The sequence below is a fragment of the Haemaphysalis longicornis genome, unplaced genomic scaffold (genome assembly GCF_048455015.1).
Source record: "Haemaphysalis longicornis isolate Haplotype H1 unplaced genomic scaffold, Haemaphysalis longicornis Haplotype H1 scaffold_1, whole genome shotgun sequence".
In the NCBI taxonomy this organism is placed as follows: Eukaryota; Metazoa; Arthropoda; class Arachnida; order Ixodida; family Ixodidae; genus Haemaphysalis; species Haemaphysalis longicornis.
In genome coordinates this window covers 244554393-244698571 of record NW_027526203.1, presented here as the reverse complement: position 1 = coordinate 244698571, position 144179 = coordinate 244554393, and the positions used below count along the sequence as shown (strand labels likewise).

At 46.6% G+C, this 144179-nt stretch overlaps 2 protein-coding genes across 2 annotated transcripts; both read left to right on the top strand.

The window, feature by feature from the left end:
* Positions 1-30629: 30629 nt before the first annotated feature.
* On the top strand, positions 30630-44011 carry LOC144143492 (uncharacterized). The gene is made up of 3 exons (XM_077675261.1): positions 30630-31986; positions 32634-32834; positions 34437-44011. Exons 1-2 carry the CDS (start codon positions 31812-31814, stop codon positions 32831-32833), a joined length of 375 nt encoding a protein of 124 aa, XP_077531387.1. The 5' UTR covers positions 30630-31811; the 3' UTR covers position 32834; positions 34437-44011.
* Positions 44012-47984: 3973 nt separating this feature from the next.
* Positions 47985-138082, top strand: LOC144143490 (uncharacterized). The gene is made up of 12 exons (XM_077675245.1): positions 47985-48292; positions 52580-52758; positions 82013-82129; positions 85027-85205; positions 94751-94856; positions 95564-95676; positions 98257-98398; positions 103108-103253; positions 115963-116166; positions 116941-117057; positions 131891-132039; positions 137593-138082. The coding sequence occupies exons 4-8, from the start codon at positions 85037-85039 to the stop codon at positions 103115-103117; spliced, it is 540 nt and encodes a 179-aa protein (XP_077531371.1). The 5' UTR covers positions 47985-48292; positions 52580-52758; positions 82013-82129; positions 85027-85036; the 3' UTR covers positions 103118-103253; positions 115963-116166; positions 116941-117057; positions 131891-132039; positions 137593-138082.
* The last annotated feature ends 6097 nt before the right edge of the window (positions 138083-144179 follow it).

Below are 144179 nucleotides of genomic sequence, written 5' to 3'. Positions count from 1 at the left end.
GCAACCTGGTCCCGCCACAGCCCCCCGCTCAGCAGCAGAAAGTTGCTCCCGTGGCTTCTGCTGCTACACGCTCCTCCAGTGCTGTGCCTAAGGCCTCCAACGCGAGCTCCAGTGCTGCGCCTAAGGCCTCCAGCACGAGCTCTGGCGCTGTGTTTAAGGCCTCAAGCACGAGCTCAGTCCATATGAGTGATGATCTGGCTCCATACCGGGCATCTGCAAAACAGCAGAAGGCTGCTTCTGCGGTCACTGCTGTTGCAGCAATGTCCAGCGCTGTGGCTGCGGCCTCTAGCACAAACAGTGTCTCCACTGACGCGTCTCCTTCGGAAACCTTGGATGAGGCCATGGATGTATTTCCAAGTACACCTGCTCCTGAAACACAACAGGGGCGCCGCATTTCCGCTGGTCGTGGTAAATCAAACAAATCGAAGTCGCCCAAGATCACTACACCGGGAACTAAGTCGGTGACCTAGGTAAACTATTCAAAGGGCCCCAGAAACACAACTACTTCACTAATGACTTCTTAATGGAAAAAGAACATCTCATGATCTGTATTTCCCTTCTCTTGGTATTTATGGCTGCTAAAAGTACTATACAGTGGAATTGTAAGGGGACCCGCCGCGGTGGCTCAGTGGCTAAGGAATTGCGCTGCTGAGCACGAGGTCGCGGGTTCGATTCCCGGCCGCGGCGGCCGCTTTTCTGATGGAGGCGAAAAGCAAAAACGCCCGTGTGTACGAGATTTCGGCGCACGATAAAGATCCCCAGGTGGTCAAAATTAATCCGGAGCCCTCCACTACGGAGCGCCTCATCCTCTGCGTTGCGTCGGCGCGTTAAACCCCCACAATCAATCAATCAATTGTAAGGGGCTGTTAAACAACCTTGACGATATATATGATATGCTCTCAAATCACAAACCAAAAATACTATGCCTCGAAGAAACACACATACACCCATCTCAGAAAAACTTTTTAACACAATACACTATATTCCATAAAGACAGACTGTACTACCCCCAACCGCCTGGCGGCGTGGCAATAATAGTGCAAAAATCTGTTGCTTGTCAACACCTGCAGCTACAAACTTCACTTGAAGCAGTTGCCGTTAGAGCCATAATTTTTGATAGACTAGTAACCGTGTGTTCTCTTTATATTCCACCGGATTGTCGCCTATCCAGCATCGAATTCGAAGACCTCGCCAATGAGCTACCTGAACCCTACCTAATAACTGGGGAATTTAATGCCCACAACCCTATCTGGGGATCTGTGCGAGCTGACGCGCAAGGGCGGCTTATTGGAGAGTTCATCATATCATCCAGAAGTTGCATCTTTAATAAGAAACATCCAACATACTACAACACGGCCCACAACACATATTCTGCAATAGACCTGGCAATTGGCTCCGTAGTTTGACTGCCCACCTGTGAGTGGAAAGTAATTAACAACCCCTATGGCAGCGACCACTTCCCCGTGAATCTACTAGCTATAAGCAATAACTCCCAAGACACAGACTCCCTTCGAACTTTTAAGCAACATGCAGCTGACTGGTAAACATTGAAAGGACTTTCCATAGTAACCCCTTCGCTAATAAGTCATTTAGATGTTGAAGCAACAAGGTCACTTATTACGGCCCATATTCTTGACTGTGCTCAAAAAATTTCCCCGCATTTCCCCGAGGGGAAGAATGTGAAAGTGCGAATGCACGAGTTGAATTTGCGCGGTTCGGTAATGTTCGCGAAAGAGAGATCACACACACACAACTACAAAGAAAGAAAGATGCATTTATTCACAGACACCTATTTGTGTTGTCGTTGTACTTGATTGCTAGAGCGGATCTCAGCTTTGAAATTTCGTGTCTCCTTTAAGCGGGTGCATTAGCCCTTCTCACACCCGATTCCTGGCCAATCCCCCACGTGGGTATGTGCCATGCACAGACACCTATTTGTGTTGTCCAGACTGTCTCTCATGTTTCCAGAGAGATATAACGAAGAATGCCACAAATGCAAATTACGAGCAGACTTATTCCACACAGTCTGGAACTGCCCTATAATTTGGCAACAGAACACCTACCAAACATCCAGAGAGTCCTGGGATTTAGCACTGTCCAGCTCGGACCTTTCGACACAGCGTGAGCTGCTAGAGAGAGCCAAGCTGGGAGCCTTTGCTACTGGAGTCCTGGAAATAGGACTTCACCCATAACTCTTTCCACATTCCCGTCTTCCTATTTTCAAATAAAGTTTACTCTCTCTCTCTCTCTCTCTGTGTTGTCGTTGTACTTGATTGCTAGAGCGGATCTCAGCTTTGAAATTTCGTGTGAGTACTCTAGCCCTTCTCACGCCCGATTCCTGGCCAATCCCCCACGTGGGTATGTGCCATGTCAGCGGCCAGGCAGCGCGCGCCCATCTCCCCCCGTTGCCAAGGAAGACGAGGAGATTCCTGGCCAATCCCCCACGTGGGTATGTGCCATGTCAGCGGCCAGGCAGTGCGCGCCCATCTCCCCCCGTTGCCAAGGAAGACGAGGAGCGCGCGCACCCGCAGCTGTTGCTATGTGGACGGACAGCGGTCGCAGGAATTCAGGGTCGCTTATAAAGTGCATTCGCACTTAAAAAGCATTCCAGAGACCACTCCTAAAACCCTCCCCAAACCTAGACCAGGGTGGAATGAGTGCAAGCGTGCACGTTCCGAAGATAATAAAGCATGGACACTCTTACGCCGCTATCCTACGGCAGACAACCTGCTCAAGTTTAAACGGGCGAAAGCTAAAGGAAAGCGGACACGGCGCTTGTCAAAAAACGAAAGTTGGACAAGGTTTATATCATCTATAAACTCCTACACCGATTCTCGAAAAGTATGGACTAGAATGAAGAAACTAAAAGGCTACAAGACCAACCCTACTCCCCTTTTAAGTAGTGTGGGTAACACAATAAAAGACCAAGCAGATGCTCTCGGCAAACATTTTGAACGCGTATTCAGTTCCACCCATTACACACAAACATTTTTACAGCACAATAAAGCAGCCGAGCGCCAGCCCCTATGTGTGAAAGAACGCTCAAATGAGGTATACAATGCCCCATTTGCGATCCCCGAATTTATTACTGCACTGGCCACATGTGGTAAGTCAGCCCCTGGAGCTGACAGAATCAGCTATGAGATGATCAGGCACTTACACAATGACACACTTTACAGAATACTCTCTCTCTTTAACGAAATATGGTAGAGAGGCCGCTTTCCAAGAGCGTGGAAAAAGGCAATCGTTGTACCTCTTCTAAAAGAAGGCAAAGAACCCTACTTTGCTGCTAGTTACAGGCCTATTGCCCTGACCAGCTTTTTGTGTAAGCTCCTCGAAAAAAATGATAAACTGGACACTTTTTTACTTTCTGGAGTTTTGTGGTGCTCTAGACAAAAATCAGGGAGAATTTAGGTCTCGGAGATCAACTACAGATAATCTGGTTGCGTTTGAATCGTATGTTAAAGACGCTTTTTTCCAAAACAGCACTGCTTCTCTGTGTTCTCTGATATGGAGAAAGCCTACGATAGAGCGTGCGATATGGTATTTTATTGGACTTGCAGTCGTTTGGCCTTAGTGGCAAACGACTATTATTATTATTATATTATTATTATTATTATTATTATTATTATTATTATTATTATTATTATTATTATTATTATTATTATTATTATTATTATTATTATTATCGAAACTACAGTAATATCTCACAGTGATCACCATTTCCTTGTCACTGGGGACTTTAACGCACCGGGGATTTCTAGGAGACTCAGCGGGTCAGTCAGGCGTCTCATCCAATATCTCCGAAGTGTGACTTTCTATTTGATTTTATTTCCTTTACTTCCTTGCAGCAGTGCAACCTCATTAGGAATTCATGTGGGAACGTCTTAGATTTGTGTCTGACTAGCTTGGAAGCTGTCGACGTCTCGCGCAGTAATACTAACCATGTAAAACCGGACAAGTTTCATCCGTCATTACATATTTCATTGCATAACGTATCTCTCCTTCATTACAGTCCCCCTGTTTGCACACCAGGAAGCAGTAGTTACGACTTTGCTCGTGGTGACTACATTGGTTTATTTCACTTTCTTAGTAACACTGATTGGTCACCAATAGCTAACCTCAACGACGTTGATGAACAGACCGATTTTTTTACTGAAGTTGTTCACGATGGCTTGAGGAGCTTTGTTCCCCGAAAATTTGAAAAGGCAATTTTCCGCGTTGGTTTTCTGCTGAACTTAAACGAGCTTTGGGGAGGAAAACTCGAGCGCACAAGCAAGCTAAGAAAACGGGGCAGGAAAGGTGGCAGAATGAGTTTCGTCAACTCAGATCTCTTTGTAAATGTCCGGTTACGCGCAATAGGTCGAATTACATTGCCGCGGTTGAGGCTGATGCAACACGCAATGCAAAAGCTTTCTGGGGCCACGTCCGTTCTCAAACATGTAAAAATTCACCTGGGAACATTAACCTCATCGATGAACGAGGAGAGAGCATATCGGACGTTGCCAATGCCTTTGCGCGACAATTCCGTTCCACTTATGGCAACAACAGTGCAGCTTGCCCCCCTCCACAATCTCTAGGTTACTGTAAAAACTCAGAAGTGTTGGTTTCGGAAAGTCTCATTTTGAAAGCTCTGAAACAATTGAAATCGTCATTTTCATGCGGCCCTGACGGCATTCCTTCTGCCGTACTGAAAGCGTTTGGTGATATCCTAGTTCCAGTATTGACGTGTATATTTCAAACTTCTCTCAAGTCTGGCAAGTTCCCCGCTCGTTGGAAGATGCAAGGGTTGTTCCTGTATTTAAGACAGGTACAAAATTGGACCCCACGAACTACCGACCGATATCTATTCTATGTGCTGCTTCTAAATTGTTTGAGTCAATACTGCATAAACTACTCACATTCAGTATAAATACCACATTAATACCTGAACAGCATGGTTTTTTCGCGGGCCGATCGGCCACTACCAATCTCGTCAACTTCATGCTGCATGCTTCGGAAGCTGTGCAAGGGAGAGGTCAACTTGATGTAGTCTACTTTGATTTAAGCAAGGCTTTTGATGTCGTCTGCCACGAGCTCTTAGCCAAAAAACTATCTGAGCTTGATATACAACCATCCCTGATATCTCTTATATGCAATTATCTATGTGATAGGTCATGTTTCGTGCATGTAAATGGACAGTCTTCTCTTTCCTATGAGGTCACCAGTGGTGTCCCTCAGGGCTCAGTTCTCGGGCCACTTCTCTTCTCAATCTTTATAAATGATGTCGCGACAATATTTAATGACTGTAATTTTCTTTTATATGCCGATGATGTAAAAATATTTAAATCTGTTTCCAACTCTGCCAGCTGTTCCCCTCTCCAGAGAGCAATCTCGTCCTTCTTGCATTGGTGCTCATGCAACAAACTCCTCATTAATACATCTAAAACTAAGGTAATGACATACACAAGAAAGACTGACATCTTGTTTCCCTATAACATCAACGGTGAATTACTCCCACGTGTGGTAGAGGTTAATGGCCTAGGCGTCACTTTCGACAGTAAACTGAGCTTCTCTCCACATATTCAGGTAATTACTCGTAGAGCTCTTCGATCGCTTGGCGTTGTCTGTCGCGTGTCCAAGGAGTTCAAGGAGCCGATTTCTCTTCTCAGGCTCTACACAACTATATGTCGTCCTCAGCTTGAATATGCATCTGTTGTCTGGAACAGCACGAGCAAAACAAACCGTAAGCTTGTAGAAAGGGTCCAAAATACGGTTCATATCTATCTTCAACCATCGCTTTGGTGATAGTAGTAATTATAACCCTGGATCGCCCTCTTCATTGACGCTATCATGCTTAACTTCCAGGCGGAACAAGGCTGATATTCTCTTCCTCTTTAAAATAATGCACGGCATAGTGTCTTGTGGTGAGCTGCTACAACATGTTCGTCTTTATGTGCCGCAAAAGTGGACCAGGAAACATGATACCTTTTGCAACCCCAATTGTCTGCGTGTCTTGTGCCCTGTGTTCCGACTGCAATGCGCGTACAATCGGTACTCGGATTGTATACTTGATATATTTAATGATTGCCCTACTCTGTTTCGCAAACATGTCTGTGAGTTTGTATTGGCGTAACTGCCAACTTTTCTTATTCTGCATTTGTCTTTTATCCTTGAGTTCATGCACTTAAATGACTTTCATTCCGTAACTTCAACATAAGCTATCCTTTCGGTTTTTTTTTTTGTTTTTTTTTTTATTTGAGAGATGTGTACATTATGTTTCGTGTGTTTCTGTTTCCGTGCGCCAGCACAAAGGCCCCCCCGGCTGTTCCTGGGCACGCAAATAAATGATTGATTGATTGATTGATTGATTGATTGATTGATTGATTGATTGATTGATTGATTGATTGATTGATTATTATTACTATTATTATGCTATTATGTTATTAAAGACTATTTGTCTGATCGCACATTTCGTGTCCGTGTGGGGACTGCCCTGTCTAGAACATTTGTTCAAGAAAACGGCGTACCTCAGGGAGGGGAGCTGAGCTGTGCACTGTTTATTGTTAAAATGAAGTCTCTTAAAACTGTGCTTCCTCGAACTGTTTCCTACCCTGCCTAGGTTGGCGATATCCAAGTTAGCTTTAAATCCTGTAATCTATCGATATGTGAACGTCAAATCCAATTAAGTGTCAACAGGCTGATTACATGGGCTCAAAAAATGGGTTTCAGTTTAACGCTGATAAAAGTGGTGTTGTCTTTTCTAGGATACGCGGTGTTCACCCTCTTCCTTGTATCACGTTATAAGGTCAGCCCATACCAGTGAAAAAGGAACACAGGTATCTAGGTATTTTGCTCGAGCACAAGCCCACATTCATACCACACATTAAATTACTAAAAGTAAAATGCCTGAAAACAATGAACATTTTAAAGGTACTATCTCATCAGTCCTGGGGAATTGATACAAAATGTCTCCTGGCACTTCTTAAAAGTGTTGTTAGGTCAAGAATAGACTACGCCTGCCTTTTGTACCAGTCTTCAACCAAAACAACACTCAAAATGTTGGACCCAGTATACAACTTGGGGGTTCGATTGACCACAGGTGCATATCGAACAAGTCATATTCCATCCCTTCATGTCGAATCAAATCAGTGGACTCTAGGGTAAAAGTGCGCCTACACTGCTCTGATGTATGCCGCAAATATCACTTCTCTGGAGGAACACCCTCTGAGTACCATAATGAAAAACAACACAACAGATCATCTCTTTGAAAACCGACCATCCATAGCTCCACCTTTTCCGCTGGTAGTGTCACACCTCGTCCCTGCAGGGGCACCTTGCGTTTCAAGGTGACGGTAGTGGCGACACCGCGGACCCCGAGCCCATGTGGGTTGAACCCACCCACGCTCCGGCTGTACGTGGCTGAGCTGTGTCCGGGGAAAAGGGAATCCTGGTGGCTGAGCCAAAGCCGGGGTTGTTTTGGACCTTCACGGCCCCCAGGTAGAGGCAACACGCCACTTTGGCCCCTGCTTCTCGCAGACGGTGCCCCTGGTCTGACCCGCCCGGGGACCAGCCAGTCGCCTTTTCCTGCCTGCCTCTCAGCTCTTTCACCTTCCTATCTTCTTTGCTACCCCTGTCCTGTCATCTCTTCTTTTCCTCATTTCCACACATTTCCAGGCGGCGAGGGTTAACCCTGGGTAAGGAATCAACCTTGAGGACTTAAACAGGGTTATAGCAGCTATGTATGGCTAACGCGCATCTAGCGCGTTCCGAGGTTGGGCTCGGTGGTGGGCGGCCAGCATAGCTGCTGAACTGATTTCACTTGTTATGGCAACAAGATTTCTGCATCCCATGATCGTCCTCCAAAATGGGGGCGCAACGAAGCAGTCCAGCAGTTTTTCACTCCGAAAGAGTCAGAAAATTTCCTAAAGTTCCACGTCATGCACTGTGAAAAAGAAGGCATGTCAGTTAGATTTCTGTCACCATTCTTGGTAGCCAAAGTTCTAACGAATGAGATAGGCAGTGGCTATAAAGTAAGCAAGTTCGGAAGCGGTGACCTTCTCTTAGAAGTACAAGGTGCAGCTCAGTGTGCCAAGTTGGCGAAAATAACCACTGTTGGTGACAATCCTGCTAGCATCACTCCCCACCGATCGATGACCACTGCCAGAGGGGTTATCTCTGATGAAGACTTTATGAACTTGTCTGAGCGAGAACTGCTGGAAGGATTCGAGGGCCAGAATGTTGTGAATGTTCAACGAATCAAAATACGTAGAGATGGGAAGGAAATTTCAACCAAGCATGTAATCCTCACATTCTCGACCAGTGTACTGCCCGAGTCTGTCGAGGCAGGCTACGTTAAAATCCCTGTCCGTTTGTATATTCCAAACCCCCGACGGTGCTATAAATGCCAAAGATTTGGCCATGGTTCATTCAGCTGCCGAGGCAAGGCAGCACGTCCAAAGTGTAGCCTTCCCGACCACTCGTCTGACACCTGTGAAGCTCCACTTCACTCTGTAAACTGCAAGGGAGAGCACGCCGCGTACTCGCACTTGTGCCCGCAATGGAAGAAAGAAATCTTCCCACGGGGGGAACTCGAGTAAATGCGTCGCATCTACTCGAGTCAAGCAAAGCGCCACGTCAAGCGAAAGCCAAGCAAAGACGCCCTTGACTGAATTCCGAACGCGCGCTCCGCCGCTTATGTACGTTGAGGGGACTGCGTAAGCCGGTCCCAGTGGACGACTTTGGCGTACTTGTAAAGCGGCGTGGACTCTAGGAGTTTGAGCCAAGCGCGTATGTTGCTTCGCCGGAGAACGGCACACCGGTTATATGCGCAGCGCGCCCGAAGGAGAGGAAACCGCGGAAGAGAGAGTACAGCACATGCGCCGGCCCCAATGCGTCTGCCGCGGCTATGACGCAACGTGCCGCGGCTATGACGCAACACAATCCAACACAATCCACTTTAATCCAATCCAATCCAAATCCAATCCAATCCAAGCCAAGCCAATCCAATCCAATCCAATCGAATCCAATCCAATGCCCCTCGCGAGAGAGTTCGGTATCGCCTCGACTCGACGCGCATGCGCAGTGAGCGTGCGGACTACGGACGCCAACGCGGGTGACATCGTGAGTTACTGAAATGCTCTGCATTTAAAAAAATCACGCCATATCCACGGAATGAATGATGATGAGTGGGGCGAAGCTCGAGAGGGGGAGATCATCGGTAACCGTAACTCTCCCGTGAAAGTTCGCCCATTACATCATTAAGAAAGACGTAAGACTGTGTGCGTACATTGTACACTGAGAGGAAACCAGCAAAGGTCTTTGCGTCTCGTTCGATCTCCGAGAACGACTGCCTGCGTTCGTGGCGTGATCTCTTGCGTGATCTCCCCCTCGCAGTGCACGTGCGCTCGCGCCTCCGTTGGCGAACACAGACAAGCTCGCGCTCCCGGTGCCGAGTTTGCGCTGCCGGTTGCAGCCGGTTCTTGCGCGTGCAACGCGGCCCACTTTGCGACATCTCCGAAAGCATGCGGCGGTCACGTTTCACGAGACACAAGGGATGTACAGACCCATGGCTTTAGGAGCTTCGCCCCTAAAAAAATAATTGCTCTGAAGTATAAGGAAAACATTACCTTTAGGGAAGCACGACAAAGACTGTTCCTGACACGCACTACCTTTGCCGATGTAGCGCGACGGGGGGCAGCGCTACACTCGGTTCGAGTTCCCCTTGGAACCCTCCCAGCGAGTCCCCAAGGGACACCCCAAGCCCCCTCAGTGCCGGTGGCTAGGGCCATTGCACATGCCACAAAAGAAGCGTCAAGGGCTGCCCCACCACCCCTTGATGCCAACGCTAGGTCCCTTGCTGGCACTGCAGTGCCGGTCCCTGCTAAGAGGCAGGCTGCCGCAACCAGCCAGCCTAGCCCTGCTGTCGAGGCTTTGCAAGAAGCCACGGACACAACGCCATGCTCTCCGTTGCGCGGTACGCCGGGAGGGCGCGGCACGTCGCTTGACCGTTCAAAGCAAAAGCCACCTAGGGTTACGGCTCTTCGGAAGGTGTCTTGAGCCTGGGAGGGTGACAGCATGGCACTTCCTTAATCCTTGTTCAGCATAAGCTGTTGGTAGCTGATAATGTAGTCCAATGGAACTGCAGAGGCCTCCTGATATCTATGAATTGCTGTCACAACACCAAATAAGTATGTGTCTCCAGGAGACACAATTGAGGACGAAGCAAACAAACTTCTTAAAGAACTACTAGGAAAGACAGGGATAGCTGCATGCACCCCCCTGGAGGAGTTGCGATTATCGTGCAAAAATCAGTGCCATGCCAGTTCTTACCGCTACAGACCAGTTTAGAGCCTGTAGCCATACGAGCCATTACCTTCAATAAACTGGTAACAGTATGCTCATTGTACATACCTCCAGACCACGGGCTCTCCAGTATGGAGTTTGAAACATTAGTTGATCAGCTGCCAGAGGCATATCTGCTAGTTGGGGATTGTAATGCTCACCACCCACTCTGGGGTTCTGCACGCACTGATGTTAGAGGACGCCTCTTTGAAAAGTTTCTGCTATCATCTGGAGCGTGCATACTTAACAAGACCCAACATATTATAACACAACACATGCCACGTACTCCAGCATATATCTCGCCACAGCCTCTCCGGTTCTGTTTCCAGCAACTCCAGTGGAATGTCATTAACAACCTGTACGGAAGTGACCACTTTCCAGTAAGCCTTAAGCTTTTAGACAACAAACAAGACAACACTCCATGCCCACAAAAGTTCAAGGAGGAGGCCGCAGATTGGAAAAAAATTCAAAGAGCTCTCTGAGTGTCACTATACACTTATAGACAACCTTGGTATTGATGAAGCTGCTTGCTGAGACTATGACCACCCATATAATTGAAGCTGCGCTGAAGTCCATTCCCCAGACTTCATCTAGTAGGGTTACCAAGCCAAAACCTTGGTGGAATGGTGATTGCAGGCAGGCCCGTAAGGAACAGAATAAGGCATGGGGTGTCTTGCCTAGGTGCCCGACGACTGAAAACTTGGTACTTTTCAAGCGGGCAAAGGTCAATGGCAGATGGATACGGCGTATTGCGAAAAGAGGAAGCTGGAATCGTTTTGTATCATCAACCACATCATATAGTGTCACGAGGAAAGTATGGAGGAGAATCAAAGCACTCCGAGGAAGTAACACTCTTACGCACCGTTTGGTCAGCACAAGTGGAGACACTTTACAAGACCAAGCGAATGCCCTAGGCAAGCATTTTGAGTATATATCAAGCTCAGCTCACTATTCCAATAGCTTCCTGAGACACAAGAATGCAGAGGAACGGAAGATCGTACGCGGCAAACGGCAGTCTGAGGTAGGGTATAATTGCCCCTTCACTATGCAGGAGCTTAAAGTTGCGCTCACCACTTGTGGTAAATCATCACCAGGTCGGGACCGAATAACATATACCATAATTAAGCACCTGCACGAGGACACACTAGAAGCGCTCTTACTGTTGTTTAATAAGATCTGGCGTGCAGGGCAGTTTCCAAAAGTGTGGAAAGAAGCTATTGTGGTGCCATTTCTAAAGGAGGGGAAAGATCCATCACTTGCAACTAGTTTTAGACCTGTCGCTTTAACCAGTTGCTTATGCAAGGTCTTAGATAAAATGATTAACCGTCGCCATATCTATTCTCTTGAGTACCATGGTATTATAGACAATCGCCAGGCGGGTTTTCGCTCTGGTAGTTCCACAGCAGACCACCTAGTGGCTATTGAATCCAACATCAGGGATGTATTTGTTCATAAGCAGCATTGTTTATCAGTTTTCTTTGACCTCCAGAAAGCTTACGACACAGCCTGGCGTTACGGTATTCTTTGTGATCTGCGCCGCCTTGGAGTTTGTAGAAACATGCTGAACAGTTTGAAAGATTACCTTTCGGAGCGCACTTTTCCGATTAGGAGAATACAGCGCGGTTTACACACGGACACAGGGAAGATTACCGTAATTACCCGATTCTAACGCGCCCCCGATTCTAACGCGCACCCAATTTTCCTGGCAAAAAAACGAAAAAACTTCCACCTCGGATTGTAACGCGCACGGAACTTTGTGAGCAAGAAAAACGAATGCGAGAGAAACGGGAGATTTTTTTCCCGAAGTAATCTCACTCATCTCACTCTCCGTCGCTCTCCGCTGACCACAACATCTCTTCCTCGGTGCCTTCAAGCGCGTTCGCGATGCCACACTTCTGAACGAACGTTCAACCATGGTCGCTGGGATCGTGGCCCACGCCTCGGACGCCCATCTTGCGAGCTTCTCCAGAGTCCCACGCTTCAGCTGACCGCTCGTTTTGAACACGTGAGAGCCGCTGCTGCCGTTGCTGTTATCAAGCGCGGAAGTGGAACGATTTGTCGATTTATGTGAACGCCGATAGAAAAGCCTAGGCGCTAATGCTTCCTGCGTCCGAAAAATCGTTGCTAAAAGCTTTGGCGCCATCTTGAGTGGCGATGGCGATAGGTGGGACGAAATTTCCGCTGTTTCGGCAGTTTCGGTTCGTATCCGATTCTAACGCGCATGCGATTTTTTGACCTATTTTTCCGGAAAAAAAGTGCGCGTTAGAATCGGGTAAGTACGGTACTTGACACACACGAGCGCTGAACCAACAGTTTTACTGGAAAAAAGACACACCTGTATATACGCACAGTAGTCACGCTTATCTGGGTTTTTATACACGGCGCATGCGCAGAAAGTCCAATTCTTTTGTAGTAAGGGCTAGTGACGGTGAACTAACGCATGCTTGCCCAAGCCTGTGGATTAATTCAGCTTCAATAATCTTCCGTGTGATACGGTCTGAGCATTTCTTTACGACGGCAGTTCTATCAAGGAACGGCACACATCCGCACGTGTGGCAGTGCTGCGCTAAATATCCATCGATCACTTTCTTTTAAGTACGAATGTACTTTATAAGCGACCCCGAACCTTCCGCCGTCCGCAGTGCGCCTCCTCCTCTCCCCTAGCAACGGCGCGAGGAGCGGAGGGGAGCGTCTGTAGCAACGGCGCAGCGACGTCACACCCCACGTGACTGCGCGTGCTCCGCCCTCCCGCGCCGTGGCTGCGCGCGCCCCGCACCGGCTCCGCACCGCTCCTCGCGCCGTGACATCACACTCCAGGTGACCGCGCGCTGGCGCCTTTGCCGTCTGCTCCCCCCTCCCCCTCGCGCCGTGACATCACGTGCTCTGCAGCTGGCGCGCCTCTCCCCCCGCTAGGTTTGCACTCATCCTTGGCGCGTGCCTCTCCCCCTCGCGTGACATCTCCCCCTCTACAGTACCCCCTCGCCGGTACTGCGCCTTCGCGCACGTCTCTCCCGCCGTCCGCGCTCCCCCTCTCCCCTAGCAACGGCGCGGAGGAGGAGAGAGAGCGTGCGTAGCAACGGTCTCGGCGTAGCAACGGTCTCCTGCTCGGCTTAGCTGCGGGCGGCGCGCCGCTGTGCCGGTTCGCTTCGCGTTCCGTCCGCGTGAGGGCGCTCGCTCGTCGGCTCCGCATTCCGACGCTCGAGGGCGCTTTCCCAAGCATTTCCCAAGTGAGAGGTACGTAACGTGCGAATGCCAAAGACTTTAACATAGCGCCTCTCCGGATCAAATCGGGTAACTTCGGGTAACTTCGGGCAAACTCGGGCATTCGTACTTTGCCATCTTCCCTCTTACTTGGGAAATGCTTGACTTTTTTCTTATCGAGTGCGTCGTTCACCTTATTTGCATGTTCCCTTAACCTGTCGTTCAGACATCTTCCGGTTTGCCCTACGTAAAATCTGTTGCAGCGGAGTGGAATTTTGTAAACGACCCCTTCCACGCATTCAGCATATGCCTTCCTGTGCTTCGTGTTGCAGTGCCTTCCCCGCACGGCCTCTGGGTCGCTCAATATGCACAGCTTCAACAGCTTGTTTGGGGCGGAGAAAACGACCTTCACATTTGAGCGCTGGGCCATTTTCCTCAAGTTATGGGAAAGTTGGTGCATGTAGGGGATCACCGCAACCTTCTGCCTGCCCTCCATAGGATCAGCCCGAGGCTGAGTTTTCCCACGCAGTCCTCCGAGTAACCCCTCTGCAACGGAGGTGAGCACCGGCGCCTGGTAGCCAGCGCTCTGCAGGCGTTCCACCTGGCCGTAGAAGCTGGCGGCAATAAGGTGCGGACATGACTTCTTTTCAAGGGCATTCTTGAAGCACAGAGTGACTATTTCCCTTTTGACAATCTTCAAATGGGCAGAGTTGTATGGTAGAAGGGGTTTCTTGGCGCGCGGTTCATAGCACCAGCAGGCACCATCATTGCCAAATGTAATCCGGATATCTAAAAATCGCAATTGCCCCCCCCCCCACCGGAAGTTCGTACGTCAGGTCAAGTGGATGCAAACCCTCTTGAAACACAGTCAGGACATTCGCACACTCGCGTTTTAGGGCATCAGGCTCACAATTAACGACAATTAGGAAATCATCCACGTATCGAAACAACCGCACGGCATTGCTTGCCTCTAGTCCTGCCGAGAGGTTTCTGTCACAAGACGCTAAAAATAAATCGCTTAACACAGGAGCTATGCAAGACCCTATGCACACTTTTGCTTTTGGAGATGAGGCACTCTCTCGAACTGCACATACGTAGACTTCAGGTAAAAGGACATCAGTCCTAAAAAACCATCAACCGGGACACAACACGCACTCTGGAAGGCAACGGAACCAAATCTGTCAATGCTTTCTTCTACGCAGTGGAGCAAAGCGTCATGGGGTAAGGAACAAAATAAATCTTTGATGTCATCAGAGAAGGCCTGATATGAACCTTTGTCACAGATTGTGTTAATAAACTCTAAAATTTCATAACAGACGACTGGGCGAGTTGGTACATTGTCTTGCTTGGTAACAGCGCAAATAAAACAGGACACAAAAGGAAGAAGGAACGGACACAGCGCTGCTGTAAGTCAGCGGTTGTAAGTCAGTTGTAAGTCAGCGCTGTGTCCGTTCCTTCTTCCTTTTGTGTCCTGTCTAAAATTTCGTCCTAGTTGCGTACTATAAAAGGGTCGTCAAGGGCTAAACGATTAAGATTAGTTTGTAAAAACTTCGCTGGGCATCGTTGCCATGTTCCAGTTTCAGACACAATGGTTCTAAAAGGTACTCCGACCTTGTGGGTCTTCGCACTGAAAAAGATGCTTAAAAAGTCATCTTTGCATCTATCCATCGCCTTTACAACACTTGCAAGACTTAGCGTATTGCACAGCTTTTTTGCCTGAGTTTTTAGTTTTACCAGGGAAACATCTGGGTGGGGAGCCAATACAGACGCCACCGCCTCTCGTGCTTTAGATTTGTGCGCATCCGAAGGAAACACTGCAAAGCCTCCTTCTTTGTCCACCGGTAAGACACGCAACGACTGCCCCAAGAAATATGAAGCTACTCGCTTCACAGGAAGCTTAGAACCAGCTGGTTTACAACGAATGAGTACATCAACACCTTCTGATGCAAAGTTTCCAACAACTTCCTCATTGACGTGACGGGAAACACTTCGGACTAGTGACAGTAACTCGGGAGCCGATTCCTTGGGTTCTACAGCAAACTTTGGTCCCAGGGAAAGCACATCGGCAACTTGTTCTGGCAAGGTTACACCGTCCGCTGTGTACACGGGATGCTTCTAGACGCTCTTTCTCACAATGGGTAGAGTTCTTAATTGTTTCAAGACGTGTTGCCACAGGAACTCGGTGCTCTGGTCAGCGAGTCGGTGGTACTCACGAAGTTGGCGCTGGGTACTTCATGAACCAGTTCGACACAACACTTGGGCAGTCAAGAGGTCCCTGTACATGCGTGCTCGACGTCTCCACACGGCCCTGAGGATTAAGCAGATTTTGCTTCCGTTGCAGTTAAATTTCGCCTCTCCATCTTCTTGGCGAACTGATGGAGACGAAATAGTGATGTTCTTTTGATGCGCGAGCCGAGAGGACGATCTCGACTCGCTCCTATGACCGACGACCGATGCTTGGAGCGGGTGAGGGACGAGGACTGCCTTCCTTGCTGGATATTAGGTTTATTTACACTATTTACATTACTCCAAGTTTACATCAGGTCAGAGTGACGGTTACATTGTCACTCTGACAGCAGCAGCCTGTTCGGCCGAGATCTATACTGAACTAGATCCCCTCTCGACCGACCCTCGAGAAACCCCAACACTCCGGTTTTGATAACAAAAACCCCGCCTCCAAAAAGGGGCGTACAAGAAAGAGAGAAAAACCATTTAAACAATTAATAGAAACCCATTGATTGGCCACAGGAACCAACCAATCACACATGTGTCCCCACCTGCGGTCACGTGACCCAACCCTCTCTCTTATGCACTCATAGTGCGTTTCCCACGCACGCTGTTGCACCCAGCCAGCAAATACAGGACATCTGCGGCCTAAAGTGGACCAACCATTACGTTCAGCGGGTGGCATCTGCTAAAAGCCAAGGCTTGGAGCGGTCTTCGTGCGGCTGACCTCCCCCCGCGTCCTCGCCTTGGCGCTTTGTCTTCGCGCGCGCCGGGACAAAGAGGGAGTCGGGGCTAATCCCCTCCCAGACTAAAGCGCTAGACACATGTACGACGGGCGCACGCGATTCGCATGCGACTGATCGTTACGACTTATTTTTAGGATCCAACAAAACCGGTCCTAACAATAGGTCGCATCGATCAGTCGCATGGGAATCGCGTGCGCCCGTCGTACATGTGTCTAGCGCTTAAAGGGGCACCGCCGCCCGCCGTAACAGCCCACGGGAAGAGACGCTGCCATCCCAGGCGACCGTCATCGAGGCGAACGACCCGTCAACGACGAGCGCCCGGCGCCGGCTTCGCAAATTCTCAAAAACTTACACCGCGCGCATTTTTGACACTATGAGACACACCGTCATTCAGCTTCCCGTCAGCTTGTCATGCCGAATGACCCAGCCACTTCCGACGCGACAGAGGTACTCAGGCTAATCGCCCCGTCTTTTGACACACAAAAGGACGGGCACAAAACACGCTCTCCGCGGCTCCGAACTTGGCGTCCGTGCGGCTACATGAAAGGGACACAGGATCGTAGCTACAAGTGGAGGCGACGCCAATACATGAGCCACCGGCGGCCTTAATTAATTACATGCGGAGCCCGAACTTAACAGTTGCCCGCTGATGGGGAAACACCACCGAAGACCGCAGTGACTGTTGAAAAAACTCTGTCGAAAAAACCTGTTCAAAAAACCTCTGTTGAAAAAAACTGGTTCCGCGCTCGTGTGTGTCAAGTACTCTTCCCTGTGTCCGTGTGTAAACCGCGCTGTCTTCTCCTAATCATGTAATCATGTTAAATTAACACGCCCAGATAGCCACGTTAGTGCACTTTTCAGGTTAGGGTTGGAAACGTCCTCTCGAAGATCTTTGTCCAAGAAAATGGAGTGCCGCAGGGTGGTGTGCTTGGGGGGTTCCCGTTTGAACCCATTCCCATTTCGCCCTTCCCGCTTGTTCCGTCCCGTTTCAACCCGGCGCAAAACGACCTTCCCGTTTCGCCCTTTCCCACTTGGCCCGTTCCCGTTTGAACCCATTACCATTTCAACCTTCCCGTTTGTTCCTTCCCATTTCGTATTTTCCTATTTAGTCCGTTCCCGGAATAACGCACCCAGTTTATGAAACATTATAAAAACATTTTCATATTGTTTTTCATTTGGTTACAATTCAAGTCATACCAATTAACAAATATTTTAATCTTTTAAATTAACAAAGCCTAACAAACAAATTACCAATTAACAAATTAACAAATTTAACAAACACGTTGCTTATGAAAACGAAAACAGCCAAATACCTAAATGCACTTAACTAAATGTATTTAGGTCGCGAGGGTAGCCCTGCGTCTGCCCTCGTTTGCACTTGTTCGGTCGACTGACTCTCGTCTCTAGCTTCTTTAGATCCACCCCCAAAACACCAGGCCCTTAAGTTTTATTACATTAAAACGACGCCATCATGGCCGTGTCCCGAAAGAGTGTGAGGAGGAACTAATAACACACACGATCAACCAAAGGTTTATGATGATGATGGTTGGTGTTTTATGGCGCAAGGCCAACGAGAGCAAAGAGCGCCTACCAAAGGTTTATACACAAACATATATTTTATTCACACTCTAGAGCTAACTTTAACTCAAGCTTCAAGATATTCCTCAAAGGACGAGTAAATAACTAATAAAAACAAATATTTGAAACCCCCCCCTCCCGAAAAGACAACAAATGTTATAAGTGAACTAAATAAATCAAAACTATCTGATACTCCGTTACCAAAAATGATAAAATCAAAAAGCCCAGAAAAGCGCCGCGGAAGCACAAATAAAAAATCGCAAAAACACCCTCACAATGAAAGAAATCGTGTTTGGCGGACTAACACATTTAATCGTTATAATAGCGCAAGTGTACATCAATGTCGAGAAGAAACAGATGAAAACTATAAAAGATAAAAAGATGTATAAAAATAAAGTAACCCTATGTATCTGGATACATATGTCACATCTGGCTATAAAAAATCGCAGCCATGAGAAGCGGCGAAAATTATAAACTTAGCTTTGCGTTTTATTGATTCTGTTTATTCCCGTCACTCTAGTATACTCAATTTTCATAATATAACAAACCTTCAGAAACTTAAGCAGCGCAGGGTCGTCTCTAGCCTAAATTTTTTTTACTACAGAAACTTAAAATTGTCGCGGGAATACTACCTCCAAGGGCCTTTCAGACGTTTAGCGAGAAGACATCATAGTAAGAATATTAGGCAGCCAATCAGCTGAATTACTATTCGAAAGTTCTCTTTGTTTCCTCGTGCAATTTCTTACTGGAATAAATTAACTGAACGAACAGGAACTCGGTATCGTTAAAAGAATTTTCCCCAGGTATTGGAAATGTGTGTTCTGGTTGAATCATGGTGTTTTAAAATTGGAATACATTACGAATGCATATCGTTGTTCGGACCCCTTTGCGTTCGGACCTCTTTGCGTCTATTGCATATTTATGTCTTTTACTTGTTTGTTTTGGGCGTTTTTAAACTACGGCAACCAATACTGATGTGTTTTATGTTCACTCCTGCATGAGCCCGACCAGGCCGTAAAGTATCGGTAAATAAATAAAAAATCTGCCCATTACTCACGCAGGAAAGGCATTCGTAGCAAATTCTCAGATTTATGTTTTTGCCTTTTTTAAAGTCTCTCTTACGGACATCTCTGATTTAGATCTCTCGAACCCGAAGACAAAGCTACGCTCCAAACAATGAGCATACGAGTGGCTGATAAATAAACTTCTGCTGCACCAACAGCAGAAAAATCCAATGCGTGCATTACTCAAGATATTGGGTATCTTTTTAGCACACTTTCGCCGCTACAAATTTTTTGCCAAAGGGGCAGTATCGGCCTAAGGCGCTCAGAAACTTTTATCGGCCGGAAATATCGGTCGATTCCGGAAAATTTCCTGCATACAAGTGCATGACCCGTTGCTTGTAAGCACATTTTGGAGAACAGTTTCGAAGACGGTAACGCATATTTTCAGAAATACAAAGGGGTTGGAACGATGCGGGTTCAAATGAGAAGGGCGCTTTGGGAGCGGGTTGTAACGGGGAGGGCGTTTTGGGAACGGGCTGAAACAGGAAGCGCTCAAGCGGGAAGGTCGTTTCGGGAACGGGCGCACACGGGACGGGTCAAGCGGGAAGGGCGTTTTGGGAATGGGTTCAAACGGGAAGGGGTCAAACGGGAATGGGTTCTTTCGGGCTACACCCGTGTGCTTAGCTGCACCCTTTTTATTGTTAAGAATGAATTCCTTAGGAACTGCACTGCCTCGCTCCATATCCTACTCACTATATGTTGATGATGTGCACATTGCCTTTAAATCATGTAATATGTCCAGTTGTGAGAGGCAAATCCAACTAGCTGCAAACAAACTTACAAGATGGTCAGATGAGAATGGCTTCTGTTTTAACCCAGAAAAAAGCACGTGTGGTCTTCTCTAGGCAGCGTGGTATCCGCCCGGATCCCGTTATTAAACTCAATGAAACACTCATAGCAGTAAAAAAGGAGCACAAGTTCCTTGGGGTTGTGCTTGATGACAAACTTTCGTTCATTGCACACCTCAAACGCCTTAGGGTTAAATGTTTGGATACAGTCAGAATCCTGAAAGTCCTCTCACACTAGTCGTGGGGTACTGACACAAAGTGCCTGCTGGCCTTATTCAATAGCCTTGTGAGGTCCCGCATCGACTACGGTTGTCTTGTTTATCAATCTGCCGCGAGAACAGCACTAACGATGTTAGACCCTCTCTACCATATTGACCTTCGTCTGGCTACAGGCGCTTTCCGAACAAGCCCTGTTTTAAGCCTGTATGTGGAAGCCAATCAGTGGTCTCTTGAGACACAGCGGAAGTACACTGGGTTGAATTATGCTCTAAAAGTGACATTCTTGACCGGGCACCCGAACAGCACTCTAGGTAACCAGGCTATCAAGCTTTATGAAAAGTGGCCTGCCATGGCTGAGCCATTTCTTCTGTCGGTAAGGGCACTGGCCACAGGCCTGGGAATATCCTTCACTGACGCTCAGAAAACCAGCTTTGCTGACTTTGTCCCTCCATGGGATCTCTCCCTATCTTTTGTGATCTCTCTTTTATGAAGATTGACAAAAGAACCGCTCCAAAGGAATTAATTATGCAGCATTTTTTGCTTTTGCAGAACAAGTACAGAGCATCTGAGTTCTACACAGATGTTTCCAAGTAAGCTGGTGCAGTATCATGTGCTGCACATGGTCCAAACTTTTCCACGTCAAAGTCTATGCCTAAAGCCACATCTATATTCACTGCTGAAACACACGGCCTTGTAATGGCTGTAGAATATATTATTCAGAACAATGTTCAAAAGTCAGTGATATTCATTGATTCTCAAAGTGCAGTACATGCTTTAGCGTCAGGAAAGTTACAAAAAAATCCAGTCTTTAATTATTTGCTAAAACTGTTGTGCTCAGCCCACTAACAAAAACTTGAAATCACAGTCTGTTGGGTCCCAGGTCACTGCGGCATAGCCGGAAATGAGCAAGCAGACAGGAAGGCTGTAACTGCAGCTCTTCGGAGTGACCTAGATATTCAAAGCGTCCCGTACGAGGATCTTAAAGCGCACGTACGAAAGAAGCTGCGCGACCAATGGCAGGAAGATGGAAATGGGCAAACAGCAAACAAATTGCACATGGTAAAACCCAGTTAGGTAGATCGATCCCTGAAAAACGGGACAGGATCACAGAGGTTACTGCTACACATGCGTACCTGTTGAAAGGAACAGAACAGCCGCGCTGCTTGAGGTGTGGAGGGTCGTTATCAGTCATTCACGTACTAGTAGAATGCAAACTACTTGAACCGCAAAGAAAGCTTCATTTTCCAGAATTGTACACACGCATGATACCTCAACACCCATTGCTGTTTTTACCAGACGAGCCATTTTTCTCTGTTAACCGTGTTTTTAAGTACCTCTCAGACGTAGATTTTTTAAGGTGTGTGTCATATCACCCGTGAGCCGAGCCGACATCACACGTTAGAACCATCCTCTCATTGGTACCGCAGAGACGGTGGCAAGGGGTACGCGTAGGAAATTCCTGTCATAGTGACAATTGTTTTTACTTGCCCGTTACACCAATTCTTTTTTAACAGAAATTTGAGATACCTTTTATAATGTATTCTGTACTTTATATTCCCACTTGAATAATCCTCACCATAGTACTGGCGCTCTTTGGCCTTGATGCCCTTGCGCCAAGAAAACCTAGCATCATCATCATCACTGCTCCAATTTTCGTCATAATGAAAGAAATTTGTTGGGATCCTTTGATATGGTTTTACGTCAAATGCGATTTGCGTTTGAGGTAATTGGTATGGCCTATTTTGGACGCATCCAACTGGCCGGTGTGTACGAGAAAAGCGTAAACGGTCTTAATTGTTGCGCTAAATATGCGGTACCGTTCGCGTTTCGCATCCTTGTAGCCGGTTGCATTTCGCCGCTGTGTCCAATGCATGGAAATGTGCGTGGACATGCAGTCTGCCAGACGTGAGCCTTGTAATTGCGTACCTGCAGGAGCGTATTATCCATAATGGCTTCTAGCGAATGCGGTGGCCGCAGTGACCTCTCCCATGCAGGATGTCTTTTAGGCTTTAGCATTAGCGTTAATGCTTTTTTTTTTACATGCGGGGTAGGGCTTGACGAAAGCGCTGGAGTTTTCTTTTTTTTTTTCTTTTTGCTAAAGGTCACTGCATGGGCGAGCCGGGGACACGCGGGTCGGCGCGAGGCACGCGCTCACGAGCGCTTTCCATTTTCTCACTCCTCGGGGTATTTGCCAGAATTTTTTTTTTTTTACTAAAGCCACTGCGCGCGCCGGGGACGCTCAGTCGTCGCCGCGAGGCACGTGCTCACGAGCGCTGGGCATTTTCTTGGTATTTTTTCCTGCAACGGCCAACTTACGGCTAGTAACAATAATCCGCGTGCGAACGAATCCGTACATGCTTCTGAGAAAAAGTGCGGCAAGCAGCGGCTCAAACCCGTTTCATTTATATCAGGGGTAGGCAACATTTAGAAGTGGAGGGACGAGTTGCATGAAGCCGACACGCGGCGAGGGCCGTAAAGCAAATAGGCGGGGCTTTTTTTTTTTTTTTTTTTTGAACCGGGGCGAAGACAGGAAGTAAAGACGTTATCTGAATAAGTGTGAAGATGGGAAGCAATGCCAACTAGAAGCCATCTTGCTTTGTTCCTGTCTTACCCCATCAGCCTTCAGAAGTGACAAGAGGAGGGTGGTTCTGACACTTGCCGGGACCGCACAATACTTCCGTGCGGCCCGCGGGTGTATATACATGGTTGCTGCGTACGTGGAAATATAAAACGAGGGGCACGATCAAATGCAGAGCATTTCCGCGGTGGGCGTGCCTGCAAGTCTTATGGATTACGTATTGGTTGTTGTTGTTGTAATTGTTGTCTTCCAGCGTAGACATTGTCGATGAAGTCGATGGTGAAACGTGAAACGTGCCGTGAACCCCCTGCCGCGGCTATTACGCAACGTGGAGAGGCTACGACGCAACGTGGCGCGGCTATGACGCAATACAATCCACTTTAATCCAACCCAATCCAAATCCAATCCAAGCCATGCCAAGCCAAGCCAAGCCAATCCAATCCAATCGAATCCAATCCAATGCCCTTCGCGAGAGAGTGTTATAGCGCCGAAATCGCGCCACCACATGAACGCGAACCGAACGCGGCGAGAGAGGGTGTTGCGAGCGGAGAGAAGGCGAGGAGGACGCGGGGGAGAGGACGCACCTGTGGCCGACGGTTGAATGAGTCAAGGATATAAGGCGCGTGCGTAACCTTCCATTCTGTGTCGGCTCCGTGGAGCAGTCGGTAAAGTGCCGTGTACCTCGCGTTCCGCCCGCAGAGTCGTGGGATCGAAACCTGGCGCCGGAAGGTATTATTTCTTTATATAGTGTAGGGTGCGGACTGCGTAGGGATGCGGACTACGGACGCCAACGCGGGTGACATCGTGAGTTACTAAAATGCTCTGCATTTAAAAAAAACCGTCAAACAGCTATGAAATGAGTGAACAGGAGTTTGGCTTTTTTCGGGACTAAGTAGTCTCTGAAGTTTGGCAGACAATATCTACGCGTCCGGTAAGTCCTCATTCACAGCGGCACTACAAAATAATTGCACACTTCGCCCATAAAGCCGCTCAGGCGCTCGCCGATGCACCCCGGCCTATTGAAGGCCACGGCGAGAAACTCCTCCGAAAAGGCCGCCAATGTCGAGTGAAGGTACCACAACGTCCAAACATGGCTGCGCCCATGCCGCCACTCTGTTAACCGTGTTTTTTGGGGACGCTCTGTCCGGCCAACAACAGATCGAGGTCGTGACGTCACAGCCAAAAGTCACGTGATAAAGGCATTTTCGTCACTTCCTGGACCGTGGGCTTTTTTTTTTTTTTTACTTTTATCGCGAAGGCACTGCGCGTAGCATCAAGAAGCTATACTGCGGTAAGGTGTTTTTTTGTCACTATTGCACAGGTACATCCGCCCTTCCGGCTTCCGCAGCGGTAGGTTCGCTTTGGCGTTTGTTTGATGCCCGAGTTTGTGTCAACGTAGCCGCGGGTCAACGTCGTGGACGGTTGCTTACATGATTGTCAAGTGTAGCGTCGAGCTGTTGGTTGATGAACGCGCCGCGTATCTGCTTTAAGCGTGTTCATGTTGCCTGTTCGACAGTCACTGACTCCACCATGACTCCGCTGTAGTACCAGTGCCAGGCCCATAAAAAGTTTGGATGACCGATCGGCCACCGCTAACTAGAGCCGCTTTCACCGCTAGCGCCGACAGGCTTTACCGCAATGCACCGGTGACGTGCGGCTAAAGGACAGGCGGAAGGAGTTGAAAAATACGAGCGCTACAAGAACAACGGACGAGAAAGGCAAGCAGCTGTCGTATTTGTCGTCCATTCTTTTTATACGCTGTTATTTAGCGCTCATAATTTATTTTATTTTATTTTGTCAATATCATAGACCAACTCAACCAAAACACGTTTCGAAGAGAAAGGTGCTTTAGGAGAGCACTTTAATTCGAAAATATTTGTTCCTATTAAAAGCTAGTTCAATAAAACAGCTTTAAAAGCATAATTTCATATCCTCGCAGCCCTGGTCTCCACAGAAGCTTCTATAAGATATATAACTAGGAGGGTTGCGGGCTTTCAGTTAAGACATTTTGTAGTGGTAGCAAATATTTCATCTCGTACCGAGTACCTATAGCATGGCACAAAAAAAAGGAAGCAGCAGCAGTAACCCGAACAAGCTGTTTTGATACCACAGTTGAAGTAAGGTCAAGTGGCAGGCTTTATCCATCTTGCACAAGAACGGAACCGATGGCTGTTTAATAAGTGGGTGGCCTCCCCTGGTTTACTTGGCTTCCTTTGCATTCTGGCTGCCTGTTTGTGAAATCTACCCGTGGGTATTCTAATTCTTGTGTGGTGGTAGTGTTGTTCCTCATAGAACAATATTGTAGTAATGATGTACACTGTCTGACCTTTTGAATAAAGCCAAGATGTAGGTTGCATACATTGTAGGGCTGGGCGTCGGTTAAAAGTTTTAATCCGATTAATCTGTCTGACCGTTTCAATCCGATTAGCTTTAATGACCTAAAATATTACTTAATGGAATCCATACACCAATGATAATAATAAAATGCTTCTCCGTCCCAACAGTTTTAATTGTTATCATCTCTGAGCATACTTGCATTGTTTTCTGTTGTAACGTCACGTAGGTTATTTGAACGCAAATATGGTCCTCGGCATGCACACACTTTCAACGCGGTACTCCTGTTTCGGTTTGCTCACATGACTTCGACCGACTAAAAAATTAATCGCAACTAAAGCATTAATCGGAAAGTTGATCGATCAATCGCCCACCCCTTATACATAGTCCATTCAAAAGCACCACATAACGTTCAACGAGCCGCAATTTGTGCCTTTTGTAATTTGCACTGGGGACAAAAATTAAAATTTGCCACAATGTGCTGCAAACACCTCAGACACAGGAATGTAAAAGGGATCACCAGCACTTTCTTTTCAGTGGGTGTGTTGGTAATAGCTGAATTCTTTTTGCACCACCTTCAGCAGTTATAAGGGGACAGTGCATTCCCATTAGGTGAAGCAGAAGCCACTGAATGAAGATATTTACTTTCTCTAAGAGCACTGCATGTGGTTTTTCTCTTCTAATAAAGCCTTTGCGCTTTATTGAGTATAGGAGCCACACCACCAAGCATGATAGTTTTGATTACAGTGCCGTTACCTAACTCTGTGCTTGTGATGTCAGCTCAGAAAAAACTTCACTGAAACAAACATCGAAGCAAACTTGTGTTCTGAGGCCCTGTTGCACCTAACACCGACTTTTTTTCCAGGAAATTCAATTGCAATAAAAAGCTGTGCCCAAACAGCCTCGTATCTTTTCCAATTTCTTTTGTGCATTATACTACTCGCTTTTTCTCCATAGATGTTAACTCTTGATGGCTATTGTTAGTCTCACTTGTAGCTTACGGACTAATTATTAGGTGAAGCCATGCAGACTTTTAGTGGGTGATGTACTTGATCTCTCATGTAGCTGACCGACGTGAACTTTTGGGCGGCTTCACACGTGTAAAGTGCAAAATTTGGATGAGACAAACAAGGATGACATGACCAAGTGCTACTTCCAACTAGGATTTATTGGTAAGATACACTCGCATATATACAGGCAAAATTTTGACAAGATACAAAGGATGACAGGAACAAGTGCAACTAAGTATTACTGGTAAAGTACAATCGTGTATATACAGAAACCGTGCGAACACCAGCAAAAAAAGCAAATTCCAGCACACAAAACAGTTATGCACCGGCACATAATATTTGCGACGCAGCTCATGCCCTGATGTACAAAGTATAACTAGAGATCGGAACTTTAGGCAAAATTCCCATTTTTTTCCTGGAGTCCCTGTAAACTTTGTTCGACATATAAGCACGAACTACAGGAATTAAATTAATCAACTGTTGATAGTGCCTATAAGGGCCTATTTTTAGATTCGTGTCTATATTGGCTTTTTGTTGCCCTAAAAATGCCTTTTTAGGCTTGCTGAGTCCATTTTACGTAACGTGTTGCCCCAAAACATACCAACAGAGTCAACTCTTCAGAACCTATACCTGCTATCAATGTGCAAGGACATTAAAAATTCACAGCTTAGTGACTCATGCATATGGATTTCAGTGGACAGGGGATTACATGTGTCCAGATTGAAAAAGTGTGAGGGCCACTCCAACTAGAAGCCTTTGGAGAGAAACTTCCTCCTCTCGGAAACAGTACAAGGCAGGGAGCAGATGCAGAGGCAACTTTGAGAGCAGAGATTTTTTAGTCTTAAGAAAGCAGGACCTGGAGGCAGTAATTTGGCAACGAGTCTGGTATGGTGAGGGGAAAATGGGGTCGGCAAAGTGGTTAGAAGCATTCAGGCTGTGTCTTTGCAATCACCGGATAGAAATATTGAATAGTGACCATGAATATGCTGGAAGACTCAAAACATCTTCCTGTCCCAGTGCTTTACGGCGCTGATTGAGCTAGCGTACATGTGTGTTCTTGCATTGAGCATTTGCAGCTTTGACAGTATAATGCACAGCTGAGAGTTTCAAAGGCAATTGGAGTGACAATAGCATGAGTACAGGTGACTATTGACATCTCGATGGGGAAGGCTTGCATAGGTGACTATTCCTTCTCTCAGTGGAATGGCTGCTTCTATGGGCAACCCAAAGTGGGTATCGGAAATAGTAGTCATGGGTGTATAAAGCCATGGGAAAAGGTGTTCTGGTCAGGGAAGGCTCGCCATAAAAATAAGAATACAGCGCTATGACCACTCACAGCTGGATGAACTTCGCTTTGCTCTGATTAAGTTTGTGATGATACTGAGCTGGGTGTGTTCTAAGAAAACAGAGGGACAATAAAATACCACAACACTGCAAATGGCTTCTCTGTCAATATTCTCGTCCTGTACGATCACTGGGTGCAATTAGGGCAGTTACAACTGCAGGAGGTGCATATAAGACAGGCTCACCACTTGCTGTAGCTATAAGGCCTGGGACGTGCAGTTATCAAACTTTACATGCCTTCAGCTTCCCGCTGATTTATGATTTAAAGGTTGCTCTTTTCACTATTTAGGCAATGTAAAATAGTATGCATGCAATATGTAATAGCATGTATGTAAGGCACTTGTATTTGGAAGCCCGCCTCATACAGCTGCCTGCAAAAAATTTCTGCCCGTGCAAGCATCGCACTCAGCCATTAAGAGCGCAGACATCAAGGGCAATAGCAAGCTAAGTGCAATGGCTAATCTCGCCTTTACCATAAAACAAATTCTCCGTTAGTGGGACTAACCTCTTCAGCTTTCATTAAAGGTTTTCTATCTCTCTCTCTCTGTCACCGTGGAATTCGTAGATGTACCGGAACACGGTGAGCTCGACCACGTCTCGTTTGCGCATTTACCTGTCACCGCAATAACGAGCCGAATGTGGTACGTCCAGCGTGGCACCCCCAGTGCACACAATCATTTCCACATCACTGAATTCGCTGCATCACAGCACGGCATATCCTCCCTTGGTGAACTCTTTTGCTGCATGTTGTTGCTGACGGCAACGTGACTTGTTTTCTTGTAGGATATGGGGGCGCACAATTAGTGGTGTCACACTTCGTCCACGATTGTTAGGGAAAAGATCGGTGTCGTCGTGTTGTCGCCGTTTCACCGGCGAGGGCTCAAGGTGACGGCTTCATTCGTGAACTGGCTCAGAAAAACAGACAACGCGATGTCGAGGGACACTTCGACGATACACTTACTTGATTTAAGTAACCGGCCATGACAACGTATCACGCGGGTATCATCTACGTGGAAAGAAACCAACTCGGGCACAGAACAAATTCCCAGGGGCAAAATGACGCAATAACAACAATAAAAAAAAAGCGGCGAAGCCAGCGTAGCTCACACACAGTGCCTTTGGCAATCGCCTCCACATGCTTTGGCTGAAGCCTTGGGTGAAACTTCTGACCGCGGTGCGTGAAATAAATTGCCCGGACGCTCAGACGCGAAAGGGAGAAAAGGAGGAGTGCGAGTGGGAAAGGACGCTCAGACGCGAAAGGGAGAAAAGGAGGAGTGCGAGTGGGAAAGGCGAAGGGCGCTTGGCTTTTCTGCCGTTGTGCACACTCCCCGCGCTCTGGGACCGCCCTGCCGGCGTTGAATATCGCCGGAGAAGTGTGCGCTCTGCGCTAGCCTCTGCTCGGGCACTTTCGTGAAGCGACAAGTGTATCAATCGGCGTGTTTTATTTCGCTCTCTGCGACGGCCGCGCTTTGGATTTAACGCTTAATCCTTCGTATTCTAGCGAAGTTACGAGTGCTTCAACCGTGCCTGTGTTGGATATTTCGCGTTCTCTTACGTGAAGCGGCAACTGTTTGGATACGCAGTGTGCGCTCTACTGTATCCTCTCCTCATGCTCTTACGTGAAGTGCTTCAACCGTGCCTCTGTGCGTGATTTCGCGTTCTCGGGTGTTGGCCGGCGCTGTAGATTTCGAAGTGCCTCAACCGTTCGCCAGTCGCCGCGTAGTTGGAGCGGCTGTTTCTCAAACGTAGATCTGATTGATTGTAGGGTTTAACGCGCCGACGCAACGCAGACGATGAGGCGCGCCGTAGTGGAGGGCTCCGGATTAATTTTGACCACCTGGGGATCTTTATCGTGCGCCGAAATCTCGTACACACGGGCGTTTTTGCTTTTCGCCTCCATCAGAAAAGCGGCCGCCGCGGCCGGGAATCGAACCCGCGACCTCGTGCTCAGCAGCGCAACGCCTTAGCCACTGAGCCTCAAACGTAGATCTACCGTTCACCCTACATGTGATCGGCTCAACCTTTGGCCCGGAAATTGCATTTTGTGCCCCGATGTTTTTCTGTGATAGCGCAAACGACCATGTTGCTTTCGTTCTTTTTTTTTTTCTTCACTAGCGTTCCGTGCTGACGAAACGGCAGTTGTAACTCGCTAAAGTTTCGGCAGGCGCAATGATAACTGGCCTGAGTCCTTCAATGATTTACTACTGCTCGGACGATTTCCTCAGTCAGACAGGATGACCCTTTGGTGTGCGCTTCCGTTGCTAAATGTGTTGTTCCAGGGTTCAAATCTCTTGTGACCCCCCACCCCCCTTTTTCTTTGTCGCTGGCGACCGCTTCGGAAAGTGTCTGGTGTGCAAATTCAGTGTACAGCTGACCAATTGCAAAGCGTGGGTGTTATTAAGCTTGTCACAGAGCCTTTGAAGTGATGACTATTGCATTCCTAATGACCAGTTTCCCAAAAGACGCTTCCAGAAGGAGCATATTTAAGCAGTTCTGCTCTCACTGTGTGAATTGCAAAACAGGTGAAAACAATGTGCTATGGTGGCTGTATTTGGCTTAAGAGTTAAGTGTACATTGCATGTGTTGCTGCGGACCAGCTTATTTATTTATTTATTTATGACATACTGCAGGCCCCACCCAGGACCCAAGCAGGAATCACTCAAATATAAACAAACCGACAACACAGGGTAAAATACAGTAACTTGTAAAAACGTACTGTCTCAATTTTCAATATGTTCAATCCCATCAATGCTGCAGACAACAGATACAGGCAGATTGTTCCAGTCGAGGTACCATGTCGAGGTAACCCAACGAGGTACCATAGATGCTCTTCGGCAGTGTCTTTATTTATTGTGGCAAGGTCCTCGGAGGCGTTGCCAAATCACCCCCCTACCCGACCTGGTAAAATCAAGACAGACTGATCAGTTGCAGTTGCGAAGCTACACCAGCGAGTTTTTTTTTTTTGCTACGCATTTATTACAGTAGCAGTGGCTTAAAAATCTGGTTACTACTGATCACACTTGCTTCCGTCACGCTGAACAACGCCACGGGTCAATCATCGATGCCGCCGTCTTTCACGCTCAATTTCAAAGGGAAGAACAGCTGAACTTCGTCGTTGTATGTTCTCTTGGCCGAGGTGAAAGAACATATAGCTTAAATTACATTACATTGAGTTGGGCTGGGATTTTTTGACCCAATTTGAAGCACCCGTGCAAAAACAATCCGCATTTCACTTCATGTTCAAATTAATTTATTTTTCCTTACGTAAGATTAAACAATATCAGAATAATGTGTGATGTAATTCTAATTCACAAACAAATAACGCTTCATAGTATGGTCCGAGCAAAAAGAGTCAAGCATGTGTGTCATGCTTTTAACATTTTCACAGATGAATGATTTTTAGCCGATTATCTCCTGCCCCCTTCGGTCTATAAAGGGGCACCCCTTGCTGAGGAGGAAAACAAGACCAACTGAAAATGCTTTAAAAGAGGCTTTAAACGTGTCGTGTTATTACGTGTTCAGTGGATTTAAACGTAACCGAAATGTGGGAAGCATATAACTGTCCTATTTTGGAGAGAATTGTGTTATATGCAAGAGCATAACATGCAACTGTTCCGCTTCGATTTCGTGAGCGATTGAGCAAGTTTTTTTTTTTTTTTGCTTGGTGCCAACACAAATTTTCCTAAAACGCCATTTTTCATACATGGGAAAATTATGTGAAAGGCGAGTGCTAAACCTGTACAATTTCTTATTCCGCGAAGTAGATCAGAACATGACTTGGAGGCACATCTTTAATACAGTATGCGCATCACCTTGGAACTTCAGCATTTCTAAGTTGTCTGATTGTGAAACTTGTCAGATGAAGTGGGTAATTGAAGTAAAAAAAACATTTGCAGGTTACAGATTGCATATCTGGTTCTCAATAATATTCTCACAACTAAAATAATTCATAATATTACCGTTTAACACGTTTGTGTTTCATAAAATTGTAATTTAAGTAAAAAAATATATTGCAGGTTAGTCATTGTATATCAAGCTTTAAATAATATTTTGAGAATTGAGATAATTTGTGATATTCTCTTTTTACAGGTTTGTGTTCCACAAGGAGTGAAGGTGTCAGCACAGAAGCTTGAACGAAACTGCCGGAAAGCATTCTACTACTGCTAAGCATTTGTAGATGTCAAAATTAGGAAGTCACAAAAGCAACTCAGCAGAACGACCCATTCCTCAACTGGCCAGTCTCGCCGACTGCTGTCATCAAGCTGCATGAGGTGCTCAACCACGGGCTCGACTGCGCCGATGGGCTTCGCCTTCTAAAACCCACATCGGACAAAAGTGCCGCATTCTTCCGCTACTTTCAAGATGATACGACCCCAGCAGCCGCACTAGCTCCTCATAAAATGAAGCTGGCAAGGCAGGAGGACGGTGAGGGCCTGCTCGCTAGCAGCGCTGTAAATCCCCCAGTCAGCACCATCTACCACTGGTTCTGCGGGTGGCGGAGAGGGCAGTATGGCGACGAAGGAGTGAGCCCCCTCACTAAGCTGGACAGAAGAGCACCAAATCACGTTGAACATTGTAAGTAGCTAGCACACTCCATATATTGCTACTTTTATGTGACCTGTGCCAACGTTTATGCAAACATGGTATCTCTCTCAGTTTAATTTTCAGCTTCAAGCAAGCTATCATGCAGTGTAGACGGAAAGGTATCGCAAAAACTCTGTTCTGCAGTGTTGAATTCTCTAATTCGGGAGAAAGGCAGCGATGAGCACATGCACAGCCACGGCGCACTTAACTAGACTTGTCTGATGCACCTGTCCTAATGAAGATGGTACAGCCTGATTGTGAAAGCCTGTGCTTGTAAAACTACTTTTAAATTATGGCCCAGACGTTCATATGTCTCAGTACATACCTTCGCTCTACTATTTTTGTTCCACTTAGAAGGAATAAATGGGCGTGTGGTATTCGCCACAACAGTGCAGCTCATAATACATCTTTATACGTGGCACAGCTAACAGCAGCCTGGCGTGGGAGCAATGCGCAATTTGAATCAAATTCAATGTGAAATGAATTTTCACTATTCACATTTGAAAATAATTCATTTGCAGTAATCTTTTGCCATTTACATTCAAATATATGTAATTTGCGGTTGGTTTCTACTATTCGTATTTGAGAATATTCGATCTGATTCACAGTCAGTTTTCACTATTCCTAGCTGGTTACAGCATGTCTGGAGGGGGCATTCAGGAAGCTTGACTGGGAAAGCAAACACAGGACAACTCCCAAGAAGCCAGCACCAGCACACCCACAGGGCAAGGCCAACCGGTGGCAGCAGAGCCTGAACAGCAGCAGCTGCCTATGGATACCGAGCCACAGCTGGAGGCCCAGGGCTCAACTGGAAGCAGTCACCAACGTGAGGTGTTGAGGTGTGGCTTGTGCTCGTGCATTTATTTTAGCAAAGCCTAATAATTGTGACCCTTACTCCAGTTACTGGACACCTAGGTAGCAACTAGACACCTGAACAAGATCTGTTTCTCAGCAACACACTCCACTTTTGGAAAGAGCTACCTATTTTATAACCACGTGCATGCATTTTTTCAGGGGTCTCTTGTAGTAAAATTTATTTTTACGAAGGTACAATTGCAGGAGCTAAGTAGAAGAAGGCTACAGGATGCCAAAAAAGACACTCCAAAAATTAAGGCAATCCAACATGACTGCGTAGCATCATAGCAGAAGCAAGACGAACAAGTTTTTCCAATGCATGTAAAGGGGAGCAAGAATGAAGTAGTATTCATGTGTCACAGCTAGTGTGAAATTTTGTATGCTGGCTGTCGTATGTCTTCGGAGGCCCTTTCTGACATAGGGAGGGTGCTAAGAGGAGGAGGAATAAACTTTCATTAAACAGCACTGTGCTGGTGTTAGGGGCCCCCACCAAGTGGGACAGTCTTCAGCCCAGCTTAAAAAAAGAAGTGTTAAACAGACTCTGCCAGGATCCAATCTCATACCATTAGATACATAGTCAGTTGCACAGTGCAAGTTTTTGAGATGTAAAATTTTACATTCTGGTCTTAATGTTTTTTCTGTGTGTTTCGCTGAATAGTCCTTGTATGCCACTAAGGCCCTGTGAATAAAAAGGTGCCTTGCAAAAACGCTAGGTCAGGGGCTCTCAAGTAAGGCTTTGAGGACATAATTGAAAAAATGCGCTAACAGGACGGGACTGAGGGAAGGAAACACAAAACAGCGCAGACTAGCAAACTGAGTTTATTGACCACAGCATATATACTACCACTTATCGGCACGTGGGCAATCAACAAGGAAAGATAAAACACACATCACCAAACGCACAAGCAGCCACATATCGGTCAATAGTCCAGGAACGCGATTTCTTTGGTCGATAGGGATAGGGTCGATTTGAGGAACCCTGGGATTTTTAAGAGGCGTTGCTTGGGTTCTGTGAGACTAAAGTGGCTATGGTGTTGTGCTGCTGAGCCCAAGGACATGGGTTCGATACCAGCTGCAGTAGCAATTTTCCTGATAGAAGTGAAAAGCGAAAGCGTCTGTGTGTCGAGATTTCGGCGCACGTTAACTCTTCCTAGCTGTTCCTGGGTGACCAAAATTAAACCCCAGCTGTCTCCACTACAGCGCGCCTCATAAGCAAGGTGTAGTTTCGGTACTTTAAACCTCGCAGTCAATCAATCAATCAGTCATTATTATGTAACTGAACATGGCAGTAAACAAAGCTTTTTCTTGTGTTTTATTTTAGTTCAATGAATGCATTAATGTTTGTAAAACTAATCTGTAAATACCTGCGTAGTATTCTCTGGTCCAAACTGGTTATCTAAGCTTGGCAGGGGAAGGTGAGTTCTGTGAACATTTTTCTGCCCTAATGGGTTTCCCGGTAGGCCCATAGTTGAATACCTACGGAACACCCTTATTACTTCAGCAGTGCAAAGAAGACAATAGTAAAGATAGGAGATGCAACAAATTTTGAGTAAATCTGTGGTATATCCTGAACAAATTTTTCGTAGGACACTGCGGAGCTGCAGAAGATCTACGAGGAGTGGTGGCGCCAGCCTTCCCTAGCTGCTGGCAACCCATATTATGCCACTGCCCTTCAGCAGCTGCTGCGGCAGATGCACAAGATCAGAAAGGAGCCCCAGGAAGGAGCCTGCCCATGAAGGCAGGCTTCACCAGCGCCCGGAGGTGCGGCTGTACCGTCAAGGTCCAGCCCACAAGCATTGCCAGGCGTCACCCTGGGGTCAACCGGGGACCAGGTAGAGTGCCTGCTGGCCAAGAGCTCGGCTAGCAAGAAGGTCAAGCGGTCCTCACGCCCTGAACCTCAGCGTCAGAGATGGGGTGTCGCACGCCAAAGCTCTCGGACTACAGAAGGGACAGAAGGCACCTAATAGGGTGCCCCTTGTGTGGGCCTCTTCATTTAGGGTTATGTTTTCTCCGGAGGTGTGTGAATGACACTACAAGTCGTAAATGAATAGTGAAAACTCACGGGAAATCAACTCCAATATTTTTAAATGCACATGTCTCGGCATTAAAGGCCAACTGCACTCAAATTTTTTTTTGTCCAAATAAGCAGTCTAAGCTCTTAAAATCACCTTGGCGAAATCCTGAGCTTCGCAAGCACACTGCACACTAGGTACCATCGTTCAAAGTAGCTCCATGCAGACGACGTTTGCACCTGCTGGAGAGTTGCCGAAACAAGTTCCGAGCTGCCTGTGACGGGGGTTGGGGAACCTGTCCCGTGAAGCTCGCATTTCTCCGGCGACTTGCAGGGCACTCCGCCAGGTGCAGGGATGTGCTCGCCCGGGGTTTCTCTGCTACACCAGCGCGCTGTACTGCCGTCGCCATCACATGTTTAAACTAACCGCATAGGCAGGCGTATCCGCCATTTTTTTTTTTTCAATGTAAAAAAAAAAGAAAGAAAGATGAGAAGCCTACAAACTATTCACGCGCTTGCGAATGTCTTGGCACAGCCGCTGGATGAGAGCGCACGCAAGGTGCGGCCTGCCGCGTCGCCCGGTTTTCAACGGGCGAGGGCGTGAGTGGCGGTGTTTACGTTTGCCGCCGCTTGACTCCCTCGCGGCGCTAGCGTTCGGGGACTGGTTTCGGGACGGAGCGGGGCGGTCCCCGTAGGCGAGCGCTTGCGCCGAATGAGAGGCACAGCCAGCGCACGGGTTTTAAATATGTTGTTGTCCTTCCTGGGCGACTCAACCGCGAAAACTCTCTGTCCGTATCTATGTATGTCTGCCAGTCTGTCGCTCGATCCAGCCGCCCGGCCCTGACTGAAGCAGCCAGAAGCTAAAATAATTCTTGAATGAGATATAGGCTTTCAATCTAACAAATCTGAAAAGATGCTCCATATTCGACAACATTGTTAAAAAAAGATAATATTGAACAAAAAGATAATAACCACCGGTTAGCTTTGTCTGAAAACGTCTCACACACACAACGTAAACCGCGTTGCACATTTTAAAGCCGCAAGTTGATTAGTTACAGTTCAAGCGGCAGGTATTTGGTGGGACTTTATTCGTCCGAAATTTCAAAAAATGTCACCTTTTCTCGGGAAACGCGGCGTCGACACACGGACGAGCGATGAATATTTGCCGGCGACGGATTAATGCTTGCCTAAAGACACTTTGCAAAAACATGTTGGCCGGGTGGAATGCGCACCTCATAAAACGAGGACACGCGATAGGATGGTTGAAAAAGGATTTGAAAAGACTAGACATTTTGCTATGCGTGTCTTTCGATACTCTTATACTGGCTCGATCATATCTTGCCGCGCATAGAGATTCGGGTTGTTTCATTTCCGCAGGCATGACACTGCCTTTAAACGCGCTACTGAAAACTTGATTACAGAGGTTGTATAGAAAGAAAAATAAATGCACCTTGCTGTGTTCAAGAAAGAGTGCGTACGGTCCACTCTCCTAGCTGCTAAGCATTTTTCAAACCTTGCGATGAGAACTAGTGCTAGGTACATTTCCTCATCGCCGATTTAAACCCATATGCATTTATCCCTGAAGCTAACGGCCAGGCTCCTGGAGCAGCACGAGTATGCGCTCAAATGAGCGCGCTCTAAAGACGCAGCGGTAGTTTTGCTCTGTGAACATACTGCGCGCTTCAATTAAGATTAATTTTCGTAGCGTAGGAAATTTTCACATACGGTATTATTACGTCAGCTTTGTTTTTTTAGCACGCAAGCATAATCTCTACGTAATGCAAGAAGTGTAATGCCTTGTATCTGCACAAATAATGCGTAATTCACGCATTAGAACAATTCATAATTATGATATCCAAGATGTAGATTGTTGCTTTAAAATAGCAAAGAAGAAGAAAATGTGAAATGGAAAAGCGGTGTTTGAATGATTACGCATTATTAGGCAATTTTTAGAATTTCTGTAGAATTTCGCCTTTTTCTTTAGTGTCCGGACAATAATTTAGCTTGCCGAGCTCGCCAAATATATTTAAAAAAAATTTTTGTCGACCCGGACATCCCATCTGCGCTCCTTAATTTTTTTCGAGGCTACAGGGAACAAGTAAAAATATCAGGTAGAAACTGGAAACGCTTTTCATTCAAGTATATATAAAGTCAAAATAAAAAGTTCCGACATAGCTATGATATTAGTATTACCTCATAACTAAACAACGTGTAATCAAGTCATATGTGCCGTGAGATTAATACGAATTGTGGTGTTTTATTTAGTGCACGAGAAAAAACCTACATAAAAGTTGGTTATGTCTTAAACATTGAGAAGTGTTGGCACTCATAAATAACAAGCGCCGTAACAGAAACGTTGTTTCTGTTTGTCCGGAATTTTAATACATTCTCTGCAGTCGCAGCTTGCAGACAAAACGTAAAACTCTGCCGGGCGTGAGGTCACAAAGAGCATGCCGGGCGATGTAAGACACAACGACACAGCAATGCGCGACAGAAGGCACACTATCAACGCGTAATGCTGCTGCTGCGAACGGAATTTAACTTCCATCTTGACCAAATGAAGCTCGGCCGCCGCTAATCGTGTTTGTCTTTTATCAGGCGTAACATTAGTGCTGGTAAATGCCTTATGTGGAGCGTGGAACGCCGATGATAAGCTCACACTTCGAAATAAGCGGCCCGAACGCCGGCGTCCCGCGGGCCGCGCTCACCGCAACCAGTCCCGGAACGGGGGCGCCGCGGTGGCAGTATTTGGCTCTAGGCGCACTCACGCTGTATTGGAGGCACGCGGCAGGCCGCACGTCAGTGCGCCTTTCATCCAGCGGCCGTGGTCTTGGTGTTAGCAAACCTCTTTTTACTTAAAAATAAAATTTTTACTCAAAGATAAAAATAGCGCGAAATGAGCACATGCGTTACATTTGTCATTCCTATTGCATTTACCACAGAAAAAAAAAAGATATTTTATAACTTTTTGGCCGCTTGCATCCCACGTCCAATATGGGCCATATTTGGGCTGGCCCAACGCCACCTCTATCCTTTATACCTTTTCAAAAGTTTGACGACCTAAATAGAGTTGTTGTACACGCGGCTATAAACGCTTGTGTGACTTTTGCCTCACTCGCTAAGTGAGCCAAAATCAGCCTTTCTCTAAGTAACAAATACATCAGTACAAATATCGGCCGTCGTCTTCGTCAAGTGCGAAAACTAACGAAACTTCTCCTCTCCTAAATAATAGACTAGATTTTTAAAAGTTCAATTCCCAAGTGAAGTATTTACTTTGAGCGTTAGATTTAGTTTATTTGAAAGTAAAATGTTTTCAGCAGCACCTGTCTCTGGTTAAAGTAGAAAACAGTGGCAGATAGGAAATGTTTTCGTGCTTTAGTGCATCATTTAGCTGTGGAAGCTGGCTTATCGTTTTAGATCCGTTTTATAATTCGTTTCCCGATGGGCAGCAAGGCAAAAAATACTGGGTTGATATTCACGAAGCTGTTTGCACATAATGTATGGTAAAAATAGTGATCGATCGCAGCCCGCGTGCGGTTTGTTCCCTTCAAAGAGAGAGACGTGATAGCTGAAGCGTCGGCTATAACAAAAGCTCCTTTTCGAAATCGTACGGGCAAGTAGCGTTGTAAATCAGGGTCCACTTTTTTAGTAAAATATGCTGTTGGGCTAGTTGGTTCATTGCTTAAGGAAAATCGAGCGCTACAAACGAGGACAGAAAAAATGAAGAACGACGAGACAGATGCGCTACTAACAACTGATTTATTCCAAGGAAAGACAGCGATATAAGTAGCTTGTCTACAAACGCACAATATTACACAAAGGATAATAGATCTGAAAAAGATACTATAAAAACAAAATAGCCACAGCTGAAGACAACAATCACACCTTTTTATCGCATGTTGTCTAGGATTCGGTACTCCTTCGAAAACAGGGATAGCGATGCTTCACTGATACAGCCTGCGCTGTTTTTTTTTTTTTGGATAAAATACGCTTCGCGCAGTTCTCGCGCCACGGTGTCACGACTCTTTCCGATAATGATTGTCTCTGTCAGTCTCGGAAGCATCCTTTGCCACACTCGCGGTAGTGATGAGGCAAATGCGACCCGGTGCCATTCTTCATGGAAAGATCATGTTCCCTGAGACGGTCATTTACGCATCGGCTGGTTTGTCTGATGTACACCTTACCGCAGAAGCAGTCATCGAAGTATCTCGGGAACACCTTGGGTATCGGCTAAAATAATTCCAATGCCTTGTTTTAAATTGCTTCCATTGTAATATTTGCAGTCGTGACTGAAATAGATGCTCCCATAGCGGTACCGAAAACTTGCCTGTAGAATTCGGTTTTGTGCGAGAAGCAAGTGTTAGACAGGCAAAACCGTAGCAAGGTGCAGAGCTCAGTGACATCGAACGGCGTGCGATACACTAATGTCATGTCCTTGTGGAGGAACTGCCTGGAAGTGGAGCCCTTGCTCGTGTCTTCAGAAAACGTGGTGTGCAGATCGCGCATGTGCAAGCAAGCAAGCTCAAGGGTGACTTGCTTAACATAAAGGATCCTCCCTCGGCAACGTTTCCCTGGTGTGGTCTACAAAATCCCATGCGCCGACTGCGAATCGGTATGCATTGGTGAAAGCGGAAATTTCTGCCGGCGTCTTAAACAGCACAAAAATGACGTCACCAAGGGCCACACCGTGACGAATGCACTTGCAGAGCATGCCGAGAAGATGGGCCACAAGATAGAGTGGGACCACGCGCGCATCATAGCCACGGAGTGGAGTGGATAAACTTTATTAAGACGAGCTTCAGGTGCCCGCCAGGTGATGGGCCTCCTGCAGTCCGGGAAGCCCTGGTCCGCGCTGGCTGCCCTAGCCCTCTCCACCAGGATGAGCTGGACTGAGAGGTCGGAGCTGGCCAGCTGGTCCGCCCACTACTCGTATGTTGGGTGAGGATTTGGGGTAAGAGATGGGGTTTTCTGACACTCCCATACCGTGTGGTACAGGGTGCCTGGTTGGGGACAGAAATTACACGTAGAGTATTAGAGGGTGGGGTACATGGCATGGAGGAAAGGCAGTCGCCTGTGCTCTGGATAAATGGGGACGTGGTGGCGGGAAGCGTCGTCGTTTGTAGCGGTAATGGGCGAGGATGTCCGCGTATGAATTCAGAGTAGCGGGCTTGGGAGAGCGAAGGGGCTGCGTGACTTCGCCTTCTTGAGAAACGGCCCGGTGTGTATGAACGCGGGCAGCGGCGTGTGCCGCCTCGTTCCCCTCGAAGGACTCATGTCCGGGGCTACAGATGATGTGCATTTCCGGGAGCTGGTGCACACTTTGTAGAATTTTTAAGGCCGTGGGTGTTATTCGACCTAGCAGGAAGTTGCGGCAGGCGGATTATAGTGAAGTAGTTGTTTCCAGTGGTGGCGGCTAGAGCGATGGCAAGTCCTTCTGCTGCTGGTATGGAGAGGCATCCGTGTAACGAGTACAGGGAGAGTTGGGAAAGCGTTTTCTAAGGGCTCGTATCCGGGCTTCTCGGCGTGCCTTGTTATAGATGGGGTGCATATTTCTGGGAATGGGTGCGATTGTGATGTACTGTCGGATGGTTAGAGGGATGCGTTGCCTCTGTTCGCATTTTGGGGGAGGCCTGTAGCCGAGCCGGGTAAGTGTAGCCCTGCCGGTTGGCGTGAGCTTAAGTCGCGTGAATTGGGAGATGCGATGAGCTTCTTCCAGTTCCTCCCATGTATTATGGATGCCGAGCTATAGAAGTTTTCTTGTTGCTATTTTTGGAGGCAGTCCAAGGGCGGCCTCGTAGGCCTGGCGTATGGCGATGTTTAGCTTTTCTTTCTCTGCGGGTTTCAGGGCCAAATACGGTGGCGTAACCTGGCTAATAAGGAGGGCGTGAATGATGCGCAGGGTGTCAGCTTCTTGTAGCCCAAGTCACTGATGGGAGATCCTGCGGATGAGGTGAATGAGCTGGTCAAGAGTCCGTTGCAAGGGAAGGATAGTCTGAGCGCCTGAGCCATCTTTTGGTATGGTGAGGCCTAATATGCGTAGGAGTGGGACATTGGGGACGCGTTGCTCATTAATGGTAAGTTCTGGATCTGGTATGGGATCTGGACGCTTCTTATATGTCCTTTTTCACAGGGTTAGAAGGGCAGATTTTTCGGGGGCACAATCGAGTCCTCGGGCTTTCAGGTATTGTTGGGTGACCTGAATGGCTGCTTGAAATGCATCTTGCTGGTCGCCCGGAGATCCAGTGGGGACCCAGAGCGTTAAATCGTCCGCGTATATTGCGTGGCGAAGATTCGGGATGGCTTTTAGTAGGGGTGGCAAGTCTTTCATTATGAGGTTGAATAGTATTTGGGATACTACCAACCCCTGCGGAGTGCCCTTTGGCAGGGTTTTAAATGCGTCGGATCGACGGTGCCCGATGCCCACTGTTGCTGTGTGCTGGGTTAGAAAGGAGACAAAGTATTGGAATGTGTGCTCGCCACAGTTTGTAGATGCGAGGCCTTGAAGGATGGCTTGGTGAGAAACGTTGTCGAATGCCCCCTTAATGTCAAAGGCCAAGATGGACCGCTTGCTGTGGCTATTAAAGTCGTCCAGCACTTCCTCCTTAAAGGCCAACTGCACTCAAATTTCACCTCGGCCAAATTTGTTTTTAATGCGTAGTAAGTACCCCCAAATAAGCTGAGACACAAGTGGTAGCCCCGTGAAACGCCTCGTTAATCAGTCAGAAGCGTTTAAAAAGGCTCCGCCGCAGACCACTCTGCACCTGCCGGCGGATCGCGTAAACAGCCATGACGCGCCTGTGACGTTCCAGCTTACGGTGGCTTTTTCCTCTGGCCAGCCACGCAGCGGGAGAACCGGTCGAGCTCTGCTGCCCCGTGCGCGTGTAGAGCTTGCGCGCAGACATTCTCCCGAACTGGTGACCGTCCGGCCGCTCGCTGGACGGCTGCAACGTCACTGCAATGGCCGCGCTCTCCTCGGTTTCGGTTTCAAAATCGCCGATTTTTGCTGGCCGCTTGCGGCGTCCACGTGCGTATTTCAGCTGTTGTATTTTGCATGTTGCTTTCTTTTTAAGCAGACTATACGGAAATAGGGTTTTCAAGAAGTCGAAATTTTGAGTGCAGTTGGCCTTTAAGCTGAAGTAGTATGTCCTGGGTTGACAGATGTGGGCGGAAGCCGTACATCGTGTCAGGGAAGTAGCCGTTGTCTTCAACGTGGGGCGAGAGCCGGTTGTAAACCAGGTGTTCAAACAATTTGCCGACACATGAGGTCAGAGAAATAGGCCTCAGATTCTTGGAGTTCAAGGGTTTGCCGGGCTTGGGGATGAAAGTGACGTCTGCGTGTTTCCACTGTGGGGGCAAGGAACCCGCCAGCCAGCACTCATTGATGTAGACTAGAAGATTTTGTAGGACGGCATGGTCGAGGTTTCGCAATAATTTGTTAGGGATTTTGTCTCGACCCGGAGTGGTGTTTCGGGTGAGGTTGTACGCTGCCCCCTCGATTTCAGCAATGGAGAACGGCTCGTCCATTTTGGGATTCGGATCGCCTGTGTAGTCAGGTGCCTGGGTGGGTTGGACGTGAGGTGGGGGCGCCAAGGCTTGCTTAATAAGTTCGTCCAACAAGTCTTCTTCTGTGCCCGCGTAATTGTGGATTAATCGGCGAAGCTGGTCTGCTGCGACCGCCTTATATTCACCGGGGCCCATAAGGGAACGGAGCAGGTACCATGTGCGGCGGGTTCCCAGCGTTCCTTGCAGCTTGTTGCAGAACTGCGTCCAGTTGTGCTGGCTCAGCTCACGGGCGTACACTTCAGCTTCTGCCGTAATTTCCGCAATGCGGATCTTCAGCTTGCGGTTCGTCTTGTTTTTTTTCCATCGCCTGATTAGCCCTCTACGGGCGTCCCAGAGGTGGAGGAGATGGGCATCGATGGCTGGGTTATCCTGCATAAGGGAAAGTTCCTTGGCGTGTTTTCTTGCCTCTTGAATGAGCTTGGTAGTCCATTGTTCGAGACTTGTTATCCGATCAGCGGGGGTGGTTTCTCGGAAGTTCTTCCAATTTGTTATGCACGCAGTGCCAATTTTTTGGCTGCTCGCTCTTTGATGGGAGATTTGTGACTGAATTATGTAGTGGTCGCCGGGAAAGAATTTCGCAACGAGGCTCAATCTTGAATCACTAATAATTCAGACAACAAGCAACACAATCAACAGATCATCTGGCACTCTAAACCATGTGTACTCCCGTACATTACGTCATGCGCTCAACGCAACTTAGGAGCCTGCTGCTAAGCCATCAATCCATTATGAACAAGGGATCCATACGGATCCCGAAACGTCAATTTTGTTGCAACATTTATACAAATGCCTTTACCTGACCAGATGGCATTCTGTCGAACTCTCGACAAAGACAGAGATTGGCTTATAGGTTTATAGATGACGCAGCTACACTCTCACACCTACCGACAGTGCTACTTGGGAATGCCACATCAAAGGGAACATTAAGGCGTCTCTCGCAGCAGAGCGCACATGCAGCAAGCTACTCTGTGAAGCACAGCTCAATGGGTAGGCCACGCATCACACATAAAACAGCAACTGTATGTCACAGCTTTGCTTGTTAATCATCTGTACAGACTGTGTAGGTGAATTTTTTTGCCAATGCACTTAGTGAGAGATGTTGCTGTGCTTTGTTTGTGTGGGTGCTGCTACAATTGCTGAAGTTGTTAATGTGAATGTACTGAGTGATAGGAGTATGCATATGACTGACGTTGTGTTTTTATGGTTCGCATAATGCCACCTTTTTAAGGCTAGGACGCAGGCTCCTGCTTGTGATTCTTGCTTTTGATGTTTTGTACTTGCATATCTTTGTGGTGCAAACAAATAAACTTTGTTGCAAGTCAAGCACTTGTCGTGTCCTTCTTTCAGGCCTGTGGGCAGCAGAAATGCCACAAGGTGTAATATGCGCAGAATGTAGCTCACTCATTTCAAGCACGAAGAACTACACTGAACTTTTTCATGTTTCGACACTTTTTGCACCTCAAAGGTTGCTGCTATGCTTAAAAAGAGAGAAAGAGGAAGTAAATATATTGGGATGCAAAAGCGACATAGCACAGGAGCATAGTTCAGCACATCTGCCCAGGAGGGACCTAATGGATTTACGGTACAATACAGATGCCTAAAGAGACACTAAAGTGCAAAAGCAAGTTGGCCAGCATCAGTAATTACAGTGTTGTGAATACAAATAATATGCCACTTGCAGCAGCAGTAATTTATTAGTGCATGAAAATTCCCAAAGTGGCGTGAAAACAGGCACGGCTGCCCCATATATTGTTCTGCACGACAACTTGTGACATTACTAATTGCGGATGTCAAGACATGACTGGTGGAACTAGTCGAAGCGTTTTTCTGAAGCAAACACTGATGCAGGGATATGAATGTGTGCAAGAACTTTTCCTGGTCTTGTGCTTCTTAAAAGACAAAAACCTCATCTAGCAAACATAAAATATGATGCCTCATCCCACACTTTGTTGCAGTGTCGATTTCATCAGAATGTTTTGCCTTGCCTACAAGCACAGCCACAAATATGCATGCATGTGGGTGCACTAGAGACTGTAGTACTGTACCTAGCTAGTGACTTAGCGCATACAGATAAAGCAGCTAGTGACAGCAGGGGATTATGAGCACAATCAGCAGGAAACAAGACGGCTGTGAAATGCTTTGATCAATGGCGCAGGCATGTTCGCGTAGCAGCTTTTCCTAGGTAGTGCCACTGCGGGCGTTCCTAGGGAAGCTTTGCCGATGTCATAATGCCCTGCCAGCAAAGAGATGGGGCTGGGTGGCCTATTTTGCTGTACGCCGCCACACCAAGGTAGCATTAGGTAGAATGTAACAGAATGACAGAACGTAACTTTGAAAAGTGAAGGGCAATCAGAAAAGTTTTTAAGAAGGCGGTAACAACTGAATAGTCGGGCTTGGCTTGCTCTGGGCGCTTTTTGACGTGCCCTGATATGTTTCCAAAAAGCGAAAGAGAAAAAGCCAGTTCGATGAATAAAAGAAAAGGCTTTGAAAAATTGTGGTTTTTCTGGCAGACCAACTTTTACAGCCAGTTCAGCACTGTTAGCTGGCCTGCAGCAACACATGCATGTACACTTCACTCTTAAAAGAGTGTCTCGTGCACAAATTCAGGGTACAGCAGACCGATTGCAAAGCGTGGGTGTTAGCAAGTTTGTCACATAGCCTTTGATGTGATGACTATTGCATTATAATGACCAGTTTCCCACATATGCTTCCAGAAGTGAGCATTTTTAAGCAATTCTGCTCTCACCATGTGAACTGCACGACAGGTGAAAACAATGGCTACCGTGGCTGTAGCCAAAGAAAACAGGGGGCGAAATTTGATTAAGCACCGGACAACACCTTCAGCAACGGAAGCACACACCAAAGGCCACAATGAAGACATGAGGAAACCGTAGAGCGCTGAAGTTTACAAGACGACCACAAAATAAAGGGACAAACGAAACGCTTGGTGTGATTCATTTGCTCCTTTATTCTGTGGTCGTCTTTTAAACTTCAGCGCTCTGCTTTTCCTCATGTCTTCATACCAACTAGCCCAACACCCAAGCTTTACTGAATAACACAATTAAAGGTCATCCTGCCTGATGGAGGCAACGCATGTGAGCAATAGTAAATCACTGAAGGACTCTGGCCAGTTATCATTCCGCCTGACGAAACTTTAGGGAGTTCCAATTGCCGTCTCGTCAGCACGGAACGCTAGAAAAAAAATATATCTGAAGCAACACGGTTGTCTGCACTATCGCAGAAACAATCAGGGCAATTTTCGGGCCAAAGGTTAAGCTGATTCCATGTAGGGATGTAGGGTAAACGGTGCAGATCCACGTTTGACGAACAGCCGTTCCAACCACGCGGCGATTTGCGAACGGCCGAGGGCGTGAAATAGAGCAATAGTAAATCACTGAAGGACTCTGGCCAGTTATCATTCCGCCTGACGAAACTTTAGGGAGTTCCAATTGCTGTCTCGTCGTCAGCACGGAACGCTAGAAAAAATAGATATCTGAAGCAACACGGTTGTCTGCACCCGTGGTCTGCACTATCGCAGAAACAATCAGGGCACAAAATGCAATTTTCGGGCCAAAGGTTAAGCTGATTCCATGTAGGGTAAACAGTGCAGATCCACGTTTGACAAACAGCCGTTCCAACCACGCGGCGATTTGCGAACGGCTGAGGAGGCATTCGAAATCCACAGCGGCGGGCAACACCTGACAATTAAAGGTTGACTTTATAACTTTTACAGCGGCGGTCGATCACCACAGGGTGAATGGTGTAGATCTAGATACACGCTCGAGAAACAACCGGTTCATATACACGGCGATTGGCGAACGGTTGAGGCACTTCGAAATCTACAGCAGCGGGCAACGCCTGAGAACGCGTAATCACGCACAGAGGCACGGTTGAAGCACTTCACGTAAGAGCATGAGGAGCGGATGCGGTAGCGCACACTGTGTATCCAAACCACGACCGGCTGTCGTGACCCAAACCACGACCGGCTTGATCCAAACACTTGCCGCTTCACGTAAGTGCATAAGCGGCGGGAAACACCTGTTGAGAACGCGAAATCCAACACAGGCACGGTTGAAGCACTCGTAACTTCGTTAGAATATGAATGATTAGGCGTCAATCCACAGCGCGGCCGTCGCAGAAAGCGAAATACAACATGCCGATTGAAACACTTCACGTAACATGAGCACAGGCTAGCGCAGAGGGCACAGCTCCGGCGGCTCCGGCAGGTCCCAGAGCGCAGGGAGTATGCACAACGGCGGAAAAGCCAAGCGCCCTTCGCCTTTCCCACTCGCACTCCTCCTTTTCTCTCTTTCGCGTTCACTCTACTTTCGCGTCTGAGCATGGAGGAAGAAAAAGTTAGGAGACGGCGCCGCCGGAGAAACGTGAAGCCTATACATAAAAAGTAAAATCGAAGTCGGCCCAGGCGTCACTGCACCACGTGACCCCACCGCACCGCCTCTGTATGGGCCGCCGCGCTCTTCAATTTCGTCTGCTCGAAACTGCTCTGCGGCCCTTTGTCGCGAAGCCTGCTATATGTTGGTTTTTTTTCCCACGGCTTTTGTCTTCCGCACGTACGCGGCACTCCTGCCCGCACACGGGCATGAGATCGCCGAGCAGACAAATGCAGGAAGGACGGGGAAAAGCTACCGCCAACGAAACACGAGAGATGCCCCGGAGTCGGAGACCGCCGCCGCCGCCAACGAGGCCGCCGCCGGCCCACCCGACCTTGGAGGGCCGACTCTGGCCGACTGCGGCGGCTTGAGAAAGGGAAACGGCGGAGGGAGCGGCTTCAACGGACCTGGGCTTGCGAATGCTAGCTGCGTGACGTCATGCCGTCTCCTAACTTTTTTTTTCCTCCATGCGTCTGAGCGTCCGGGCAATTTATTTCACGCTGGCCGGACAGAGCGTCCCCAGCTAAAATGCTCTGCATTTAAAAAAAAACCGTCAAACAGCTATGAAATGAGTGAACAGGAGTTTGGCTTTTTTCGGGACTAAGTAGTCTCTGAAGTTTGGCAGACAATATCTACGCGTCCGGTAAGTCCTCATTCACAGCGGCACTACAAAATAATTGCACACTTCGCCCATAAAGCCGCTCAGGCGCTCGCCGATGCACCCCGGCCTATTGAAGGCCACGGCGAGAAACTCCTCCGAAAAGGCCGCCAATGTCGAGTGAAGGTACCACAACGTCCAAACATGGCTGCGCCCATGCCGCCACTCTGTTAACCGTGTTTTTTGGTTTCGCATTTACTCGCGAGAGGTGAAAAGTACGAACCGGCAAGGTGATAAGTAAAATTTAAACTATAACTTGGGTTTCTCATTGTCTCTTTTCAAAATCTCAAGTTGTCTGTGCACCTAAACCCTAAACGTACCAATCGCTGCTTCTGAGATTTTTTTTTTCCTTCGGCGGTTTGTCAGCGGCTGATTTATTGCATCCGCTTGGTGGCGCCGGTGGCGCGAAGAGCTAGCGATGGCGCGAACACTTGCATGCCGTGTGCCGCAACGGGTGTACGTGTCTTCCACTGGTGCTATCGATCCTTCCGGAACACCTCGCGCTGTTGCGTGGTGAGCCCTGATTTGTTCATAATGCCGGGCGCAGCGGGTCAGCGCGCAGTAGGGTCATTTCTCTTCGCCTCCAGCCCCGGCATGGTCGTCGTACGAGATGGTCCGCGAGAGCCACGTGACCTCGTCTCGCCTGAAGGCCTGAAGCTTCTTTTCTTCCCTCTTCGTGCTGCAAAAACGGTCTCTACGAACGGGTCTCGTTTTTGCAACACGGAGAGGGAAGAAAACAGGCTTGGGGCGATTCCAGGGGCACCAGGAGCTGCCTGCAGCGGCCTCCTGCAAGGCCCTCGGCCGTGGTTCGGACAAAAGGTGAGCGAGAGCTTCCACTGCGCACGAATACTCAGCTGCCTCTCTGTGGCGCCCTAGGGTCACTAGATGAGCTTGAGTGGCACTAAGGCGTTTCACTCGGGCTTTGTCGAGATAAAGCCGCGAAGCTATAGCGACTGTCGTGTGCATTGCAGTACGTACATACCCTTGCTTTTGTTTCATTGGGGCTTGTCGGAATTCACTTATTTGTTACGTTAGAGCATATTTTCGGCCATTTGACTCGTCTGCATCCCCCGGCGTTTACTTGCGTCAGCGAGCCTCGTGCAATTAAGATAGAAACTGGCACGTCCGCGCATGGGATACAGCGATGATCTGTTTTCGCGAGGCATTGGCGTCGACACCGCAAGTGGTTGCGAGCAGAAAGCATCCGAAAGCGGACGGCAGCGTTTCCAGTCCGTTGCTAAGAAGCGTCAGATACACTTCTAGTAAATATAAATAGCTCAGAAAGTGAAGGAGAACACAGTCGCCCAGATAGCCGAATTGGTAAGGCATTCGAGATCTAATCGAAAGGCGTGGGTTCGGTCCCCACTCTGGGCGCGTGTTTTTCTTTCTTTCTTTCTTCCTTATATTAAAAAAAAAAAGATCTTAACTTCATTTACCATAGTAAAAAATAGAGCCTAACCACACCCCTATGCCTCCTTTGGCGTTGTAGACTGCCGACCTATGTTTCTGTATTTCCTCAACGAGCCCCTCATTTACTTACTATATATACATATATATATATAGCGAATCAGAACTGGGAAATGAGGGGCTCGGTGAATTAAGACAGAATAAGGGTTGGCAGTCAAGAAAACCTCGGAAAGCATAGGGGTGAATGCGGTAGGTAATAGAAACAGATGAATTTTTTGAGTAAGAAAGAAAGTGGTGAAAAAATGCCCGCCAGGTGGGATCCAAACCCACGGCCTCCAGAATACAGGTCTGGTGCGATGACCACTAAGCTACCGGCGAAGCTGTTTCCCCTGCCGGTTGCGTAAAAAAAAAAAAATACCTTAACATAAATACCCGAGAAAGTGGTGGGAAACAGCCCTGCCGGTAGTGTTGTGGTCATCGCACCAGACCGGCATTCTGGAGGTCGTGGGTTCGGATCCCACCCGGCGGGCATTTTTTCACCACTTTCTTTCTCACTCAAAAAATTTGTTTCTATTACCTACCGCATTCCCCCCACTGCTTTCCGAGGTTTTCTTAACTGCCAACCCTTATTCTGTCTATATATATATATATATATATATATATATATATATATATATATATATATATATGCATTGCATACCTTTGAATGTTTGTTTGGTAAATTCAGAGGCAAAGAAGAGCCTTTAATGGATGAAGTAAGTGTGGTTACTTTTCAGTGCAGCACATTCAGAACAATAACCAAATCACAGTCACTTTCAGTACAAACTTTGTTGTTTTCTCTCTAGGAAAACGCTACAATAAATGGCATTTTATGTAAACAAATGGCTTTTTTTTTTTTTTAGCACAACTTCTAACTTCTATACACCATGCCCCCTGCCCCCCTCCTTGCAAAGGGCTGGTATTTTTTTGGAGGGGGATAGGTGGCAACCCTATCTGGGGCTAGCATCACTCTAGACTGTGGTTGCGAAGCTTTAAAACTGCGAAATTCGAACGCATGGGATAGAGTTTGCTGAGCAGTTTAGGTAACGTAGTGGCGATGCTTTCTGTGATGGAGCCATTTAAACATGCTCAGGGGGTAAGGGCTCCATTGGCTAAAACCTATGAAAATGTCAGAAGTGGCCTTTCCTACGGGAGAGGCAGTGCCTGATTCAGGGGTAAGCGGCACGGTGGGGGGTGCCCATGCGGCAAGTCATGCTCCCTTGTTTGTAACAAGTTAGATTTTGTTTTGAATTATATTTTTTGTAACAAGTGGTGTTTCGAGAGCAGGCAGCAGCACTGCCTTCTAATCCTCAAGGGCATCAATATAAGCATGTCACGGTAATCCAGTGATTGTTTGAAGCATAGCCCTATGCAGTACTGCTAAATACTTCATGTGAATGGTTGAGAAGTAATAGGAAGGTACTCAGTAGAGGAGCAACCTAGGGCGAATGCTCGTGCGATGGTTAGGCAAGCTGCTTGTTGGGCACCTCTGTACTCGTTTAAGATTGTGAGATATGAAGCATGAGCTTCCAGGTGCTGTGAGGTTCCTTTATCTAACACCTTGCACTTTTATGACTGCCCAAAGGCAGACCCGGCCAGCTAACGTTGCTGTACCGGGTCTGTGTGGTGTGGTGCATGCCAAGATGCGTGTGGTGCCATCAGTGCACCACCAGGAGCAGTTTTCTTAGGAGCCAGTTGTAGTGCTGTGGCCTTAAGGTTTGAAGTGAGTCTGTTGGGTGCTGCTTACAACTTGATTTTCTCTTATACCCCTGTTACACGGGAACTTTCAATCGCGATTGAAGTGAATCGCGATCGAGTTTTCGAGCGCGCTCGACGCACTGCCGCTGCTACACGGCACGTTTCAATCGCGATCGAGAAGTTGCATGGGTTGCACTTGTGTGCACTAGATGGCGCTAACAATGTACTTGCGGCCGGCGTCTGGTAACTTCACGCGGTCATAGGTATACGTAACTATGTAAATATTGCCTCACGCTTATTTGGGTCAAGTTATTTGACACAATTTGTGGCGTTAGTAGAAGTTGTCACATTCTGTGCCATCACTCAGCGGGGTTGAGAGTATCGCCGCTCTCGTTCGATCGCGCTTGGAAGCCTCGATCGCGCTTGAGAAACCGGGATTGAGTTCGAGCGTAATCGAGCTCGATCGCAATTGAAACTGCCGTGTAGCAGAGGCCCGATCCGGATCGACTCAATCGCGATTGAAAGTGCCCGTGTGACAGGGGTATTAGTCTGCACCTTCGGTCCGTGCAGTAAGACATGCATAGATTGTGAAACGTGTGGCAGAGCGGTGTTCTAGCTGCCATGCAGTTTGGGCCATAGCCAAACTGAACAGGCAAGTCTTAGGGTAGGCCCCTGGCCACATAGTGTAGTCTTAAGGCTCCATCCCAGATGTGTTTAGGTTGCTAGAAAAGAGTGGATTGATTTGTGGACTCGCTGACTTGGAAATGCTTGTGCCAACACTGTAAGGTATGTGGCATGTCTCATGGGATCAAACGCTTTAGACATCGACGTCAATGATGAGCTAGTCATAGTTTCTCACCAGGCCTGGAATGTCCGACTCACTGCAACAGCCATAATCGGTTTTGCGGGCTCAGGTGTGGGTGGAAGCCAGCCGGTGATGGGTGACGTGGTCAAATGCATTCCTCATAATGTATCATTCGATTATTGACCAATTGCTCAATGAGTTTATGGAGTCAGATATGGGCTGAAGGCTAGGCAGGCTAAAGGCACATCGCATATTTCGATCGCAGCATCTTTTCGTAACCCTGTTTATTTCCTGCTTGGTGGTTTTCCTCTATTGTTTGCAACCTTGCTTAGTTTGTAGTGTAGGATGAAAAACAGAAATTAATACTGTTGCCCACGGGGCAATTGTACGACAACTTGTTACATTTAAAAGCTGTGACAGGTTATTGTCTTCTATCATACAGCCATGAACCAAGTCCAGTATTTTGCTACTAAGCTGTTGCTTCTGCGTACCTTGTTGTATTCTGTCAAAGCTCAGTCCCTAATTAAATGTTCAAAACTGTTTGTTTGAATGTGTCTTTACTTTTACGGAATGTATGTTCAACCTGGCCCTACGTGCACACACGTGTTATAAGTATGTTACATCTGTCTACATGCATGTGTGCATGTGTACGTGCGTGCATAAGTTTGTGCTGTGCATATGCACGATTTGAGTGTAATGAAAAATGTTTGCAGCCAATAAGCCTTGCCATACCTGTCAGTGCTTCCAAGTACATCACAGCTTGATCACAGGGCTTAATTTTTTCTTTTTGTGGATGACTGGCTAGTGGAGGTGATGTTTTGTAGTGCTCCTGCTCCCCCAAGAACTACCGTACCCTGTCTGGGCACAAGGCACTTATTTCGTGTTTTGGGATCGACTCAACATTTATAGATATTAAAGCATTTCACCCATATACCAGAATCTTCCTGGCTATGGAATGCACTTAATCATAAATATAGGATAACAAAGTTCTGTGTCCATAGATTCTCTGATGGTTAATTGCTACATCAATGTCTGGCCACTGCCTTGCCTCCTCGCTTGTATTTTGGAGCGTACAACCGGCCTTTTGAACATATGTATTTATATGTCCTTGTGCCATCATCATTTTCGTGACACTGTATGCATGTATGCGCATGCAGGCTCCACTCCATGTCCTGTCCTGGATTTGGGAGTGCCCACCAGCATGCCTGGCTCCATCCTGAAACAGAGCTCGGCGCTCCTGGCAGCTGCATGGTGGCTGCGTTCGCCGAGAGTTGTTTCAGGGTGGAGTCGGGAAGCTTGTGCGGCCTCGCTACCAGTGGACACCAGCCCAACGCTGGTAAGTGCAACTGCCTAATGGGGCTGTCCACAACAGTGTTTTTTAAAAACTCCAAAAGCTCACATTTCAACGTATCAGATATTGCTTAAGCAAAATTGTTGTGTGGGCTTAATGTGAAGACGTGTCTATCGATAATGCGCAAGGGGAGACGCAGGTCTTAGAATCCCGAAATTTGGCCAAAAAATCGACTTTTGAAAATCGCCATTTTCGGAAAGTAGAGCTATTTTTCTCCTACTCAGCCAAATATTCAGACCTAGGAGTACGTAGTTGAGCTGTAGTATCAATTTATAGAACCGACAATCGCTAAAATCGGCCTAGATTCGACGCGAAAATAGCACTTTTTTGTTGACTCGCCGCTCGGGTTCTACAGGCGCTATGGCGTCCATCTTGGTCTGATTTGGAAGGTCGTCTTTTCACTTTCAATTCCCCCCCAGAACAGTTTCGTTTTGTCTGTTGGTTGCCAGTAAAACCAGGTTAGAAAAGAGACAGAACGCGCTGCACAATGGGCTCTGCACGTGACCGTAGGGCGCAATCTTATTGGCTGGGCGCCGTGGGTCGTCTGCTCGGCACACTCATCACAGTGCAACGGCTCATGTACTCGTCTACGCAAGGACCGGCAAAAGCCCCGGACGGGGTAAAAATAAAGTAAATATGTCTATCGATAACCGAAAGGAAGAACGAGCAGCATTAAAAGCGCCTGGAATACGCTTTTCTGCTTGTCTGACGACGACTTATTGCGAGAACGGTGCCGAGGCGGAGGTAGCAGACCTGCCAACTCCACACTTCTCCAAGTACTACAGAAGATGCCAAGAAATACTAAAATTGCATACACAATACTAAAATGCCATTTTATTCCTCAAAAACTCGCTTGATAAAATACATAGCAAACATATCACAAAAGACGGACAAAATGTTCTAAGAATTAATTCTTGGAAGTGGAGGGCTGAACTAGCACAGAGGCCGTTGCTGCCTTGGCACATCTTGCAACAATCAAATGCTCAACTGTTTTTTCGGACATGCAGGCACGGAACTGTGTGTGCCTTTCTGACTTTGCTGAAAGCTCTTTCACACTCTGCATTGCTATGCGGGAGTGTCAAGACCCCCAACATAACTTTCGCAAGTTTAGCATACTTCAAAGTGCCATCCACTCCCCGCAGATCGGAGACCGCACACCACTGCTTGTCGATCCGCTCCTGCTTTGTTACTTCAGCGGGTAGTTCTTCCAACTGAAGACGGGCAAACTCTGCCCGATTGTCGTCCAGAGTAGGATTGATACCTTGCCCCTCTTGAACTGGTACAAGCACTGGGAAGCGGTTGACTAGATACTTGATATCAGAAACCTGGCATGTTCAATGGAAGCAAGCCTCTCCACTTCTGCACTCTTCAACAGGTCACACTTCAGTGGAAATTTCAAGATCATGTACCTCAAGATCATGTACCTCACTCTGTTGCCGGCACGAAGAATCTTCTGATTCATGTAAAAACTCCTCTTCCACTTCTTTCTTCAGGCTTTACAAGCTCTGCGTGGTCTGGCTTCCAATTACTAGGTCTTCATCATCTCTTTGGGTGGGTGAAGACTTGTACTTAACGTTGGTCAGCACAGCAAAAAAAAAAACGCACATAACGCACCACACGAAGCACACGGGGAAACAAAGAAAAGCAAGCACATTTCGAATAGTCTTCGGCTTTGGCTCTGATGGTGATGGTGGCTGTGCCCTTTGAAACGGGCTGTCGCTGCTCAAATGCGCAACCACAAGTGCAACCAAGCAAAAAAAAAAAAAGCCGATACAGTGTTGCCAGCATGACTTTGTGAAATGGCGAGATGCAGCCAGTAGATTGGATTGTATGGACCAACTTTGCCAAGTTTTCGGCGCAAAACTTAAAAAATCGTAAAAATATAGTTGTCATTACGATACCCGTAAAAATGTGCTGAAAGTCGGGCACTTTACGATAAAATCGTAAAACTTGACAGGTCTGGAGGTAGGCTTAACGCATCTGCGGGAACGTGGTTATCCCACCTAGCCAAGCGCATGCACGTCACAGAACAGTGTGGTGCATGCCATTACCAGCATGCAACTTCGTTGCAACTTATTTCGCGCAATGCAAATCGTCCTGGAGCCAGTCTGATTGCAACGAATGAAGCAGTAACATAACAATAAACATTTACAACCATGGTGCACGATCGGCACCTTAGCCTTGACCGCCAAAGAGAGACAGCGCGCTGCCAACAGCGAAAAAATTGAACCAACGTTCTGGCTTTGCTTTTTTTTTTTTTTTTTTTTCTGTTCAGTTTTTTTGCCAAGTGCCATCTGTGTACAGAGGATTTCGTAATGGCTGCGTCTGCTGCAACCCGGGGCTTCCGAGCCGATTCCCCCCGAACTGGCTGCTGCGCCCCACGAAAGTGACGTACGTCAACAAAAAAATTGCGTAATTGCATTACACTGCAATTAATTCAACAGTATTGCATATATTTTCGGCAGTGACACACTAATATTACAATATCAAGATTTATTTTTAGCCTGAGTTTATTGTCTTTTAATATGACGTCACCTAGTAACCGCGACGTCATAGACATGCTTTGTAGATGTTTGCATTATATTTTTCTCTGCGAAACTCGAGTTTGTTATTGTTTTTGACACTCGCGTAGAAGAAGTTGTGTAAACAAAACACTTCTTATAGATTTACCACGGGTTTTACGGATGACCTACGGAAGAGCGGCATGGAGAAGAGGCCGAATTCCATCGAAGAGCGAATTTTGGCCCCGTATTGGCATACGTACGGGTAGAGTTCACTCTAGTACGGGCTTAGTTTGTTCCGTTGGCCGGCCGAGGCAAGCAAGAATGTTACGAGCGTCGGCGTTGTGTGGAGTCGCTCACGAGTGGTGCGGTGCTGCGCTGTATTTTCGTTTCATATGAGGTGTTCAGCTCCAAGCCTGTGTCACCGCGCTTGTATCTTCTGCAGTAATTCACAGTCTTCAAAAGTCCGATGACTATTCGTGGCAGCAACGCGAAGTGGTGGTCAGCGCTTGCGCAGAGCGCAATGTTTTCATATCAAATACGTACGTATCAGAACCAAATGTTGCCTCAAAATGTGCAGTCAAAACGTGACCGATGTGTGTGGTGCGTCATAATTTTCCAGAGGTTTGTTTGTGTGAAGCTGTGGCGCCGCAGTCATCGATGCTATCATCACAGTCATTGTTATACACGGTGTTGTGTCGGTATCACAACGCGAGGCAAATACTTTGATACTGCTCCGTACTCGCCTTGCAAGTGTCCAGATTCGTGTCGCTGCAGGAGTGTATACGTGAATAATCTAGAGCCCCATCAGCTAGCAATGGTGCGTCGCAGTGACAGAGTTTTCGTTCGTTCGCTTCAACTTGCCGTGATCCCTGTCGTTACAAGCGTGGCCAAAAAATGCGCCGGATATCTGTCGTGAGTTACTGTGGCATTTTCCGTGTGTGTTGTGTTCGTGTGCTCCAAAATTTATGATGTCCCCAAACGTACGTGATCGTTCCCATTTATGACAGGCTAGGTGATGCGTCAGTGGCTTCAGCAATAACAGATGCTACGTGCTGTGTTGAACTGTTATATCTACATTCTAAGCATACCATCTAGGTGACTCTGCGAAGTAGTTGTTTCTATTTGATCTAACCTCAGTTGCCTTGTTCATCTTTTTTGCAGGGTGTTTTTATTTACGTGTGCACGCAGCATATTAGCACTAAATCAACCTTACACACTTACCTGTACATGCCATAACCCTCTTTGCAATCACATGTGCATGTGCTACTGTTACCCTGCAGTATTTCGTCAGCTACTGTGCATGCTAGCAAAGATTGTTTGCATGTCGTTCTGAACCATTGCTAATAGCCTGAATTTCCTTTAGTATTACTAGCATACCTTTTTCTATCTCACCTGCTGGCTTCGTGTTGCTTTTAAGGGGGGACACTGGTCTTAAAACAATTTCTTTTAATTTTCAAGTGAACTCTGTGAAACTTGTCAGTCTTGCTGCTTTTTTCCCACTGATTTCAAATATGCCAGTATTTTTTCAGTTGGTCAATTAGTTCCCAAGATAATTAGAGATAATTAGCCATTTTTGTCCCCACAATTAACAAAACAGTGTTGGTCACAAAACTGTAATCTTTATATTTTCCATTACTATGAACCCTGCTGAATGCAATCTTGGAAACAGTTTTTTGATGCATCGCTTGGAACTAATTTTACAGCTCATTAAACTTCGGTGTTTGAAATGGGCACTGAAAATGGTTCCTTGCCACTGGTGCTACCGAAGTTTAATGAGCCGTAAAATTAGTTCCAAGCGGTGCATCAAAAAACTGTTTCCAAGATTGAATTCAGCAGGGTTCATAGTAATGGAAAATATAAAGATTACAGTTTTGTGAGCAACACTGTTTTGTTAATTGTTGGGGCAAAATGGCTACTTATCTCTAATTATCTTGGTAACTAATTGACCAACTGAAAAAATACTGGCATATTTGAAATCAGTGGGAAAAAAGCAGCAAGACTGACAAGTTTCACAGAGTTTACTTGAAAATAAAAGAAGTTGTTTTAAGACCAGTGTCCCCCCTTAAAAGGAATGAATGATTTAACGCTGTGTATAAAGTTATGTCGGACAAACTTGTAAAAAACAATACACGGGATATACCTGCTAAATTTCTCAATGGCACAAAGCACGCACACTGATCGCACAGGCTAAAAGTATGTCTGACGTGCTCCACACTCTTCGTCTGCCCCTCAACGCAGTCATGCTTGATTTTTACCCAACCAGCAAAACCACTTCTGCTCACTGACGAGCCAGGGTCACTGTCACGCCCACTTCACAACATATGGTGAAAGCAGTCTGTTCTTGTTTTTACCCAACAAACCAAACCAGGGTCACTGTCACGCCCACTTCACAACATATGGTGAAAGCAGTCTGTTCTGATTTTTACCCAACAAACCAAACCACTTCCACTCACTGACTAGCCGTGTAGAGTCACTGTTAATAATTAATCGTTACTAATAATTAAAAAAATCCAGATATAACTGTAGCGATGGTGAAGGCGCTAGTGAAAGTCCGGGGGTGGGCGACTTTGACGGCGCTTGTGGGTTTCAGTGCATTTGGACTAAGAACGGCTCTCACGGGGTGGAAGCCCTAACATCCTTCTGCTCGCAAATCCATAAAATATTTCTCTGTCTCGTTGTTTAATGCAATGCATAGTTGAGGCCATTGAAAAGCACCATTAGAGAAACATGAGAAAGCGTTGCTTTTGCCTCCGTGGAATGAACCAAGGTGGACCCGCTAGGTATATCTGCATCTAAGCATACATTGGGTGCTACTGCGCAGCCGACTGGTACCCGTTAGCAAACCTGCTTCCCACACAACAACACAAACACATGCCTGTTGCATGCGGCCTGTGCGAATTTTGTCTGTCTGCGTGGAATGGAATGGCTGTGCCAGCAGGAAATAATTCATGAATAATTCACAGTCGCCAGAAAAAATTTCCATCGGCAGACTCGCATACTTGAATGGCAACTGGCAGGCTCCATGGTTCAACACAGTGGTAATTCCAGTGTGCCACCAATGCAACAAGTCTGTCCATAGTATCAGGAGATTCGAATATAGGTTAACAAGGGCGGTGTGACAACTGTCGCCGTGCTGAAAAATGCCACAACAGGGCTGTATTGTGCACAGATTTTTGTTGCCACTCCCATCCCACCGAGTTGTGCCAGCTTCCAAGTTTACCCTGTATCATTTCAAATTAACTGACTGGTGTTTGATTGATAGATGCAAGCACCAGTAAAGTGTGTCTGTCATCTTTAGCACTAAAATCATGTTCTCAAGGGAAAACTGAGTTTAAAGAGGTTGCGGACATGAAAGCTGGCAGTGCTCATGGGGGTCGTAGCAGAAAAGTTGCAGCATGGCGTCGTGCTGTTTTTGCTATGTTGATGTTATAAAGCGCATGGTATTTATATGGGTCATACGTTTCAAACAAGACACTAGCTGGAAGTCGTTACTGTCCCTTCCCTTTGTTACACTTTGTAGTCGTGCTCTTTGAAAAAATTATTAGAAACTAGCTAGTGTAATTACAATTATAGAACTAATTTTCTGTGAAGGAAATGCTGCCTTGTGCCGGCTAAAGGATATACACTGTTTTGGCTACACACATCATAAGACAAGATAGCAACGCAATACTCTACAGAGCCCGTGCACAAGCTGCTGCCTTGCATTGGTCTGACCCACAGAATTGACAGGAACAGCTCCCCAAGACTGATCCCGAGCAAAGGTTCTGGCTCGCTCTTGCCCCTCAACTTCACAGAAGTCAATGAAACCTTGTTACACAGGCTGCGGCTTAAAGTAGCATTGACCTGAAAGTATCTGCACACAATCGGACGCGAGGACAGCCCAGACTGCCTTCTGTGTAAGGCTGTACAGAGACAATTGATCATTTGCATAGTTTTTGACCAAGGTATACTAGTGGGTGAAAAGACCTTGAAGCAGCCTTACTACGCTTGAATGCTTACCCTCGGTCTGAACGAAAGATTTTTGGCACGTGGGCTGACACGAAGAAGCAAGATCGAGCTGTCAAATCGCTGCTTGTCCTGTCAGGACACTTGGGTCTATGCGGTGAAATTTCACAAACTGCGGAACTTTTTTTATGGTCGGTAAATAAGTTATTCGAATTATGCAGTGATTAGTCTGTTTCTGCGCCCCATACATGCTTTAAGTGTACAAAATTCATTGGTTGATTTCACTGTCATTTCTCATACCCTCAGTATTCAGTACCTTCCTTGCCCCAGTGGGATTTAAGTAGCAGGCCCAAGTTCAGTTTCTCAGGCTGGCCTCTTCTCCTTTCAAAAATCTTTTACTATCTCTACCTCTCTCTTGCCAGCATGCCAGGTGCTTGTAACGGTTTACTAGGATTTGCAACGGTCACCATACGATAAAAATTTCTTATGACTACTTTCATTGCTGAAGTTCACTGCACTCAGTGTACTAGGGTGTTTGGCGCACAATAGTAATTATGACTGCAGACAGCCTACAGTTCTTAAAGCCCACATCGAAATCCTGCCACGGACTCGTTCTTGCCTTCACTTCGATAAAGCTGTCACAAATGGGTTGATCAGCCGAACATGCTGGAAAGGATGTTTTTCTACACTCTGAATTAATGTTTGATCATTGTGCATACATTAAAGCATTTTTGCTGGTTGTTCCTTTTTATCTCTTGACACCCAGTGCAACCAATGGGCTAGTAAAAACTTTGGCTTGTCATATGTGTTTCCAGTTCATAATGGTGCATTCTGCTTGTTGCCAAAGCCAACTGCAGAAAAGTTCTTCAGCCATAATGCAGTGCTGGCGATGGTCTTTTGTGGGCTATTAAAGCAAAATGTACTGGTTGTTGGTCAAATAAAGTGAGCCAATTTTAAATGTTTCTTCCCAATGCCGGATGCAGGGTTCGTACAGGTCCTTGAAAACCCTTGAAATTGAAAATTAAGTTTTCAAGAGCCTTGAAAGCCTGGACTTTTTGAATTTTTTCCTTCTTGAAAACACTTGATTTCTTCAGCAAGAAAGAGGAGACACGATTACGTGACTGGGTTTTCGGGGCTCATATCAGTGTGGGCCTGCACACTCCCCATCCAAAGTATGCTTTCTACAATATACAGCCAGCTTGGTGGTGCAGTAGTGCTGCTCTGTACCGATTTTTCTATTTAAAGTTAGCTCAGGAGCACAGGTGGGCTGCTTTATACAAGGGCTCGTACGGAATGAAATACCTGCATCCGAAGAGGCAGAAATTCGCATAGGTCCCCTCCCAATTTTCAATACTGCTTTCTGCATTACCTCACCCGGTTATTCATTTTACATATCTTCTTGTTGCTATGCCCCCCTTAGCTACGCCCCACTACGTTTCAAGAACGAACGGTGCTGGCACTCCAGAGTGATAGAAATTAGCACAGATGAGCAAAACTCTGAATGTTATAACAGAGTGCATCTAGCTCCTAAGCTTTACTGGAATATTTTATTTTGACGGATGTGTTGCTGGGCTTGCTGGCAGAGCCAGTGGAGTTGTCAATCCTCCCTCCCCTCCGTTATTGAACACAGAAATTGGTGGAATGAGAATGGCAGGGGATATCAGGGTATGTCCCTTGCTAATCGATACTTTGCATTAACAGCATTTCCAGAGCTCTAAAAAATACAAGATGGTATGGCTTTTGTAAAGATCCCTCAGTGGGGGTTGTTGGAAAAATCAGAAAGGAAGAAGAGGTGGCCATTAGCAGCTGCTTCCTGATAGTGCTATCATCGTCATTGTGCAGTTTCATCCGCCATTAAAAAGAATCACTCACGCCCTGCGGTCCTCGCCTAGGTTCTTCAACAGGGGTAAACTTGTCCACTTCCAAAGCGTGGAGCTGTGCCAAAGGGATTTTTCTCGAGGCCATTTTTTGAGATATGAAGAAGCGAACATTTATCACGTGAAAATAGCAGAGAAAGCAGAGAAACGTTAGTACATGTGCTTCCCTGCACCCTTGAAAATGCCTTGGCAGGGCCTTGAAAGTCCTTAAATATCCTTGAATTCTTGCCTCTGGGTCCTGTGCGGACCTTGCGGATGTGTTTTCTTGGAGGTTGTGTGTTTGCTTAGTCCTTTTGGGAACAGTTGGGCATGTATGGCTCATGTGTTGGCCATGAGACTAATCAGTATTTGAAGGTTCATGGGGCAGGTACAACTTGTACAGCTGGTGAGCGAAGGGATATAACTATTACATTTGCGATTTTCTTGCAACATGTCACTAGCACAGGGTTCGCACAGACCCTTGAAATCCTTGAATATCCTTGAATTTGATAACATTAATTCAAGGGCCCTTGAAACTCCTTAAATATGAGTGAGCTCCTTGTAATCTTTGAAAATTTAGTGGACTTTGTTTCAGTAAAGCAAATGAACGACATATTTTCGTAAGTCGCACTGATTTCAAAAACTCGTTTACTGAGGAATGACTGCGAGAACAAGTAGCCTTGACAGAAGAGCAATAGCAGCAAGTTTCAGTTTCGAAACTGGCAGTGCCTGCGTCGTCTGGCAACAAATGCGAGTCCTCTGAGGCTCTGAGGTACCCTGTCGTTCGTGGGTTGTCATGTTTCGACCCCACAGAGATGTCCAAGACAGACACGTGCCTTGGAAAGCTAAAAATTGTGCTTAACTGCCTAATCGACAACAAGCTTGTCTCTGAGCACAAACGAGACATTGTGTGCACACAGTATATTCAGTTTTGCCTAGAAAAACGGCATGAACTACAAAAATATGAAAAAGATCATGAACGTCTTGACAGTTTTTTTTCGTGCGGCTGCTGAAGCACGACGCTTCTTTCTCGCAGTTATGGGCTGTGATGAAACTTCTCCTCCTGAGCCATGCCTCAGTGGAAAGAGGCTTCAGCATCAACAAGCAGGTTGCGGTCGAGAATTTGGCAGAGCTGTCGTATATTTCTCAACGAGTTATCTGCGAGGCTGTGAAAAACCATGGTGACCTGCTGAACGTTCCAATTTCAAAAGAGTTGAAGGCGTCAGTGCGCCAAGCCCGGCATAGGTATATATGCTGCATACCTAGACGAACAAAATAAACAAGCACTGTCACGGCAGGCAACTTCAAAGAGAAAAGAGCTCGAGCAAGAGCTCGATAAGATGCTAGGGAGGAGGTCAAAGCTTCAAAAAACTCAAGTGCCTGCTGGAATCCGCGGACCGTTTTTCGGAAGAAGCTGAAGCGAAAAACGACCTCACCTACTTAGTCAAGGCAAACAGCTTCCGTCGAACTGCTAAAGAAAAGGAGCTGGAGATAGCTTCTGTAGAAAAAGAAATCCATGCGAAAACTGCGCTGCTTTTATAAGTCTTCTAAGCAAATAAAATTCTGCTAACACTCCTTGAATTTCGCCCATTTTCATCCTTGAAATCCTTGAAAAGTCCTTGAATTTTCAGTCAAATATTCTGTACGAACCCTGCTAGCATACAACAATTAGGATTTATAATTTAGCTGCAGTTCTTTTTTACGACAATGCTGCTATTGTGCCCATTATAAAATGAATAATAATGACGACCAGCCGCCATACGTTGCTAACCGTAATGTGTGCGGCGTCATAAGAAAATATCATGTCATAGTTACTCCCGCCGCTTACCGTGCTCGTGTGCACGCGTTTTGCGATGAGCGTGCGGCATCAACCTGGCTTGACCGTGGTGCTCGGAAAAATACCAGGGATTGGATTGAATAAACTTTTATTAAGCCTGCAGAACTAACGCTGACGTCGAGACGCTAGCGCTCGTCGATCGGGCCTACATCATCCTCGAGGGGACGGCTGGGCCGTCCCTTTACGGTCCCCCATCGGGGTCCTCTGGGGCCTGCCTCGCCATTGCCTCTCGGACCTGCTGGACGGCCCAGAGTTGGTCTTCTTGGTTGTATGATGCCAGCGCCGCTTCTAGCCGCGGCGGTAGGAGTCCTGAGTTAGCTTCGTCCGGGTGTCTTGCAGTCCCACAGCATGTGCGTTAGCGTGGCCGTCTCCCTTCGGCAGACCTTGCACTTGCTGTCTGGGTAGGCATCGGGATACATCCTGTGCGGCGTCGGAACGGTCCTCGTTTGCAGTTGTCGGAATGTAACTGCCTGGGCTCTGTCCAGCTTTTCGCTGGGTGGAGGGAGATTCCTTCGAGCCAGGCGGTACGCCTTCGTGATCTCGTTGTATCCGACTAGTCTGTCTTTGGCGCTATACCAGAGTCGCGAGGCCTCGTCGTCGCCGTCGGCGCGGAGGGATAGCGCGCGCGCCGCGGCGTGGGCCGACTCGTTCCGGTTGATCTTGCTCTCCGACACTTTATTGCCTCGTGCGCAACGACGGACACATCGAGTCGACGCTCCAGAAATACCAGGGAAACAGTCACGTACGTCTGCGCCACAAGGATGAGCACAAGACCTCGCAGACGCCCAGCTCGCGAAGCCGGTTCTACCGCGTGCCGACGCATTTCACTTTAGGAGGAATGGGAAAGCCTAGCTGCAGACAAAGCAATCCGGGTCAGCCAGTCATGCATGCGGAAGATGGATATGACGATGACTACTACTGCCACAGTGAGAAGCGACGACGGAACACGTAAATAAACAAATTTCGCAATACGTGGTGGTGTGTCATTCAGGGCTTCAGGAGGATCTAAAAAGAAATCCTCCAGCTCGCCTTGCGTCACTTAGTGTAAGTTTCGCCAGTTTTAAAGACGAAGGTGTAACATCAAACGCGAAAACTGACCGTACATATACGTGGCGTCGGCGGGGCCACCGCTATATGGACTGGTGTACTTATTTATTTATTTATTTATCTAATACCCACAGCGCCAGGGGCATTACAAATCCTATCGCTACGGCGCTAAACCGGCACCTTGCAGAATGGAACCTTGCTGCCACGTGCTGCCAGCTGCAGGTGCACGTGGCAGCACGTATACGCGTAAACGGATGCGCACACACGTACAGCTCTGACTGCGGGGTAACTTCAGCGTGATAAGCATCCAGTCTGCTTGTCAGAAAACGAAGGCCTGTATGCTTCTTTCTTTTTGGACAACAAACGTCACATGGTTGGCCGGTTCTTCATCACTTGCAGTGGTAGGCTGTTGGACAGCTGCTGCGACCAGAAGCAACATGCGCACTACTTATATGACGTTTGTATATAAATTATGTGCAACAACGCTTTTATCAATTTGGTGTTGACAGGAGCTGTGGGCACAGTTTATGTGGGAGACTATTGTTGGCGCTACATTTGCTGCCCTTACCAGCGCGTGGTACAGCGCTGGTTACCAGCACAATTTTTACTACGGTGTGTGAAATTGGTGAAATGAAGTACGGTGTATCTCCTGGATTGGTCGGTGCTTCCTGCTTCGGCGTGATTCTTTCCAGGCCATCACTACCAAGGGTGGCAAAAAGTTGTGCTTGTGCCAGAAGCCAAATTTTTTGACACTTTGTGATCAGTACTTGTAGCACTGCAGTGTACCTTGTAACTTTGGAAGCTCGGAAAAGTTGGTACAACATGACCAAATATACAGAGTTGTAGGCACGACGAAAAGAGGCATATTAACACGCGTTTACTCCAAACATCTTTTTGTCACATCCAATATAATTCAGGCCTCTTTTGTCCCAGCTGTGCTGATTTCACTTCCCAAAATAAGGCACCTGCTGGTCTTTTTATGCACCATTTCAGGCTGCTGCGCAAAAACGCTGGTGTTCAGCGGCGCGTACTCTGCACCAGAGTGGAAGATCAAGTGCACTGCATGGGCACCAGTAATCTAGACCCAAGAGAACTCTTGTCAAATGGGGGCCTTCAAAGGTATTCCTTCGGCCTAATCTTCTCCCCACAACTGCATGGGCACCAGTAATCTAGACCCAAGAGAACTCTTGTCAAATGGGGGCCTTCAAAGGTATTCCTTCGGCCTAATCTTCTCCCCACAAAAGCCACAGATTCTATGATCTAAATGGGAGCGCAAAAGCAGCCTTCGTGCAACACGTTTAGACCTTTGCCGGCAGAGTCTTCAGCCAGTGCCCACGTTTGAGGACACAGACCCATTCTTCCCTGTTGAGCCACAGCAGATCAAACCTGACGGCGTGAGATGGGGCGCGCACACACCTTCCAAAATAAAAAGAAAGAAATAAGCGCGGTTACAAAAGCCGGCGAATTTAAACGTGCAACACAATCCTCCGAATCCTCCACTCGGAGTGGTTTTGCCTTGCCCGCAGGTGTGCCGTAGATAATGCAACACTGAACGACAGCCGATGTACCAAGGAGGAGAGTTATCAGCCTGCGCTTACGGCGCGTACAAAAAGCGCGTGCTTTTCATCGTAAACAATGAAAAGCACAGCCAACCTAAACATGAGTGCCGGCACGGCCGCTTTGCACGGCCGGCATGGTACTTCGTACTAGTTTCGGCGTTTCGGCGATCAACAACGACGACCAAATCCAAGAAATAATAACAAAAAACACGTGACGTCACTTCCGTGGGGCGCTCCAGCCAGCCGCGATCGGGCGAGGCTGGAGCACCCCGGGGGAAAGGATCCCCGGGGTGCAGCAGCCTTTGCCATGATTTATATAACTCTGTGCATGGAGGAAAGAATACTCAGGAGAGGCCCCTAGCATCCCAATGCATTGCGAAAAGTGTGGAGGAAGTTACGTCATTTTTCTTGAGCCCATGGACAATGTTGCGTACTTGTTTACAACTGCGGCGGCCAGATTTGGGCAAATAGAACGGACAAATTTTTAAGGCACTGAGTATGTCGCTGCCTCGCTACACTTGCTAACCAGCGCAGTCGCTACGACAAATGTTTTTAGATTACGCCAGTTTGAAAAATCCGCCGTCGGAGGCGGCCTTAACTCGTACCCGGCCGCAGCGGCGCTTACGTCGCGCCGAGATTGGCGGAGCGAGCCGCGGCCGCCGCCGGCGACCTACCGGGAAAATTCCGTTCGCTCAGCGTTTGTGAGAGCCACAGTTCGTTCTTTGCTCACTTTGTGTTTCTTCGTTATGAAGTGAAGTGAAATTTATCGCTGCTTTCCCCCGAGGTGCTCCAGCCTAGAGTTCCTGTATATGCTCCCTATGGGAGCAGAGTTGCGCATAGGACCGCCATCTTGACCGCCGAGCATCCAAAGCAGCGTGGGAAAGCCAACCGCCGGGCTTGAAGGAGTCGTGCGCACCGCGCGAGGGGAGCGTGAGCGCGCCCCGACGTCGCTGCTTTTTTTTTTCTGTAACGCGCGCTTTGCTTTATTATTAGGGGTGTTTTCCTATAACGCATATCCGAATATCGGGAAGATATGGCTGTGCAAAATGTTCCGAAATATCCCTCCAGGTCTTAACAAACATACATGTGTTACTATAAATTTAACGAAGACGTGACTCGTTTTGCTCAATAAACCTCCATACTGGTTAGATGCCTGGTATAGAATTAGCACGCGCGTATATACACACTGGGTTATTTGGAACTCAACGTACAGTTTTTGCAGTCTATAGTGCAAGTCGGCAAACTTTCATGCCTTGACAACGTAAAGTGATGTGATTGATTGATTGATTGATTGATTGATTGATTGTGGAGTTTAACGCGCCGACGCAACGCAGGCGATGAGGCGTGCCGTAGTGGAGGGCTCCGGATTAATTTTGACCACCTGGGGATCTTTAACGTGCGCCGAAATCTCGTGCACACGGGCGTTTTTGCTCTTCGCCTCCATCAGAAAAGCGGCCGCCGCGGCCGGGAATCGAACCCGCGACCTCGTGCTCAGCAGCGCAACGCCTTACCCACTGAGCCACCGCGGCGGGTACGTAAAGTGATGTGACCAGGCATCTAGCCAGTATGGAGGTTTATTGAGCAAAACGAGTCACGTCTTCGTTAAATTTGTAGTAACACATATATGTTTGTTAAGACCTGGAGGGATATTTCGGAACATTTTGCACAGCCATATATTTCCGATATTCGGATATGCGCTATAGGAAAACTGCACTAAAGAGGAGGAGGAGGAGGAGTAAGGGGAGGAGGGGAAAACTTTAACAATTAAATCGATCTGGTTAGCCTGGGGAGGGGTGAAGCATGCAGTGTATAAGGGTATTCAAAAATTGCAGGTCTCTCTCTTGCCACACGGCAAGTTTCAACCCATCCAAGCGCGAAGAACAAATCCTATTCTACTCGGGATGGCGTTCTATGATTTGAAGAAAATTACTTTTACTCTCTTGTCCTGGACTGAGGACCCGGCCCACTAACCAGATCGATTTAATTGTTAAACAAAGTTTTCCCCTCCTCCTCCTCTTGAGTGCAGTTTTCCTATAACGCATATCCGAATATCGGGAAGATATGGCTGTGCAAAATGTTCCGAAATATCCCTCCACGTCTTAACAAACATCAATGTGTTTCTATGAATTTAACGAAGACGTGACTCGTTTTGCTCAATAAACCTCCATACTGGTTAGATGCCTGGTATAGAATCAGCACGCGCGTATATACACACTGGGTTATTTGGAACTCAACCTACAGTTTTTGCAGTCTATAGTGCATGTCGGCAAACTTTCATGCCTTGACAACGTAAAGTGATGTGACAAAACGCGTTCGAGCGTTCGGCAAGGTTGCAAAAACTGTTTTACCTGACATATGATTACCGGGAATCGTGATGCCTTCTGACAAAGCCGACAGCCCTGAAGGCCTAGAATTTGTTTTGGTCTTCCATTTTCGCTGTTGTCGGTTATTAGCAGCTGACTGTTCCTTTTGTTCGAATGCTTACATTAGAAGCTGACGCTCTTCGCGCTGACTCGCATGACCGCGTACTGAAGTTGTGCAAAAAAGATACTCTTCATGTACTAGCGTGTTGCGGCTTGTCGCTCTCGCGCTACGAACTACGAATGCGACATGGCAGCGGCGCAAAATGTACGAAAGACGCCGACAGCAGAGGGCAGCAGCGGCGTTGCAGCCGCATCGCCGGCTTCTCTGCGGTGCGTGGATGCTTTTTGGGCACGTGACGGTGATCAGCGAATAGGGTCGTGAGCGGCGAATGGAAATCAAAGGCGCAACTCTTGCTCCCGTAGGGAGCATATACAGGAACTCTATGCGCACGTAAAGCCCTTTGCGCACGAACATCGCCAGACATCGGCACGGACATTACGAGCTCCTCAAGGGCTTTGCCCTTAAAAAGAATGAAACTGAAAAAATGGAAGCACTGGGTCTCAAAACCCGTGACATGCTGATGTCCAGAAAGGGAGAGAAAGGTGAAAACGAAGCAACCTGCCGTATTGTAACAACTTTATTCTAAGCCAGGCGTTGAAAACAGTAGTACAAGGCTTGGTAGCCTTTCAACAATTAACCTGCATGCCGATAAATAATTGGCAATTCAGAAATTGGAGAACGCTTTTGCTATATTCTCAGCCGTATTTTTACGTGTAACTCACAAGCGCCTTACGTACAACAGGCGCGGCAAAATTATGCAAAATTATATGATGTGACGACACAAAAGCGGAGTATATTAAAAAGAAGGATATCAGGGCATTCTTGCTTGGTTATGCATCTGGTCCTCCCTCTGATCTCCCTCTGATCCCCAGCATATCACGGTTCCGTATTGTGCTGCGGATCAGCGGCAGAAAGAGAAAAGGCAGATTCGTTATAGCAGTTCTACTTGCGTAGTGGACCGGACAAAAATGTGTAAACCCACATTATGTGCATCACAAAAATGTGACAAGCACTCTTGAAATAAAAGTCAGCTACTATAACCACTACACATTTTAGCAAATAATAAGGAACCGCTGTAGGAACAATGAGGACGATAATGATCAGACTTTTATGGCGAAATTCCATCAAGGGAAAATGGCACCAAAAGTAGTTATTTTGTGAGAATGGTTTAAGTTACAGTATCTACAAAAACATTTCAGTAAAAAGAACGCCAAGTCAAACAAACGACCGCCGAGATGACGGGTTTAAAGGGCCAAGTTGTCAGAATATATAAAAAGTGACGTGTACACAATTTGGCGTCGGGGAGGAACTAAAAAACCCATTTAATGGAGAACGTGGAATAGTCTTCCAAAAAGTGCGATGGGTGTTGTGGAATATGTTGTGTCTATAGTAGTGGGGGTGTTTGCGTAGGGTTGTGTTAAGTGCCTTGCACTGAATGAGTATGTGAAATTACGGATAGACGTTTTGCACCCCTGCTGCACACGGGTATGCGGGATCGAGTAAGCAGGTTGGAGTGTGTGACATGTGTGTGGCCTATCCGTAATCTTGCTAATACAACACTTAGCTTCGCTAGCTGGATAATCGCCAGTGTTGTACATGTTACCCAAAAATAGGAACGACAGCTCGTTCCTCGTTCTTTCCCAATTTTGAAACGAGGTCCCGTTACAAGTTCCTTTATTGCGAAAGGAACGAGTTCCAGTTACACTTTGAAAATTGGAATGCGGCGTTACATTAACGTTACAATTAGGTTTTTAAATTAAGATATAGTGTTGGATAATCCTGGGGCGAAATTAAGTGAGAAATTTAAAACTTACTTCGAACTACGTATATTATATTGTCACGTTGCCTCGCTCTCGTTGGAAAGTGCTCCTTCTAGCCCGACAAGGGTATGCAGCGTGTGGTGGGCTGTGCTGAAAAGTGGGAAACCCTAAAAGAACATAGACATCCCCGATAGTCGCCCAAGCTTGAAGTAAAATATGCAGTATAACAAACAATTGCATTCGGTTAAAGCTCAGCGAAATGAAAGGGTTTCGTTTTGGTTGATGGACTGTTTAGCGTGTTTATTTGGTCATTGCGTTTTAATTTTGGTATAAGGGTTCTCGCTTTCGTTTTGCGGTCATTGCGTTTCTATTGTGGCCATGTACGCCTTTGCATGCACCAATGCGCACGTATTAACAGCGTGCACCAATGTGTGCACCAACGTGCTCATTAGCTTTAACAGAAAAGCTGTTTAAAAAAACGTATTTTTTGTGTCCGAATCAAAATACCAATAAATTGCCGAGCGCACGCACACGCAAGCGCGGGACTCGCGGCGAATGCCCCACAGTTTAAAAAACCATGAAAATGCTTAGCGCTCGTGTGTGCGTTCCTCCCGGAGACCGCCCAGCGTCCCCGGCGCACTTTAGTGAAGTCATGGATATACCCACTTACGAAGATAGGCTAGGATTAGCCCAAAACGAATATCCAGCGTTCGCCGTAATCGTGCCTAAAGTTGCTCGCAACGAGAAAGCCACGTCATAGCGTACGCCTCTCCCAGGTGATGTCCAGTGATTATTACTTCGAAAAAATGGAGGAAGCTCACACATATAGCAACAATGATGGATTAAAGGTAGCCGCAGCAGCGAAGAAGAAAAAAATTGCGGCAATCGTGGCTGAAAGCATCGTGATTGGCGTAAAGGTTGCATACAGCTTCGCTACTTCGAAGTCTTGCGCGTTAGTGTCAACTTCATTTTTTTACCATCTCAAATGAATTCGAATAATGGGGTTTAACGCGTGTAACCACTGCTGGGATATAGGGCACGCCGTAGTGGAAGACACCAGATTAAGGTTGATCATCTTAGGATGTTTCCATTGGGTCGAAATCTAGGCACACGGGCATTTTTACTTTTCGCTTCCATCTCAAAAGCGCCAGCAGCGGCCGCAATCGAGCCCGCGTCATCGGGCTCAGCAGCCCAACGCCTCAAACAGGGAGCCACTGCGGTTTACCACCGCGTGCTACTGTACGAAGATCTTTACCATACACATTAGTTATTAACTAAAACGTTTCACTGAACATTTGCGCTCATTTTCAGAAGATTCTTCAGTAAACATACACGGGTTCATTACATGGAATGAGGGTTGAGGACTTGACTAAAGCTGAATGACATTTTTATTATGAGAATCTCATCGCTCGTAAACTAGCCGAAGGCTGCGCTATGAAATTCGGTACATAAACTGAAATAACTCGTCAGTTTATAATCCACCGATATGCTGAAGGTTTCTTAGAGATTGCTTTCCTTTAACGGTATTTGCATTGCTCTTAGTTCCGGGTATATCTTGCTTTTGGTTACAATTCAGACCATGTTTCAAAGAGCACTTTTTTTACCGTTTGATTCGGAGTTATGACTTTCCTTTGGAACTTCGTCTTGGACGCTTCTCTTACGACGGGGGATTTTTTCGGAATTAGCCTTACTTGGGATTGCTGTTGAAAAAGACAAAGCCTTGAGCCAGTTGCTTATATTTCCGCAGAGTAATACAACCAGAAAATTTTCCGGGTGTGCCGCTTGGGGCTGTTCATATTGTCCAGTTTGCGTCTATATTCCATCCTCCAAAATCATGTTACTTTCCAGGTTGAGACTGTGTACATTGTGGTTTGCTTCGATATTCGATCCCCCCAAAAGCTGATTGATTGATTGTCGGGTTTAACGCGCCGACGCAACGCAGGCGATGAGGCGCGCCGTAGTGGAGGGCTCCGGATTAATTTTGACCACCTGGGGATCTTTAACGTGCGCCGAAATCTCGTGCACACGGGCGTTTTTGCTTTTCGCCTCCATCAGAAAAGCGGCCGGGAATCGAACCCGTGACCTCGTGCTCAGCAGCGCCCCCCAAAAGCGCGTCATGTTGTTATATGAGACTGTGCTCATTGCCCAGTTCGCGTCGCGTTATGATTACACGCAAAGTGCTTCGTCGTTGTCCTGCGCGCGCGTGCTACACCGGCAAGGTTTTGCGCAATATAGGGGAAGTTCTGTGTATGACGGTGAAGCTACCTTGTTCCTAGCGTCCACAGGTATACGCCTCGAGATTCGCGATCGCTGCGCCGCCTGCCGCCGCTTCTCCGCGGCGTTTGCAGGATTAGGGCTGCGTGGCTGATAGGTGGTCATGCAGTGTTTTGGTTCTGTTTCGCTTATCTTTGCCTTTCCGCACACTAAATAACTTGCTATGGTGACGTCTGTAAGCTAACTGCACGTTTAGGGCACTTAAAAAAAAAACAGCTGCGTCTTGGTAGAGCTGCGCTCTTCTTGGCCGCTCTTGCGGCCGTCGGCGACGGCAGCAGCATATCACCGCTGTCACCTTCGAACACGTCAGCACAAGTGAATTCTATTTATTGTCGCCTCGTTTAGACCTGATATTTATTGTCTATTTATTGTCGCCTCGTTTAGACCTGTAAGAGGTTGGTTTGTTTGCAGCGCAGACAACAAATGCGGCTTTGCTTCGAATATGTACGTCGTAGAAAAATATGTTTCGGGGATGTGATAAAACAAAAACTTGTGCCTTTTATGGGAATATAAGCCACGCGAAAATGTTAAGTACACTCAAAGGCTGTGCATTGTCAGATATGTGCCCACTCATGCCTTATAGTAAGAACCAAGGTATATGTTAATGAAACCACACGAAAATGAATGGTCTGCAAGTCAGGAATAAATAGAATAGTCGTACGGGAATGAAAAAAAAAACCGAGTGCAGCTTCCGAAATGCTCAAGACGTTTGCTTGAGCAAGGTAGTATTCACCAGACCAACTAGATAAGAAATGCACAGATATTTCGCTAGACAAGGGGGGGGGGGGGGGAGGAGCAGGAATGCGGAGCAAAATCAACAAATGCGGAGCAAAATCAACGAATGAACGTTTTAGTAATCACACAAGCTGCGTGTTCACCTTTCGTTTGTTTTTCGCCTTCAACGAACGGCTGATCCCTCGGCGGACGCATTTTTTGAAGAATACAGGGTAGGCAGTTCACAAGCGATACGAGGTGTCGTTGGAAGAGTTGATTGATTGGTTGCAGGGTTTAACGCGCCGACGCAACGGAGACGATGAGGCACGCCGTAGTGGAGGGCTCCGGATTAATTTTGACCACCTGGAGATCCTTAACAAGCGCAGAAATCTCGTACACACGGGCTCGTTGGAAGAGTGTCGTATCTGATAAGGGTCTCTGATTTCGGTTTATGCTAGATTCTGCAGTCTCCCTGTGTCATATGGCGATGTTTCGAATAAGAGTTTGGTCACGGACGCGGATTACTCTATAAGCCCATGCGCTTCTCGTGGAAGATAAATGTAACAGATGAACCTTTGCGAGCGCTCACCTCGGGACAAGACGACCCAGCATTAAATTTGTCGTCGTGTGCGGTCGAGCTCCGGAGTGTAAGTTTGCATTATCCGTCGTACTTCTTTGGTACAATGTTTGTGAAATTTATGCCGCATTGGCTTGTTCATGGTACTGATCAATATCTGATATGTGATATTGGCAGGCGTAACTTGCGTGCTGTCAGGTATGAGTGCTCCGCTGGATTTTGTAAGTGCACAAAGTCGATTTACATCATAGTGTTGTATGGCCGCAACATGACCATCGGAGGAAACACTGCTTACGGAGACACTGCCACTAAATTTCAGGGCAGCGGAATTGCAATCAGCTGCATGCGAATGCTGGCTTCGGGACGCCGGTCTGTGACACACGCCCGGCGCTCATATAGATCTCACTAAGATCGTGTCATACACGTTTATACTCTCGTGAACACACCACGCTTGCAAACAGAGTGCCTGCTCCATGTTATTCGGTATTTCGAACGCGGACAAACGGTAAATCGCTGTCTTGAACGAGCCCCAAAAGCAACGGCGACAGGGGGGAGCGGGCCAGGGACTCCCGCGCCTGCTTTTGAAACGGGCCGCTAGGGGGATTTCAGTGGCGCCCCTACAGGCCGCGCTCGAGGCGTATAGCGAAGTCGGAGCCAAGCGGGCGCTCAGCGGGCCGAAGACTGACTCACGGCCGTTGTCAAAGCAGAAGGATCTGGTTCCAGCCGTGCCACGCTCGGGCTTGTTTCTGCATCTGAAGGCGTCTGTTTGATCCCTCCTTTACCGCCCTCTTTCTTGCGGAGCGTGCGTCGGCTTTTATATCGGGACCTGGGGAGGGTGTTGCAATGGACGACGGCCATCGGACTCCTGTTTCCTGCCCTCTCTTCGGCAAAGCTTGCGTCGGCTCTTATAATGGGAACTGTGGAGGCTGCTGTGTGTGTTTGTACTTTCAAAGCAATACTTCACTATTCTCCTGGAGCGGTTTCGCCGTCATCCGCAATTTGATCTTCATATGACTACATCCGATCCACACCCTCTTGCAGTGCATCATGTGACTCGCCGGGCTCGCTTTCAGCGCAGCGCACATGGCCCTGTCAGGAGGCGGTCTCTTAGCCTTCAACTCAGTGTCAGGCTAATTCCGGTACACTCTAAGAAGTAAATGAGTACCACCAATTCCAAAAAGGAATTGAAATCCTTGTCCCATATACGATTCCCTTTTTCAACATCAGGCAACTCCCTCTTTAGCAGAGTAGCCTTACGCTTCACAAGGGAGTCGCCGGGCTCTCGCGGGGTGGGGGTCGAGGTATTCTCACAGGAGTTGCGGGAACCGCGTCCGGCCATTCCCTCACCACGGGTCGAGTAATTCCTCTAGTCAGGGAGTTATACAATTCTTAACCAGAATCTTGCTACACCTCTGCCAAGAAGGTTAACTTACACCCCTCAGAATTACCTTATTCCACCAATCAGAATTTTGCAATACTTCAACAGGAAGGGTTAGCTTATTCTTATAAGAATCATTGGATTCTTTCAACCAGATTTCCACAATGCCTCCTCATGCAGAGCTAGCTTACTCTTTGTCAGAACTAATGTATTCCTTTGAAAGAAGATTTACGCACTACGTGCAAGTTGCTAAACTCTACTATTCAGAGGCAGCGCGATGTTACCTTTTACAAGACTACACTTTAGCATCCACAACAGCATTAGTGTCAGCCCTCTTTCCTTCTAGTTTCCAAACTGAAATACAGTAAAATTACTTCACAAGTAAACATAGCAAAGCGTCTTTTGAAAAAAGCTGTCGTTTGTGCTTAGCCAAGAAAAATAAACAAATCGTTTTCACACTGCATTTCATGCTTTATTTTGACATCACTGCTTTCCTCACACACGTCGTTCCACCTGTATTGCAGTCGCTGCTTTTATAACCAAAACCATCTGTTCTGTCGGTGGTAGGCCGAGCATCATCTTAAAAAGCAGACAGGTCCGCTTTGCCTTTGGGGCATACTGGATGTTGAAAATCCACTTGACCGCCAAAACCAAAGCGGACCCCTCCACTATGTCCGTAGCCGTCAGCTGGAGCTCTTCGAACTGCACAGTCACGGCTGCAGATTCCTCCACAGTTTGGCCCGAGAACAAGATCCTGGGGTAAGGGGTAGTCTCTCCTGGCTCGTGCATAAAAAGCACACAATTGCAAGTACCGGAGGTAACACAAGTAATAGTATTTTGCTCAAATTCCTTCCTCAGCGGACACATTCACTGCATGACCTGCCTTACCCAACCACTTTACAAAGCGATTCTCAGGCAAACGAATGGCTAATTAGCAGTCCATACACTTAAAGGTAACAATTCAGTGACTATGTTCACGATTCATCAATGTGGCATTCACAATTGTCCACTTATGAGGCAACAGGCACCCTTGTTTAGCAAATTTGAATTGCTGTGATGGTTACTACACCAAAAGTTTCAGGACCTCAAGTTCTGAAGTTCAGCACTCCACTATGAGGCAGTTTTTTAACGTCTGTAGAAATTGCTGGTGTGCTCGCAATGGCTGGCTAGTTGAGTGCCTGGAATGCTTCGAATATTTGCACTAAGTGTTTGTTATGAGTCATTGCTTCAGGCATTGTGACTTCAGTAAAAGGGGGCAAGCAAAGTCCATCAAAAACCCCAGTGCATCCCACACTTGTCTACAATGCCATTCATGCTGATTTTTTTCATGACAGTAGCCAAACAGTAAGAGTCGAATACAGTAAAAGCTCGTTATTGGAATTTACAGTTAATTCGAACTGAAGCGCTGGTCCCGACAAAGCCCTGTACATTTCAGTGGGGGAAAACGCCCGATAATTCGAACTCTGCTGTATCCGCAACGGTTAATTCAAACTGGGATTCCTTGGTTTCCTTCGCTCCTCGCAGAAGACGTCGGCCCAGAGAGTTTACAATGTGTTGCAAATCCAAAACAAATCAAAATTACTAGAGATGCAACGCAATGAAACAGAAAAAAAAAACAGCTTAGCGCGCTCGCTTTGCTGCTGCGATGGCTTATTTCGCTGCAACGGTGCGCACCGGAGCCGGTTTTCTTTGTGCCGCAGTCGCTGCTTTGGACCGGCAATCACGGAGCGTGCCCAACGAACCTGTAGTAGCCCCTAATCGGCGATAACGATTCCAGAGGTGGCTTAGTTGTGTTCTGCCCGCGCAGTATGGCACGATGTCTATTCATTCCAGTGCCCACCCGCTAATTCGAACTCCGCTTAATACGAACAAATTTATGGTCCCCTTCGAGTTCAAATTAAGGATCTTTTACTTTAAAGCCATATCCATGCTTTCATAATGCAGTTTCAAGATGTAGCCTTACTAAAAACGTGTTTTTTTAGCCCGGTATTTCTCACAATTTTTACTGTATTAGCTTTAGCTTGCCCAGCACTCCCCAAGCCTGCAGTTACAGAGGCCATGAAGACAAAATAATACTATTCTATTTGAAAGAACTATCTTTGGGTAACTCACTGAGCTTCATTCCAGCCACAGAATAGGTTTTTTAACTGAACAAAACACAAGAAATATTGGAAAAGCGTTCAAAATTGACGCTACACCAACAGATAATGTGCAGGCCTGATACAAAGAGTGTACAGCACTAAAACCATAGTTTTCAGTGTGTTAACTGCACGTTACCATTCAAATGATATGCGTTGCCTGCATTGCATCGGCGCGTTAAATCCTACAATCAGGAAGAGTGCACTACAATCACGCATTCATGTTTAAATTGGCATTTGCCTTGGTCAGTGGCTGCCCATTGCACAAACAAGGTGCTGCGATCTCAGAGGTGTTGCAGGAAAATGGCTGGGGACCAGCCACTGCACCGTCAGTTCCACTTAATATCCTGAATATTTTTTGAAGCTTGCAATAAGAATAGCATTATTGTTGTCGGGGCAAACGAACGAAACTTGTACTTTGTATTCATGGCCCCTTTAAATTCAGAGCTAAATTTATCCCCGAGGGGCATGTTGGGTTTGCAGGCGATTTCTTTCCTTGCCTGTTTGACCTCAACCACCTACAAAATAAGTGACCTAGGTGCGGCGGGAGCAACATGTGCACTATGTGTGGACTGCACTTTTTGCTCCCTTTGCATTTACTCTGTTGTGCTCTGCTCGAACAGCTGTTGTGATCACACAGAACAATAATGCAGTTTTACTGATTGTCAAACAACACTAGGTGCCGAATTACCAAGTTCGACTACTAGACCTCCCTGCCAGCAGGAGCAACAGCCGTTTTCACAGTTTCTGCCGCACCCATGGGGTAAATGCACCGCATACCTATTAATGGGAAATGTTGTCAGACTGATGGCCCGAAAAATCTCACCTAAACAGTTGTAGAGACAAAAAAAAATATGAAAGCTCCAAATAAAGCACAGATACAGCTTCGCAGGCATACACATATAATATTTAGCATAAATCACAAGCACTACACTGGATTTCACTTACTCAACATATAGAAGAAAAATATGCATAGCAGCGTTGAGAGCAAGGCCTCTGGCTTTTCTTTCACCAGAAGGGGCAGGCTAGACAGCACTGCCACTGAAAAGCCATCTGAACAGAACGAGACCACGGATTAATTTAAAGCATCGGGGTCCTCATCACCTATTAGAATTTTATACCAACAGTGTCCTCCTGCTCTTTTTTTCAACCTATACCAGAAAAAGCAGCCAGACCAACAAAAGAACCTGCAACCTCAGGCCCACCTATTCAGTTTTCAATACTGCGTTTTACGGTAGCAGTTACTGTGCTCGTTCTTGAGAAAACAAAGCCAAATTTCACCGAAAATGCAGTCGCGCAAGGTGATATGAAAAAAGTCCAATAGACAAAGCAACCCGCCAGTGGTCCCGTGAAATTTTGTTGTGGCTACTGTAGCGACATACACAAGTAATCGCAACTGAAATGTCGTGCCGTCAACGTTTTATTAGCGTAACTATTGTTTTCTAACAACGCGGGACCAGAGGCTACAAGGGAACGAAATACAGAATAGATTCGGAACGCACGAACGTTCACGTTTTTTTTTTTTTTTTTTTTTTTTTTTGGAAGGCATCTATGCCAACTTGGAGGTTGAATAGAAACCTTGAGTCCTTCGAACGCGTTATATTTGAAGGGGTAACTAAATAAAGTGACGCTACAAACCTAACTAATTCGGTATTAAACTGGTTACGGCGTTGCTGTTGCCGTCGCTCACTTCTGCCTCGTCAGACGCGCCACACGCGACCGGAACCGACGGAGAAGCCCAGCGGCAGTGTAATTACCTTGTCGCTCGACAATATCTTTACGTTGCTCAAGAAAATAATGAAACGAAAGCTTCATTTATAGCTAGATTTTAATGAAGCCAGCTTACTACATCCACAACTCTTATACTGGCCATGAGTCTTGCTTCAACGCATGCTGAACATCGTGAACCTGCAATGGGAGCATGGCCGCTTGTTCGGAAAAAGCAAAGCCGGAAAAAGGATAGCTAGAACTGGTTTCAGACAAATGGAAGCACATGTATGTGACCACTTAAGTCTTCGCAAGAACCAACAACGCTAAGCAGCACTCACGAGCGCCAGTTGTTATAAACGAACGCAGAAGTCGCGCTCGTTCCCGCCAAAAATGAAATGGTGACTTACGTTTTCAGCGGCGGCCGCAGCAGGCAAACGATGTTATTCCACCAGTCAGATACACTTCAAACACAGCCACCGACACCAAAACACACCTCACAGACACGTACAGGAGTACTGCGGTTTCAATACCACAAAACAGACGGAGACATCGGTGCGACGCGTCCGTCCACCAGCCCGGCGTGGAGAAAAAGAACGCGCAAAGGCACAACGCTCAAGTTGTCCGACGGACACAATTGCGTTAGTACACACACATGACCCATTCCTACTGAATGTGTAACACTATTTCTCACGCTCTTTTGAATACGCTGCACTTTATTTTAAGTACGCCTTGTTTCATGGCCCGGTGCTGTGGCGCTTTAGGTAACTACTTTGTCATACGATTTCAAAGAGTTCGCCTCCGCCATAGAGGTGTCTGCATTTTTTGCACTCCTGAAAGCGCGCAGCTGAAGTTCATAGAGTCAATATACTGTTCTATTCTATCTCGCGGAGGATATACGAACTCTATCGAGGCGAGACAGAGTCGGTACGCTGTTCTATTCTCTCCCGCGAAAGGGGTGCAATCGCCGCTTAGCTCCAGCAAGAGTGGGGGGGGAGTTCGCGAGCAGTTTTATTCTGGTTTTCTAGTAGACTGAACACACCATCTGACGCCGTGCGTGGTGCGGACAGGGTCAAACGACCTTGGCAGGAATAGAAGAGCTGTTTGATTCTTCAACTACTCCTCACATTTCTTAGAGTCTACTAGCACTATATTCTACCAGCCTGGAGAAACATTATTGCGTTATTTTTGCCATAGCAACGCTGCCGCCACGCTGTCCTAGAAGGCGCTATAATTGCCATGGCAACTACGCGAGGGGCGCAGCCTTGGGGGGGAGAGGGGATGCGCTCGCCCTCTCATGATTGCAGTAACGCCCGCTTTGGCAGTAACGACTCCTAGGGTTGCCACCGGTCAGGGTTGCCACCTGACCGGTTTTTGCCCGGCCCAACCGGTTTTTTGGTCAGCGGGCCGGTTCGTGGTCTGTAGCTAAAACCGACCAATGTCGGCCGGTTTTTTGGCCATCGTGTCGTGGTTATTTCTCTTTTGGCCTTTTGTAAGCGTAAATTGAAAGGACGCCACAGTCATCTTCTCCGACTCTCTCAGCGCGCTAGCAGCCCTGTGTTCAGGAAACAAAACCAAAAATCCGCTTGTCCAACAAGTGCTTAACTAACTGATGCACTGTAGCAAAAATCACTTAGACGTGAGCTTCTGTTGGGTACCGAGTCACGTAGGAATTGACGATAATCACAGTGATGGAAGCGGCATTTTACTTCTCGGAGCAGCTGTTGGAGCAGGCAAAATTCCACTTTGGAGCAGCCATAAGCCACTTTGGAGCAGATGCCAAATTACGCTCTTCAATGCAGTTATATAAGGGTAGATATAATTCACAAGAAAACCGTTAAAGTTTCCAATATTTATTACTCAGCATACTTCATGTAAAAACCAATGAACAAATGCAGTAGGCGCATCATTTCAAAAATCAGAACAAGATCTTTGTTGCCTTCAACTTTCGGATAAAAATACTCGAGGTATATCACTAAACTATCCTAGTTTTAAAACGTACCTTTTCACTTGCAGCCAAAAACTACAACAGGGCAAACACAATTAGAGCAAAAGCCACAAAACCACAGTCATCCTTACATCAAGTTTTAAAAAAATTGAACATTTTAACTTCCGGGTTTGTCTGTATATGTAGTTCAGGTACACCACAACAGTGTTAGAGTTGGACCAATGCAGCATGTAATAAAAAATGATTGCAGAAAAAAGTCTTGAAAAATATAAAGCCGAACAATACTAACTCTACAATATTAATAACACTAGTACACGCCACAAAGAACCATTCATATGTTCTTTGTGACAAACATGGTAATGCCCCAGGGCGGCCGTAAAGCCATAAAAAAAGCCATGGACGATCACAGATAAAGAAAGTCATGTCTACAGATGCACAGACACATCGCAGCAAACTCAGTTTACAAGCAGGTTTGACTTGGATGTTTGAATAAAGGTGACACTAGACAGAAGTTTACTTTCAATTTCAGTTTTGCATCAGAGTTAGAAGTGCTACCACACGCTTTCGAAATGCCGCTTCGGCGCACGTTTGGAGCAAAAATCCCTTAAAACGACCGTTTGGAGCAGCATGGAGCAGAAGTTTCATCTTGGAGCAGTTTGGAGCAATTGGAGCAGCACTTCCATCACTGCAATCAAAAGGCAGATTCCCTCGCAGCCCAGACAAAAGAGCTCGAGGTGACGGAAACTCGCTTACCCTACCAGGATTACAGACGGAGACTAAAATTATCAATAACGAAGCAGTGGCAGTCTGAATGGACAGAACTCAATGAAAACAAGCTCCACCTTGTGAAGCCGTGCCTGAGAGAGTGGCAGAGCTGCATACATAAAGATTTGTAGAGGTGGTGTTATGTCGCCTAAGAATTGGGCACACGCGCTTGACCCACAACTTCCTATTGCTGGGAGGAGACCCTCCAGAATGTGAGCTGTGTGGGAAGCGCCTTACAGTAATACACATACTTATCGAGTGTCCTAGTTACAAAAGCAAGCGTCGTGGATTTTTTTCCCACTTTTATAAATTTCAAATTCCATTGCACCCTGTTCTACTGCTAGGCGATGAACCCCTGGTTCCCTTGGAGAAGGTTTTTAAATTTTTGAGTGCCATCAAGCTTTTAGAGAAACTTTGATTTTACCACTTTACATGATTTTTACATGAGCCTTTTACCGTAGTGCGTTCAAAATATATTACGTTGTGTCCGGTGCATTATAGCCAAATTTGGCTGCTGCGCCAATAAAATTCAAAATTCAAATTCAAATGCAGCAACTACGACGTACCAAAGGGAGGAACAAACCAAAGAAATGTCACCGGCGCAGTCAGCGAGTGCGGTTATTTTTCTGTGTAGCACATCCAAAGCAATAACCAAAATTTCAATGAATTTCAGTATAAACGTTATTTTTCTGTAGGAAAACGCTACAATAAATGGCCTTGCATGTCAAACAAAAACGTGGCTCTCTTTTTAACACAAATTCAACTTTCTATATAATTTTCTTGCTTGCTGCTTTTGCATACAAAAGCTTCCGGTGACTCAAACAACCGGAGAGAGAAGACTGCACTTGGCCAGCCTGAAACCTCTCCCCACCGCTGAGGCCGACCCTAGTGAGCCAAAGACAAAGACTGTTGCACCCAAGCTGGTAAGTTCTTTTTTTTTCGCGCAACCAGCCCGCTTTAGTGAGCCTGCTCAGTTTAGAGCAACGTAATGCTATCATAGACAACTGCTGTGAAGTTCACATGTTTTAAAAGTGCGCTTCGAAATTACTCCCTTTTACTACAATCTAGTTCTGGCCAGCACTGTTCTCATTATTTTCTCGCATCCCTCATTTCTCGTTGTGTAACGCTAATGGATGCCCTTGTCTACAAATTTAGTTCGCTATACAGCCATAAAAGGAAATGTCTGTTAACAAAATTTATAAAGGAAGAATTAGAGGCAGATCTTAACGCATCACACAGCCCTTGCTTGCCAAAATATAGCGGAAACTGTTTGGCAACTATAAAGATTATGGCTGCCCGCAGATTTGCTCTTCCTTTGTAAACGTTCAATTGTGGGTAAATTGTTAGAATTAAAAATCTCAAGTTTTACTTAACACTCACACAACACAAGCGTAACATTGTATTTGCCTACACGGAAAAGGCAACTAGGATATTTAGGCTGTACATTGGACAGACAAATGTTCAAGGCAGAGGATAAGGAGAATGATTTATAGTTCAACAATAAGGTGGCCTGCTTAATTGTGCGTGAGAGTGGCCGGCGCCAATGGTGAAACGTCAGCACATCGGGGGCTTTCCGGCTTACATACCTGATGGGACTAGGAGCAGCACGGGTATATGATAGGCTTTCATTGCACAGGGTTTTTAGGGAGAATCCCAAATAGCTTATCGCTCGAACAGACTCACTGGCACACTGAGAACTGCCCTAGCGGGTACGAAGTAGTCCTGAAGATTCAAGTAAACTCTGAGAGAAGGCGGTGTCGATTCAGAAAGCTGAAGCGGCAACCCAAACCCGGCGAAGTGCCGCAGGTTCAACCTGGAACGTTGCGACCGAGCGCTGAGAAGCTCTGCACCGGGTTACTGGTGACAGCTGGCGAGGACCAGGAACCATCTGGCCCTCAGGAAAGAAAACTTGCAACTTGAAACTGTACCACACCACCGTGACCGATTGTAGTCTTTTGTTAGCATTTTTGTTTTGTTTTTCTCAGGTGGTTCTCTGTTGTCAGCGTGGCGCATCTTATCTCTCGTTTGATGCAGTTTGAACGTTGCTAGGTGCTTTCTTCAGCTACACAATGTTCATTCGATGTTCATTGCTGGTGTGGCAAGCGCATTCATTCTATGCACGGTAATCATGTGGGGCTCGCAGTTACTCTTAGCCGGTGGTACTCTCGTATCCTATTGTTGTCATCATTGCCATGTTTTCTTTCCCAACGTTTTCCTTTCTATTCCAGAACTAAAGCTCGTGGCATTGGGCAGTGGCTCTTGTTCTCCCTGCATATGCGGTTTTAGAGGGAAGGTTCTTCGCCACTCGCCGAAATGTTCTTGCGCACTTAACATGCTCAAACTTCTTATACAGTGCTGAATTCACCTTTGTAACACACGCTCCTACGTTGAGAGAGAGAGAGAGAGAGATCACTATTTTCTAAGCAAGTTGGCTAGGAACGCGTGGTGGCTGCCGGTCGAAGGCGGGCGGCGGCGATGGCGGCTCAGTAGCTGCAGCCCCGGTTTCGAGCTGCCCAGCGCGTCCTCCCACTGCTCGACGCTGGAGATGGGGGGGAATGGGTTAAGAGGACAATCCCACATGGCGTGGATTAGTGTGTCCAGGGAGTCACAGAGCGTACAGTTGGGGGAAGGGAACTCAGAGGGATAGATCTTGTGGAACAGGGCCCGACTTGCGAGGAAGTTGGTCTGTAGGAGTCGGCATAGGCGCTCCTGATCGTTGGTGAGGGATGTATGGGCAGGGTGATAGCGGCGGCGGGAGAGGCCGTAATGCTCCGTGACTACTTGGTACGAGAGTAGTCGATCGCGGGCCGACCGAGCAGCGTGATAGGGAGCAGGAGCGAGTCCATCACGGGTGGTGAGTTCTCGTGCTGCTTTGTGGGCCGCTTCGTTGCCTCCCACTACGTTGAAAGCGCCAATAATGCAGTTATTTAACGCGTGGACATGAGGGGGACGATGTGTTCTCTTCGGCTGTGTATCACAGTAAGCATTATACTCAAGAAATTAAATTACGCGGGTTACACCGCACTATCCAGGTAAAGACATACATACATTCGACAGATTCAATTCGGTTCGCATTTATAAGAGAAGCCTATTCTGGTACTGCATTGCCCGGGTTGCAGCTCAAGGCGTGACACGTGACTAAAAGGCGAACCGGATTGACTGCTGACGGTTGCAGTTAACATGCTTTGTTTTACATTCCCAACACCTGTCCACGGTTCCCTCCAAACTCAGTGAAAGGGGCCACCGTGATCAAAATGACGCAACACGTGTTATAAGTATGTTACATCTGTCTACATGCATGTGTGCATGTGTACGTGCGTGCATAAGTTTGTGCTGTGCATATGCACGATTTGAGTGTAATGAAAAATGTTTGCAGCCAATAAGCCTTGCCATACCTGTCAGTGCTTCCAAGTACATCACAGCTTGATCACAGGGCTTAATTTTTTCTTTTTGTGGATGACTGGCTAGTGGAGGTGATGTTTTGTAGTGCTCCTGCTCCCCCAAGAACTACCGTACCCTGTCTGGGCACAAGGCACTTATTTCGTGTTTTGGGATCGACTCAACATTTATAGATATTAAAGCATTTCACCCATATACCAGAATCTTCCTGGCTATGGAATGCACTTAATCATAAATATAGGATAACAAAGTTCTGTGTCCATAGATTCTCTGATGGTTAATTGCTACATCAATGTCTGGCCACTGCCTTGCCTCCTCGCTTGTATTTTGGAGCGTACAACCGGCCTTTTGAACATATGTATTTATATGTCCTTGTGCCATCATCATTTTCGTGACACTGTATGCATGTATGCGCATGCAGGCTCCACTCCATGTCCTGTCCTGGATTTGGGAGTGCCCACCAGCATGCCTGGCTCCATCCTGAAACAGAGCTCGGCGCTCCTGGCAGCTGCATGGTGGCTGCGTTCGCCGAGAGTTGTTTCAGGGTGGAGTCGGGAAGCTTGTGCGGCCTCGCTACCAGTGGACACCAGCCCAACGCTGGTAAGTGCAACTGCCTAATGGGGCTGTCCACAACAGTGTTTTTTAAAAACTCCAAAAGCTCACATTTCAACGTATCAGATATTGCTTAAAGCAAAATTGTTGTGTTGGCTTAATGTGAAGACGTGTCTATCGATAATGCGCAAGGGGAGACGCAGGTCTTAGAATCCCGAAATTTGGCCAAAAAATCGACTTTTGAAAATCGCCATTTTCGGAAAGTAGAGCTATTTTTCTCCTACTCAGCCAAATATTCAGACCTAGGAGTACGTAGTTGAGCTGTAGTATCAATTTATAGAACCGACAATCGCTAAAATCGGCCTAGATTCGACGCGAAAATAGCACTTTTTTGTTGACTCGCCGCTCGGGTTCTACAGGCGCTATGGCGTCCATCTTGGTCTGATTTGGAAGGTCGTCTTTTCACTTTCAATTCCCCCCCAGAACAGTTTCGTTTTGTCTGTTGGTTGCCAGTAAAACCAGGTTAGAAAAGAGACAGAACGCACTGCCCAATGGGCTCTGCACGTGACCGTAGGGCGCAATCTTATTGGCTGGGCGCCGTGGGTCGTCTGCTCGGCACACTCATCACAGTGCAACGGCTCATGTACTCGTCTACGCAAGGACCGGCAAAAGCCCCGGACGGGGTAAAAATAAAGTAAATATGTCTATCGATAACCGAAAGGAAGAACGAGCAGCATTAAAAGCGCCTGGAATACGCTTTTCTGCTTGTCTGACGACGACTTATTGCGAGAACGGTGCCGAGGCGGAGGTAGCAGACCTGCCAACCCCACACTGCTCCAAGTACTACAGAAGATGCCAAGAAATACTAAAATTGCATACAAAAATACTAAAATGCCATTTTATTCCTCAAAAACTCGCTTGATAAAATACATAGCAAACATATCACAAAAGACGGACAAAATGTTCTAAGAATTAATTCTTGGAAGTGGAGGGCTGAACTAGCACAGAGGCCGTTGCTGCCTTGGCACACCTTGCAACAATCAAATGCTCAACTGTTTTTTCGGACATGCAGGCACGGAACTGTGTGTGCCTTTCTGACTTTGCTGAAAGCTCTTTCACACTCTGCATTGCTATGCGGGAGTGTCAAGACCCCCAACATAACTTTCGCAAGTTTAGCATACTTCAAAGTGCCATCCACTCCCCGCAGATCGGAGACCGCACACCACTGCTTGTCGATCCGCTCCTGCTTTGTTACTTCAGCGGGTAGTTCTTCCAACTGAAGACGGGCAAACTCTGCCCGATTGTCGTCCAGAGTAGGATTGATACCTTGCCCCTCTTGAACTGGTACAAGCACTGGGAAGCGGTTGACTAGATACTTGATATCAGAAACCTGGCATGTTCAATGGAAGCAAGCCTCTCCACTTCTGCACTCTTCAACAGGTCACACTTCAGTGGAAATTTCAAGATCATGTACCTCAAGATCATGTACCTCACTCTGTTGCCGGCACGAAGAATCTTCTGATTCATGTAAAAACTCCTCTTCCACTTCTTTCTTCAGGCTTTACAAGCTCTGCGTGGTCTGGCTTCCAATTACTAGGTCTTCATCATCTCTTTGGGTGGGTGAAGACTTGTACTTAACGTTGGTCAGCACAGCAAAAAAAAAAACGCACATAACGCACCACACGAAGCACACGGGGAAACAAAGAAAAGCAAGCACATTTCGAATAGTCTTCGGCTTTGGCTCTGATGGTGATGGTGGCTGTGCCCTTTGAAACGGGCTGTCGCTGCTCAAATGCGCAACCACAAGTGCAACCAAGCAAAAAAAAAAAAAGCCGATACAGTGTTGCCAGCATGACTTTGTGAAATGGCGAGATGCAGCCAGTAGATTGGATTGTATGGACCAACTTTGCCAAGTTTTCGGCGCAAAACTTAAAAAATCGTAAAAATATAGTTGTCATTACGATACCCGTAAAAATGTGCTGAAAATCGGGCACTTTACGATAAAAAATTCCCCCGCATTTCCCCGAGGGGGAGAATGTGAAAGTGCGAATGCACGGTTGTCGGCCCGCTTGCGGCGCTTGCGCTCGGCCCCCGCAGCCCACCGCCTCGCCGCCTTCTCTTCCATCTCTTCCATCGGGTTTGTAGTATCACGTGTACACCACGCAGTTATCAAGCCGCTATAACGCCGCTGAGTCGCCAACGCACGCCGCTGACGACGTAGTTTGAGTGCGTTAAAGATATAAGGCGCGTTCTGACACCGATATCAGCGTCGCGTCCGTGGCTTATTCGGTAGAGCGTCGGGCTGCGGCCCGCAAAGTCCTCGGATCGAAACCTGGCGCCGGATGCTGTTTCTTTCTTAAATATAGAGGAGCACTGCGGACGCCGACGGCGCCGCCGGCGGTGGATGGTTTGGGGTCGCTTTTGGGGTCGCATTCGCTCTTAAAATCGTAAAACTTGACAGGTCTGGAGGTAGGCTTAACGCATCTGCGGGAACGTGGTTATCCCACCTAGCCAAGCGCATGCACGTCACAGAACAGTGTGGTGCATGCCATTACCAGCATGCAACTTCGTTGCAACTTATTTCGCGCAATGCAAATCGTCCTGGAGCCAGTCTGATTGCAACGAATGAAGCAGTAACATAACAATAAACATTTACAACCATGGTGCACGATCGGCACCTTAGCCTTGATCGCCAAAGAGAGACAGCGCGCTGCCAACAGCGAAAAAATTGAACCAACGTTCTGGCTTTGCTGCTTTTTTTTTTTTTTTTTTTTTTTTTTTTCTGTTCAGTTTTTCTGCCAAGTGCCATCTGTGTACAGAGGATTTCATAATGGCTGCGTCTGCTGCAACCCGGGGCTTCCGAGCCGATTCCCCCCGAACTGGCTGCTGCGCCCCACGAAAGTGACGTACGTCAACAAAAAAATTGCGTAATTGCATTACACTGCAATTAATTCAACAGTATTGCATATATTTTCGGCAGTGACACACTAATATTACAATATCAAGATTTATTTTTAGCCTGAGTTTATTGTCTTTTAATATGACGTCACCTAGTAACCGCGACGTCATAGACATGCTTTGTAGATGTTTGCATTATATTTTTCTCTGCGAAACTCGAGTTTGTTATTGTTTTTGACACTCGCGTAGAAGAAGTTGTGTAAACAAAACACTTCTTATAGATTTACCACGGGTTTTACGGATGACCTACGGACGAGCGGCATGGAGAAGAGGCCGAATTCCATCGAAGAGCGAATTTTGGCCCCGTATTGGCATACGTACGGGTAGAGTTCACTCTAGTACGGGCTTGTCTGTTCCGAGTTTGTTCCGTTGGCTGGCCGAGGCAAGCAAGAATGTTACCAGCGTCGGCGTTGTGTGGAGTCGCTCACGAGTGGTGCGGTGCTGCGCTGTATTTTCGTTTCATATGAGGTGTTCAGCTCCAAGCCTGTGTCACCGCGCTTGTATCTTCTGCAGTAATTCACAGTCTTCAAAAGTCCGATGACTATTCGTGGCAGCAACGCGAAGTGGTGGTCAGCGCTTGCGCAGAGCGCAATGTTTTCATATCAAATACGTACGTATCAGAACCAAATGTTGCCCCAAAATGTGCAGTGAAAACGTGACCGATGTGTGTGGTGCGTCATAATTTTCCAGAGGTTTGTTTGTGTGAAGCTGTGGCGCCGCAGTCATCGATGCTATCATCACAGTCATTGTTATACACGGTGTTGTGTCGGTATCACAACGCGAGGCAAATACTTTGATACTGCTCCGTACTCGACTTGCAAGTGTCCAGATTCGTGTCGCTGCAGGAGTGTATACGTGAATAATCTAGAGCCCCATCAGCTAGCAATGGTGCGTCGCAGTGACAGAGTTTTCGTTCGTTCGCTTCAACTTGCCGTGATCCCTGTCGTTACAAGCGTGGCCAAAAAATGCGCCGGATATCTGTCGTGAGTTACTGTGGCATTTTCCGTGTGTGTTGTGTTCGTGTGCTCCAAAATTTATGATGTCCCCAAACGTACGTGATCGTTCCCATTTATGACAGGCTAGGTGATGCGTCAGTGGCTTCAGCAATAACAGATGCTACGTGCTGTGTTGAACTGTTATATCTACATTCTAAGCATACCATCTAGGTGACTCTGCGAAGTAGTTGTTTCTATTTGATCTAACCTCAGTTGCCTTGTTCATCTTTTTTGCAGGGTGTTTTTATTTACGTGTGCACGCAGCATATTAGCACTAAATCAACCTTACACACTTACCTGTACATGCCATAACCCTCTTTGCAATCACATGTGCATGTGCTACTGTTACCCTGCAGTATTTCGTCAGCTACTGTGCATGCTAGCAAAGATTGTTTGCATGTCGTTCTGAACCATTGCTAATAGCCTGAATTTCCTTTAGTATTACTAGCGTACCTTTTTCTATCTCACCTGCTGGCTTCGTGTTGCTTTTAAAAGGAATGAATGATTTAACGCTGTGTATAAAGTTATGTCGGACAAACTTGTAAAAAACAATACACGGGATATACCTGCTAAATTTCTCAATGGCACAAAGCACGCACACTGATCGCACAGGCTAAAAGTATGTCTGACGTGCTCCACACTCTTCGTCTGCCCCTCAACGCAGTCATGCTTGATTTTTACCCAACCAGCAAAACCACTTCTGCTCACTGACGAGCCAGGGTCACTGTCACGCCCACTTCACAACATATGGTGAAAGCAGTCTGTTCTTGTTTTTACCCAACAAACCAAACCAGGGTCACTGTCACGCCCACTTCACAACATATGGTGAAAGCAGTCTGTTCTGATTTTTACCCAACAAACCAAACCACTTCCACTCACTGACTAGCCGTGTAGAGTCACTGTTAATAATTAATCGTTACTAATGATTAAAAAAATCCAGATATAACTGTAGCGATGGTGAAGGCGCTAGTGAAAGTCCGGGGGTGGGCGACTTTGACGGCGCTTGTGGGTTTCAGTGCATTTGGACTAAGAACGGCTCTCACGGGGTGGAAGCCCTAACATCCTTCTGCTCGCAAATCCATAAAATATTTCTCTGTCTCGTTGTTTAATGCAATGCATAGTTGAGGCCATTGAAAAGCACCATTAGAGAAACATGAGAAAGCGTTGCTTTTGCCTCCGTGGAATGAACCAAGGTGGACCCGCTAGGTATATCTGCATCTAAGCATACATTGGGTGCTACTGCGCAGCCGACTGGTACCCGTTAGCAAACCTGCTTCCCACACAACAACACAAACACATGCCTGTTGCATGCGGCCTGTGCGAATTTTGTCTGTCTGCGTGGAATGGAATGGCTGTGCCAGCAGGAAATAATTCATGAATAATTCACAGTCGCCAGAAAAAATTTCCATCGGCAGACTCGCATACTTGAATGGCAACTGGCAGGCTCCATGGTTCAACACAGTGGTAATTCCAGTGTGCCACCAATGCAACAAGTCTGTCCATAGTATCAGGAGATTCGAATATAGGTTAACAAGGGCGGTGTGACAACTGTCGCCGTGCTGAAAAATGCCACAACAGGGCTGTATTGTGCACAGATTTTTGTTGCCACTCCCATCCCACCGAGTTGTGCCAGCTTCCAAGTTTACCCTGTATCATTTCAAATTAACTGACTGGTGTTTGATTGATAGATGCAAGCACCAGTAAAGTGTGTCTGTCATCTTTAGCACTAAAATCATGTTCTCAAGGGGAAACTGAGTTTAAAGAGGTTGCGGACATGAAAGCTGGCAGTGCTCATGGGGGTCGTAGCAGAAAAGTTGCAGCATGGCGTCGTGCTGTTTTTGCTATGTTGATGTTATAAAGCGCATGGTATTTATATGGGTCATACGTTTCAAACAAGACACTAGCTGGAAGTCGTTACTGTCCCTTCCCTTTGTTACACTTTGTAATCGTGCTCTTTGAAAAAATTATTAGAAACTAGCTAGTGTAATTACAATTATAGAACTAATTTTCTGTGAAGGAAATGCTGCCTTGTGCCGGCTAAAGGATATACACTGTTTTGGCTACACACATCATAAGACAAGATAGCAACGCAATACTCTACAGAGCCCGTGCACAAGCTGCTGCCTTGCATTGGTCTGACCCACAGAATTGACAGGAACAGCTCCCCAAGACTGATCCCGAGCAAAGGTTCTGGCTCGCTCTTGCCCCTCAACTTCACAGAAGTCAATGAAACCTTGTTACACAGGCTGCGGCTTAAAGTAGCATTGACCTGAAAGTATCTGCACACAATCGGACGCGAGGACAGCCCAGACTGCCTTCTGTGTAAGGCTGTACAGAGACAATTGATCATTTGCATAGTTTTTGACCAAGGTATACTAGTGGGTGAAAAGACCTTGAAGCAGCCTTACTACGCTTGAATGCTTACCCTCGGTCTGAACGAAAGATTTTTGGCACGTGGGCTGACACGAAGAAGCAAGATCGAGCTGTCAAATCGCTGCTTGTCCTGTCAGGACACTTGGGTCTATGCGGTGAAATTTCACAAACTGCGGAACTTTTTTTATGGTCGGTAAATAAGTTATTCGAATTATGCAGTGATTAGTCTGTTTCTGCGCCCCATGCATGCTTTAAGTGTACAAAATTCATTGGTTGATTTCACTGTCATTTCTCATACCCTCAGTATTCAGTACCTTCCTTGCCCCAGTGGGATTTAAGTAGCAGGCCCAAGTTCAGTTTCTCAGGCTGGCCTCTTCTCCTTTCAAAAATCTTTTACTATCTCTACCTCTCTCTTGCCAGCATGCCAGGTGCTTGTAACGGTTTACTAGGATTTGCAACGGTCACCATACGATAAAAATTTCTTATGACTACTTTCATTGCTGAAGTTCACTGCACTCAGTGTACTAGGGTGTTTGGCGCACAATAGTAATTATGACTGCAGACAGCCTACAGTTCTTAAAGCCCACATCGAAATCCTGCCACGGACTCGTTCTTGCCTTCACTTCGATAAAGCTGTCACAAATGGGTTGATCAGCCGAACATGCTGGAAAGGATGTTTTTCTACACTCTGAATTAATGTTTGATCATTGTGCATACATTAAAGCATTTTTGCTGGTTGTTCCTTTTTATCTCTTGACACCCAGTGCAACCAATGGGCTAGTAAAAACTTTGGCTTGTCATATGTGTTTCCAGTTCATAATGGTGCATTCTGCTTGTTGCCAAAGCCAACTGCAGAAAAGTTCTTCAGCCATAATGCAGTGCTGGCGATGGTCTTTTGTGGGCTATTAAAGCAAAATGTACTGGTTGTTGGTCAAATAAAGTGAGCCAATTTTAAATGTTTCTTCCCAATGCCGGATGCAGGGTTCGTACAGGTCCTTGAAAACCCTTGAAATTGAAAATTAAGTTTTCAAGAGCCTTGAAAGCCTGGACTTTTTGAATTTTTTCCTTCTTGAAAACACTTGATTTCTTCAGCAAGAAAGAGGAGACACTCAGTGTACTAGGGTGTTTGGCGCACAGATCTTAATGGAGGCAGGTTTGGAGGCAGATCTTAACGCATCACACAGCCCTTGCTTGCCAAAATATAGCGAAAACTGTTTGGCAACTATAAAGATTATGGCTGCCCGCAGATTTGCTCTTCCTTTGTAAACGTTCAATTGTGGGTAAATTGTTAGAATTAAAAATCTCAAGTTTTACTTAACACTCACACAACACAAGCGTAACATTGTATTTGCCTACACGGAAAAGGCAACTAGGATATTTAGGCTGTACATTGGACAGACAAATGTTCAAGGCAGAGGATAAGGAGAATGATTTATAGTTCAACAATAAGGTGGCCTGCTTAATTGTGCGTGAGAGTGGCCGGCGCCAATGGTGAAACGTCAGCACATCGGGGGCTTTCCGGCTTACATACCTGATGGGACTAGGAGCAGCACGGGTATATGATAGGCTTTCATTGCACAGGGTTTTTAGGGAGAATCCCAAATAGCTTATCGCTCGAACAGACTCACTGGCACACTGAGAACTGCCCTAGCTGATACGAAGTAGTCCTGAAGATTCAAGTAAACTCTGAGAGAAGGCGGTGTCGATTCAGAAAGCTGAAGCGGCAACCCAAACCCGGCGAAGTGCCGCAGGTTCAACCTGGAACGTTGCGACCGAGCGCTGAGAAGCTCTGCACCGGGTTACTGGTGACAGCTGGCGAGGACCAGGAACCATCTGGCCCTCAGGAAAGAAAACTTGCAACTTGAAACTGTACCACACCACCGTGACCGATTGTAGTCTTTTGTTAGCATTTTTGTTTTGTTTTTCTCAGGTGGTTCTCTGTTGTCAGCGTGGCGCATCTTATCTCTCGTTTGATGCAGTTTGAACGTTGCTAGGTGCTTTGTTCAGCTACACAATGTTCATTCGATGTTCATTGCTGGTGTGGCAAGCGCATTCATTCTATGCACGGTAATCATGTGGGGCTCGCAGTTACTCTTAGCCGGTGGTACTCTCGTATCCTATTGTTGTCATCATTGCCATGTTTTCTTTCCCAACGTTTTCCTTTCTATTCCAGAACTAAAGCTCGTGGCATTGGGCAGTGGCTCTTGTTCTCCCTGCATATGCGGTTTTAGAGGGAAGGTTCTTCGCCACTCGCCGAAATGTTCTTGCGCACCTAACATGCTCAAACTTCTTATACAGTGCTGAATTCACCTTTGTAACACACGCTCCTACGTTGAGAGAGAGAGAGAGAGAGAGAGAGAGGGAGGGAGAGAGAGAGAGAGAGAGAGAGGGAGAGAGAGAGAGAGAGAGAGAGAGAGAGAGAGAGAGAGAGAGAGAGAGAGAGAGAGATAGAGAGAGAGAGATCACTATTTTCTAAGCAAGTTGGCTAGGAACGTGTGGTGGCTGCCGGTCGAAGGCGGGCGGCGGCGGTGGCGGCTCAGTAGCTGCAGCCCCGGTTTCGAGCTGCCCAGCGCGTCCTCCCACTGCTCGACGCTGGAGATGGGGGGGAATGGGTTAAGAGGACAATCCCACATGGCGTGGATTAGTGTGTCCAGGGAGTCACAGAGCGTACAGTTGGGGGAAGGGAACTCAGAGGGATAGATCTTGTGGAACAGGGCCCGACTTGCGAGGAAGTTGGTCTGTAGGAGTCGGCATAGGCGCTCCTGATCGTTGGTGAGGGATGTATGGGCAGGGTGATAGCGGCGGCGGGAGAGGCCGTAATGCTCCGTGACTACTTGGTACGAGAGTAGTCGATCGCGGGCCGACCGAGCAGCGTGATAGGGAGCAGGAGCGAGTCCATCACGGGTGGTGAGTTCTCGTGCTGCTTTGTGGGCCGCTTCGTTGCCTCCCACTACGTTGAAAGCGCCAATAATGCAGTTATTTAACGCGTGGACACGAGGGGGACGATGTGTTCTCTTCGGCTGTGTATCACAGTAAGCATTATACTCAAGAAATTAAATTACGCGGGTTACACCGCACTATCCAGGTAAAGACATACATACATTCGACAGATTCAATTCGGTTCGCATTTATAAGAGAAGCCTATTCTGGTACTGCATTGCCCGGGTTGCAGCTCAAGGCGTGACACGTGACTAAAAGGCGAACCGGATTGACTGCTGACGGTTGCAGTTAACATGCTTTGTTTTACATTCCCAACACCGTGGACAGGTTCCGCAATGCCACGCACCCTTTCACGGCCCCGTCAAGCGGCCTCCGCCGCCATTGCCGTGGACTTCGAGGAGGAAAAACATTCTAATCCAAAGGGCCCTGAAAGGTGAGGCCGTGCCTTTGCACACTGCTTGAATATTTTTATGAGGAACTGTTTTTCTACCGGCACTCGAGTTTCATCTTGCGTAAATCTAGGCAATGAGTCATTCTACTCATCACTTAAACAACATTAGCGAAAGAAATGTAGGAAGCTAACACTATTCCTTAATACTTGAAGGCCGCGACGCTGTACGCAACCTACACGTGTATTACAGTGGTTTAAGTTCGCATGTGCAGCCGATTTGCTTCTTCTTCGCTGCAGCAAAGGTTTTTATTCCATTTTTGTTGATATAATGGTGAAGAAGAAACGAAAATCTATCCAGGTAAAGACATACATACATTCGACAGATTCAATTCGGTTCGCATTTATAAGAGAAGCCTATTCTAGTACTGCATTGCCCGGGTTGCAGCTCAAGGCGTGACACGTGACTAAAAGGCGAACCGGATTGACTGCTGACGGTTGCAGTTAACATGAGACCTGTCCACGGTTTCCTCCAAACTCAGTGAAAGGGGCCACCGTGATCAAAATGACGCAACACGTGTTATAAGTATGTTACATCTGTCTACATGCATGTGTGCATGTGTACGTGCGTGCATAAGTTTGTGCTGTGCATATGCACGATTCATATCGTGCACGATTCATATCATATTTGTGCTGTGCATATGCACGATATGTGCATATGCACGATTGTGCTGTGCATATGCACGTCGCAGTCCGAACGTTCCGCAATGCCACGCACCATTTCACGGCCCCGTCAAGCGGCCTCCGCCGCCATTGCCGTGGACTTCGAGGAGGAAGGACATTCTAATCCAAAGGGCCCTGAAAGGTGAGGCCGTGCCTTTGCACACTGCTTGAATATTTTTATGAGGAACTGTTTTTCTACCGGCACTCGAGTTTCATCTTGCGTAAATCTAGGCAATGAGTCATTCTACTCATCACTTTTAACTCTTTCCAGCACGGTGGTCACCCCAGGTAACCACCTTTTCTCGATTTTTTTCTCGTGTAGCAAGCGACTCCCGCGTATCGACTTTCAAACAGCGCGCATTTTTAGCTTTCACCACTCCAACAGAGATGGCGCTACCTCCTTGCTGTTCCGAAGTCACGTGTTTTTTTTTTTTTTTCCTCCCGGCTGCCATCGTCCCGAAGGCGCGATACGCGATGGACCCGAGAGATTTGGACTGGTGTAGTTGAACTCATTTCGCCAGAGCAGCAGCCACGGCACCTTGGCAGAATGGAACCTTGCTGCCACGTGCTGCCAGCTGCAGGTGTACGTGGCAGCACGTATAGGTACGCGTAAACGGATGCGCACACACAGCTCTGACTGCGGGGGAACTTCAGCGTGATGAGCATTCAGTCTGCTTGTCAGAAAACGAAGGCCTGTATGCTTCTTTCTTTTTGGACAACAAACGTCACATGGTTGGCCGGTTCTTCATCACTTGCAGTGGTCTAGCTGTTGGACAGCTGCTGCTATGACCAGAAGCAACATGCGCACTACTTACATGACGTTTGTATACAAATTATGTGCAACAACGCTTTTATCAAATTTGGTGTTGACAGGAGCTGTGGGCACAGTTTATGTGGGAGACTATTGTTGGCGCTACATTTGCTGCCCTTACCAGCGTGTGGTACAGCGCTGTGCTCTCGGCAGCACAATTTTTACAACGGTGTGTGAAGTTGGTGAAATGAAGTACAGTGCATCTCCTGGATTGGTCGGTGCTTCCTGTTTCGGCGTGATTCTTTCCAGGCCATCACTAACAAGGGTGGCAAAGTTGTGCTTGTGCCAGAAGTCAAATTTTTGACACTTTGTGATCAGTACTTGCAGCACTGCAGTGTACCTTGTAACTTTGGAAGCTCGGAAAAGTTGGTACAACATGACCAAATATAGAGTTGTAGGCACGACGAAAAGAGGCATATTAACACGCGTTTACTCCAAACATCTTTTTGTCACATCTAATATAATTCAGGCCTCTATTGTCCAAGCTGTGCTGATTTCACTCTCCAAAATAAGGCACCTGCTGGTCTTTTTATGCACAGAAAGTGTGGTGAGGTTTCAAAACATTTCAGGTGTTCAGCGGCGCGTACTAGAGTGCACCAGAGTGGAAGATCAAGTGCACTGGGCACCAGTAATCTAGACCCACGAGAACTCTTGTCAAATGAGGGCCTTCAAAGGTATTCCTTCGGCCTATTCTTCTCCCCACAAAAGCCAGAGATTCTATGATCTAATGGGAGCGCAAGCAGCCTTCGTGCAACACTATTTAGACCTTTGCCGGCATTGTCTTCAGCCAGTGCCCATGTTTGAGGACACAGACCCATTCTTCCACAGCAGATCAAACCTGATGGCGTGAGATGGGCCGCGCACATTACCTTGGCGCACACACCTTCCAAAATAAAAAGGAAGAAAGAAGTGTGGTTACAAAAGCCGGCGAATTTAAACGTGCAACACAATCCTCCGAATCTTCCACTCGGAGTGGTTTTGCCTTGCCCGCAGGTGCGCCGTAGATAATACAACACCGAACGACAGCCGATGTACCAAGGAGGAGAGTTATCAGCCTGCGCTTACGGCGTGTACAAAAAGCGCGTGCTTTTCATCGTAAACAATGAAAAGCACAGCCGACCTAAACATGAGTGCCGGCACGGCCGCTTTGCACGGCCGGCATGGTACTTCGTACTAGTTTTGGCGAACAACAACGACGACCAAATCCAAGAAATAATAACAAAAAACAGGTGACGTCACTTCCGTGGGGCGCTCCAGCCAGCCGCGATCGGGCGAGGCTGGAGCACCCCGGGGGAAAGGATCCCCGGGGTGCAGCAGCCTTTGCCTTTCATAATTTTCCCATGAACTGATTTCAGCAAACTTGGTATGCTTGTGTTGAGTGAAAAGAAAGCTAGCTACATTCTAAAGCATTTCTCTTTCTCACATGCTCAATAAATCAAGCTGTTACTTGTAGTAAAACTTCAACTGCGATTTTCTCAGCTTCCCTTTTTTTTTGCATATGTGCCCAGCCTTACAGAGGTTTTCAGGTTGTTTTTATCAAAGGATTTCTATAAACGTTATACCGTTGAATTCGGAATGAACGGCATGCTGAAGCTATTTTAATTGGCTCAATGCGCCTCAAATCAAGGTTATGATTAATAATATGAGCTCATTAAGTTTTCTGAAAACTGTATTTGGCATAATTAGACTAATTCTATTCAATAAAGTATCTTTACAGGAAAACAAAGTGGTGATGGTCTGTGCCGTCGCTCGACAGCTTCGTAGAGAGCACCTAAAGCGTCGCCGCATTGTCAGGAACATGGGAAAGATGGCGGCAGCGAAGCCTACACCTCTTTCGAGCTGCCGTGCGACCGCGCCGATGCGACCACAGTGGACGCGTCATTGCCGAGTGCTAAGTGTCGTGCTTTTCAGGCCACTGTGACATTTCACCTGCCAAGCCGATGGAGCTTGGTGGAGTCCTGGAAGCGTTCGTGTCCTACAAGACACCGCACAACTTCTGGCTGAAGCTCGAGCCATCCGCGGATTTGCTGGAGACGTTGACAACGTCCCTTGCGTGAGTGATTTTAATTTCTTGTAAATTCGCTGCGCAACGCTGTGAGTCTTGGCGCTTGCATTTGTGTTGCCGTCTGTAGGAAGAACGGACCGTGGACCTGTGAAGTGTGTTGTGTCGCCTTGTTGAGCCATACTTGGTGGTGAAGTTGGAGTAGATGTGGTAGAGCGGCATAGCTGAATGATTCACAATGATGTTTGAAATGTATACGTTTAGGGATTGCCGTGACGAGGTTTTAACTAGACCCGTAGTTCGAGCAGGTGGGCCTGAAAATTAATAGGCAGAAAACTAAAGTAATGATCAATAACCTCGGGACAGCACAGCGGTTTGAGATAGGTGGCGAGGCAGTGGAAGTGGTAAGTGAATACAGTTGAACCTCATTATAAGAGACATGGATGTAGGAGACAAATGGGTATAAGAGACACTATTCATCCACATGGTTGGCTGCCCTATCTTTCCCATTAAATTGACCTCTTTTATAACAGACATCGGATGTAGAAGACAGTTGGTTATAAGGTCATCCTTGAACTTTAATCAATAATCTTGCTTGTAACAGACATTTTAACTTCAGATGCGATGCCACCAGTCACTAATTGCAGTTGCTTCCATTGTGGAAACAGGTGGATGACAGACGCCTGCAGTCGCAATTTATTATAACTTCAGCAAACACACAGTGGTTCAGTCAGCTATGAAATAACGATGAGAAGCCCTGCCAATGGAAATGCAACTTACAGAAGTGGTTGAAGCTTACTCCGCACATGCGGGCTCTCCCACTCGCGTAGCTCCCAATCAAGAACCATCACAGATGTTGAGTCCTGCAAGCGTAATGAATAGCCTGAGCACACAGCGGAAGAAGCTGTGCGCTCTGGCTATTCATCAGGCTTGTGAATTCAACATCTACGATTCATCTTCCACAAACAGTGAAAGGAAAAAAATTGTAGAATTGGTTGTAAAAAACAGTGTAAATACTGTCATGAAAGAAACAAAGATTCAGAACTGTTTCATAAATTCTGGGAGCCAAACGTAAATTATAATGTATCGTTTGCAACATGCTGTAGCGTTCTTTTAAGCTTATTTTACTCATACGGTGCCCACATTAAACTAGCAGTTGACCAGTAAGTGAAAACATGGTTCCCTGCTGAAAACATGGTTCCCTGCTTATAAGAGACATCTCATATAAGAGACAGAAACTGCTCCCCAGTACGTGTCTCTTATAAAGGGGTTCAACTGTATATCTACTTAGGCCCCGCATCCCAACCATGAGGCAGAGATAATTAGAAGGATAAGAATGGGGTGGAGTGCATACGGCAGACGTTCTCAGATAATGAATGGTAGCCTGCCATTGTCTCTTTAGAAAAAAGTGTATGACGGCTGCATCTTACCGGTACCCATTTACGGGGCAGAAACTTGGAGGCTTACTAAAAGGGTTCAACTTATATTCAGGACGGCTCACCGAAAAATGGAACGGAAGATGATAGGTGTAACATTAATAGACAAGAAGAGAGCGGGGTGGGGAAGGGAACAAACGCGTATTAAGGACATATTCGTAGAAATTAAGAAGAAATGGACGTGGACAGGGCATGTAATGCGAAGGCAAGATAACCCTTGGTCATTAAGGGTAACAGAGTGGATCCCTAGAGAAGGCATGCGTTGCAGGGTGCGGCAGAAAGTTATATGGGCAAATGAGATCAAGAAGTTTGCGGGGATAAAGTGGTCGCAGTTAGCACAGGACCGGGATAATTGGAGATTAATGGGAGAGGCTTTTGCCCTCCAGTGGGCGTAGATAGGCTGGTGGTGATGATGATGATGATGCTGCACTACAATTTCGATGGAGTTTGAAAGCTTTAAATATCATTCTCCATGCTGCGTGGCACTGCTGCTGTCGAGTTCTGTTTTTACACAGTAATGCAACAAATTGAACAGCAGCCCTCGGCATTAAAATATCACATCATAACGCAAGCTTTGACGCGGTTATTGCTTAAAGGAGTACTGACACCAAATTTTGATACCTAAAAATGATATAATTGGCTTCAGTAGTTTGTACAGATGCCTCACAGAAATTTTTGCAGCGATCCGAGGCCGGAATCACATCTAAAATCGATTTTGATTGTCCAGGCCGCGAGCTTCCACAAATCGGCAGCACTAGCGCAATCGCTTTCGGCGTGACGAAACATTGGCCTACGTGTCTGGCCGGTTCAGGGTGACGTCATATAGTCGTTTTCAGAACCGGAAACGATATCCTGCGATGCTGTTGTCGGTGGTATTCGTTTGGGCAGGAGACGTGGGCGTAGCTGTGTGAGCAATGCTTGTAAACTTTGCGTGTTCGACGTCTTTGCTCTTCAGTTCGTTGCCGGCGCATGGTGTTCGACACTGGTGCCGAAAACGGCGTGGTGCGCGATGTCGACGGGCACCGCGGCGACGCGGCGGTGCGCGTCGCCGAGCTCGCCCAAGTTGTGCTATGGCAAGCTCGCGGTATGCGAAGTACTGCTCATGGAAGCCTGCCCGAGCAAATCGACGACGACGCCAAGATGCATTATTTTCCACGCGACGACATGCAGCGCTAAATGTGGGCTTCGTGGAGTTCGTGCACGCCGGCGGCCGCAAGAACTGTCGCCCAAGCCAGCGGGCTCGGGGTTGCACGGGTCACCTTGGGTGTTGGGAACTTAGTATCGTGGCGACTATTTGATCACTGGTATCTGTACAACTGCGAATGACCATCCCTTACACAACTTTTCACCACACTATCATCCCCTTTTTCGCATATGAAGCTTTATTTTGGCAATAATTTCCGTTTCTGCGATCGGTGACCAAGACATCTGCCGCGGCCTGTTTTGATTCTAGCGCGCAGGTGGCGCCATCTTTCGGCCGCTCGCCGCACCGTGGTGCCGACAGTGCTGGGTCGGAGCGCCGAACCTCCGCTGCCGGTCAGCGTAGGCTTCCCATTGCGGCAAATATCTGAACGCCACTTTTAAATTCAGCTCTTATAACAACTCCTAGCACAATTTTCAACACACTAACATCTAGTTTCTCGCATGTAGAGCTTCTTTTTCGTGATCAGATTGATTAGAAGAGTGGCGACAAGCTGTTGCTATCACGGTCTGCGCCGGTTCGAGCCGCAGTGATATTAAAAAACAGACGACGGCAAAGACATCGCCGGCCTAATCGCCTGGAAAAATAAAGTTGTTCTGTCTGTCGGGTGGCAGTGACTCATCCGAGTCTGAAGATTCAGACGACATGTCGACTGCGCGGGCGAGTCGCGGACCATGTACAATCGTAGCAGACGATGCGACGAACGCATGGAGGAAAGAAAAACGTCCCTGACGTCACGGGTGAGACCGTGACGTAAGGCTGCCCGCTTGCAGGCTGGCCTTCGAACGGCCACTTTCCCGCGCGGCGACCAAATTTGAAATTGGTTGCAATAAAGGTGCTATAATTCTGTGTTGGCGGCTGACGGCTTTCAGTTCGATTTTCGTAATTACTGGGCCAATAGGTATTCTTTACAGCATAAAAACTGAAAGCGAGAAATTTCGTGTCAGTACTCCTTTAATTCTGAATCGCAATCAATGTTTTTGTGGTGCTTTGGGCTGTCTGGCCACACTAGTTTGTCACTTGCTCGCACTATTACATTTTGATATCATGATTTAAGCGAACGAGAAGTAAACAGTCCTTCAATTAAGAATATTTTGTTTGTTTTAAGTATGCCATTAATGTATTCGTTTATGCGCACTTGGAACGCTTTGCATGAGAGGGCTAGAAATGGCATTTGAGAGCCCCAAATGTCTCTCGGGGTGCTCATTTGGCTGGAATGTCATTTCAGCCCAATTGCATTTCAGCACCCTGTGGAGCAGCACAACTTTGCATTTGAGTCAAATGACATTTGGTTGAAATGACATTCGGACGCTAGTGTAGCAGGGGTATAATTTTTATGAATCCCTTGTTTTGATTGGTTCTAAAGACAGAGATAAAATGGACCATAACAAGTTTATTGCTGCCATCACCTGTGACTCAAAATGTGGGCTAATTCAAACAAGTGGACAGTTTTGGCTATGCATGCGCAATTATCTGCATAAGAGGTTTGGGAGGAGGAGGGGGGGGGGGGGGGTTAGTAGTGTGTGCAGTTATTTTCGTAACATTGGATTGTTGTGATAGGTGGTGTGAACTGGATGAAATTGGGAATTTAGTAGTTGGAATGAATTTTATGAAAATTAAAACCTGATGGGTCATACTTGATTGGCTGAAGGGTTGCCAGCATCCCAGACCGGGCCTGTCCCTATGGTGGTTCTATCACTTGGCTTCCGGAATGTAGGCCGATCGAGGGACACTTCTGACGGTGCGAACGCAATAATTCGCGCAAGTTTCGCTAGTTGCTAGGAACTGTAATTGGGTGGTTACTAGGTAGTGTGAGTCTACGTTTATAGGTATTGGGAACTAAATAATAGGAAATATTACTAGAAATGTTTGCACTGATGATGCCCGTTGTATATTGGTCCAAATATTTTATTTCGAGGGTGCGTTCAATAAAGTTGCCTTAAAGAAAATAAAAGACTCGTGTAATGCACGATCACAGGTAATGTCGGAAGCCATGGACATGTTGCGCAGAATTGAAACCAAAACTTGTTTCAATAACTCCAAAAATAACCCACAAGAACTATATTCCAATGCACACGCTTGTTGAGAAAGTACTAAAGATTTTCGTTAAAAAATTGGCGCAGCTTGTACTAGTGGTGCAAGGCTGGAGAAACAGCGGAGCTGGTGCTCCGCCACCCCGACCACTCCCCTGCGTGCGCAGCTGCTTGACCGTGGCAGCACTTGCGAGGTCGACAGGCTGCGCAATGAAAAGGCGCAGCTTCAGGCCAAGGCAAGTCCTCCTCGTCTGGCTTGTATGTGCGTGGTTTAGAAAAAGCGTACTGCAAAACCATAGTCCTGAACACGACTGGCTTTATAGATACCGACCTGCCCATTGCAGCCGGCGACAATGGGAGCAAGCGTGCCAAAACATTGCCGTGTAGAGACGGATAGCTCGATCAGGTGGAGCGAAATTTAATCCTGAAACCCGCCAGCTTCGCTTCGCTCGCTGCAGGGCCTGCGACTGCTCGCATAAAATGTAGCGGTCGTACCAATAAATGTCGATTGTACCGATCACCAGCTACAGTAGCGGCGAGCAACTATTATTTACGGTTAAATCTAGAGCCATCCCTTAGCTATGCAAGCGTCAGTCAACGCACATAGGTAAACCACAGTGCTAATATATGCGCCTGCGTGACTAACATTCTTTATAGCGTGCAAAAACTTTGTCAACTTTCATTTTATGTGGAGGAGCTTTTTTTTTTTTTTTTTTTTTTTTTTTTTTATTTTTTTGATTGACTAGTTGACAGGTAAAGCCCTATTTGAACAAACACCCCACCAGGGCCATTCTGTTCATGGAAGCGCTGTCATTCTTGTGAGAAAACAAAGTATTTCCAAAAAAGGGAGAGCTAATCGATAGCAACCTTTTCAGTGACTGCGCATTTTCACCATACTGGAGCTTCACGTTTGTAGGAGCTCCGTCGGGGTGCTTTGGCTTACAAGCCCAACGAATGGCAAAGTTGGGTATAACAGCCGTCCGAGTTCAATGCTTGTGGTGAGAACCAGTTATCTTCGGCATATCTTTTTGAGCGACTGCTCCCGTACCGAAGCAATCGGAACCTGTTGAAAACAAATTCCATTTACCGTGCCGTGCCAGGGTAGCTCAGCTGTATGCACCAAATAACATCACGTACGATATCTTCATTGAAAGTATGTTGCATGGCTAAGGCGTTGCGCTGCTGAGCACGAGGTCGCGCGTTCGATTCCTGGCCGCGGCGGCTGCTTTTCTGATGGAGGCGAAAAGCAAAAACGTCTGTGTGTATGAGATTTCAGCACACGTTAAAGATTCCCAGGTGGTCAAAATTAATCCGGAGCCTTCCACTACGGCCCGCCTCATCGCCTGCGTTGCGTTGGCACGTTAAACCCTACAGTCAATCAAAGTACAGTAAAATCTCGATGATACGAATCTCGCGGGACCGCGAAAAATATTCATATCATCCGAAATTCGTATGAACCAATACAGACCAAAAAATGTAGCGCTGAAAAAAGTTTTCGAGTATTTCTTTTCTTACTTTCGCCTGAAGAAATTCGTGATTTTCTTCTGCATTTTTTCACCCCCATGTCGCAAAGCAGTCCTTTCTGGAGCGCGTAACACTTCGCGCTCGTCACCTCACTCGCGGTGCCCAAGCTCGCTACATGCCGCAAGTCAAGCGTGAACCGCATGGTGCGTTTTTGCACGCGATTTGCGAACCTCGGCTTTGCGCGCACTGTATTTTCACGCCTGTATCGACGATTTCGCGCCCGCGGTAGCTCCTACCTCAACCAGAAAATGATGCACGACGCGCGCGGAAGGATGGAGGAGCCTGACGACTTGCGAAGCGCTCGAGACAGCCGGCTTAGCTCCTCCGGAGATGGTTAGGCTTAGCACCCCGGCAGATATTTCATGGGTGCTTTCACTAGCGCCGTGGATGATGTTTTATAGTACCGTTTTCGCATGCATAATCAGCTCCTTTACCGCACAAGCAACTTAGCGTCTGCCTTGAGCGGCATTTTAAGGAGCGGTCGCTCGAGCGGCCTCGCCACATTGCGGCCGCAGCCGGCCACGCCGCGAGAAGCGTGCGGGGTTTCGCGGCGGTGTCAGCAAGCAGAAAATAACAGCCCGGCCGTTTCTAGAGAAAGAGCGACAAAGAGGGGGGAGAGAGCCGTCACTTGCTCTTTCGGCAGTCGGGCCCCTCGCCGGCTCGTTCGTATCATCCGCTGGGCCGCGCAGGTCCATTCGGAACAGCCGAAAATTTTCCCATTGCTAACAATGCAATTTCACCGGGACTTTTCAGAAATTCGTATTATCCCGAAATTCGTATCACCAAGAATCGTATCATCAAGATTCCACTGTACGTTTCAAAATATTGCAGGATCTTTCAGCACATTTCTTCGCGAAAGTGTTTAATTTTTTTAAAAATTATTTTGGCTAGGTTTAACACCGAGCCTACTGCCTAAGGCGACCATATCCTACAACCTTGGCATCAGACTCATGGCCGCTACTTTTTTCAACAACTGTTGATACTGCTGCTGCACTGCCTCAGAACCTAGCAGCCAATGGGAAATTTCTGACATGCTGTATTTTTTCCTTTTTTTAATATTGTGCTATGTGTTGTAAGATCACGGGAATTTATTGCGTGCCAAGTGTTTCTCCCGTTGTTGTTTTGTTTTTTCACGCTATATGAAACTGCATGCCAAGTGCTTCTTAATTTCTGTTCCTTTTTGTCTCTTCCATGCTATAAAACTAAACTCACTGAATATTTTTTTTATTTTATCCTTGCGGATGTACGCGCGCTATAAAATGATATTGAGCGCGTTAGCAAAGGGTTAGCAGCTATGGACACTTTTTTTGCTGATGATATCCGGGTGGGTGCGCGTTCGGTGGACGCCGGTCGGGCGCGTGCCTTTTCCAGCCTATCAAAGTACCAATTTTGCGTTAAAAAACACTTATTTCAGCACACCGTCGACAGGCCAATGATACTTTTTCTAGTTTCGGTTCTATTATTGCGCGCCTAGAGGCAGAACGCTGGGGAAACACTCCTCTCATTTTTTTTTTTCTTTCCGCTTCTCTCCGGCGCGACTGGGGGCGCGCATGCGCGATAACGGTCACCGCAGTTGCTGCTTCCTCACGGCGAGCAGTGAGGCCGACGTGCGTCTCATGTAGTGGGCGATTTCTCGTATGTGATCGGTGTGCTCCCTCGGACATTACGGTGCTGCAAAAGGGACGCCAAGAACACCAGGGGCGGTATTCTCGAGTTTTGTCCCTTTTGCATCCCTTTCAAAAGTGTCCCTTTTGGCGAGCCCTGATTGGCTAAAAGCAAACAACCGGAAGTGACGTAGAGCAAGCGCCGCAACCTACTGCCAACGCCCACTGCTTAACCGGAAGTACGTCACGATGAAAGGGACGCAAAAGGGACGTTTTCAAAAGGGACAGTTACGAGAATACCGCCCCAGGATTAATCGTAACGCGAAGACTCTGAGTGCTGTTAGCAAAAGGTGAGAACGTCGTTCGTATGCCGTACATGAAGCTGAGCTGAAGGATAGGACTTGTGTCGTGCGTGGTGTGCTTGAAGACAGACAACCTTGTCTGTGTTGTATTGGTCATCGGTGTTTCTCGCCACATGTCGCTTTCGTGCACGTAACGCGAATAAAGTGTTTAAGTGATATTCGAGCTGGCGTTGTTACTGCTCAAGCGGCGTGGCTTCGTGCCGTCGGAGCAAGGCTTGCCCGTTGGAGGCAGCGGGGTGGCGGCTGCGGTTGCCGGGTGGGAATGGGGGACACACGGGGAGGGGGGAAGGAATCCAACCGGCATGAGAGGGGAGAGCATTACCTCTCCCCCATGCAAGCTGTGCGCCCTCGCATTGTTGCCATGGCAATTATAACGCCTTCAAGGTGGCGTTGCTAGGGCAACAACAACGCAGAACGCAGTAATGTTTCCCCAGGCTCGAAAAGTGCAAACTCCCGTGTGTCGATGCTGTAGTGCATGTTACAGATGTCCAGGTGGTCCGAGCCTTCCGGTGCTCGAAAACTTGGCTGAAACATCCTGTTTCGGATACATCAAGGCGGTTGTGGTTTGGCTTTGCCATAAGTCCGCAGGCACTATACTGTGGAATCTCGATGATACAATTCTGGGTGATAAGGAATTTGGGATGATACGAATTTATGAGAAGTTCTCGCGAAGTTGCATTGTTTGCAATGGGAAAAAATTCGAGTGTTACGAAGAGAGAGAGAGAGAGAGAGAAAGACTTTATGGCCAGCAGGGAGTGGGAGGTCGGGATGCGCAGAACCTCCACATCCCACCCACGTTCACGACGTCTTCGGGACTAGGCCCCGCCGGCGTTGAACGGACCTGCACGGCCCAGCGGATGATTCAAACGAGCCGGTGAGGCGCCCTACTGCCGAGTGAGCAAGCGACGGAGACGTGCGGGCTCTCTCCCCCCCTCTTTGTCCCTTTCTCCAGGTACAGCCGGGTTGTTTTCTACTTGTGAAAACACGCTGCGCACCCCATAGGCCTTTGTGGAACCACCCGCACTCTGCGCGCGACGTGGCCGGCGGTGGCTTCTGTCGCGAATTCGTGCGGGGCGTTCGGGCAACTGCTTCCTAACCACTCTTTAAAATGCTGATCAAGGCGTGCGGTAAAGGAGCTGATAACGTGAGCAGAAATGGTACCATAAAACATCATCCACGCCGCAAGTGAAAGGGCCCATGAAAAATACCTGGTGTGGTGGCAAGCCTCAGCATCTCTGGCGAAGCCAGCCGGCTGTCTCGAGCGCTTCGAAACTTCCGCCATTAAACGTGCGCATCCCCATACAGAAAGTCGTCAGGCTCCTCCCACTGTCCGCTTCCAGACTCCCCATTCCTTGATTATCCTGTCATGCCAGGCATTACATTCGATTCATACGGAATTGCAAAACTAATTGACGAATTGAAACTAACGTCATCCGCGGGAATGGACGGCATTAATTCCAAAATACTGAAAAACACTAACCCTATAACAAGCATTATTCTATCGTACATATTTCAGCAGTCCATTCCATGCGGAGTGGTGCCGGAGGACTGGAAGCTTGGTAAGATCGTTCCTGTCCCAAAAAAAGGTCTTTCATCTTCACCGAGTAATTTCGCCCCATTTCGATCACAAGTGTATGCTCTAAGTTAATGGAACACATAATTTATTCCCACATAGTACATTTTTTACGTTCAGTACGTTCAGTACCCTAACCAACACGGTTTTCAAAAAGGACTTTCATGTGACACTCAACTCGCCCTGTTCGTTAACGACCTGAGTTCTAACTTGGATATTAACATACCTGTAGACGCCATTTTCATTGATTTCGAAAAAGCCTTTGACAAAGTTCCCCATAATAGATTATTTTTGAAGCTTTCACGTCTTAACCTTAATTGTCTTGTTTTTAATTGGATATGTGACTTCTTGACTAACCGTAAGCAGTTCGTTTGTGCTAACAAACATCGCTCCTCCTTATCCGCTGTAACCTCTGGCGTGCCTCAAGGCACGGTCCTTGGTCCTCTACTATTCCTAATCTATATTAACGACCTCCCCAATAACTTAGCTTCTAACATTCGTCTATTCGCAGACGACTGTGTCATTTATCGTCCTGTTCACAATGCAAGCGACACTGTCATCCTACAGTCTGATCTTTCTTTGATTCAATCGTGGTGCGAAAAATGGCTGATGTCCCTTAACATAAAGAAAACTTGTGTCATTTTTTTCCATTGCCGACAATCTTATTCCTCTAATAAATATTTCCTGTTTGATTCTGAAATTACAGCAACTAATTCATGTAAATATCTCGGTATCACTCTAACTTCAGATCTGACCTGGTCATCCCACGTAATGAACATCCCTAATGACGCAAACGGTGTTCTTGGCTATCTCCGAAGAAACTTACGTCTAGCCCCACCTTCTGTTAAACTTTTAACATGGTGATAGAAAATAGCCAGCGCAAGGAAGACGAGGACGAGGAAGGTAACAGACACAGCGCGGCACTCACAACTGAAGTTTTATTGGAAAAGGAAAAAACATATATACACCAAAAACCGCGCATGTCAAAACAGTTCACTTCAAGAATGAGTCACTGCGCAAGCCTGCAACTCGTCAAGTCACACGTTCTGCAAGATAACAGATTTCACTTTTGTGCAAGGACACAGAGGGTTGGCTAACACAAGTTTCGCAATTTTTTGATATGAAAAAAGCTTCAGATACTTCCCTAGTATGTTGATTAGGGTGTTTGAACAACACGGTTGTTTCAGATAAAACCGGTGCACACTTTTGTACACGTGTACACGTGCGGCAATGAGAAGCCAAGTTAGCAATTGAAGAGTTCTGGATGGACAGAAAATGCTCGCGCAGTCGCTTATTGACGCAACGACCAGTTTGACCTATGTAGCAAAAGCCACAAGACAACGGGATGTGATAGACAACGCCTACAGCACACGCAACATACTTGTGTTTGTGGTTTACAGTGCACTTGTTGACAATGGACTTAATATTGCTATCTCTTTTTTTGGCAACCAATGGACAAATTTTTGATAACTTATTTGGAGCTTTGAATACCACGTTAACACCATAGCGGGAACCATTTATTGCAAACATTTATTAGGTGCCATTATGCAAACATTTATTAGGTACTAGCTTTGCGAAGCAAGTAGCCCGTCTACAAGACGCAGGTTTTCCTTCTAGTGTACTCGTGTCTGTCACCGAGAAGTTAATAAAAGTTGTTAAAGGTCGTGCTAAACGTGACTCAAGTAGTGATCCTTCACAGAAGAAAAAGAAATTTGCAGTAATTCCGTACACCCACAGGATTGCCCACGGGCTTAAAAACGTAGGTTCCCGCTATGGTGTTAACGTGGTATTCAAAGCTCCAAATAAGTTATCAAAAATTTGTCCATTGGTTGCCAAAAAGAGAGATAGCAATATTAAGTCCATTGTCAACAAGTGCACTGTAAACCACAAACACAAGTATGTTGCGTGTGCTGTAGGCGTTGTCTATCATATCCCGTTGTCTTGTGGTTTTTACATAGGTCAAACTGGTCGTTGCGTCAATAAGCGACTGCGCTAGCATTTTCTGTCCATCCAGAACTCTTCACTTGCTAACTTGGCTTCTGTACAAAAGTGTGCACCGGTTTTATCTGAAACAACCGTGTTGTTCAAACACCCTAATCAACATACTAGGGAAGTATCTGAAGCTTTTTTCATATCAAAAAATTGCGAAACTTGTGTTAGCCAACCCTCTGTGTCCTTGCACAAAAGTGAAATCTGTTATCTTGCAGAACGTGTGACTTGACGAGTTGCAGGCTTGCGCAGTGACTCATTCTTGAAGTGAACTGTTTTGACATGCGCAGTTTTTGGTGTATACAGTAAAAGCTCGTTAATTCGGATTTCTAAGGACCGGAAAAAATGTCCGAATTAACCGAATGTCCGTATTATCGAATGGTCGAAATAAACACAATAAATGCAGGTTTTTTTTTTACATACCTTTATCTTACGAAGTAATCGCGTATGCTTGTCTGCTTTCGAGCAGAAATTCGCGTGGACACAATTTTTCTGAGCCCTTCAAGGTGCTCAGCAACGGGAACAAAGCCACAAAATGGCACCGATGGCACCGCCAAACCTACACGCGAAGAAAAGACGTTCAACGAGTCTCAAGTTAAGCCAAGTCGATAATTGATGTCCATGGCGATGCTGCGTTTGAGCTTCACTTTTGTTCCGAATTGTTCTTTTTTCGTTTTTGAGCCTCGCCAGCGGCCTGAAAGTCGCCGAATTATCCGATTTGCGGTCAAATCTGTCCGAATTAACGAGCGCCCTGTCTCATAGAGTGATGCGTATATTTACAGGGACCAGATGACGTGTCCGAATTAACCAATTTTCCGAATTAACGAGAGTCGAATTAACGCGCTTTTACTGTATGTTTTTTCCTTTTCCAATAAAACTTCAGTTGTGAGTGCCGCGCTGTGTCTGTTACCTTCCTCGTCCTCGTCTTCCTTGCGCTGGCTATTTTCTATCACCATAAACCAATACCAACTCGCCCAGCTTGCCATCTTGGTGTAAACTTTTAACCTATCTAATACCCCTGTCACACGGGCACTTTCAATCGCGATTGAGTCGATCCGGATCGAGCTCAATCCGGATCGGGCCTCTGCTACACGGCAGTTTCAATCGCGATCGAGCTCGATCCCGCTCGAACTCAATCCTGGTTTCTCAAGCGCGATCGAGGCTTCCAAGCGCGATCGAACGAGAGCGCCGATACTCTCGTCCCCGCTGAGTGATGGCACAGAATGTGACAACTTCAACTAACGCCACAAATTGTGTCAAATAACCTGACCGAAATAAGCCTGAGGTAATATTTACATAGTTACGTATACCTACGACCGCGCGAAGTTACCAGACGCCGGCCGCAAGTACATTGTCAGCGCCATCTAGCGCACACGAGTGCAAGCCGTGCAACTTCTCGATCGCGATTGAAATGTGCCGTGTAGCAGCGGCAGTACGTCGAGCGCGCTCGAAAACTCGATCGCGATTCACTTCAATCGCGATTGAAAGTGCCCGTGTGACAGGGGTATAACACTAGTTCGCCCGAAGCTAGAATACGCATGTGCCATCTGGGATCCCCATCAAATCACTCTTATTCAATCACTTGAATCCATCCAAAATCGCGCTGCCAGATTCATTTATTCAGACTACTCCTATCACAGTAGCGTCACCGAACTAAAATCTCAAGCTAACATGGTTAACTTAGCTTCACGCCGCAAAATTTCAAGACTGTGTTTGTTTCATAAATTTTATCATGCATTGCACTCATTGTCTTTCATGCCGTATTAGCCATTTGAAAGCGGTTTATCCACCCCGTGCGCATACCACTGCCCATCACTTCATTTTTTGTGCAAACATCAATTGAATGGAACGATCTTCCTGCTGACATCGTGCACCACTCCAGCATCGCCCATTTCAAAGAAGCCATCGAACAAATCATCTGTTTGTGAACTGCCTACCCCCTCATGTAACACCCCTTGACTGGGGCCCTTGAGGTATTATAAATAAATAAATGTGCTTCACGCGTCATTTTCGGACCTAAACAGAAGCGGAATCGTCGGCGCGGGTGTGAAAAAATCCTGCGCGCCACGCCAACATTCCCGAATAGTGTGCAAAAACGCGCCGCACGGTTCATGCCATGACTGTTTCGGAGTGTAGTGGGCCTCGTGATTGAGGAGACAAATGCGAAGTTTGACGCGCTCCAGAAAGGACTGCTCGGTGACATGGAGGTGTAAAAAAAAAAAAGCAAAAAAACATCACGCATTTCTGCACGTGAAAATAAGAAAAGAAACAAACGGAAACTTTTAGATGCAACGCATCTCTTTAACTCGCCTTGTCCCGCGTCGCCGTTGCGGCGTAGTCCGCATCCCTCCCCCATTCTCCTTGCCGCGGCAGCTGCGCGCTCCGCCGCTCTCACCGCAGCGCCATCTGTGTGTCAGCGCGCAGCTTGCACTCGGCTGCGTTCACTCCCGTCGCCGTGCCAGCTGTGCGTTAGCGCGCAGCTTGCGCTCGGTTAAAAATTTACACCATCTTCCCGCGAGGGGAACCATGGGGTAGATGCAACACATTGGGGGTGAACATGCTGCATAAATAGGATACACAACAACAGCAATCCACACGCTGACATCGGCCGCTAACATAACGGAAACGCAACGGCAACCCCCGATGCGTTGCATCTACCCCATGGTTCCCCTCACGGGAAGATGGTGTAAATTTTTTAGTGCTCAATTTTTTGTCTGTTGTTGGTTCATATGAATTCTGGATGATACGAATATTCTCGTGGTCCCGCGAGATTCATATCATCGCGATTCTACTGTACTCAGAAAAGTTAGGAACGGCTGAACAGCAATAGCTCATCTAGTACGTATCACTCCACCGAAGCAACGAACCCAAATGCCAGTATGCGCTCGCATTTTGAAATTGCAGGAATAAATTTACAAGCAGAATATGCGAGCGGAGGGTGCATGAGCTTAAAGTGGGAACTTTGACTAGCGTTGCATATACATGTTACAGTGTTCTTTCTACAAGTTTGCAGCATCTCTGCACAGCAGTCGCACGGAGGAAAACAATCACCTAACGCTGTTTTCGAGGATTCACACCAGCACTTGGAAAAGGCCTAGCACATGCGGTCGAGTGTGTAGATACACACACTAAGCAGAACAACTAAAGCAAGAATACTACTAGGTGCAAGTACTAACCAGCTATAAAAGCCAGTCGTGGCCAGCAAAATTACCGAGGCTATTTTCAAACCCTTTGTGATGAGACAGGTGTACCCGAAACCGATCGTTTTCCCAAGGCAGCGTCCACATTTTCAATGATGTTAGTCTGCTCCAGGGGTGGAACAGCTGCGCCATTTGCGCCATCCTGCGCCAAACTGCCCCTATTATCAGTGTTTATCAGTGCTGTACTGCACTGCAGCACTTGTTTATCAGTTCTGTACTGTGCTGCAGCGCCCGAACTGAGCCAGGAGATACGACCGCCTCGATGCCCCTTGCCCGAAACTTGGCTGAAACATCGTGTTTTCTATTTCAAGGCGAATATGCTTTCGGTTTCATCAAGGCTATGAGTGGCTATGGTGGTTGGCTTCCGGTTCTGGCACCTGCACCACATTAAATGAAAAATGACAAAAACTAAGTTAAATGTTCTTGTGTCACATTGCCAACAGATAGAAAACAGATACAATATTATTCGCATGAAAGGTAGCAGTTTATTGGAGTGAACTTCAATTTAGTTGACCATTTTTGACGTGCCTATTGTTGAACAAACAGGGTCTTGGGCGCCTTTCCCTCGCTTGTTAATTCAGTTCGCCGTTGTTGTGAGGTAACTACCCATTTTCGCTTCTTTGCTTATGTGGAGAATTGTCCAACATTAATGTCTAACACGCTCCCGTTACGTAGTCTACAGTGTACGTTCGTCGACTCTCACAACCCCATGACGGGCGAAGACAAACCTATGTTCTGATTCTCTCACAGTGAAACCGCTCTTCGATAGAAAAAAAGCAAGCAAACCCCTTGTTTTACAGAATGCCGCCGTGAGTTCTCCTAACGCTGCCGCCTACCGGAAACGAAGCTAGGCCTGTTATCTGATACTCTTCGACTCTGCGTGTGAGGTGTACCCTTTGAACAGTGATAACGCAGCGTGCTCATTGGAGACGAAGGCAGATAACGTCGCATTTTGTAAACTTCCATTATCGGTTAGGAGTAGGTTCTAGTGCATGGACAGAAAATTTGCCAAAATATCAATTTTCTGTATTATTTTATTTGCAATATACAGATCCAAGACAATTTACCTGCAAAATATAATAGCTGTACCATAAGTATTCACATAGCTTGCGCCCTTTGAAATTGCCTAAATGATCATTTTTGCCTGTTTCCAAACTTTGTGCCCCGGTTTCTCCGAACCAATTTTTTTTTCCACATGTCCAACTGTCGGGTACAATATCTTGGGATGTACTGGCTTGATTTGTATTATTTTTGCTGCATTCGAAAGCTTATGAACTGAACAGTGCAATAAAACCACAAGATATAGAGTTTCTTTTTGCTGGCACAAGATTTTATGCAGTTTGATGACCTGGCATTTATGAAGTTTATAGCATTTGCAGAAACAAGGCTAAACTGTGGTACAGTTGCACTCCCTGGTTCTTCTAGAGCACGAAGGGATAAAAGCTATTTGAGTATTTCATAGGTAGATGATGAAAAAATTGCCCGAAATTGAAAGGCATAATATGTTGCATAACTCTGACCTTGTGTCACATAGACGAAAACTGGCTGCATATTTGTGCTCTGAATGTTATAATACACTCAATGTGTAAATCTCAAGCACATAGGTTAAAAAATTGCAAAAATGTCCTCAAGACCAGTGTCCCCCCTTAATATAGCAGATAAATAGATTGAAGTTAATTGGCAAGCAACTTGCACAGCGGCCTGCGCCAACCCCTTTCCAAACGGCCTTTCTGGCTCCTCCGCACCTGCTCCAAAAGGCCTTTGCAGCTACTCCAAGCCTACTACAAAAGGTAACTTTGCCTGCTCCCAGGACTGCTCCCAAACCCATGTACCTTGTTCCACCCCTGCTGCTCAGTAAAACAGCTCTTATGAAATAATCTGACGGACATCTGTGAAATTGAAAGTTATAGCAGCTGGTCTCCACATGGCCAGCGCTAGATTGCACACAATGGATGGAACCATCCCCCTGCACGAGGCATTTCTTACCTTTTTTTATTGAACGAGAACGGGAACGATGCATTTGTGGTTATAATAAATGCCAAACTTCCCTGAACCTCAGTTCTTTAGTACGTAAAAAGTGTGACGAAGAACTTCAACCTCCAGGTGCACCACTTTGCCTATTCAAAAGTTCTGTTCTTCAATCACACCTGAGTCGCATTTTCCGGCAGCTTTCTTGTTCTTGGCTGTCGAGCAGACCGTCTGCTTACAGTCCCATACTTCTGGTGGTGTCGGCCTGTTTTTCGCCTTGTTCGACAGCATTAATTATGCTTAGTTTATCCGACAGTGAAATCGGCTACCAGCTACCGTGCTGCTGGTCGCACAGAAAAAAATAACAAAAGGCCGACCGGCACTGGCTTGGCTTCAATGCACCAATGACCCGTTCTATGCTGACAATGTTGCCAGACATAGAAGTTTCCTCATCAAAATAAAGAAAAGCATATCAGGTGCCGGCACTGTGAAAGTCCACTGTTAGCATTCAGTCAAAACAGTTTTCGGCCAAAATTTAGTCTGTTGTATCCAGGAGTCTGCTAAGCCGGGCCGGTTATGAGTGGTGTGGATTCCACTTGAAATGCATGCGACTAAACAAACCAACAGCAATGGTCTGTTGTAACCCAAAGTTCATTATTGCAGGATCGTCTGTAACGAGCGTAAAGTGTATGTACATGTGTGTGTGTGTGTGTGTGTGCATGCAGGCTGCACCCCACCTCGTGCACTGTGCCATTCTGGTGCTGCCAAGTACTGGATTTGGGAAAGCCGCCGATGCCCCCTCCACTCTGAAACGGCTCTCGGCGCTCTTGGCAGCTGCCTGGCAGCTGCGTCCACCAAGGGTTGTTTCAGGGTGGAGCCCGGAAGCTTGTGCGCCCTCATCCCCAGTGGAAAACACCGGCCCAACGCTGGCAAGTGCGCTGCACCTGCACCTTTCTCTGCATAAAGGCACACCACCGTTTGTACTCCAGAGACTAGCAGCCTAACAGATTCTTCTTGAGTGAAACGCAAAAGCTTTGGAGAAAGGTTCGTAATACAATGCAGGTGTTTGTATTATTAGTTTGCAACAGCCATGCACATCGTATGAAAGGCAGAACGTCATCAGTGCTGTTGGCTTTCGGCAATATGCTGCCTTGGCAACGAAGTAAGGCCATTGTGTCTCTCACCCCATATTTCCATCCCATTTAAATTGTGAAATTTGTTTTCTTCCGAAACTACTTGCTTCAAGAAAACAGCTTTGTGCTTCTTTTTAAAAATGTGACCTTTTGTTACATACCAGGTGGTATTTTAGTGGCATACCAAACCAAACATAAATTATGAGGTTGTTGAATAAGGCGAAAAACCCTTTCTACTAACAAATCTGAGCTGATGTCAAAGATATGATCAACTTTTTTATGCAAATAACCATCCTGACGGCTGAGGGCGCAAAGCTGCCTCAATTTTTTTTCTTGGGTAATTGCATTTATCTTGGTCTTACTGCACTTTATGATACTTTGTTCCTACAAAAAAAAACCTTCAAAAGAAGACTGCGAGCAGAACAGATTATGCTTCTCTGATATCACGCCATCATCATCCCAAACATAGTTCTCGGGAAAAAAAAAGCTTTTTTGTATCGTTTTTGTGGAAGTTGCATGGATTCTTAATGCTTGATCCAGGGTGAATGATTTTCTTTCTGCCTCGTACAGTGCGTGCCATCAAGGTGGACCTGCTGGGCACAGGCCACAGCTTCTGGGGCCTGAATAGCAGATGCGCCGGAAGCCTGTGCGCCATCACCCCCCGCAGCCAACAGCGGCCCAACGCTGGTAGGTGGAACACTACAACTGCCTCTGTGTGCGGAGACAGCAGCGTTCATATGCTAGGGCCTCACACTAGTTTCACGAGTGAATAACAAAAGCTGTGCTTAAATGTTCTAATCCAGTACAATTGTTTGCAGTATTAGTTTACAACACTCCTGCACGTGGTTGTATGAAGTGCACTAGCAAGTGTGATTTGTGCAGTGTATGCTAATGTTAATTAATCATCTTACTAGTAACAAATACCCTGTGTCCCTCAGTCATGAAATGCTGCAATGTGCTTAACGTCATGTTTGGTTTACTCAACTTAGGCTTTGTACTACAAAAGTTTTCACTCTGGTCTCTCACTAGGTGGATTGGATGCACCTCAGGCCGTACAATGCACACGAGGTCAATTACACAAGTAGCATCATCTGCATGTTCCACTCTTAAACCAGTATCATCTAGGGGGGGCCCTGTGTCTTTGCTTGTTATTCAAATATTAATCCCCTGGAAGGTGCCAGGTATTTTAATTGCATGGCTTCAAATGTGAGTTGTGTGACCCAGACTATATAGTACCTATATATGCCCCCAATTCACTCTTTTGGTAAAGCACCCACAGAAATTTTGAGGGAACAGCAGACTGTGCAAAATGCCTGTTGACATGTGCCACAGACCTTCGCAGTGACTCTGGGCTCGTTGGCTTCCTTCTTGCATTTTCCCATATTTTGCATATATACTTGAAGTATGCACTCCTCTGAGAAACGGTTCAAGTGGAAGGTATGCATCCTGCACCAAACGGATTCCACCTCGACTTGTGTAATGAACAGTACAGTTGATTGACCTCCAGTACAGTAGATTGACATCCAGTCCAGTACAGTTGATTCACCTCCAGTAGGATTCCCGCTGGTTGTTGTGTGATCAAGCGGCTGCTTTGAAGGATACCTTGTGGTTGTCATCCCTCATTTTCACCTTTTCTGCGACCAGAAGCCCTGTGACCCATGTTGTCCTTTGCGTTCGTTTGAAGTACCGTAATTACCCGATTCTAACGCGCACCCGATTTTTTTGGCAAAATAACCGAAAAAATTTGCACTTCCGATTGTAACGCGCACGGAACTTTGTGAGCAAGAAAACGAATGCGAGAAAAACAGGCGATTTATTTCTCGAAGTAATCTCACTCATCTCACTCCTTGTCGCTCTCCGCTGACCACAACACCTCATCCTTGGTGCCGTCAAGCGCGTTCGCGATGCCACACTTCATAACGAACGTTCAACCATGATCGATGGGATCGTGACCCACGCCTCACACGCCCATCCTGCGAACTTCTCCAGAGGCGCACGGTTCAGCCGACCGCTCGTTTTGAACGCGTGAGAGCCACTGCTGCCATTGCTGTTATCAAGTGCGCAAGTGGAACGATTTGACGATTTGTGTGAATGCCGATAGATAAGCCTGGGCGCTTTGCTTCCTGCGTCCGAAAAATCGTTGCTAAAAGCTTTGGCGCCATCTTGAGATGGCGATGGGCGAGACGAAATTTCTGTTGTTTCGGCAGTTTCGGTTTCATATCCGATTCTAACGCGCATGCGATTTTTCGACCTATTTTTTCGGAAAAAAGGTGCACGTTAGAATCGGGTAATTACGGTACTCTAAATGTTGGCTCTGAGTTTAGTTTTGATGTTAGAACGCTGCTCTGTTGAGACTACAGTAGATGGCACTGCATATAATTCTACAAAGTAGCTGGCCAAAGCAGATTGATTGTAGTGTTTAATGCGCCGACGCAACGCAGGCAATGAGGTGCGCCGTATTGGAGTGAGGCGCGCCGTATTGGAGGGCTCCGGATTAATTTTGACCACCTGGGGATCTTTAACGTGCGCCGAAATCTCGAACACACGGGCGTTATTGCTTTTCACCTCCATCAGAAAAGCGGCCGCCGTGGCCGGGAATCGAACCCGCGACCTAGTGCTCAGCAGCACAATGCCTTAGCTACTGAGCCACCGCGGTGGGTAGTTGGCCAAAGCCAACGCCTGGTGGTGAGTGTGGTATGGAGTCAGCGGAGACGGGGCTGCATTAGAACGTTGCAGGAGCAGAGGGCAAAGATGGATGCACCTGACTACTGAGGGATGTGGCACGAAGGATTTAACGCAGCGTGTGGTGTTTCTGTGCTTGGGATGAGTTTGAAAAGTGGGTGTAGCAAAAGTGGTAACATGCTAAACAATATCGTTCAAGGGCTCTAGGTATCTCAAAACAGCAAATGTAATTAAAAGACCCTTTGCAGTGCACTTTGGAAATGTGAAAGGAACTGATACGTTTCTTTGAGTGCATGTTTAATCTTAAAATTCCAAAAGTGCACTTCAGCAATTTCCTATTTATGGGCAGGTGCAAGGAGATGTAATGCGGTGGCAACTCATACATCTGTTAAATTTTTGGGGAGCATCTTACTGAACTAGAAGAGAGACAGAGAAAGTCACTGCTGAGAAGTAAATAAAATCCCCAAGAGCCAGAACTTTGCTTCACTGTTGGGAGCACACTTGAACTTTGCTTAGGATTGTCCTTAAAGGGGCACTGACACAAAAATTTTGCATCTTGTTTTTTTTGTTGCGATAAGTAGCTAGTGACCTACTTATAACCTGTAGAAACCTCATTTGCTTCAGTGTGCGACGGTTGTTTAATTAGAGGCATTTTCAATGCGGCCAGTCGCAGTTTCGGTTTCAGCGAGTGCCGCGAAACGATGGATTTTGTGGATTTTGTGTGAACAAAGCTGACCACGTGACCGTCGGAGGGATATCACAGAGCAGAGCCGCCGTAGCACTGTCGAATCCGCATCGACGGCAGTTTCTGCGAATGCCCCCACGTACTGATCTCGTGAGGCGCTTAATTAAAAAGCGACCGTGGATGTGACGCAGGCGCTGCGAGTGCAAATGCTACCGCGGCTAAAGAACAACGCGCGACGCTCGAGACGGTGGGTGGCAAGACGCGCGCTGGGAGCAGCCGGCCGGTCTGCCTACAGGTCCGCCTACAGATGTGTTCGGCTCAGCACTGGGGCGGATATTTGAGTGCCGCTCTCGTAAGCGGTACAGATGACAATTTTGAATGCAACCCGCCATCGCATCATTAACTCCTTTCTCATGTAAGCCACCATGGTCGGGACTTGGGGACAATTTCGTGCAGCGGTAACAAGCTATCACTCGAGCTACTTGCGCCGGCCTGGGCCACTTCGCGGCCGTGGCCGCCGCCTGCACAGCGACCGTGCGGCTAGCTCAGTGAGCTTTTCGTGCCTCCGGCGCGTTTTCGCATCCAATGGTAATAAACAGTAATAGACACAGAGTGCCTGGAATCGCTGTAGAACTTTGGTCGCGGCCAGCTGCCCGATTCTGGTGAAATCACGGTGCCTCCGCCGCCAACGATCGGGTCGTTCGTTCTCGAGAGCAGAAGCTCCGCCCTCCGGCCCTCCGATTGGAGCGGCGAGCCGGGCGAGCCGGCTAAAAACGCCGGTAGTGCGGAAGCGGCGAACACAAACTCGTGACGTGTTGGATGTTGTTTATTTACAATTGCGCGTGGTCCTCTGCTGGCTGCTCGGTTGCGTTTCGCACACTTCAAAATTGATTTTAAATATGTTCTAGGCTGTATTCGCCGCTGATATTTTGCAGATGATGTATATGTGTTCCCACCAATCTATCTCCGAAGTTATCTCGCCTTCAAAATTTTGTGTCAGTGCCCCTTTAAAGGCCCAACAGCATCACTAGGGGAGGGGGGAGGAATACGCTATTTGGTGGTATGTACAAACAATACACATAGGTAATCAAATGTGAACTGGAACTAAGAATCATCAGGATAGAAACATTTTTGCTGTAATCAATAATTCAAACAATACATACTTCTGGATAGCATTGGGTCATTGCATGAAATTGAAGTTGGAAGGCCCGACCATTATTGCATGCAATGGGGTTGGAGTGGCATATGTGGGAGGAAGTTCAGTTTGGTGGCTCTAGAAGTTCGTGTTCTCATTGTGGGTGAAATGAGAAACTGGCGACGATCAGGGCAATGAGTTTCCGGAGATCGATTCAGATAATGGCCGAGGCTGTCACTCAATTCAGCTGACCAGACAAAAGTTGAAACGATTAATCTATGCCTATAAAGAGAAGTGCCCGACTGATTCACTGACTGTTTTATCAACGCCCAGCCAAAGCTGCTTAACCTAGCAACTTGAAATTTCGGGAGTACATTGGTGTCATGGCGTAGGGGCTCACTAAGGCAGGATTTTTCAATTGATTGACTGTTTGTAGGGTTTAACGCGCGATGCAACGCAGGTGATGAGGCATGCCGTAGTGGAGGGCTCCAGAATAATTTTGACCACCTCGGGATCTTTAACGTGCGCCGAAATCTGGAACACACGGGCGTTTTTGCTTTTCACCTCCATCAGAAAAGCGGCCACCGCGGCCGGAAATCGAACTCGCGACCTCATGCTCAGCAGCACAAAGGGCAGGATTTTCCAAAATTATACTCCTAACCGGGGAAAAGAAGGAAATTCTGTTTTTGTAAATTCCTGATTATCGCGCCTTCCGTTCACATATCGAAGTGCCTTTTGCTGATATCTGTAGCCCGTAAGAATATCTAAAAAGTAGTTTTGAAGGTGATTCTGCGTTTCGGAAGAAAATAGGTGTTCTTAAAGATTCTCCAATGAATGTATTACTGATTGATTTATCCAATTGGTTTTAATAAATGTTTAATAAATGTTACTCATACAAGTGCACAAAACCAGTGTGAGGGATTTCGCCCTGCAACGCCGCTAACAGGGAGAAACAGATGTTTTCAGGACAAGGTTTCCACTTTATATGGATGCCAAGCCAAACAAACTGCTGGTTGCAGAAACTTCAAATTTGAGAAGCACATTCCTATTATGGTGCAGGAACCCAATATTGCAGAATTTTTCAAAATTACACCCCTGAGAATGTAAGAAGCACTAAGATTGTTGCACAAATTTTTTTCATTGCAAGCCTGTTGAAATATCGAAAAAGTTTTTGTTGGTATGCGTAACCAATTCAAATATTTAAACACTGTTTTACAAGCATTTTTTCTTAATGGCCATGTAATAAGAATTTTTGGTAAATTACCTGTCTTTACGGATTTCTCAATAATGATTCAGCCCATTGATATGTCCAACTTATGCTTGCATCTTTTTTAATATGTGAACACACCTGCCACAGTGGCTCAGTGGGTAAGCCATTTTGCTGCTGAATCCAAGGGCCCAGGTTAGATCTCTGCCGTTGCGTCAGCTTTGCAAATGGAGGCGGAAAGTGCCAACTCTTGTGTGTCGAGGCTTTAGCACGTTACAAATCAACTAATCTGGAGCCTTACACTGCGGCGCGCCTCACAGCCCAGATTTAGCTTTGGCACATTAAAGGTACATGAGACAACACCGGCAGTGCTGGCTCATGGCCTGGTGGTCTGGAGCGCTAGGTATGTTATTTCACAAGTCGCAAGTTCGAATCTCCGAGGGTACATACTTCTCTCTCTCTCTCTCTCTCTCTTGTAAATTGATTTTATCGTTTTTGGCTGATGTTTTCTGTACTTAGGTCACCATTTTTGGGCCGTAACATTCATTGCTCCACAGGCGACTTTGCAGAAAGCATGCAGGGTGACACTGACACGCTATCGAGTTCTTGTTGGCGTACTGTTGCCACAAGCACCGACTGCTTGCGGGCAGTGGGCACAGTCCCGTATCAGCCGACCCTTGGCCTCGTGCGAACACGCTTTTAAATATACAAACATGAGTGAGGCAAGCTTTAAAGGAGCCATGAAGAGAAAATACAACTTCGTTTAATTTGAAAGAACTAGGATTCAGTATCTCACTCAGTTCCATTAGAGCCACAAAAGATGTTTTTTAACGAAAAAAAAGGCAAGAATTATTTAAAAACTTTCTAATTTGGCGCCAGAGTGACGTGTTATGAGCAAGAACGACATCATACGGGCCAACAATAAAACATAATTTTCAGAGCGTTAACTGCACTTTAGCATTCAAGTGATGCGGTCAAATGGAACTAGAGGCCCCATTACACAGGTCCAGTCATGTGTCGTCGCGACAGGCGAGTTAGGCGGCCGCCAATAGCACGAACAAGGTTCCGTGACGTCATAGAAAAGTTGCGGGAAATTGGCTAGGGGGTCGCGACTGCTTCACACGTTTTCTTTAAAGGAGCCATGAAGAGAAAATACAACTTCGTTTAATTTGAAAGAACTAGGATTCAGTATCTCACTCAGCTCCATTACACACACAAAATATGTTTTTTGACGAAAAAAAAGCAAAAAGTATTTAAAAACTTTCAAATTTTGCGCCACTGTGACGTATTATGAGCAAGAGTGACGTCATACGGGCCAATAATAAAACATAATTTTCAGTGCGTTAACTGCACGTTCGCATTTAAGTGATGCTGTCAAATGGAACTAGAGGCCCCATTACAGACGTCCGGTCACGTGTCGTCGTGACAGGTCAGTTAGGCGGTCGCCAATCGCACAAACAAGGTTCTGTGACGTCATAGAAAAGTTGCGGGAAATTGGCTAGGGGGTCGTGACTGCTTCACACGTTTTCTTTAATATCTCCGTTATTTGTTCGAAGATTGCGATGATATTGGTATCATTGTTATCGGGACTAAGCAGTCTTTCTAATAAACCCAACTTGCATTTTGTCTTCATGGCTCCTTTAATATCTCCGTTATTTGTTCGAAGATTGCGATGATATTGGTATCATTGTTATCAGGACTAAGCAGTCTTTCTAATAAACCCAACTTGTATTTTGTCTTCATGGCTCCTTTAAAGATCAAGGAAAAGCGCATGGCATTTGAGCGCCTGTGGTGACGCGGAGGGCGTACGTATCCACTGCGTAGGCCCCAGCTAGTGATTGCTACGATTACAGCCTGTCCTGGTAGGCTTATCTATATACTTACCTGGGGCTGGGCTGTCCGGTGGTGATGATGGCCGGCGCCCCAGGCGGAGGTTGCCATTGCACTGCGGTCGGCTGGAGCTTGCCTCTTCCCCAAACAGGGGCAGATGCAGCATGCAATATCTGAGGCATTTTACAGCCGACAACATGACAGAAACGCGGTATGGCGATTATTGAGATATGGAGAATGCCCATCCAATCATAACGTCGGATCGCAAGCATATTGTTTCACAGAACCAAAACCAACTTGTTTGAATGCTAATCTTGGACATCTTCCAATCATGTAGCACCTTGACCCGACGTCTTTGCGGTTGGTTGGTGCAGCCGCCGCAAACCGCGCATGGTAATTTTTCTTCTTTCAGTCAACACAGTGCAAGCAAAAACGGGAGCTTGACAAATTCACTTCGATGTCCCTTTAAAGGAGCCATGAAGAGAAAACACTAGTTTGGTTCATTCAAAAGATTGCTTCATTAGAAACATACTGACACCACTTTTAACGTAAACTTCGCTCAAATAAGCTACATAATTACGAAAAACTGGAATGGCCATGCGACCCACTAGCTCATTTCCCGCAACAGAACCTATGATGTCATATCAGACAGCTCTGCGATTGGTGGAGGCCGGCAAAAGCAAACACAAATTAGGCAGAGCTTATAAGCTTGCCGAACGAGCTATTTGCGCTTAAATTTAGAGCACATTCTTTTTGAAGCCCCAAGAATGATGAGACAAATAGTAGAAGTTACGAAAGCATCTGTAAACATAGAAGTGCAATGCGTATGCTGCTGTTGGTACTGCGTGCACTATGCTTGGTTTACCTGCACAGGACTGCGGGGCTTTGGGGTTGTCTCAGACGACACTGGCCGATTGATGCAAGCGACGATGTCTTACGTGACCGTATTTGTGGAGCGAGCACCATGTTTCACGAAACGATTGTCTCCATGAACAAAACAAGCCAGGTACAAATACGTTCACAAACAAACCAAAGGCAGAAAACGGCTTGCCGCGGTGTGGTGGCGCCATCTAGGTTCACTAACGGTAAACAAGGCCCTGTAATGTCATTGCAGACCACGAAAATGCACGATTTAGTGGGAAAATCAAAATTTTAAAGTGAATAAAGCATCGTTTGCATTCAGACAAGTGCTGGGGGCACTGTAAAACACGAAATCTTTCAAATAACACAAACTTGTGTTTTGTCTGCATGGCTCCTTTAAAGGAGCCATGAAGAGAAAATACAACTTCGTTTAATTTGAAAGAACTACGATTCAGTATCTCACTCAGCTCCATTACAGCCACAAAAGATGTTTTTTTAACGAAAAAAAGCAAGAAGTATTTAAGGGGGGAGGCTGGTCTTAGACAAACTTTTTTATTGTTCAAGCTATTGAGATTAAAACTTCCAAACAGATGTATTTCAGCATTCTGATTTCAAATATCAATTTAGATTTTGGATATCACAAGTGGTTCTAATTTCATACAGATTTCATTGTCAAAGGCCTATCCCCAATTAAAAAAAAAATCTGCTTTAATGATGCTTCTAAACTGCACTTCATTGCATTGCATAGCAACCAGGGAGTGCAATAAAAGTATTCCCATGCTTCTAGCCTTCCTACAACCAATTGTATGAGTGTTCAAACAACAAAGTTTGAACTAACTTCGTCCTCATACAACGAAGTTTGTTCAAACGACGAAGTTTGAACCCTCATACAATTGGTTGTAGGAAGGCTAGAAGCATGGGAATACTTTTATTGCACTCCCTGGTTGCTATGCAATGCAATGAAGTGCAGTTTAGAAGCATCATTAAAGCAGATTTTTTTTTTAATTGGGGATAGGCCTTTGACAATGAAATCTGTATGAAATTAGAACCACTTGTGATATCCAAAATCTAAATTGATATTTAAAATCAGAATGCTGAAATACATCTGTTTGGAAGTTTTCATCTCAATAGCTTGAAAAATAAAAAAGTTTTGTCTAAGACCAGCCTCCCCCCTTAAAAACTTTCAAATTTTGCGCCACAGTGACGTGTTATGAGCAAGAATGACGTCACACGGGCCAACAATAAAACATAATTTTCAGCGCGTTAACTGCACGTTAGCATTCAAGTGATGCGGTCAAATGGAACTAGAGGCCCCATTACAGACGTCCAGTCATGTGTCTTCGTGATAGGTCAGTTAAGCGGCCGCCAATCGCACAAACAAGGTTCCGTGACGTCATTGAAAAGTTGCGGGAAATTGGCTAGGGTGTCGCAACTGCTTCACACGTTTTCTTTCATATCTCCGTTATTTGTTCGAAGACTGCGATGATATTGGTATCATTGTTATCGGAACTAAGCAGTCTTTCTAATAAACCCAAGTTGTATTTTGTCTTCATGGCTCCTTTAAAGGAGCCATGAAGAGAAAATACAACTTTGTTTAATTTGAAAGAACTAGGATTCAGTAACTCAGTCAACTCAGCTCCATTACAGCCACAAAAGATGTTTTTTAACGAAAAAAAAGCAAGAAGTATTTAAAAACTTTCAAATTTTGCGCCACTGTGACGTATTATGAGCAAGAGTGACGTCATACGGGCCAATAATAAAACATAATTTTCAGTGCGTTAACTGCACGTTCGCATTTAAGTGATGCTGTCAAATGGAACTAGAGGCCCCATTACAGACGTCCGGTCACGTGTCGTCGTGACAGGTCAGTTAGGCGGTCGCCAATCGCACAAACAAGGTTCTGTGACGTCATAGAAAAGTTGCGGGAAATTGGCTAGGGGGTCGTGACTGCTTCACACGTTTTCTTTAATATCTCCGTTATTTGTTCGAAGATTGCGATGATATTGGTATCATTGTTATCGGGACTAAGCAGTCTTTCTAATAAACCCAACTTGCATTTTGTCTTCATGGCTCCTTTAATATCTCCGTTATTTGTTCGAAGATTGCGATGATATTGGTATCATTGTTATCAGGACTAAGCAGTCTTTCTAATAAACCCAACTTGTATTTTGTCTTCATGGCTCCTTTAAAGATCAAGGAAAAGCGCATGGCATTTGAGCGCCTGTGGTGACGCGGAGGGCGTACGTATCCACTGCGTAGGCCCCAGCTAGTGATTGCTACGATTACAGCCTGTCCTGGTAGGCTTATCTATATACTTACCTGGGGCTGGGCTGTCCGGTGGTGATGATGGCCGGCGCCCCAGGCGGAGGTTGCCATTGCACTGCGGTCGGCTGGAGCTTGCCTCTTCCCCAAACAGGGGCAGATGCAGCATGCAATATCTGAGGCATTTTACAGCCGACAACATGACAGAAACGCGGTATGGCGATTATTGAGATATGGAGAATGCCCATCCAATCATAACGTCGGATCGCAAGCATATTGTTTCACAGAACCAAAACCAACTTGTTTGAATGCTAATCTTGGACATCTTCCAATCATGTAGCACCTTGACCCGACGTCTTTGCGGTTGGTTGGTGCAGCCGCCGCAAACCGCGCATGGTAATTTTTCTTCTTTCAGTCAACACAGTGCAAGCAAAAACGGGAGCTTGACAAATTCACTTCGATGTCCCTTTAAAGGAGCCATGAAGAGAAAACACTAGTTTGGTTCATTCAAAAGATTGCTTCATTAGAAACATACTGACACCACTTTTAACGTAAACTTCGCTCAAATAAGCTACATAATTACGAAAAACTGGAATGGCCATGCGACCCACTAGCTCATTTCCCGCAACAGAACCTATGATGTCATATCAGACAGCTCTGCGATTGGTGGAGGCCGGCAAAAGCAAACACAAATTAGGCAGAGCTTATAAGCTTGCCGAACGAGCTATTTGCGCTTAAATTTAGAGCACATTCTTTTTGAAGCCCCAAGAATGATGAGACAAATAGTAGAAGTTACGAAAGCATCTGTAAACATAGAAGTGCAATGCGTATGCTGCTGTTGGTACTGCGTGCACTATGCTTGGTTTACCTGCACAGGACTGCGGGGCTTTGGGGTTGTCTCAGACGACACTGGCCGATTGATGCAAGCGACGATGTCTTACGTGACCGTATTTGTGGAGCGAGCACCATGTTTCACGAAACGATTGTCTCCATGAACAAAACAAGCCAGGTACAAATACGTTCACAAACAAACCAAAGGCAGAAAACGGCTTGCCGCGGTGTGGTGGCGCCATCTAGGTTCACTAACGGTAAACAAGGCCCTGTAATGTCATTGCAGACCACGAAAATGCACGATTTAGTGGGAAAATCAAAATTTTAAAGTGAATAAAGCATCGTTTGCATTCAGACAAGTGCTGGGGGCACTGTAAAACACGAAATCTTTCAAATAACACAAACTTGTGTTTTGTCTGCATGGCTCCTTTAAAGGAGCCATGAAGAGAAAATACAACTTCGTTTAATTTGAAAGAACTACGATTCAGTATCTCACTCAGCTCCATTACAGCCACAAAAGATGTTTTTTTAACGAAAAAAAGCAAGAAGTATTTAAAAACTTTCAAATTTTGCGCCACAGTGACGTGTTATGAGCAAGAATGACGTCACACGGGCCAACAATAAAACATAATTTTCAGCGCGTTAACTGCACGTTAGCATTCAAGTGATGCGGTCAAATGGAACTAGAGGCCCCATTACAGACGTCCAGTCATGTGTCTTCGTGATAGGTCAGTTAAGCGGCCGCCAATCGCACAAACAAGGTTCCGTGACGTCATTGAAAAGTTGCGGGAAATTGGCTAGGGTGTCGCAACTGCTTCACACGTTTTCTTTCATATCTCCGTTATTTGTTCGAAGACTGCGATGATATTGGTATCATTGTTATCGGAACTAAGCAGTCTTTCTAATAAACCCAAGTTGTATTTTGTCTTCATGGCTCCTTTAAAGGAGCCATGAAGAGAAAATACAACTTTGTTTAATTTGAAAGAACTAGGATTCAGTATCTTACTCAGCTCCATTACAGCCACAAAAGATGTTTTTTAACGAAAAAAAAGCAAGAAGTATTTAAAAACTTTCAAATTTTGCGCCACTGTGACGTATTATGAGCAAGAGTGACGTCATACGGGCCAATAATAAAACATAATTTTCAGTGCGTTAACTGCACGTTCGCATTTAAGTGATGCTGTCAAATGGAACTAGAGGCCCCATTACAGACGTCCGGTCACGTGTCGTCGTGACAGGTCAGTTAGGCGGTCGCCAATCGCACAAACAAGGTTCTGTGACGTCATAGAAAAGTTGCGGGAAATTGGCTAGGGGGTCGTGACTGCTTCACACGTTTTCTTTAATATCTCCGTTATTTGTTCGAAGATTGCGATGATATTGGTATCATTGTTATCGGGACTAAGCAGTCTTTCTAATAAACCCAACTTGCATTTTGTCTTCATGGCTCCTTTAATATCTCCGTTATTTGTTCGAAGATTGCGATGATATTGGTATCATTGTTATCAGGACTAAGCAGTCTTTCTAATAAACCCAACTTGTATTTTGTCTTCATGGCTCCTTTAAAGATCAAGGAAAAGCGCATGGCATTTGAGCGCCTGTGGTGACGCGGAGGGCGTACGTATCCACTGCGTAGGCCCCAGCTAGTGATTGCTACGATTACAGCCTGTCCTGGTAGGCTTATCTATATACTTACCTGGGGCTGGGCTGTCCGGTGGTGATGATGGCCGGCGCCCCAGGCGGAGGTTGCCATTGCACTGCGGTCGGCTGGAGCTTGCCTCTTCCCCAAACAGGGGCAGATGCAGCATGCAATATCTGAGGCATTTTACAGCCGACAACATGACAGAAACGCGGTATGGCGATTATTGAGATATGGAGAATGCCCATCCAATCATAACGTCGGATCGCAAGCATATTGTTTCACAGAACCAAAACCAACTTGTTTGAATGCTAATCTTGGACATCTTCCAATCATGTAGCACCTTGACCCGACGTCTTTGCGGTTGGTTGGTGCAGCCGCCGCAAACCGCGCATGGTAATTTTTCTTCTTTCAGTCAACACAGTGCAAGCAAAAACGGGAGCTTGACAAATTCACTTCGATGTCCCTTTAAAGGAGCCATGAAGAGAAAACACTAGTTTGGTTCATTCAAAAGATTGCTTCATTAGAAACATACTGACACCACTTTTAACGTAAACTTCGCTCAAATAAGCTACATAATTACGAAAAACTGGAATGGCCATGCGACCCACTAGCTCATTTCCCGCAACAGAACCTATGATGTCATATCAGACAGCTCTGCGATTGGTGGAGGCCGGCAAAAGCAAACACAAATTAGGCAGAGCTTATAAGCTTGCCGAACGAGCTATTTGCGCTTAAATTTAGAGCACATTCTTTTTGAAGCCCCAAGAATGATGAGACAAATAGTAGAAGTTACGAAAGCATCTGTAAACATAGAAGTGCAATGCGTATGCTGCTGTTGGTACTGCGTGCACTATGCTTGGTTTACCTGCACAGGACTGCGGGGCTTTGGGGTTGTCTCAGACGACACTGGCCGATTGATGCAAGCGACGATGTCTTACGTGACCGTATTTGTGGAGCGAGCACCATGTTTCACGAAACGATTGTCTCCATGAACAAAACAAGCCAGGTACAAATACGTTCACAAACAAACCAAAGGCAGAAAACGGCTTGCCGCGGTGTGGTGGCGCCATCTAGGTTCACTAACGGTAAACAAGGCCCTGTAATGTCATTGCAGACCACGAAAATGCACGATTTAGTGGGAAAATCAAAATTTTAAAGTGAATAAAGCATCGTTTGCATTCAGACAAGTGCTGGGGGCACTGTAAAACACGAAATCTTTCAAATAACACAAACTTGTGTTTTGTCTGCATGGCTCCTTTAAAGGAGCCATGAAGAGAAAATACAACTTCGTTTAATTTGAAAGAACTACGATTCAGTATCTCACTCAGCTCCATTACAGCCACAAAAGATGTTTTTTTAACGAAAAAAAGCAAGAAGTATTTAAAAACTTTCAAATTTTGCGCCACAGTGACGTGTTATGAGCAAGAATGACGTCACACGGGCCAACAATAAAACATAATTTTCAGCGCGTTAACTGCACGTTAGCATTCAAGTGATGCGGTCAAATGGAACTAGAGGCCCCATTACAGACGTCCAGTCATGTGTCTTCGTGATAGGTCAGTTAAGCGGCCGCCAATCGCACAAACAAGGTTCCGTGACGTCATTGAAAAGTTGCGGGAAATTGGCTAGGGTGTCGCAACTGCTTCACACGTTTTCTTTCATATCTCCGTTATTTGTTCGAAGACTGCGATGATATTGGTATCATTGTTATCGGGACTAAGCAGTCTTTCTAATAAACCCAAGTTGTATTTTGTCTTCATGGCTCCTTTAAAGGAGCCATGAAGAGAAAATACAACTTTGTTTAATTTGAAAGAACTAGGATTCAGTATCTCACTCAGCTCCATTACAGCCACAAAAGATGTTTTTTAACGAAAAAAAAGCAAGAAGTATTTAAAAACTTTCAAATTTCGCGCCACAGTGATGTGTTATGAGCAAGAATGACGTCATACGGGCCAACAATAAAACATAATTTTCAGTGCGTTAGCTGCACGTTAGCATTCAAGTGATGCGGTCAAATGGAACTAGAGGCCGCATTACAGACGTCCAGTCATGTGTCGTCGCGACAAGTCAGTTAGGCGGCCGCCAATCGCACAAACAAGGTTCCGTGACGTCACAGAAAAGTTGCGGAAAATTGGCTAGGGGGTCGCCACGGCTTCACACGTTTTCTTTAATATCTCCGTTATTTGTTCGAACATTGCGATGATATTGGTATCATTGTTATCGGGACTAAGCAGTCTTTCTAATAAACCTAACTTGTATTTTGTCTTCATGGCTCCTTTAAACCCCGAGGGTTCGACAAGTTGAATTTTCCGCACTAAGCAAACACATTCACTTACACAGTTTGCATTTCTAATGTCTGCCATCTCTTCTCCTCCTGCTTTTTCGTAGCTGGAAGAGGTTGAGCAGCGCAGCTCCCAGATGAGCCAGCAGGTGGACTGCCAGCTGCACAACAGCCAAGCTGCCCGCAACGGACCTGGAGCAGTGTTCTCGAGAGAGGGAGCTTGTTCTGAAGCAAGACATCTGATTGCAGGCCCAGGGTTCGTGGTGATCACAACTTCTTCCCACTTGTTCCCAGCGCTCAGTTTCATGGGCCTGGAATGAAAGCTATCTTTCTGGGCCTCTCATAAGGGAAAGTTTTGCTGCAAAGTGCGTCTGGAGCTGTATTCCCCCGTCCTGGCCCTGGATGTTGAGGCTGTGACAGTTGTGTTGCACCTTCTAGAGAGAGAAGTAAACAATGCATCCTTATATTACCTCAAGAAACAATTAAAGGGCAAGGGCTCTTTTTTCGTCGGCGATTGTAACTCAACTGGATTCATTAGCAGGGGTGAGACAGCTGCGCATATTGCACCTTTCTGATACAATTCCATTTTCCTGCGCCAAGCTGCTCCAAAAGCGCGAAAATGGCGAAAATTGCGCCAAACTGCTCCGGAATAGCCTCAACGACACGGATTTTGATGCTCATGTCAGTTTCGGCGGGGACAAAAGCCTCCCGCATCCCGGTCACCGCTTTTATCGTCGGTCAATCGCAAACACAGAAATGGCACAAATAGAAAGACTGAAACGAAGCAAGCGATAGCTTCTAAAACTCGATTCGCTTTCCGTCCGGGTTCGCAGAAACTGCCTTCTCGATTAGGCATCGCTGTGGCAACAAACATGGCCGCCGCCTGATCTGGCTGCTACCAACGCGCTCAGTGCGTATCGCCGATATTTTCTCTGGTTTATTTTATGCTATCAGCTGAGTTCCAGTCTATTCATTCTATCTGTTGTGGCTCTGAACAGTGACGTTAACGCAAGGATATGGTTTGAGATTGGTGCCAGATCACGGGAAGTTGGGCGGCTCCAAAAAAAGTTCATTGAAATATGGGGCCTACGACTTCGGCGTGGTTTGGCCTTGAGTGCGAAATGCGGTGCGCGCGTCTATAAACGGGTTCGTGAAGTGAATTTTTTGGCTTGTTGTGCTGTTGTAAAATGTTGAGGTGTTGCTGTGCTTCGAAGCGCGGTCGCGAGCCTCGGGGATGGAACGGTCGACACGAAAGTTGTGGGCTGTGCTGCGGCACCGCGACCTGTTCAGGCAGTGCCCAATAGCTGCAGGACTACAGGGTTGCCATAGAACGCGACTATAACACTTGATTTATGCGAAGTGAAATTTAATGCCAGAATCTAGGTGGCTAAACATTAACGCTACTCAAATGACCATAGGGTGAACCTGCGCCCCGGGGACTGAAACGGGTAGGCTGGTTGGGCTATGCGACCGTTAGCTCGAAGCTGCTCAACTGTTGCCGTGACTACACTCGTTCGTACAACACAGCCTGGGATTACAAAAATAGTAATGTTAGCATTAAAACAGAAAAAAAAAAAACGCCACAATTGCAGCTCTCAGCTCGGGACTCAGGAACGCCTGACCTCCCGGGCTAGAGCAGCAGCAGTCGCTCGCGGCTTTCTGAACTGAGAAGAGGCCACCCACCTTCTTTTTTTTTTTGTCGGCTCAAATAAAAACGTTTTTTCCTCCTCCTCCTCCACAATTGCAGAGCCCTTAAATTTGATAAGAGTTTTAGCAGCCCGTCTGTTCCGTCGTGTACGTAGTTACCGTGCTCACCGGGACTCGTCTGGGCACTTGGGCATTCGTAGTCGTAGGGGGATTAGTTGCCCGCGCCTCCTCGCCCTTCCGCACGCGCAGGCGCAGACTGGTCCGGTAAACCCGGTAACAAAGTAACCAACAGAACAGACGGACTGCTAAAACTCTCTAATGTTAACGTCAGTTTTGTTGTCAGTGTTGCGTGCAGGCGCAACACAATATCACCAGTTAGGAAAAAGGTAGTGCAGTTAGTACTTTGTGATACTCTTAAAAACTCTTTCAGGTAAAGCTGTTTCAGTGTTCTGTGTATTCAAAATTGATTGAAATGTGCACTTGACCCTGCAAATTACTGAAATAAAGATTTTTTAAGCTCACAAGACGATGTATTAAATGTCCCTAACTGCTCCAAATCAAGATTCTTCTGCTCCAAAATCGAAATTTTGTTGCTCCGAAAACTTTTCCCAAATCTGTTTGGGCTGTCTCACCCCTGCATTAGCAATAAGTCATTTTTTTTTTAGGTTTACTGCTAAAAGGTTTAGGCCATGCAGACAAAATAAAGTTTGTATTTTATAGTGCCCTCAGCTATTGTGCGGCAGCAAGTGACTTTATTCACTGAGAAATCACATTTTAAGCCAAAATTTCAATTCTCCGGCTAAATGGCTTGTTTCGTGACGTCGACAACGATCAGGGGTGAGACAGCTGCGCATATTGTGCAGTTTTGATACAAATTCGTTTTCATGCGGGAGGCTGCTTTAAAAGCTTGAAAATTGCAAAAATTGCGCCAAAATGCTCCGAAAAAGTATGAGAGCCAAAGATTTTAACGCTCCCGTCAATTTCAGTGGGGGAAAATGCTTACTGACGGCATAATTTTCCAGCACCTTGAAGGTGATGCTGTTTGTAAAGGTTTAATGGATTGATCATTCAATAAAAACCCTTTAAAGTTTTCCCATATAAAGTTTTCACAAACTACTTGTGCAAGTTGATTTTAAAACGGAAATTTTGGGAGCGCCGTTACTGGGCGCCACCAGCGGTGAAGATTGGAAAACATGGCCGCTGGGCAAAGCAGTTTCTCGTGGTTCAGGCAGAGTGCTCTTCGCCAATTTCTACCGCGGTTTTGGTAATGGGGGTGGCCAGGGTTTACGTTTGACCTGTTGCGGGAAGTTACGCGACTCGAAAGACGGGGGTTCATCAAAAACAACGGGGTACCCGCGATATCGCTGTGTTTCAGCCTTGAGTGTGAGGCGCGGTGTGTGCTTGAAGTGAAATTTGGGACTCATTGCGGCGTTTTAAAACGCCGAGTTATTGTTGCTATTGACAGTGAGCTTGCGAGCGGCGGGAATGGTGGCGGCGCAGGCTGCATCACCGCCAAATGTTCAAGCAGTGTCCGATAGCAGAACGGGCTATTGGGGCGCTAATAATAATGGTTCATCTATCTGAATTGAAATTTAATGCCAAAAGGGAGGTGACTAAACATACCAATACTCTAATTACGATCGTAGTAAATGCCCACCTTGGGGCTTGAAATGGGAGGGCTGGTGGGGTGCGACGACTGTCACCTCGCTTTGCGCAACTTTTGCCGTGGCTCTCAGTTGTGCGTAACGCCAAGTCTGGGATTACAAAAATAACAACTTTGGCATTCACGGGATAATAAAAATTCCTTAAAATTGCTTAGTTTTTCTACTTGATATTTTCGACGGAACTCCGCGTTATCTAGCCCAAGAATGTAAAATGTATTTTCAACAAAACTCCGCATTAGCCCAAGAATGTAAATATTGAAAGGCTGTTTCAGTGTTATGTACGTTCAAAACCAATTAAAAAGTGCACTCCCCCCCCCCCCTCCCCTCCCTTCCTTGAGTGGCCAAAAATTTGATTTTTTAAGTTACTAAGGTGACATAATAAATGTCGTTCTTTTGCTCCGAATCAAGGTTCTTCTGCTCCAAAATCGAAATTTCGCTGCTCCAAAAGCTGCCCCAAAATCTGGTTCAGCTGTCTCACCCCTGAACGATGTATCCAGAGCAGGGCCCCAAAAACTAGAGACAGTTTGCTGACCAGGGCTGCTATCATCTCGAAGACGGCCGTTTGGTTATCTTGTTTATCGTCCACTTTCATTGATGGTGCTGCAATGCTGCTGATGTGCCAGTTTTCACAATTTGCTTCTGGCCAGACTTCTACACCTACCATATTTTTATTAGTGTTGATACTAATCGTTTCCTAAAACATAAGCTATGACTCGACAGACATGGTCACGTAAGTGGCTGTGCCACTTATGTCAGTTGGTTAGTGTTGTTCCAACGTGTCCGATCGGCTGCGTAAAACAGTGTCAGCCAGCCAAGTGCTGCACTAAGTGCTTCGATGTTTATGTGTTCGTAACTTAATTGTTCACCCGACCATTCTCACTGTTATAAAAAGAATGTGCCCTAAATTTAAGCAGAAATTGCTCGTTTGGCAAGCTTACAATCCCTGTTCAATATGCATTTGCCAGCCTCAGCCAATTGCACAGCTGTGCATAACACATCATACATTCTAGTTGCATACACATTTTCTGTTTTCCTAATTATATAACTCGGTGTTATTCTAACGAGGTAATCTTTCAAATGGAATAAACATGATTTTGTATGCATGGCTCGTTTGAGGACTTTGTTGTACTGACTTATGGTTTGGTTCGGCTTCTCCTTGTAATGCTTCTTTAGGTGGTTAGGTTGCATGTTTTGGTTGTAGTGCAGTTTGAGGAAAAGAAGTAAATCAGTATGGAGTGTTGCAGCACCAGCACATCATACTTTCACCTTTTCAAATCACTGGCTCATTTGCGCTCACATTTCACTCAGGGAGATCATATAGCTTGGTCTGCTTTTTCTTAAAACAAGGTAGTAGGTGATAGCACCCAGCTATCCGGTGCCATGGCTCAGTGGCTAAGGCAGTGTGCTGCTGAGTCTTAAGGATACGGGTTCGATTACCGGCTGCCGTGGCCACTTTTCTGATGAGTGGAAAGCAAAATCACCCGTGTGTTAGAGATTTTGGTGCACGTTAAAGACCTTCAGGGGGCCAAAATTAATGTGGAGCCTACCTCTACTATGCTGCTTATTACCTCTGTAGCGTCGGCACGTTAAACCTCATAATCAATCAATGGCAGCACCTAGCTGCTTTATTTCTCAATAAATTTTTCCCTCCTGTTGGGCAAAATTTTCCACATAGACTTTTGTTGCTATGGGTGAAATGGCAATAGTTACCCCGATGGAGGACACAGTTTCTTTGATGGACGCTAATCGAGCGAAATGTGCACGAGCTGCCATGGGTACTAAAACCATACGGGCGACTTCATATTTGTCTGTCCGTGGGGGGCAACTGGTGCACATACAGATAACGGTAAGGGTCAAGAGCTAGAAACTCTCCTGCCCACTTAATGGCTTTGCAAGTGCTGCTGCATGTATTAGAAAGTGATAATTTTGGCACATCTAGGGAAGGGGGTATTGGTTTGAGCATAAAATCAAATTTGGAATTAAATGCACCAAAGCCATCAAAACACAACTTTTTTTTATTTGTCCAGATCGCCCTTTTGGGTAATAATAATGTCCGTAAATGCGACCTTGCATAAAGCACTCTCGCAGAACCTTGCATGGTCAGTGACCACCGCACTGACCTGTAGGCAACAACTGCATCCTGAACATTTGGAATAATCCCTTCAAAAGGTGTTTTGCAGTCTTGGGAAGAACACCTCCGGGCTCATTCTGTCACCCCTGAAGAAGCTGAACTGGCTGTGAAATTGGGGCGCTCTGTTTTGAGCTTCTTTAGAAATTGAGTTGCTGGTACCACTTTGAACATCTTCTATTTAGCGATACTGCAACTTGTTGAGTGGTGCATTTACCTGCTGTGCGACTTATCTTGCAATCCATTCCCCTCTTCCTCTCCCACTTCCTCTTTTCTCCAATGAAAAAGAGGCATCAGCTGCTGTTGTAATGATGTAAGAGAATCATAGGAAGGTCTGCCTTCTTATGCCTCAGTCTATTCTCTTTTCCAGCAAGGTTTCGTGAGGCCCTTTATGGAATCACCTGGTGTTGCTCTTCCACGGGCAAGCGTTCCCTTAAAAGCACAAGTGGCAGAAGCGGCGCCAAGGGAGGTTGGTGGATATCGAAGGGCCTATCACCAGACTTCGGGCCAGGAGGAGGTGGACTGGCAAAGACCTGGATCACTACTGCTATCCAAATGGAAACCTGTACACATGGCCAGTGGCTTGCGTGTGGTTTCACGGCTGGCCTGCGTCTTCATGTGAAAAAAAAAAATTTCTTTTGCCCCTCAACCGTAATGTGCCACCAAGAACTATGCCGGACACCCCCTCCCCTCAGGGGAAGGCCAGTGTGTGTGTGTTGCTCCAATGGAACCTCGAGAGACAGCTACAGTGAAGCTTGAACATTACTTAGTTGTACTACAACCTTCCCAATCCTACTTTCCATTCCCTACCCGCAGGGCTTCATAGCCTCCTCCCTGAAATAAAGTCATTCATTCATTCATCCCTGTGGATTTTTGATCGCTTGAAAAATGTGACCTTGCGGCTGCCCGATATGCCAACGGGCACCCAGAGTGCTTAGAGTTACTTGGGGTGTGCCCAAATTTTGTAATGCTCACTTGTGAGTGCTGTGCCTGTCCACACTGCTCTTGGACATGCACACACCAACGACTTCAGACCTTCGTTCCGGGGCCATCGCACATCCTCTGGGATTGGCATCGGCTCAGCACCTCCTGTTCACCTGCCTTGCACGCAGCGGTCCCGTTCGTCCATGCAGGAGTCACCAGGAAGGGCCACAGGAAAGGTCAATGCGTAAATGTGGGCTAGTTGGTTCGAACTGTGAAACATGGTCAAGTAGCACGGTAAAGACGGGACAAAAGTCTTTACCGCACTACTTGACCATGTTTCACAGTTCCACAGGAAAGGCTTTGGGCAATGCTGACTAGGCTGAGTAGTGCCAATGGGCCAGAATAAACATTTTATAAATTGAGAAAGGCATCATGGGAAACATCCTCATTCCAGGATGCCTCGAGCTAAGAATGCATTGCCAACCCTTCCAGCCAGGAATGGCCACGTTTCACCGGTGGTTTCCACCTGAGCAGCAGCGCCATTGTACACATGATGGTGTGCTCGTCACTACCTCTGTGGATGCATCAAACAGGGCAGTGATGCTTATGCAGCCACTTTTATCATGCATCATGCACCCGACCCCCGCAGAAAGCAGGGTAACTGAGTTATAACAAAAGTGAGAAAATAATGGCTCGTTTAAAGGCCAACTGCACTCAAATTTCACCTCGACCAAATTTATTTTTAATGTGTAGTAAGTACCCCCAAATCAGCTAGGACACAAGTGGTAACCCTGTAAACGCCTCGTTAATCAGTCAAGCTCCGCCGCAGACCACGCTGCACCTGCCAGTGGATCGCGTGAACAGCCATGACGCGCCTGTGATGCTCCAGCCGACGGGGGCTTCTTCCCCTGGCCATCCCTGCCGCTGGAGAACCGGTGGAACTCTGTTGCGCACGCTTCACCCATTAACTTCACCCATTAGACTTTCTCCCGAATTGGTGACTGTCTGGCCGCTCACTGGACAGCTGCAACGTCGCTACAATGGTGGTGCTCTTTTCGGTTTTAAAATATACGAATTTTGCTGGCCGTTTGCAACGTCCACATGCGTATTTCATCTGTTGTATTTTGCATGTTGGTTTCTTTTTAAGCAGACTATACGAAAATAGGGCTTTCAAAAGGTCAAAATTTTGAGTGCAGTTGGCCTTTAAATGGAAGACATCACAAGACACTAGTGGCAGATTTTGTTGCTGGCTAATTGGGTTGTCGGTATGGGAAAAAAGACACCGATGCACCCTTTAACGAGGTTTTCTGAGATTGTCTTATGTAGGGAGACTTGCAGCGCAAAAAGTTGGTACGGCCTGTTGGGCCTGGGCAAAAAGGAAAAACTCGCACCTCCCCTGGCGGGAACCCCTGTGTAGATGCAACGCATAGGGGGTTCACGTTGCAGCGTTGGAAAGCGAGGAACGGCACTGGAACGATGGAGCGGAGCGGCGCAGGCACCGCGTTTTGTAGCGCGCATAACGGTGAGGGGACGCGCCAGAGCGTCTGCCGCGGCTATGACGCAACATAATCCACTTTAATCCAATCCAAGCCAAGCCAATCCAATGCCCCTCGCGAGAGAGTGTTCGCTATCGGAGAGGAGAGGGGGTGAGCGGCGGAGAGCACAGCTGGCGCGGCGAGGAGAATGGGGGAGGGGTGGACGCCGACAACACCGGATGGATGCAGGGACAAGGCGAGTGAATGAGATGCGTTCGCATCTGAAACTCGTCCAGAATTTGCATACAAATAATTTGTGCACTCACAATGGCCCCTGTACAGTGCATGTCGGAGGTTGGAGCTGGTCAAGGCTGTCTTCAGAAGCTCAGTGTAGAGGTGGAGTGCGAGGTTCCCGAGTCTATCACGCGAGTGGCAAACCAGAGAAAATGGCATGTGGGGGGGGGGGGGGGGGGGGGCGCAACTTAAAAGGTGTGCACATACTCTACATGGCCTTCCTATTGACCAATTGGTTTGGTTTTTTTTTTTTTTTTTGTCGGGGACTTGTATCTGGATGGTTGCCGGGCTCCCCCCCCCCTGCTCCCCCCCCGCCCCCCGGGATGCCAGTGCTAATGGAATGAGAGCTTGGAATGTTCTGGCCTGATTCCAAGGTAGTGATTTCTGTGGGGAGCACATTCTGCGGAAGAGCCTTGAGGTTCACGACTTAGTAAACAAATTAGCAGTTGTGCCGTTGAGGGTATCATTCAATGAAATTATTTCTTGTACATCTGTCAGTCAGCACACCAAAGCAGTGGATTTTTAAAGTTCAGTGCTGCATTGGGCAAAAGAAGCGACAGTGGTTATACTGACCAGAGTGGTCCATCAACATTTAGGTGTCGTGCTGTGACAGAATATGCGCTGTTCAGTTCAGAAACGATGGCAGATGTGTCCAAATCTCTTGAGGCACTAGAGGAAGATGCAACAGCGTAGACCGGCCAACGTTAACAAAAAGGCTGATATGAAAACCTCAGAGGAACCTTATTGCTGAGCTGGAACACCTAGTCTTCCACTATGCAATGCTTGCAGCAGCTGGGACATACATGTTGTCGACTAATTTTTAATCAAGACAACACTGCAGTGGCTTATACTACAACAATATCTCTGAAGACGATGCTATAAGCTTCTGGCGTGCTTAGAAGCTCTTGTAATTCTGTCATTGCAGCTGAAATAAATGCACATAGATATCACCCCTAGCATAGTCTATTGTTAGCTAACCAATGAGCAACACATGTATGCATATGGCCCGTTTTCATTATTTCATGTCAGCAATGTGGGCACGGGATCTGCCATAGCAGTGGTCGAATAGCTGCAGCGACCCATTGCCATGCAGGCTGCCGCAGCAGACAAGGGTTGACTGCAGCGCCTCAAGTTCCCGCGGCCACTGCGCAGGCCACCCTCCTCCACTGGCAGAGATGGGGAGCTGTGAAACTGAGTTTTATAACCCTGTTTCTGACGATGGACGTCATCGTCACTGGCCTGAGCGGGTATGCTGTCGGGCCTATATTCAGCCTTAACATGTCACCATAACGTTGAGCCTAGAGATGCGCCAACTCAGGCAATATCAAACTCGCTGTTTATTGACCTGTGTGGTGGTTGTCACCTCGGTGCATTCACTTGGTCCACCTTTTGTCACCTAGAGTCATGTAGCCGAAGTGGTGTCGAGGATGCATGATTGAACGGCAACCCGCAGGCTCTGGGTTCGGTTCTTATTGAGCCCATAATTCTCCTAATTTGCTGTTAAACATAATTACTTTAGTTTCAGTCTCCTTGCGCCGTTGGCAATTTTAAGAGCCATTTCGATGCTACATATGCCGGCGATGACGGCTTTTCTGCTAGTAGGCCATTTATTGCTTTCACTCTATCGAACTATGAAACCAACAAGCATTAATTTCTAATACTGGTAAGGACTAGGGTTCGATTCCCGGCCTATGTGGCCACTTTTCTAATGGAGGCGAAAAGCAAAAATTCCGGTGTTTCGAGGTTTTGGTGCACTTAAAGATTTCCGAGTGGTCAAAATTACGCACCTTTTCACCTGTGTGGTGTCGGCACGTTAAACCCCATAATAAAATCAATTTCTAATACTACTAAGTGGACACAACTGATTTGATAACCCAAGATTCTGGTTGTTGCAGGAAACAGGTGGGAGCCACATTTCTTGCATTTCCGCATGTAGTTTCATGCTTAACACACCACGCCGAACCACATCAATGGATGCGTCCGACCATCGCCTCTATCTACCATTGGTTCTTTCTTCCCCAACTCTTTTGGTGCCTTTGGACCGGTTACATGAAAAAAAGAAAAGCTTGAAAGAGGCCCCATTGATGGCCATTGAAGGCCAATACCAACAGTGTCACAGCAACAACGGCTGGACCACCGAGGCCTTATATCATGGCACAGCCCAGCTGATATCCAAAGGTTGATAGATGACGACAGGAGAATAGATTGCAGGGTTTAACGCGCTGATGCAATGCAGGCGGTGGGGCGCGTTGGAGTGGAGGGCTCCGGATTAATCTTGACCACCTGGGGACCTTTAACATGTGCCGAAATCTGTACACATGGGCGTTTTTGCTTTTCGCCTCCAGACGACAGGAGAAGCGAGTCACAGTGGAGGAGGTCGTGCGTGTGAGCAAATACAAAAAAAAAAAAAAAAAAGAGAGAGAGACCTCTAAATATTGTGTTTCCAGCTTTATGGCACAAGTGGTCAGGGCGAATATCTGGAAAGCTCAAGGCACATCGGGCTGCCCAACAGGCAAGCTGAAATAAACTGCTTGTCACTGTTGTTCAGGTCTTCTCGATTTCACTTTTCTAGAAGTTTTTGAGAAGAGCTCTGCATCTTTTTGGCCTATTACTCATTGCTAGAGCAGTCCTCGAACTACCCGCAAACTATCCACAACTATTCCTGACCAGTAAATCAAAGGGACCATTAATGCCACTGCAATGATATTGGGAATTTAGTTTCACATTTAAACTAGGCTGAGCTAAAGCACTGGGTGGCCCCATGTGGGTTGTGATTTATTGTCATGTTGAGGCAAGGAAAGGGACAATATTCTTCAACGGGTGTTCCCTAGCAGCTTCCCGAGGGCGTATCGAGGGACTTCCATGTACCCCCTTCCCCTGTTAGCACAGAAAGGGTGCACAAGAGCGCAAGAACACATGAACTTCCCTCTCAAAACTGAAAAGCAAATGTGAAAAGCACCCGCTTCCACCGTGTTGCACACGCTAGTTGACTTGCCTCCCCATGCTAAGCAGCCACCACAGCAGAATGTGCATGCATAAATTTGAACGTGTCCCACAGCTTTCATAAAAATGAAAAATAGACAAAAAGGTCATGCCCTTAAAAACAAAGCTAAAAGAGGGGGAGGTAAATCGCAAAAACACGAGCAGCAAAAGAAAAACGTCCTCTGTAGTTGAGGTAAGTATGCATGATGGTAAAAACAATCAAAAAGGGTGTGCTTACTTAGCCTGCTGCAGCAAAGGGGCAGCACGCGTTTACAGCCCACCTCACTGAGTGCTGCTCACAGATTCATGCAAAGCCGCTTCACAATCTATTCTGTGCGAGCTCTCGCACCTTCCTACCTTCCTTTCCTTGTCAGTTGCAAACACCTTTAGGGTGTAATGCCCGTCCTTGGCTCTTTTCATAGATTATCTATAAAACCTATTGGGTAAAATTTCAAGCTGTAGAAACTGTTTTATGCTTCAGTCGTACATTGAGGTAATTTAATACAGCTTTATGTGGCTCAAGGCGACATGTTTTGTTGCTATCAACCGGCCAATGCAGAAGTGTGGAAACTAGCGATTCAAAACTATCAACGATAGCCGGCTTATAAGTCGACTAATTGTGATTTCAATATCAATTTTTTAATCAATGACTCAATTTTTCAATATTTGTTTTTCTTTGTATATAAAGAAAAACAACTAGAGAAATTATTTGTAGTGATATCTATAGTTAACTATCAACAGTACATCTACAACCTGTCTACAACAGTGATGTGATTGGGTCAAGTCATTTTGAAGCAGCTTTTGGAGAAGCCAAAGTAGGTTTTGTAGCAGCCAGAATGAGCATTAATATTTGAGAAATATTGCTAGAACGGGCAGAAAACAACCAAGAGGAGCCCAAAACGCCGCATTCTGGGCACAGAAATGTTTAAAAAAGTAAAATGTCTATGGTGCAGAAGAATTTCTGCTGCACAGATGTCTTTTGACAGTGATTATGAAATGCCGACGTGGGAGCGGCCCGCTTAGTGGTTCATTTATCACTATTTGCAGGACCAAATAAAGTTTTCCCTCCTCCTCCTCCTCCTCCTCTCGACAAGCCCCGAAAGAGTTCGTGCGAGTGTGCACATTTACTACATGAGCCAACAGATCATGAAGGAACTTGATTCCTTGTTTAAAAAATAACTATCGGGGTAACATTCGATTCTGTAGGATACAGAACTTTTCATAAAACCATAATGAACGAAACATAGTCACATAATGTGGACAGTTTGATGTACATAAAAAC

What these genes read in the sequence shown, in the direction of transcription:
- LOC144143490 (XM_077675245.1), top strand. Translation starts at nt 85,037, where the DNA reads ATGTCCTGTCCTGGATTTGGGAGTGCCCACCAGCATGCCTGGCTCCAT. An exon ending in TGGACACCAGCCCAACGCTG is followed by an intron (nt 85,206 to 94,750) that starts GTAAGTGCAACT and finishes CACCGTGGACAG; the next exon opens with GTTCCGCAATGCCACGCACC. An exon ending in AATCCAAAGGGCCCTGAAAG is followed by an intron (nt 95,677 to 98,256) that starts GTGAGGCCGTGC and finishes CGTGCTTTTCAG; the next exon opens with GCCACTGTGACATTTCACCT.
- LOC144143492 (XM_077675261.1), top strand. Translation starts at nt 31,812, where the DNA reads ATGAAGCTGGCAAGGCAGGAGGACGGTGAGGGCCTGCTCGCTAGCAGC. An exon ending in ACCAAATCACGTTGAACATT is followed by an intron (nt 31,987 to 32,633) that starts GTAAGTAGCTAG and finishes AGCTGGTTACAG; the next exon opens with CATGTCTGGAGGGGGCATTC.